Source organism: Odocoileus virginianus, chromosome 23 (genome assembly GCF_023699985.2).
Source record: "Odocoileus virginianus isolate 20LAN1187 ecotype Illinois chromosome 23, Ovbor_1.2, whole genome shotgun sequence".
Lineage (NCBI taxonomy): Eukaryota > Metazoa > Chordata > Mammalia > Artiodactyla > Cervidae > Odocoileus > Odocoileus virginianus.
This window is the reverse complement of record NC_069696.1, coordinates 24096546-24235806: the sequence shown is the minus strand read 5'-3', so window position 1 is coordinate 24235806 and position 139261 is coordinate 24096546. Positions and strand designations below refer to the sequence as shown.

Sequence of the window (139261 nt, the reverse complement as noted above, 5' to 3'; positions counted from 1 at the left end):
CTGTGGCTTACTTTATTTACTACTAAATCGACTTTTTTTCAAATTCTTTTTTTTAGGGTTGGAAAAACCTTACTTAGAGAAAATGAAAGAGAGAGAAGAAAAGAGACAACAAAATACCATTATCAGTTTTCTGGAATTGATAAATCAACTGAATCCTTTGTATTGATGACTTTTCTATGTTCATCTGTAAACCACTAAATATACTGTTGTCTTCCAAAGTCACATTGGTCTACGAACAGTAATATGTTCAATAACCTACACTTTAGTATGTTGCCAGAGGCTCTTATCTCACTGCCCTGTGTAATAGGAGTTGAAGTGAAACCTTAATATTACATCAGTTCACCAAAGGAAAAGTAAAGTGTGTACCATTGCTGCCTGCTCGGTCCAAACACTGTCAAGATCTGCTCCATGTGTAATAGGACTTGTGAAAGGCTGTTCATTCAATTTATAAAATGTCTCTAAAATCCGTTTCCTCTTCCTGCATCTGTTCACACTTCTACTATCACTACAGTGATTTGAACCCGTTGTCATCCCTCGTACGAGTTATTTTTAACAGTCTCATGGTTTTTCTGCCTCTTATATCTCCTTTCTCGACTCTTTCCTCCTGGCCTGCAACCAGAATTAGCTGTCTGAAATGTAAATATGGTCATTTAACTTTCCTAATTAAAGATCTTTTATGACTTTCATTTGCTTATATGAGCAATTTTATAACCTAAAAATAACAGCAGGGTTCTTCTTCCAAATTAGAAATAGAAAAGAGATATATTAAAAAGATATCAAATGGGGTGGGGTAGAGTGGAGGGGGTCAGAGCTTTGACCTATTGTGCTCCCATTAGGGGACCTCTTTGGGACCCGTGGGCTCATTGGATGACCTGGTTGACCTCATCAAGCCCAGTCTCTTCAGAAAAGCATTCATGAGTCTTTACAACCTGAACACACTTTACCCTCTACATAGCCTTGCTAGTCCACCCACATACCTTCTAACCCCTGAACTTGTCACTGTTTCCAACACTTTCATTTTTGCCTTGGCATCTTCTATTAGTGCTGATTAGAGACGCTGCTGGTGAAATTTAGGACCCAGCTTGAGTCTCATCACTTCTGAAAGGCTTTTCAGATGCTTACAATCAGAGCTAGGCTCTTTCCACCCCCAACACTGGTTCTGCACTCAACCCCATCACAATACTTAGCACATTATATGATTTGTTTCCTTATTTGACATTAGAAAATATTTTGTTCATCTTGGTGAAACTAGCGCTTTCCTAACACTGATAGTTAGGTGTTTGCTGAATGTGAGATGGTTCTACTTCCCTCTGGAAGTAAAATTCCTGGGGTGGGGGGTAAACTCAACATAACTTTTTCATCATCATCACTTTCCTCCCTGCCACAATACACACTGCTGTGGACTGAATGTTACCCTCTGCCCCCAACCCACCAATTTATATCTTGGAGTCCTAACTCCCAATGCGATGATATTTGAAGAGGTAATTAGGTCATGAGTGTTGAGCCCCAAAGTTGGGGTTAGTGCCCTTATAAGAAGAGACATGAGAAAGATACTCCCTCTCTGCCATGTGAGGATAAAGTGAGAAGGTGGCTGTCTATACACCAAAAGCAGGCTCTTGTGGATTGAAAGTGAAAGCTTAGTTGTATCCTACTCTGCGACCCCATGGACTGTAGCCCGCCAGTCTCCTCTGTCCATGGGATCTCCCAGGCAAGAATATTGAAGTGGGTTGTCATTTTCCTCCTCCAGGGGATCTTCCTGATCCAGGAATTGAACCATGTGTATCTTTTGAGTCTCCCACATTGGCAGGTAGATTCTTTATCACTAGTAAAGAAGCCTAAGTGGGCTCTTGCCAGACACCAAGGTGACTGCTGACACCTTGATCTTGGACTTCCCAGGCTTCAGAACCATAAAAAATAAATGTCTGCTATTCAGACTGTCCAATCTATGTTGTTATAGAAGTGCGAGTTGGCTAAGACACATACCTACACACGGAGAAGGCAATGGCACCCCACTCCAGTACTCTTGCCTGGAAAATCCCATGGACGGAGGAGCCTGGTGGGCTGCAGTCCATGGGGTCGCTAAGAGTTGGACACGACTGAGTGACTTCACTTTCACTTTTTTACTTTCATGCATTGGAGAAGTAAATGGCAACCCACTCCAGTATTCTTGCCTGGAGAATCCCAGCGACTTTAGGACCCTGGTGGGCTATCATCCATAGGGTTGCACAGAGTCAGACATGACTGCAGCGACTTAGCAGCAGCAGCATACCTACATGTTTAAGAGGCTGACTTTCTCTTCTGCCTGATTTGAATAGACATTTCAACAAGACATGGCTATCCCTTTCTTGGGCTTTGAACCAGACTTTGGATTACAAAGAAGAGTCCAAGAGGGTCATGGGATCCCTCCTGAAGAGCTACTAGAGGAGAAAATGCAAGAGAGGTGCCAAGCCTTAAAATACAAGATCTTGGAGAGAAAAACTGAGAGCGCCCAGAATTGTTTTTCCTTGTGTCTCATATAGTGAGTATGAATTTCTCAAAATCCAAAATTCAGATGGGCAAGAAAAGAACATTTTTAGATTTTTTTTTCTTAATTTCAATGCAATATCTTTTGAAAGACTCTATTCTTCCTGATGGCAGTTATCATAATTTTAGTCATTTCCTGGCAAATTCAGTCACTTCAAGTTTTAATGCAGGCAATTCCCTGACTGCGTTTGAGTAGCCTTTTGGCTCCAGGGAAGGAGGAAACATCCGGGCCTTGGTAAGTAGTTGTCCTTGCTGTCATTCGCTGAGGTCATTGTGTATGATTTCCAGATGTAGTAGTCATTAATTTATAGTAGCTTCTATTGAGATATTCATGTTCCTTGTAAATTCTGGTGCTATCACACAAGCTTCCAAAGAAAGCTGCAGTGTTTTTTTCTCATGACTACAAATTTCATTCAGGGCTCTTCGCTGTCTGTCAACTAACTCTGTAAACCTAAACCAGTTTGGTCATAACAACTTTAGGTTATTTTAGTAAATAATAGTAACCACCATAAAGTTGACTTACTCTCCATAAATTATGCCACAAATACAGACTTTATTAAAAATAAAACCACTCACTGGCAAGCAGACTCAAAAACATTTATGCAAACTGTTTTGTAAGATCGATGAAGTCCAAGTTCTCTACTCTTTTGAAGCGCTCCAACTATCTCTTTACAGGAAATGTTTACCTGAAGCAGATGCAAAAATATCCAGAGGCAGAATCCTGTGCTGTTGGAGTCACATGAGGCTACAGGAAGTCCTCTGACTCAACAATTGGACACAGGTTCACTTGTGGGTCAAGCCTTTGGCATTATCCTTTAGGGTACAGGCTACAGTCAATCCTTGGTGAGCCTGGTAGTTCAGACAGTAAAGTATCCACCTGCAATGCAGGAAACCCAGGTTTGATGTTTGGGTTGGGAAGATCCCCTGGAGAAGGTAATGGCAACCCACTCTAGTATTCTTGCCTGGAGAATTCATGGACAGAGGAGCCTGGAGGGCTAAAATCCATGGGGTCACAAAGAGTCAGACATGACTGAGTGGTTTATACTTACTACACTCAAACCTAAAGGAAATCAACCCTGAATATTCATTGGAAGGACTGATGGTGAAGCTGAAGCTTTAATACTTTGGCCACCTGATGTGAAGAGCTAACTTATTGGAAAAGACCTCGATGCTGAGAAAGATTAAAGGCAAAAGGGGAAGAGGGTGGCAGAGGGTGAGATGGTTAGATAGCATCACTGGTTCAGTGGATATTAATCTGAGTAAACTCCAGGAGAGAGCAAAGGACAGGGAAGTCTGGCATACTGCAGATTATGGGATCACAAAGAGTCAGACACAACTTAGTGACTGAATAACAACAGGCTACAGGCCTTGGTGGACTTTCTTGTTCTGTTCATTGAACAACATATCTCAAATTCCACTCATTTCCACTATGAGACCTTGTTTCTAACATTCATGATGCTAATTACAAAAGCTAGTATTGATGGATATGTGGATAACAGAAGGCATATATTCCTATCAGCTGTCTCTGGAGTGTGGGTTCCTGATTTGCATGCCAGTTGGGCCCTCCTGGGAACGTAGTTCCTGATTTGGATAATAATTCAGCCTGCTGTCACAAAAATACCACAGGTTGGGTGACTGAAACAATGAATATTAATTTCTCTCAGTTTTAGAGGCTGGGAAGCCCAATATCAAGGCATAAGCAGATCCAGTTTGGTGAGAACTCTCTTCCTGGCTTGTAGATAGACATCTTATTTCCTCCAGTGATGGAGAACAGAGAAAAAGGGAAGCTCTTTCTCTTTTGATAAGGACATTAATTCCATCATGGAGGCACCAAGGTCATGATCTAATTATCCCCCAGATGCCCCACCTTCAAATGCCATCAATTAGGTCTTCAACATATGAATTTTTTCTTGTTGTTTAGTTGCTAAATTATGCCTGAATCTTTTGCAACCCTGTGGACTGTAGCCTGCCAGTCTCCTCTGTCCATGGGAATTTCCCAGGCAAGAATACTGGAGTGGGTAGCCAGGGGATCTTTCCAACCCAGGAATTGAACTCTCACATCCTTTGAGTCTCCTACATTGGTAGGTGGATTATTTACCACTAAAGCCATCAGGGAAGGCCAACATGAAATTTGGAGGGACACAAACATTGAGTCAGTAACTGGAAACTAAACCTTGAAAATGAGGAGCCAGTGATTAGCCATTGGAAGTTGACAACAACCAACTGAGAGCATTATTGAAGCTGATCCTCTTACAACTACACAAGAAGTTGCCCAAGAACTCAGCATCAACCATTCTATGGTCATTTGGCATTTGAAGCAAATTGGAAAAGCGAAAAAACTCTGCGAAGTGGGTGTCTCGTGAGCTGACTACAAATCAAAAAATCATTGTTTTGATGTGTCATCTTCTCATACTGTACGCCACAACAATGAACCGTTTCTCAATTGGATTGTGATGTGTGATGAAAAGTGGATCTTATATGACAACTGATGATGACCAGCTCAGTAGCTGTTTAGTCACTCAGTCATGTCTGATTTTTTGTGACCCAATCGGCTGTAACCTACCAGGCTCCTCTGTCCACGGTATTCTCCAGGCAAGGATATGGAGTAGGTTGCCATTTCCTTCTCCAACCAGCATAGTGGTTGGACAAAAAGAAGCTCCAAAGCCCTTCCCAAAGAAAAACTTGCCCCCAAAAAAGGTCATGGTCACTGTTCGGTGATCTGCTGTTGGTCTGATCCACTACAGCTTTCTGAATCTCGGCAAAACTATTACATCTGAGAAATACGCTTAGAAAATTGATGAGATGCACTGAAAATTGCAATGCCTGCAGCCAGCATTGGTCAGGAGAAAGGGCCTAGTTCTTCCGCATGACAACGTCTGACCACATGTCACTTCAAAAGTAGAACAAATTGGGCTACGAAGTTTTGTCTATTCTGCCACATTCACCTGACCTCTCGCCAATCGACTAATACTTCTTCAAGCATCTTGACAACTTTTTTGCAGGGAAAATGCTTCCACAATCTGCAGGAGGCAGAAGATGCTTTCCAAGAGATCAGTGAACACCGAAGCATGGATTTTTATGCTACAGGAATAAACAAAGTCATTTCTCATTGGCAAAAATGTGTTGATTGCAATGGTTTCTATTTTGATTAATAAAGATGCGTTTGAGCCTAGTTTTAATAATTTAAAATTCATGGTCTGAAACCACAATCACTTTTGTACCAACCTAATATTACTCTGGTTATGCTGACGGATTTTTAATTTGTCTTCTTTGTACTCTGGTTCTGCCATTATAACTATCCTTTTGGACAACTATCCTTATGTTAAATTGCCTGAACTTGAGGTGGGAGTGAAGTGGGATGAAGTCAGGATACATGGATCAGTACTTCAAAAATCCTATCCTACTCTGTAAATGTACTTTTCTTTTTTGAGAGGAAATGCAGAAGTCATTTGCCCATAAACCATCAGCAGGAAATGGATAACCCTTTTAGATAAATGTTAACATTTTTATTTTTTTGTGACAACAGAGCCCACTGACATGTTGGGTAAGAGAAAATTTAAACTGACCTGATCTAAATTTAGAAAGTGAATCTTGGAGCTTTTCTTTTCTTAAGGCAATCCAGTTTATCTTTATTTTAGTTAATCATTACATCACAGTAGGTTGCCTTTTGTAATCAACACACAGAAAGGCAGGGATTATACAAAACCTTGAAACATCTTAAATCTTTAAGTATGAAAACCATGCATAGAGGAAAAATAATTTTAAGAAACTTAATAGCAAGAATCTGTCACACAGTAAGGCCTCATTAAGCACTTGTTTTTGAATGAATGAATGAACGCATGATATCAAATAGTTCATGGGGATGTTATTAAAACATAAGCATTGGCATGGCAACCTTATGCATGGTAGAAACTTCTAGATGATTGAGAGTTTGTTTCTGCAGACATGATCATAGGAAAAAAACAATGCTGTCAAATTCTTGTGGGACAATTAGGGTGAGGAATCCCCACTGACTCTCACCTCTGTGCCTTTGAACTTGAAGCTCAGAATCTCAGAGTCTGAGGTTTTCTGATGGGAACAGGGAAGGATTATGGGAACAAGGAGGCTGCCTCAAGAAGGCTGTTGCTCCTCTTTGAGAGTCAGAACACAGAGCAGGGCAGAAATTACCTGTCAGAAGTTTAGAAACAGTCATTAAACTTTGTAGGAAATTTATTTTCTTAACTTGAGTTTATTTTTAATCAAATTATGCAGGAGTGATGTAAAAGGTTAAATAGTTGTATAAGGTGGAGAAGGAAATGGCAACCCACTTCAGTGTTCTTGCCTGGAGAATCCCAGGGATGGGGGAGCCTGGTGGGCTGCCGTCTATGGGGTTGCACAGAGTCAGACACGACTAAAGCGACTTAGCAGCAGCAGTTGTATAAGGTTTATAACAAAACAAGAAGTCATCTTTCTTTTTTTATTTCTACATCCCACTACTTAAAAAAAAAATGTTTTTTGCCCTTGCTGAGCATCATGCGGCATCTTGGTTCCTTGCACCTTCGACCTCTGCATTGGAAGCAAGGAGTTTTAATCACTGAACCACCAGGGAAGTCCTCCAAAGTCTCCTCTCCTTCCTCTTTTTACTCTTGATCCTTCTGCTAAAGTGGCAACAAATGTTAACTCTTTTAGTTATTATCATGTTTATACTTTTATCTTCTTTTTTTTTTCAGTTTTAGACATTAACTATTCACTTCCTAATATGGAGGATGAGAATTTAGCTTGTGTATCCCCTCCACGCCCTTCCCATTTTATCTTGGCTGAGACATCTGTAATAAGAGACCGATTGACAAGAGAAAAGCAAACAGCAGTTTATTAAGGTGTATACTTCATGTGTTCTTGAGAGAGACCTAGGGAAAAACAGGTAACTCCCACAGGTGGCATAGAATTCACACTTAAATTGCCTTCCTAATAGGGAAAAGGGGAAGGAGGACATACACCTCCTTAGGTAAATGATTTTGAGGAGTGACAAATGGGCCCTTAGAAGAATAGGTGGGAGGGACGATAGTTTGTGGCAAAGTTTGTCTGGGTAAGGTGTCCATTTCTAGTCTCCTCTTCTGTAATAAGAATCAATCTTCCCTGCTTATGAAACTCCTGGGAAGGAGTTTATGAGCACTGAGTTCCTTATGGGGCACTGAATCTGTCTTTAGACAGAAAACAGGAGCTCAGAGAAGGCCTCTTAATATACCCAAACTGCAGATTTTGGGGTGGCAGGTCCTGAATTTCTGTAGTCATATTTTGGGCGTGGCATAATCTGCTACTGGCTGTTTTGTTACTTATACTCCTAATATAATGAAACATAATTTTTGTTAAATCATCATTCAGTGTTTATTCTCACAGGACCACACGAACATCCATCACGTAGCATGATTACATTTTCTTTCTGGTTCAATCCTTTTTTTCCCTGGAATATTTGTCTCAATGTTGCTTGTTAGGTTTTCTCTCTATCTATTTATCTTCGAAGTCTTCCACAGAGGTGTAAGTGTCTCAGTATATTTAAAAACAGTAGGCATTTCCTTGGTTTTTATGACATGTGCAATCTATGTTATAATTAAGAGTATTTGAAAGTGAACAGTGTTCATTGCTCAGTTGCGTCCAACTCTCTGAGACCCCATGGACTGTAACCCACAGGCTCCTCTGTCCATGGGATTCTCCAGGCAACAATACTGGAGTGGGATGTCATTCTCTTCTCCAGGGGGTCCAGGGGTTGAACCTAGGTCTCCCACATTGCGGGCAGATTGCTTACCATCTGAGCCGCCAGGGAAGCCCAAGAATACTGAAGTGAGTAGCCTATCCCTTCTCCAGGGGATCTTCCTGACCCAGGAATTGAACTGGGGTCTCCTACACTGCAGGTAGATTCTTCACCATCTGAACCACTGGGTCCTGGATTTAGACTTCTCGGGATGAGCTTCTCTGCTGGTTCATATGTAAAGAATCTGCCTGCATTGTAGGCAGACCGGGGTTCGATCCCTGGGTTGGGAAGATCCCCTGGAGAAGGGAATGGGTACCCACTCCAATGTTCTCATCTGGAAAACTCCATGGACAGAGGAGTCTGGTGGGCTACAGACCATGGGGTCGCAAAGAGTCAGACATGACTGAGCTACTAACACTTTCACACTTTTCATAAGGTTTAAGAGGATGTTGGGATGGTTTGAACATAAGAAATGGTTAACTTTTAGAACAATAACATGTGTTGTAAATGTTAATTTGTAATAGCCCTCCTGTAGCCTCTGTTCTTCTGCTCTGGAGTATTTGTGCTGTGTGTCTTGGGGCTTATGTTTTCTCTTCCTTATTTTGGAAGGAGTATAACCACTGGTAAAATGCTCCTCAGGCTTTGACTTGTGATCAAAGTTTGATAGGATGCAGGTTGTAACCTTTCCTCCCCTCCCTTTTTTCCTACCCCTCCACTCCTGGGCCAACCCCTGAGTTTCTTCTTCAGTAGAGTTGGGGTGAAGTCTCAGAACTTGTATTTCTAAACAAATCTCTGAAAGATGCTGATGTTGCTTTGGCAATCATAGCTTTGGAAGCTCCCTGAGAAAGAAATTTTAAGAATGAAAACTTCTGAGACCTTGCTTTATTCTGTAATCATGCATGGTTGATAATTCGAATGGGTGAGAACTCTAAGGTGCAAATCATTTTCCTCTATAATTTTGACTGTTTTGTCACTTCCAGGAATTCTTGAACAGCCAGTACAATTTTCATTCCCTTTAACTTTGTATGTGATCTGATTTTCTCTCTGAAAGTGTTAGTCACTTAGTCATGTTGGACTCTTTGCGATCCTATGGACTGTAGCCTGCCAGGCTCCTCTGTCCATAAGATTCTCCAGGCAGGAATGCTGAATAGGTTGCCATTCCCTTCTCCAACAGAAGTGTTTAGGGCTTTCTTATTTCTAATATCTTGAAGATTTTCTATAATATTCTTGGTGTATATATGTATGTTTCAATTGGGCCAGTGCTCAGTGGGGCCCTAGGCTCCTTCCACCTTAAAATTCACCTCCATAAATTCTGGGACCTTTTCTTGGTGTTTTCTTCTCTTTTTAACAATTTTTTTTTATTGAAGGATAATTGCTTTACAGGATTTTGTTGTTTTCTGTCAAACCTCAACATAAATCAGGCTTGGTGTTTTCTTTTTGACAATTTCTGCTTATCCTTGCTCTATTCTTTCATTCTGGAGCTTCTGCCACCTGAATGTTCAATTTTCTTGCCTGTTTTCTTTTTCTCAACTTATATATATATATATATATATATATATATATATATATATACTTACAGATGGTTTTATTTCCTTTCGGACAGCTTCAACTTTATTTTCCAACACTTTTATTGACATGTTTATTTCTGCTATTTTTTAATTCTAACAGTGCTTGTTCTCTAAGGATTATTTGTTTTAAAAAAAGAGTCCTGTTTTTATTTAGTGGATGTAATAGTTTCTTTTCTCTACCTGGGAACACTGGGGTTTGGTTTAAGACATTTTCTCTTGCTTCTTGTACTGTAGGTCATCTCTTTTCCTTTTACCTATTTTGCCTTCTACTTTCATATTAAAAGCCTTCTTCATGCTTAGTGATCCTTGGCAGTGCTTTTAGGTTTAACTATAAGGCAGTTAAAAGCTGATTGAAATTTCTGTGTGCACCTGAGAGGCATGTCAAATGTTGGCTTCACTGCTGGATAATTAGCATGGAACCTGTGTTTTTCAGTGGGGAATCTCCAGCTATCTGCTCCTGTGGGTCTTCTCCTGGGTTGATCAGAGTTTATCTATTGCTTGAGGCTTATTGTTGAAGCTGCTGCATCCTGGGAACAAATGGAGAAAAGGCATTGGAGACTTTATTATTCAGACTGCAGATTTTTCACTTAATCCTGGTTTTCATGATTACCCACATCTTTTGCCCCCAGCTCTGTCTACTGTCCTCAAGTCCATATTCCTTTATTTAAAAAAAATATTTATTTTTAATTGATTGATGATTGCTTTACAATATTGGCTTGATTTCTGTCATACATCAACACGAATTAACTATAGGTGTACATATATCCCCTCCCTCTTGAATCTCGCTCCCACCGCCTGCTCATTCCCACCCCTTTAGGTTATTATAGAGCCCCAGTTTGAGTTCCCTGCATCATAAAGCAAACTCCCATTGGTTATCTATTTCCATATGCTAGTGTATATGATTCCATGATACTCTCTCCATTCATCTCACCCTCTCCCTCTTTTCCCCAACCCTTGTCCATAAGTCTGTTCTCTACATCTGTGTCTCCATTGCTGCTCTGCAGGTTGGTCAGTACTATCTTTCTAGATTCCATATATATGTGTTAATATACAATATTAACTTACTTTATTCTATATAATAGGCTCTAGGTTCATGCACCTCATTAGAACTGACTCAAATGCATTTCTTTGTATGGCTGATTAGTATTCCATTGTATATATGTACCACAGCTTCTTCATCCAATCTGTCAATAAGTCCATATTCCTTTTACTTCATTTTCTCCAAAGAGAAAACCTCTGGTCTTCTGCTGGAGTTGGTGACAGATAGATACCTAGTTGCAGGGAGCTGGGGAGTTGATTTAGGTATTTAATTGATTTTCACTTTAGATTTTCTGCTCCCCTTGAACACCTCCCATCTCTTTTCAGAAGCATCTTATTTCACCAGTTGCTGGGTTCTTCTGGGATTTTGTGGGGGGCACTTAATTTCTTGATTTTCTGCTTACCTGTGATTGGTCACTCAGCTACTTAATTTTGGTTTTTAAAATTTTGTCACTATTTCTCTTAGTTGTAGTTTCTTTTTTTTTTTTTAATGGAATACAGTGTATTTATTTTTATCTTTTATTAAAAAAATTTTTTTTTGGCTGCAATGCGTGGCATGTGGGATCATAGTTCCCTAACCAGGGATCAACCTTGTGTCCCTACAGTAGAAGCTCAGAAGCTTAAGCACTAGATTGCCAGGGAAGTCTTTGTTATGGTTTCTCATGTATTCTTGTTCTTATGTGTTTATACATTTTATTTGGGAAAGTTAGGGGCAAAAAAGTGTATTCAAATTGCCAGATTTCACCAGAAGTTAAGTAAATGCATTTTTCAAAGTATAGTGTGTATCCTCACACATGAAATTTGATTGATGAAATGTCTTTTATAACTGTAATGATTTTTAGAGTAACTGATGATGCAGTTTGTAATAAGAAAAAAATGCAAATTGTAAATACAGGCATCAGGAGGCAGAAGAAACTTGTATTTGCTATAGACAAAAAAAAGAAACTAAAATAAAAATGTATTCTTGGAGATTACTAGCCATCTAATTTGTTTTGTTTTTCTCTACATATTTGTTCAAACTAACAATCTTGATGTCATCCTTACAATGTGCTCTTTTACATCTTCACGTTCAATTTTCCCCTAAATTTTATTTTTCTCTGTCCCCATTACTCTGAGCTTAGTCCAGACAGTATACCATCTCTCATGTATGCTACATAGCTTCTGTGTACACGAATGGGCTTCCCATGTGGCATTAGTGGTAAAGAACACATCTGCCAATGCAGGAGTAATAGGAGACACAGGTTTGATCCCTGGTTGGGAAGAACCCCTGGAATAGAAAATGGCAACATACTTCAGAATTCTTGCCTGGAAAATTCCATAGACAGAAAAGACTGGTGATCTATAGTCCACGGGGCTGCAAAGAGTCAGACACAACTGAGTGACTAAATACACATACACAAATAGCCTCTGTGAGGGTTAATTTTATGTGTTAACTTGGTTAGGCCACAAGTACCCGAATATTTGGCCACACATTATTTTGAATGTTTCTGGGAGGGTGCTTTTTTTTTTTAAGGTTATTTTATTTATTTTAATTGGAGGATAACTACTTTACAGTATTTCGATGGTTTTTGCTATACATCGACATGAATCAGTGACAGGTATACATATGTCCTCCCAACTCTGAACTCCCCTCTCACCTCCCACCCCACCTAAAATAAACATTTAAATGAGCAGACTTTGAGTAAAGCAGGTTGCTCTTTATAATTTGGTGGGCCTTGTCCAATCAGTTGAAGGCCTGAAGAGAACAGAGAGACTCACTTCCGCTGAGCAAGACAGAATTCTCCGCACTCTGTCTTTGGACTTCCACTGCAGCACTGAAGGACTCTTCTGAGTGCTAGGGCACACAGTCTTCAGCTAGAACTGTGGCATCGGCTCTCGCAGGTCTCAGCCTACCAGCCTGGCAGGTTTTAGATTTGCCACCTTCTGTGAGCCAATTCCTTAAAAGAAACCTCTTTCTATATAAATACATATACACCTCCTTTTGGTTCTGTTTCTTTGAAGAACCCTAAAACAACTTCCTTACTTTTCACTCTTACCCTATTTTTTTGGCTGCACTTGTGGCATGTGGGATCTTAGTTCCCTGACCAGGGATTGTGACCAGGAATCAAACCTGCACCTCCTGCAGTGGTAGCACAGAATCTTTTTATTATTTTGTAATGAATTACTTTATTTTAATTGGAGGCTAATTACTTTATAATATTGTGGTGGTTTTTGCCATACATTGACATGAATCAGCCACAGGTATACATGTTTCCCCCCGTCCTGAACCCCTCTTCAACCTCCCTCCCCACCCCATCCCTCTGGGTTGTCCCAGAGCACCAGCTTTGAGTGCCCTGCTTCATGCATCAAGCACCAGTCATCTATTTTACATACAGTAATATACATGTTTCAATGCTATTCTCTCAAATCAGCCCACCCTCGCCTTCTCTCACAGAGTTCAAAAGGTCTGTTCTTTACTTCCGGGTAGCACAAAATCTTAACCACTAGACCGCCTGGGAAGTCCTTCAGTCTTACTCCTATCCACTCTCCAAATTGCAATATGAAATTGTCTTCTAAAACTGAAATAGGAAAGTTTCACTTACTTGTTGAAAAGCTTTTCAGCGTCTTCTGTATAGTTGTTTGAGATTCCAGGCTACCTTTCCACTTTATCCCCAGGCCCCCAATGGTGTAAACTTCCTGAACACACTGTGGTCTTTCCTCCTCTGTCCACTCCTTTGGGGACTGTCCTTCTCTCTCTTTTCCATTTGGAAAGCTGGTCTTCTTTTAAGTCTCTGCCAATATGTCACTCCTATGAAGTGTTAATAATGCTTTTCTTCTCTTTCCCAACCAAGTGAAAGCTTTCTTTTCCTAGCCTCCCAAAACCTTTCCCATAGTCATATTTGGAAAGAAACGCAACCCAAATTGATCATACTACATGGAGATTATTTGGTTTTGTTTCTACTTCTCATTAGACTTCAAGACTCTTTAAGGGGACTTAGTATGTAGGAGATATGTCATTAATATTTAATTACTGTTTCTGGGACTGTATTTAAAATTTCTTCATCATTTCTTATTGCAGCTGGAAAAGGACAGGAAAAAAATGAACCAAACTCACCATAATTGAACTTAAATTTTAGTTCTGTATGTCATAGCTGACACAGCAAAGATGACTATTTCTATATTTTCTGGTACAATTATCCCCCCTCCTTGTCTGTGAGATCCTGCTGTCTTGTTCTTTGCTGGTGTAATGTCCTAATTGTTTTCATGTCTTCATAGTTTCTATTGTACGCATGCTTCAACCTTTTCTGGAGATTGACAGTCTATAAATAATAAATAGTCTAAACCAGAATATTGCTTATTTTCCCAGGAGGCTTTCCTTGTAAATGCACAGTTGCCTTTTCTTTTGTGAAGCTTTATAGATTGTTAAATAAAGGATGAGAAAAATATCTAAAATGAAGGAGATGTAAATAAGTTACTACCTTCTTCTATTTTTCCTGAATCCTACCTCTCTCCGCGACAGAGACAGATTCTGAGGCAGATTCTAGAAGTGAGAAGCACTATCAGGCAAGCTCTTTCTTGACGTTATCCCTCACTTGACCCCAGCTTTTCATAGTGAGAACCAAACTGATATCCAGCTTCTGAACTCTGAATAAGCCGATGCCTTTTCCGCTCCACCATCTTGGGCAATGGGTTTCTCCCTGCTGTTGTGATCACCTGATGAGTGGCAGTGTGGGGTTAGGAACTTCTAGAACACATCCTCTGGGCCTCTATCAGACTCGGGTTTCCAGTTTCCTTTGAGCTCCCAGGAAATTTACACTTTAGAAAATTCTTCTTACTGACCTCATGAAGTTCTTGTCTCCCTTGACTTGCCTGCTGTTTGTGCTTCTGTTCTGTCAGTTGATTTTTTTTTTTTTCTTTCAAATTCAAGTTAAAGTTTCAGCCTTTTGTTCAGTTCTTTGGGCAACAGCTGTGCAAACGAGCCCTCTTCTTTGTTGCTAGTGGCTGAGCCTGGAAGAGAGGGAGAGAAACTGTCAACTACTTTATTAAGGCAGATCCCTGTTTGTTTATTTTAGAAACCACTCTGTCTCTCTTAATGCTTGATTTTTTTCTTTCTTTTAAAGTTCTTCTTGGGTTATTGGATTCAGTGAGCTTTCAAATTCTTCTTTAATCCCACCATCCTTTTTTCTAATCTCTTCGAAAAGTTTGTTATAAGTGATAGGTCACCTGAGAAGCCAGGAATGAATTTAAACCTACAGCTTGCACCTCTACAGAATAATTCTTTTGTATAAGGATTCTAAGACCCTTTTCTTTGCTAATAGGCATGCAGGATAAAGCTCTTCTCTTAAGAACTGGACTGAAGGGAAGCAATACAAAGCATCTAGCACAGCAAAACTGCAGCAACAAAAGAGATTTCTTTTTATAGTTTCCAGAAAAAAATGAAGTAGAAACTTCCAGAAGAATATCGGAGCGTGTTATTTTACATATGTTGTGGTTAGAGTTGTGGTTAGTTTCTCTCCCTAAAATGGGTTGCTGTTGTTTGTTGTTGTTTAGTTGTTATGCCAGGCTCCTCTGTCCATGGGATTTCCCGGGAAGAATACTGGAGTGGGTTGCCATTTCCCTCTCCAAGAGATTTTCTTGACCCAGAGATCAAGTCCGCTTCTCCTGCACTGGCAGGTAGATTCTTTATCCCTGAGCCACCAGGGAAGCCCAGGATGGACTGTACAATATCTCTATTCAGGATCACCCTAAGAAGCAATGAAAAGTGGTCTTGTGACCAGGGAGAATAATAATCCAAGCAAACTTGATATTTACTTTGTTTTTTGATTAATTATTACTCTAAAATGAAATGTGCAGTGACGGTTTCCATCTAAGTTTTGTTTTCCTCACCGCCCTGCCTTGAACATTTCCCTGTCCAGTGCTGCTGGTAGCATTCCATGGGCGGCTTCTCTCAGTATCAGTTTTTCCTGTGAGCTGAAATCTAAGTCTTTATTTACAGAGAAGAAAGCAATCAACTTAATGCAACACCCTGTAAATGGAAATTTTAATGGATGTAAGAGAAGTTGGTAAATAGTTTCATGACCCTTTTATTGTTACATACTTAAAAAAATGTTTTGGTTCAGACTCTGGAAATCTTTTCTTTCTTCTACTCAAAGGGAGACTCAATAGGTGGAGAAACAAAAGCCTTGCAGGTGGCTCCACGCAGAGCCAAGCCAAATGGAGATCAGCAGGCAGAAATCAGACAAAAGCAGTGGAGGTGGCAGTGATCTGAGAGCAAGGGGGTACCCTGGAAGGTCAGGTGAAAGGAGGCAGCTGTTTTCTAGTCAGGTATTTGGTTCCCTTCTATCTTATTCTTCTTAAAAAAAAAAAGAGGAGTGAGACTGCAACATGTATATGTAAGATAAAAAGTTCATGCATATTACAAAAATTTGTTATTTTCCCTCAAAATCAGAACAGTGTCACCAGGTAGAATAAACTTTTCCTTTCACTCTTGTAAAATAAAATAATTATTACCATCAAATGGGTATGTACTGCATGCCTGGTGCAATGCTGGGCATAGTGTGTCCATCATTAATATTAGTCTGATTTTCTTTTTATTTTTTCCAATGTAGTACTTTGATTTTTGTGTACTTTGATATTTGTCCATGCTATGTCCCATGGACAGAGAAGTCTGACAGGCTACAGGTCATGGGGTCACAAAAGAGTTGGACAGGACTTAGCAACTCAACAACAACAACATCAGTGTTATATATAATCCAGAGTCCTGAGAAAATCATTTTCACCAGGTAAAGGAGAAAAAGCGACACTGCACTTATTTGAAGATGACCATATTCTTCATAGCAGAGGATTTCATACCCTGTGTGTACATTGAAAATGGAGTAGACACGTTGTGCGCTGTCTGGACATTGCTTAAACTGCTGGACGTTATTGATCTGATGCATAGGGTACCAAAGCAACAGTCCCAGCAACATACCAACCTTTTTGGCAGCAGGGACGGATCTCCTGGAAGACAACTTTTTCAGGGACCTGGGGTGAAGGAAATGGTTTACGAGATGATTCAAGTGCATTTCATTTATTGTGCATTTTACTTTATTTCTAGTATAATGCTGCCCCTGATCTGGTAGAAGGTACTGAGATGCAGCCCTGAGGGTGGGGATCCCTGTAGTAGAGAATTCCTAGCATACATTTTACATCCTAGATTTAACTCGAGTGATCATGGATCTTGGCCTTCTGACCATCACCGCATGTTTTAGTGGCATTAAGACCTGTGGCCTGACTTTGATTCAGCAGCAGCGTTCCTTGACAATTGTGTAATAGTCATCCAGTTGATAAACCACAGGGTTTCATGATCAGGTCTCCGAATGTTAAAGCTTTCAAGAGGTTCATAGAATGCATCAAGTGAGCTGGCCACTTCAAATTGTTGACTCTAATCATAAGCGTTGCAGGCTAAACTAGAGAAATTTTCAAAACTGAGCGTTTGGTCAGGGCTCTTCACCCCAAGACTTTCCAACTCACTTACGCCAGGAGCCTCGCCTTAGCGCTATCAATTCCACCAGGCAAGCTCCAACCCCACCTTCCCTGCTGGCTCTAGTTTTAAAGAATCCGCGGACGCTAAAGACGCCGGTTCTCTCCCTGGGTCAGGAAGATCCCCTGGAGGAGGCGATGGCAAACCACTCTAGTATTCTTACCTGGAGAATCCCATGGATAGAGGAGACTGACAGGCTACAGTCCCCAGATCACAAAGAGACTGCAGGCCAGAGCACGCACACACACACAAGCTCCGCCCCGGCCAGCCCACCTCTGCCGGCCCACTTCTGCCAGCCCCGCCCCCTGCAGGCCACGCCCCCAAGCGGCTGTGCCGGGAGACGCCCCGACCGGAAATTATCGCGAGGGCTGGCTGCGGCCCTGCTGAGCATCCAGGAAGACAGTGAACTCTGAGGTAAGAGAACTTGTCCAGTGGTTGCAGCTAATTAGAAGTGTTCAGATCCCATTGAAGTCTTTTGTGGGTAGAAACACTCCTTTGTAGGAAGTCAGTAATTTAAAAGTCAATTTTGTTTCCACTTTTTTTGAGAATCAGTTGTTTAAAAGAGCAGGTATTTTAAACCAAGGAATATATGCAAGCTTATATATATATATATCCTTTCAATTCAGTAATTGTTCGTTGAGTATCTACTGTGTCATGCTCTGTTAAACAAGTGCTGGAGAGAATGCTGTTAACAATAGCCGAACAACTGTACAGTTTTGTCACGTAGACCTACAAAATTATTATTTTCTGAACAACACAGACAGAGGAACTTCCAACTGTCCGGACTCAATTGCGTTTCTTATTACATACTGAATCCACAGTATTTAAGACAGGACCTGGAGCATCTGAGAAAAACGTTGGAATATGTCTAACTCAGGTTATGTCCTCATTTTCACAAGATTTCTTCTTGTGGGCTTTAGCATTAGCCCCTCAAAGAAAGAACATGGGAAATCGATTTGTTTTAAAAAGTAAAAACATGTATCAGTATAATAATTACCTTGTAGGAACTGCTTTTGTTAATCTTCTTTGTAAAGGATTTTAAAAAGTGGAAGAGTACTTATTTATCAGCAAATTTAGTCTAATGACAGATACATTTCTGTTTTGCCTTGTGATGATAGGTAAGGTTTTAAGCTTAAATGAAAAAGAAAAAAGTTGCAGTGAATTCTTTAGGGCGTAGTGCTCTTCTCCTTTGTTGGTACCACTATACAAAAAAGATGACCTTTTCCCTTTTCTTGCAATAGCGAGAAACACCAAGGCTTCTGGAAGTGAGATTGTTTTTAATATGTAAAAGATTGTTGAATTACTTCAAAGTTAAAGGCCTGGAGCAGAGAGAAGTTCTTAATTGATAATGTCCCCAGTGGGGAGCTTATGCATTTAAGTAGAACTTTTCAGAAGCCACTAGGGGAAGAGGTGATTTGGGAGAGGAAAGAATGCTTTTGAAACTCTGAGTACTTAGGTGAAAAATGATGACATAAATTTGGCTGTTTGTCTCATGTCTCTTCTTGGACATTTTTAAAAAGGGAAGAATGGACAGTAAAGATTTGGAATAATTTCACAACGTATTAAGGTTGCACATAAAATACAGAGGAGATGCAGGGAATTAAAACCATAAAGGCTCATTTTTCGCTGGGATAGGTAACTTCTCCAAAATGTATTTGAAAATCATTAAGAACTCAACTGAGACAGTGAATTCAATGATCCAGTGAATCAAAGAGCCTGCAATGATTACTCTTAACTTAACCAATTCTTTATTTAGATTAAGTTGAACAAACAGCCTTGTTTGTTAGGCAAGTTTTGATATTGGACTGTTTTTTAACTAGAGGAACCTAGACTAATCAATAACTCTTATTTATGTTATTAGGCCTGTTTGAGAAATTTAAATAAGAAAGGAAAGACCTTTGGAATTTGAGGAGCTGTTCCATTAACAGCAGGCATACATGTAATTGTTCGGTTAGCAAAGCATATCACATGTCTGCTCCCTTTGGAAACAACCTTTAACAGGTACCTTACTATGTCTGACATAGAGTAGTACGTGGTTGATTGTGATTAGTATGTTCTTTTAAACACTCTTGGTCAAACTTCCGTATCTTAGCATGTCCACATTTCCAATAAAGGAGTGTATTATTGACTTAAAGGCTGTTTGAATCAAATGGTAGAACATTATGTCATTTTAAGCTGCTTTCAAAAAGCCCCAGCAATACCACAAAACCTCATATATTGACATATATTATTTAGTCCAAAATAAGTGTGTCTTTTGTAATGTTCCATTGCTAGGTGACTGGAAAGTTTTTTGTTCATTTCAGGAACTGAAACAGAATTCTTTTCCTGTATGACATAGAAAAAGAAGAGTAAAATTGAGCATTTGATGCTTTCGGTGTTCATAGATTAATGAGAATATGAATACTGGCAAGGGAGCTCTGTGTTTAATATTAACTCTCATATTTGAAGATGATGCTTACAGGGTGACTGTGATATCAAAACCACAAACATTTCTTGTTTTCAGGAGGTAGTTTTTATTCATGAGAGCACTGGTGTAGTGGCTCTAAGTAGGAGACTTGAAAATAAAACATGGCAAACTAGAAGGAAGCTTATTTCTCTCTTTCCTAATAGTCTAAAAGTAGGTGAGCCGACCAGGGCAAGTTGACAGCTTTGTTCCACAAAACACGCAGGCACCCAGGTTCCTCCCATCTCAGGTTATACCCTGAGGGTGACTCACGACCACCACATCGAGGCTCCAACCCTTAACGGGCCAAAGAGGAAGTACAGATTCCTCTTAAGATGGTGACCATGCCAAACTTTACCAGAGCCCTGGGACTCTGGAAACCAGTGATGGTTAAAGAAATCCCTGCTTCTCTTTCTGTTCTGAGAAACTTCTGTTCTGTTCTTACTGCAAAGAACCCCCCTCACCCATGGTTTAGGTAAGAACTCAAGGAGGCCCCTCTTGTTTGTGTATTACAAGACCAGACACTGACTCTCCACATTCCCATTCTTTGCTTCCTAACTGATTAACTGAACTGTTTTGTCTCCACTGGAGATCACTGGGAACAAAATATTTATTAACCAACCTTTGGTTAAGATTTTCTCCTTCCCTTGTGCCCTTTGAAATTTGATCTGCCTTCCCCCTGAACTCGGGCACAATCCCTCCTTAAATGTCTCCCCAAAAACAGATTGGACTCAGAGTGAAACATTCTTTGATCTACTGTCTGACTTTGCCACCCTTTCGTCCACTGTCCTATGCCTGCTTCTTTTTAGCCTGGATTTCCTCCTCTTGGTGGAAGAAACCTGTTTTGCCTACCATGTGCAGTTCATGCAGTCAGAATGCTCTCCCTGTTGTAGTAGTTCTCTTTCCTCCCATTGCGGTCATCCCTCCACAGCACTTTCGCAGTAATCCTTTTGACTAAAATGCCGATTTGTTTTTAATTCAACAGATGTCAACTGAAAATTCAGCTGAAAATCCCACTGTTCGAAAGCTAGCTGTCACGGAGGCTGGGAAAGTATCTAGCCGATCAGCCAAACCTAGCTAAAACTAGGGGGAGTTTGGGTTTGAGTGTCAGTCATGGCTGACTGTGACCCCATGGACTGTAACCCACCAGGCTTCTCTGTCCATGGGATTGTACAGACATGAATACTGGAGTGTGTAGGCATTCCATTCTCCAGGGGATCTGCCCAACCCAGGTTTTGAACCTGGGTCTCCTGTATTGCATTCTTTACTGTCTGGGTCAACAAGGAAACCCCTAAAACTATGGGGTTCTGTCCCTAAAAGAAAGAAGTGGGTGATGGATATTAAGAGGACCATTGACAGCATCTGACACACTCTTCATAAAGCCAGCCGCCACGTGTAGTTCTGCAGCCTCTTCTCTTCTCTCTGTCTGGTCTTTTTGCTCAGAATAGATCACCCAAGGCTTCCCTCGTGGCTCAGCGGTGAAGAATCTCTTTGACAGTGCAGGAGATACGGGTTCAGTCCCTGATCCAGGAAGATCCCACATGCAGCAAAGCAACTAAACCCTTGCGCCTGAGCCATAACTATTGAGCCTGTCCTCTATAGCCCCGGAACCACAACTGCCGAGCCCATGTGCCACAACTATTGAAGCCTGTGTTTTCTCGAGCCCGTGCTCCACAACAAGAGAAGCTGCAGCAGGGAGAAACCCATGCACTGCAACTACGTAGTAGCCCCCCATTCACCGCAGAGAAAAGTCTGAACAGCAATGAAGACCCAGCACAGCCACAATAAATAAGTAAATAAAAAATTTAAAAAGATATCACCCAGAATCTAGAATATATATATTTAAATCTATATTTTAAAATATTTTTAAAAATAAATATATTTAAATATTTTTGAAATTCCAGGGAGTCACCTTGGTCTCTCTGTCAAGGTTTCCCTGAACTACTCTGCCGTATTTCTGAAAATGTGTCAGTATGGTTTTCCTTCCATGAAAACACTTGCTTCTTCTCAAATTCACCTTAGGACTTCAGCTTTGAGCTTAGGGCTCAGTGTTTAAAACTTAATCAAAGTCTTCCCTGGTGGCTCAGTGATAAAGAGTCCACCTGCCGGTGTAGGAGACACAGGTTCGATCCCTGATCCAGGAAGATCCCATATGCCATGGAGCAACTGAGCGTGTGCTCTAGAGCCAGGGAACTGTGCTGAAGGTGGTGTGCCCTACAGCGTGTGTTCCACCGCAAGCGAAGCCACCACAGGCAGCCTGAGCACTGCAGTGGAGAGTAGCCCCAGTCACCGTAGTAGATGAAAGCCTTCACAGCACCGAAGACCCAGCACAGCCAAAAATAAATAAATAAACTTATTAAGAAAAACTTAAACTTTTTGCGGAAAGAGTTGGGCTTTAACCGGGCCATTGTATTTAGCTGCGTAGGTTGAACAACCCTATCAGGCAGCGAGAGGGATAGATGTAATATCAAATCCTGGCACGGCAGGATTGTTAAGTAAAGTGAAAGTGTTAGTTCCTTAGTTAAGTTAGTCCCTTAACTCTCTGGGATTTAAAAAATATTTAAATATATTAAATGAAAAATTCTCCAGGCAAGAATACTGGAGTGGGTAGCCATTCCCTTCTCCGGGGGATCTTTCCAACCCAGGGATTCTTTACTGTTTGAGGCACCAGGGAAACCCTTATAGGAATGTTAAGCCTGATATATAACCTTCTGAAGATTTGATTCCTTATCAAGAAATGGGAGACCTGCTTTGTAGCATCACTGCAAGACTTAGAGATAAGATTCATGAAGTGTCTTGTTCAGTGCCTGGCCCTTGGCATGTGCTAGATGACTGGTGGATGCCATTTTAATTATTAGATAAAACTTTTCTTTGGAATTCTGGAATTCTCCCATTCTGTCTTCTTTTCAAATGCTTCATCATTCTGTGTTGCTTCCCTTAGTCTGGTTCCATACCCACATCTCATCTTTCCAGACAACACGCTGTGCTTTCTTCAGTGTTTTTATTTTCTCTGCTATCAAAATTGCCTAATCTGGGTTGAATTACTTTAAGACTCAGTTTTCTGATTTTAGATATAAAATTTTTTTTTAAAAAGATAATTCTGGGACTGTAACAGATAGGATGAATTATCTCTTTGGTTGTTCCAAACTGCAACCTGCTGAGCTATGGGACAGTGAAATGATCTTGTGATATTTTCTCAAGTATCCTCCTATTAAGGGCTTCCCAGATGCTGCCAATAGTAAAGAATCCACCTGCCAATGCAGGAGATGCAAGAGATGAGGGTTTGAACCCTGGGTTAGAAAGATCCCCAGAGAAGGAAATGGCAACCCACTCTAGTATTCTTGCCTGGAAAATTCCAAGGACAGAGGAGCCTGGTGGGCTCCATTGTGCAGCAAAAAGTTGGATGTGACTGAGCACACACAGAGCACATCCTTCTGTTCACTGTTTTCTGGACATAGGAGGAGTAGAATTGCCTTGCTCCCACTTGTTGAGAAAAATCTCATTCAGTTCAGTTCAGTTCAGTCACTCAGTCATGTCCGACTCTTCATGACCCCATGGACTGCAGCACACCAGGTCTTCCTGTCCATTGCCAACTCCCGGAGTTTACTCAAACTCATGTCCATTGAGTCGGTGATACCATCCAACCATCTTGTCCTCTGTCATCCCCTTCTCCTCCTGTCTTCAATCTTTCCCAGCATCAGGGTCTTTTCAGATGAGTCAGTTCTTTGCATCAGGTGGCTAAAGTATTGGAGTTTCAGCTTTAGCATCAGTCCTTCCAATGAATATTCAGGACTGATTTCCTTTAGGATGGACTGGGTGGATCTCCTTGCAGTCCAAGGGACTCAAGAGTCTTCTCCAACACCACAGTTCAAAAGCATCACCACAGTTAAAAATCCCATTAGATTATTTAAATAGCCAGAACATGTTACATAACTTGTCGGCCTGCATTTTGATGGAATATACATCAAATGGTGATTGAGATTAGTTTCAGAATCGAATCCCTGACAGGCAGAAAGATGAAGTCACTCCCCTCTTTTATGGTGTTGAGATAGTGTTTGTGGGTGAAAGTACATGGGTTCTTATTTCAGGTGTATATGGTTTTAAACTCAGATCTGCAAATCACTTGGGGTGCTTCCTTAGGTGTTCTTTTGATATAAATCATTAAATGCTTTATAGTCCTGGCAGTGGATTGCTTGTTTTGCTAAGAATAACTTTAATCTTTGAGTTCTCACCAAATTCAGGCTTAATTATTCTGCAACCAAATATTCCATACCATCTGTTGGTGTTGTTTACAAGGGAATAAAAGTAGGCATGTATAAATCTGAAGCAAATTAAATCATGTAGAGAATCCTTAAGGCTTCCAGGTAAAGCAAAAAACAAATTTCATATAGGGGAGGCTCAGTAATTTTTCTTGCATTAGATGATATGAAAACAAGGCTTCACAGATTACCAGCATCTGAGCTTGGTGCTGTAAAGTTTTCCTGATGATGAAGCATTTTTACTCTTCCCTCAGTCTTACTGCAGGATTTGGGGAGTACTGATATAAATGGGGAAATGTGTTGAGTAGTCTTTTGACAAGATTGCTAGAGAATAACCGAATAATTACAAGAAAATACATAATGTGAACATCTAAAATTATTATTCTGCAGCCCCTTCTTTTGGGAGCCTAAAGGCTGGCTGGTGATAGTTATAGGACTAAAACAAACAAGAAGAAATTAAAGTCAACCATAACACTTCCCTCCTCCACTCAATATCATGGTGAGATTTGATTTTACTGGCACCTTGGCACCTTAGGCACCTAAGCCTAAATCACCATCATCTCCTTCCTGGACTATTCCAGCAGCTTCCTAACTTGTCCCTATCCACTTCTTTTGCATTTTCCCAAATGTTCACATGATAACCAGAGTAATTTCCTAAAAACAGAAATCAGATCATGCCACTCTCCTCCTTAAAACTTGTCAGTGAAAAAAAAACAAAACAAAAAAACTTGTCAGTGGTTGTTCAGTTGCCAAGTCGTGTCCAACTCTTTGCAACCCTATGAACTGTAGCCCGCCAGGCTTCTCTCTCTCCTGGATTTCCCAGGCAAGAATACTGGAGTGGGTTGCCAGAGATTGAACCTGTGTCTCCTGCATTGGCAGGCGGATTTCTTACAGCTTAGCCATGCAGAAAACCCTGTGGTTAAAAATCTGTCTTGCAATGCAGGGGACGCAGTTTCGATCCCTGGTCAGGGAACTAAGATCCCACGTGCCACAGAGCAACTAAGCCTGCTCGCCACAACTACCGAGCCCATGGGCAGCAGCTAGAGAGTCCGTGTGCTGCAACAAACTATCCTGAGTGACCCAATGAAGATTTCACGTGCTACAACTAAGATCCAGTGCAGCCACATAAATAATAAAAATAAAATTAAACTTTCTGTATTAAGTTAAAAAAACCCAACCCTTCTCAATGTTTCCCATTGAACTTAGAGTAAAAGCCAAGTTTCTTCTCATGTCCTACAGGATTCTTCATTTTCTGGCTTCTGAAAATCTTTCAGTCTGATCAGCACTTCTTAATAAACATGCTTGAGACCCACAGTCTACTTAATAGTGCTTTCCCACTCAGCCTCTATCTTCTGCCTTCTCCTACTCTTCACTGGGTGTTTTCCTCATCTTGCATGTCACAGTTTAACGATAACGTTACCCAGGACGCCCTTCCTGATTACCGCCTCTCTCTTTCTCTGGTGTCCTCTGTTACAGCACCTGTTTTCCTCTCAGGCCTTTGTTGTTTGTATTGAATAAGTAGATACTGATTTGTTTATTGTGCGTCTCTCCAGTGAAGGTGTAAGCTGCATAGGGTACAAAGACCATGTCTCTTTTATTCACCACTCATTATTCAACCTTTGGAGGGTGCCAGGAACATAGTAAGTTCTCAGAAAATAGTTGATGAATGAATGAAATGAACAGTGATTACAAAAACAAACATCTCTTAGACTCTTCTTTTGTGTTAGATAGCTGTCCTGCCATGATCCTACAAGAAACATTTTAAGATAGGTACTAACGTCTCTGGTTTATGGATGAAGAACCCAAGGTTTAGAGAGTCTACATAGCTTGTCCAGAGTTTGACAGCTAATAGATCATGAAGCTAGGACTCTGGCTTAATTCAAACTTAAAGATCATGCTGTGAACCACTGTGCTATATTGATGTCTATCCATTTATCCTGCAAATGTTCAGTAAGGATATAAAGTGAACAGAACTATTAGGAAACAGGGAACAATAGTAGTAGTGGTGCTTTGTTTTGAATTTATAAACGACTGGCATTTGAAGCGTATTTATGGATGAAATTACCAGATGATATTTGTAAGGAAGACTGGAATCCAGCACAATATTGAAGTTTCCTGTCCAGAGGGATTACAGGGCAGAGATAATTGAGAGTGAGCAGTGACTGATGGGAGTTGGCTCTGCCGTGAGGAACGTGATGGGCGAGACTGGAGTAAGCCTCTGATTGAGCTTGTTCTGCTACTAGAGAGGAGACCATGGAGATCGTAACAAATGACAAGGCTGTGTCTAGGGTGATAGGAGCAGAGCCGAAATCAAGTTTTCAGTCTACTTTTGAGGAAACAAATGGTAATGTTTACTTTATAAATGTTTGTTGCCTCCATGGAGAAAATGCCCCTGCAAGCTATTTGAGAATGTTCCATAGTTTTGTGTTGTTATGGCAATGCGATAGAGCCGCTGTAGAATGAGATTTGTAAAGGAAAAAAAGAATGTTAAGCCTCAGTGCTTAGCCTGTCTTATCAGTCGACTTTATTTCTCTTTGAAAACATGGAGGGGTTCTTGGGGAGTTAGTGTGCAGTCATCGAGAGATTGTTCTAGCTTTTGGATATCTAGCAGGTTGAATATTCTAATACACAATTACATTAAAGCATGAAGGTCCCTTCTAGGTTTATTGATATTAAAGTAGCAACTTTAGAGGTTGTCTTTAAAAAGGAATCATGAACTAATTAAACAGGAGGAAGTTTTACTTGAGCAAAAGGTCAAGATGCTTAAAATTATACTTTCTCATATATCTTGAAAAATCCCAGAAAAAAATCATTATTGTTTTGTCAGTCATTTGGTTATTTGCTTTTAAATTCCAGTTATTACACTTAGGCTGAGAAGTTCTTTGTACAAAAGTGCATTTCAATTAAATATTTTAATACCTCCAGTTAGGTGTTTATTTGTAGACAGGAATACGACATTTCAGACACTGATTGGACTGATTAATGGTGCTCATCAGGAAGAACCAAGGGATCATAATTAAACACCAAACCTACATGGTCTGTTGGTTTTATGTTATATAAATTATGTATGAGTTTGGCATTTATATTTCATGGAAAAATTACAGTGCTGTTTCCTCAATGCATTTTCTACATAAAGAATATTATATGTGTGTGAATGTGAATATGAATTTTCAGAACCTGATGTATTACCTTTTTTTTTAATAAGCAAAAATTTCAAATAAAGATTCATGAGTTTCTGCTTGAGGATGCAGGAGGCTCTACTTCTGGTTGTTCTATACTATTGCCTCTTACAAAATAGTCAATTGTTTAAGGTAGAAAGCAATCTAGATACTATTACCTTTTGAGTCAGTTGTTCCTACACTTGTATATTTCACAGAACACAAGAAGATACCCCAAAGTCAGATGAAGGTAGTTTTGGGGGTGCAATAGAGTTGCTCCCTTTTGATTTTTCTAGGTAAAGACATTGATAATAAAACTGACTATCATTACTATTATTTCACAAAAAACTAATAAGGACACAATTATAAAATTCAAAATTGAATGAATTTATTAACAGTTCTCTACATTGTCCTGTTTTTCTTGCTTTTGCATCTCCAGGTACTAAAATTTATTATTCACGGCATGGCACGAACCTGTAGACCACATTTTGGAAATTATTTGCTTCATAGGTCATTAATTTCTATTTCCTAGGTAGTATTTGCACATTGTTGGCAATTGGTAACACCATGGCCATAGTAACGTATGTACGCCTAGCCTCTCAGGATAGGCGTTCTATGCTAGCTATTATGAAAAAGGCATATATCTTAGTCTCTTATGATATGCCCCACCTGCTTGCTGATTAGACCACAGCAGCCTTCTTTCAGCTCTAAGAATGTACACGTCTTCTCCTCCTTCAGTCTCTTACTGCTTTTCCTCTATCCATAACAATCTGTTGCGCATTCTTCACCTGCCTAATACCCCCTTATTATCTTTTTTGGACTCACTTTAAATGTTTATCAGAGAAACTCTCCCAGACCATGCATTTCAATAAGGTTTCCATGATAGACCTGCATATTAAACTTGTGGGCTTTACTTGTGGCTCAGATGGTAAAGAATCTGCCTGCAATTCGGGAGACCCAGGTTCTCTCTCTGGGTGGAGAAGATCCCCTGGAGAAGGGAATGGCAACCCACTCCAGTATTCTTGCCTGGAGAATCCCATGGACAGAGGAGCCTGGCGGGCTACAGTCCATGGGATTGCAAAGAGTCAAACATGACTGAGCAACTAACACTTTTACTTTCGCCAAACCTGTAGCTTTCCTCTGATGAACTTAATGCAGTTACTAGACTATAAGATCTCAGAAAGCACAGAGTACGGATATGCTTATTTTTATATCCTTGCCATCCATCATATGCTTGTCACATAGCTGATGCTCCAAAAACAGTTGAATGATTACTAATTACACAAAATGATAGCAACAGTATTACCATTTGTTGAGTGCAGACTTTGTTTCCAGGTACTTTATGTGTAATAGTTGTCTCTAGTCTTCACAATAAACTTGGGAGGTAGTTCTTTCAATGCTTGCTGTGTGAAAGAAGAAACTTAAGTTCACAGATTGGTTTTTTGGTCTGTGATCAGCTATCTAGTAAATGTTAGAGTCAGAGTTTTAACACAAATGTGGCCTGTTTCAGAGCTTATGATCTTGGCTCTGTAATGCTAAAGTTTTTTTTTTTTTTTTTTTTTTTACTAAAGAACATGGAAATTACTAATACACAAAATAATTTCTTACTTTTAATTTTTCAATTACCTCCCATTCAAAAGCATTTATTGTTTCAACTATCACCCCAAACCCTTAGTGTCTTAAAAAATAAGAGTCATTTTGTTTACTTATAACTCTGAAATTTGAATAGGACCTGATGGGACAGTTCCTTTCTGCTTCACATGACATCAGTTCTGGCAACTTCATTATGGCTGAAAGATCCAATTCCAAGAATTCTCATCTGTATGCTGGCAAATTGATACTTGCTAGGAACTCACTTGGAGCTATCAGCCAAGGTCTTGATGGCCCTCCATATGGTCTCTCCACAAGGCTAGGTTGGGCTTCTCACCACATGGTCACTGGTTTATGAGAGAGAGTCTCCTGAGGGCAGGCACTCCAAGTGGACAGACTCCATGTGCAAACATCTGTTTTCATCATGCCCATTAGTGTGCGTGTGTGCTCAGTCATATCCAACTCTTTGCGACCCCGTGGACTGTAGCCTGCAGGCGCCTCTGTCCATGGGATTTCCCAGGCAAGAATACTGGGAGTGGGTTGCCATTTTCTACTCCAGGGATCTTCCCAACCCAGTGATTAAACCCACGCTCTTGTGTCTTCTGCATTGGCAGGTGGATTTTTTAACATTAAGCCACCTGGAAGCCGCCTGTTAGTGTACTGTTGGCCAAAGCCAGTCAAATAGTGAATCCCAAAGTCAGGGTTGAAGCGGTCTATGCCGGGTCTACCCAAGGAGGCATGGTTCACTGGAGGCCACCAAAGAAATCATCTGCTCACTTTCTGTTCAATGCAGAGTCGTAGGAGTAAGATTCTTGGTCTCATTTGCTTTTAGCCTTTTTTTCTTAAAACTGTGAAGTGATGGCTGACTCATAGGTACTTATTTTTCTGATCACTACTCTTCTGAGAAAAAGTACAGTCATCTCTGTGTTGGTCAGGATAATCTGGGTTTCTAGCAGGAATAACAGACAAGCCCCACATTTAATGAACTCAGTGCAACAAAGCTTCCTTTTTTTTTTTTTGCCTTTTAAAAAATTTATTTTTAATTGGAGGATAATTGCTTTACCATGTTGTTTACAACAAAGTGAATCAGCCATAAATATACATATGTTGCCTTGCTCTTGAACCTCCCTCTCACCCCGCCCCTCTAGGTTGTAAAGAGCTTTCTCCCAAGGACAAAAGCTTATTTCTTGTTCTTGCTGCATTCCCAATGCCAGTCAGAAGGGAGGCTCTGCTTGTCACAGTTCTTCAGTGACACTGACTGATGGGGGATTGGTCTTGACATGTACCTAGACATGACCTGAGCAGAGGGGAGAGAATGCCCTGAATCCCACACTGGCCTTTAAAACTTCATCTGGAAATGGTACACATCACTTTCATTCACATTTTATTGGCCAAAGCACAGCATATGGCCACATAACTTCAAAGAGGCTGAAGAAATACAATTCTACATGAGCTCAGAAGGGAGATGGCTGGAAGTATTTGGTGACCGGCACTGTTATGAGTTGAATTATGTGGCACGCCCAGATTCACGTGTCAAGTCTTAGCCCCTAGTATCTCAGAAAATGACCTTATTTGGAAGCAGGGTCATTACCAAGATAATTAGTTTGGATGAGGTCAAAGGGTGAACCCCTACTCTCACTTGACTGGTTTTCTTATGAAAATGGGGAATGTGGACATAGGGCCTGCACAGAGGGAGAACACTGTATGAAGATAAAGGCAGAGAGTGGCATGATGCAGCAGGAGCCAAAAGGGACACTGAAGTTTGCTGGTAAACCATAGAAGCTGAGACAGAGGCATGGAACAGATGGTCGCTTACAGCCTGCACGGAACCAACCCTGTGGACACTTTGAATTCAAACTGGTAGCCTTCATATCCGTGAGACGAAGCTTCTGTGTTGTCCTAAGCCCCCCATTTTCTGATACTTATGGCAGCTTTAGCAAACTAATTCAAGCACTAGGGACCATCACCATCTCTAACCCTCTCCTATTTTCCCTTTAAAATACTAACTTTCTCTTCTTAGTTTTCCTTTCTGTTCTCCTTCTTCACATATTGTGCACTTGGGTGTTAGTAGTAAAGAATAACCCGTTTTTCCAATTTAAGACTTTGAAGTTATGTGCAACTCTTTTTTGTGTTTTTTTGCATCTAATTGGAGTCAGTTTCTGATCCACAATACTTCTTGCATGTTCTTATCTTTCTTTTAGCCTAAACCTTGTTGCCTCTTGCATGTCAAGGTGATAGGTTTCTACCTCACTTGTTTATCTCAAGTCATGCGCTACTTCTATCCACTTCATGTATAGTTTTCAGAATTGCCTACTTGCAACACTAAATCTCTGTATTATTTCTCTAGTTGGTCTAATGTGTCCTGTTATTTCCTAGTCTAGTTTTTACATCTCTTTTCTGGACTTATTACGTCTCACTCTCTCTTCCTCCATAGCTTCTTTCTCAATTTTCATTATGAATAGGTATCACCTGTCTAACCCAGCATACTATACCTGATGGTTGCCCATTACTATATTCATCTTGGTAATTTTACCTCAGTGCTTTTGTTTGACATTTTTCCGTATGGAATGTTCTCCCCAATAACTCATGTCTTTCTTTAATGGTTTTCTCAGAAATCACCTCCCCAGGGAAACTTAATGGATAATACCATCGATACTACTCTTAACCTTCTCAGCAGTTATTTAGGGTACATTATTATTATTACTTTGATCTGGGCATTGTGCTAAATGGTCTGTATGAATTATTTAATATAATTTTCTTGCCAGTACAGTAGATAGTATCATTCATATCTTCTAGACAAAGTTTCAGTGAGGTTGAAACCCACTGAATCTTTTATAATAGTGAAAGTGGTCATGATTAAAAAAATCACTTCAGGTCTAATTTATATAAAATAAAGTGCACAGATTTTTAACAGTACAATTTGATGAGCTTCAACATGTGTATGCATATATTCTCTATAATCATCACTCCAGAGAAGATATAAAATATTTTCATAATCCAGATACTTTTTTCATGCTGCTTAGCAGCCAGTTCTCCATCTCCAGTCTCAGGTCTGATTTCTATCACTGTTGGTTAGTTTTGCTTTTTCTAGAACAGCATGTAAATGGAAGCATACTGTATATTCACTTTGGTTTTTGGCTTTTTTTGCTCAGCATAATGATTTTAAGATTCATTCATGTTGTATGTGCATTAGTTCTTTTCTTTTAATGCTGAGTAACATTCCATTATGGGCTTCACTGGTGGCTCAGTGGTAAAGAATCCACCTGCCATCGCAGGAGGCATGGGTTTGATCCTTGGGTCGGGAAGATACCCTGGAGAAAGAAATGGTAACTCACTCCAGTATTCTTATCTGGGAAATCCCATGGACAGAGGAGCCTGGTGGGCTATAGTCCATGGACTCACTATGACTAAACAACAACATTCCATTATACCACATGCCACAGTTTCTTTGCCCATTCATCAGTTGATAGGCTTTGGTTTCCATTTTTGACTATTTTGAACATGGTTGCTATGAAAATTTTTGTTGAAGTTTTTGTGTTCACATATATCTTTCTTTTGGGGAAATAAAATCTTTGAGTAGAAATGCTGGGTCATATGATCAATATACATTTAACTTGAGAAACTACCAAACTCCTTTCAAAGTGGTTACAGCATTTCACATTCCCACCAACAATATATCAGAGTTGTAGTTGTTTTACATCCTTGTCAACACTTGGTATTGCCAGTCTTTTAAATGTTCACCATCATGTAGTGAGTATGTGTGATATCTCTTTATAGTTTTGCTTCTCATTTCCCTGCTGTCTAATGATGTAGGGAATATCTTTATGTGCTTCTTGACCATTTATCTTGTTTTGAGAAATTCCTGTTTAAATATTTGGCCTGTTAAAAACTAAGTTATTTGACTTCAAATAGTTGGAAGAGTTCTTTATATATTGTGGGTACAAGTGGTTTGTAAGACATATCAATTATGAATATTTTCTCCCAGCCTGTGACTTACCTTTTCATTTTCTCAATATTTTTGAAAGAGCAAAAGCTTTAGATTTGTTCCAGTCTTATTTAATTATTGTCCTCTTATAGGTGGTATTGTCAGTGTCCTGCCTAATAAAAATTTGCCTTCCCCAGTGTCATGAAGAGGTCTGCTAAGTTGTGTCTTTCAAGAAATTTGTTGATTTCATCTAAGTTTATTGGCATAAGTTTGCTGAAAATACATCCTTAATATTTTTCAGAACGGTGAAAAGCTAAGATTTTACTCTATTTGTAAGTTATTGAGTTGCCAGCTACAGTTTCATGGATGCTGGTAGAAGACACAAGAGTCTTGGGTCAGAGGTGAAGGATAGTTTATTACTCATAGCAATAACAGTAATTAGAGTGTTACTGTTTCTTTATCTGTTCCCCAAATCTAGTTCCCATAGGGTGGCTTGAAGAAGGCCAGATGACACTTGCACATGCAGTGGGTTGTATTATAGGAATTGGACACCGAGTTTAATCCAAAAACTTTTTCTTGAGTAGTGAATCATACCTGCCCTTTGTTATAGAGGGAATCACTCTGTGTTCCAAGGCTGTAAGCAAGTCCTAACCCTTATGCTAACCCTTCATTAGAAAGTTCATTAATTAACCTAAAGATACCAATTTAATATATTTAACAAGTATTCATTTGGCTCTTATTATTTGACAGTCATTGATCATAGCACTTTGGAAACATCAACTCATTTAATTCTCTTAATGACCCTACAAGGTAGGCATAATTAGCACTCCTATTTTATAGACAAAGGATAAGAGGTACAGAAAACTTAAATAACTAGCTCGAGGTTATGTGGCTAGTAAGTGGCAGAGCCAGATTTGAAACCAGGCAATCTGCCTCAAGACCCTGCATCCTCTAAGATTATACTGTGCTGCTTGTTGGAAATAATTTTTTCCTGGTGAAATAAGTGGTATTTTAAGATATCATTTGTTGACCAGAAGTAATATTCAGATACCTCTGTAAATGTTGCATAATGATATTATATCATAATATTATGCATTAACAAGAATTAGGGAGCCCATCAGCCTTAAACTCTTTGAAAAACAGTACATTTAGTTCAGCACTCCACCACTTAATGGAAAATTCTGTTGTCTGCTCTAAGTAGAGGATTCGTTGATTCTGTTGCTAAAATATTTTTCATCTGCCATGCTTGTGAGATACATGTTTGAGTGTCTAAAGGACTTCCCCCAGGCTCTGAGATTGTGACATTTTTAGTGCCTGCCTGCTAATACATATTGTACGTGTCACAGCATTTGGCCTAGGGTTTGCTTTCGTAGTGGCTCAGACGGTTATGTATCTGCCTGCAGTGCAGGAGACCTGGGTGTGATCCCTGGATCAGGAAGATCCCCTGGAGAAGGAAATGGAAACATGCTCCAGTATTCTTGCCTGGACAATCCCATGGACAGAGGAGCCTGATGGGCTACAGTCCATGGGTTCACAAAGAGTCAGACACGACTGAGAGACTAACACTTGCTTTCATTATAATATCCTACTTGTTCATAAGACTGTAGGTGGAGTTCTCTGTTGGAAAAAGACCTTGACACTGGGAAAGATTGAGGGCAGGAGAAGGGGGTGACAGAGGATGAGATGGTTGGATGGCATCACTGATTCAATGGACATGAGCTTGAGCAAACTCCAGGAGATAGTGAAGGACAGGGAAGCCTGGCGTGAAGTAGTCCATGGGGACCGTGAAGAGTTGGACGTGGCTTAGTGACTGAACAACAGGAACAGAATTCTCAACTGCTATTAATTTCTAGAGATTGCAGACATCTACCAAGAAGAACCAGATAATTTGGAAAGTCTTTTTAGCTTAGATCTGTTAGCAGTGCCAGGTTTGTCTGAGTTCAAAATGCTTTTGTACAGATTATAGCTAGCTTATAGCCCTTCATTCTATATTTCCTTTAGAAAAGGACAACTCATTTATTTTGTTTTTGAAAGCGTAACACAAACACATGGCAAAAAATGTCAAAGTGTATAAATAACTGAGAGTGAAGTGAAGCTGTCCCTACCATGGCTATCTTTCACTCCTCTTCTGTAGAGGAAACCACTGTGTTTGTGTATTGTCCAGAAGTATTCTATGTGCACGTTAGAAGATATTCTTGATTGCTTCTTAATTGTTCTTTGTGTCATTTCATATATCTTTCGTGTTCATTAATGGAAGACTATTTGTTAAAAAAATTTTTTCCACACTACTCAATGTAGTTTCTTAAAAGAAAAAAAAAAACTCTCAATAAATACTTATTTTTGTTTTCTATTTGGGTAAATTGAATAATCAAGAGAAAGGAGAGTTGGATTAAGTTAAGGGGTATATTCTGGTGTCCAAATAGCTTGAAAACTTCAGACTCATAAATGAAATAATACACACATACACATGTGCCTAGTAGAATGGTTAACTTTTTTTTTGGCCTATCAGTTAAGGTAAAGAAAATCCTCTTTCTCTCTTACATTCCTCATACCACAGAGGGTCCATGGATACTGAGGGATACTGCTTTCTTTCATTCTATAAACACAGAATGGTTAACCTTGAATAAGAAGAATATCAATTTACACATTATGACTGTAGACCTCATATCCCCAAACTTCAGTGGTTTTGGTTCCGAATGAGGCCGTGTTTGCTTGTGTATTTATTTTGCTAGCCAGTTGACTCCCACCTGCACAGCCTCTGAGACTCCCCAGTCGTCCTCAGATTCCCATGTGCGCCTAGCATCCCTCTGGTGCTCTTCTATCTAACTCTTCCTGTTGAGAGCTGCTGGCTGCAGGCTACTTTCCAGCAGTCACTGGGAAGGCTGCTTCTCTACCCCACCATACTTTCTCACAGAGCTCCCAAAGCTGCAGCCTCTCTAAACTGCCAAATGCGACTGAATTCCTCTCCAATTTCAGGGCCACATCAGAGCCGTGCTGTGTTATTTACAGGAATGATAAAATGTCCTTTCCTCAGCTCTTCCTGGGATGTTGTTAACCTGGCACCAAGCTCATGACATGCCTTCTGCAAACAGCCACTTCAGCATTTCTCTTCAGCCCTGTTCTCTAGGATAGTTCAGACTGAGTCTTGGGGGGCAGGCTGTCAAAAGGACTAGATGTTATCCCTTGTCTTTGTTCCTCTCTGGAACCAGGAATCCACATATAAAACCATTCTTCTCTATCCCCATATTCCATCTGGCTCCCACAAATGGATGCTGAAGCTGGGAGGCGTAGGGATGGGCGTTGCCAACCAGACACATCCGATCTCAGCTATATTAACATTTATTCTAGTTATTCAGTGGAAATATGGAACATGGTTTACCAAAATGTCTGTTGGCTTCACATCCTATTTAATGACATTTAGAACTCTCTATTTTGGGGTATCTCTCTAACATCAGTGTTTTTCATATTTTTTCAAGTGAAGGATCTTTGCACACTGGATTGTAAATAATGTGTTTGTGTAGTTCACATTTTAACTGTTGTGCTGAAATCAGTGGAGACATACTCTGAATACTGATTTGATAGAAATGCTTCACTGATTTTACTAGCACTGGGCCAAATTCATTAACAGCCTGGATTCATTAGGAAGGCACCATTAATTCAAGGAAAAAAAAAAGATTACATTCTTTTATTATATTTTATAAACTTATTACACATTAATCAGAATTTAGTATGTTTGGTTTTAAGACTACTTCCATTTTATCTATGAATGTTTACAGAGAACACATTTATTAGTTTGTTTACCAAATATTTATTTGTGCTGGTCTCTATGTTGAGATTTGTTGAGCTATGTGAATTGCAGGATGGGGTTTTAAAATCCTCACCCTTTCATAGGTTAAGTTCTTAACAGTCTGCTCCTAGGGGTTCTGGCTTATGCTAAATTAGAATAATATGACTTGGTAAAAATGGGAAAAAAGACAGAAATTCTTTAGAATCAGAGCTATGCAGTGAGATGAAGATGCTTCCTCTCGTTCTTAGAGAGAGGTGGTTCCCCTTTGTTCCCTCCCTCTGCACATAAGACCAGGCTCAGGGGATGGAGTGAAATTAGAGAGGAGGTGGGTAAGTAATCATGGAAGGAAGAAAGGAGGGGAGGAGGCACATAAGAGAGACTCCTGACATTCTTCTGAGCTGGACTCAGTAGGGACTGGCTCTGACTCCAGGGAAATGTAGAAGTCTCATTTCTCCATCTCTAGAAGTTGGGTTTATTCCTCCTCTTTCCTTAGTACAGGGCTTCCCTTGTGGCTCAGCTGGTAAAGAATCTGCCTGCAGTGTGGGAGAAGCTGGGTTTGATCCCTGAGTTGGGAAGATCCCCTGGAGAAGGGAAAGGCTACCCACTCCAGTATTCTGGCCTGGAGAATTCCATGGACTGTATAGTCCATGGGGTCACAAAGAGTCGGAAACGACTGAGCAACTTGCACCACACTGCGCTGTACTTCCTTAGTACAGTTTATTTTGGGGCAATGTGCTTATCAGCTGATGCAGTGCTAAGGGGATTCTAGGGGTCTTTAGAGCCATCAACATCTCCATCAGAATCCCAAAGCCACCTAAGCAGCCTCGGTGAAAACAGTTTGCTAACTAAGCAAATGCCTCTTCCAGCCAAGTCTCCCATGATCTTCCCTGCCTCCACAGCCAGATTTCTAAACCCCTTCTTGATAGGAATTCTGGAGCCTACTGATTCTTGTCCTTCCAGCATTTAATGGCATAGCTAAAGGATTCTTCTGTGTGAATAAAACACAGCCCCTTCCTTTCCGGAACAAATAATTTAGATGAAAGTAATGACGTTATACCAACAGCTGAAGTAAAATCAGAGAATAACCCGTGTTAACTTCCGTTATGTCCTTCCCAGGTGGCACGGTGGTAAAGAGTCTGCCTGCCAATGCACGAGACACAAGAGACACGGGTTTGACCCCTGGGTCAGGAAGATCCCTTGGAGAAGGAAATGGCATCCCACTCCAGTATTCTTACCTGGAAAATTCCGTGGACAGAGGAGCCTGGCAGGCAACAATCCATGGGGTTGCAAAGAGTTGGACATGACTAAGCAAAGTGCATGTGCCTAACTTTTGTTACATGCTAGGAAGGGTGTTGAAAAAAAAGGTAGAGATTTGAAAGATTTGAGCATGACTGATTTGAAGTATGGATCAAGGGGAAGCAAGGATGAAAGCAACTTTAAAGTTTTGTGTCAGGTTGATCTGAATGTTAGTGATGTTGTTAACAGTGAGTTGTCTCAGGGGAGGATAAGAGGATCTCCAGTAGAGAATACTGAGTTGAAGGAATGAAGGGATAGATTGGAGGAGATACAGGAGGGCATCTGATGTTTGATTCTGGAGATCCAAAGAGTGTTCTGAACTAGAGGCATGGATTTGGTGTCACTGAATATGGTGAAACCTGAACTCTGATTAGGATAAAGTGGATGCTGTTCCTACAGAGAAGGGGCTGACCATTAAAACGCATGTTTAGTAGCAGTTAGAGGAGGAAGAAAAGACAGAAATGAAACACAAAAGAACAAGTAACATTTTCACAAATGCAAATGAGGAAAGAGAAAGCAGAGGGGGAAGAATCCATTGTGTGAACAGCTGAGAAGTTAAAAGGGATGAGGGTGGAGGAAACTCCGCCAGACTTGAAGACAGAGAGGTTATTGGTTTGGAAGAGTGGGTGGGAAAATGGAACCAGACTGGGTTGGAATAAGGAATGATGAGTAGAGAGGAAGTAGGAGTGAGTGCGTATTTCACCACCACCACCACCACTGATGAGTACATGCAGAACATTTAAAAAAAATGAGGCAATGGTGTCTTGATTCTGTATGTGCCTTATCTGAATTGCTCTGAGATCTCAAATGTATGTATTATATCTTTAGGGGAAAGTAATCTTATATTATAACAGGAATAAAAAGGTAGTTTTGATTTCCAGTTTCTTAATCCCAAACCAGCCAACTAAATTATTCATTTTCCAGTATCATATTATAGAGAGTTGGTTTCCAAGGTCTTAACACTTATTAAGAAATAGATTTTGGTATAAATGAGATTTTTTTTCCAGCTACCTTAGATTTCTAGAAATGATTAGAAGACTAATGTAAAAAAAAAAAAAAAAACTTAATTAGGAAAAAAGTCCTAAATGTTTAGCTGCTCTTCTGGGTCTTCCAGTTGAATTGCAAATATAACTTGATGAGAAGAATCTAATTTTTCACAATTAGTTATAAGACACTTAACATAGCTTTAGGAAAAATATAAACTAATTTAAAACGTAGGAACACCTATCATCCTCATGTATAGGGAATCTTGATTTTAGTGAACTAGTTTTGGTGTCTTTAAAATCCTCCTTGTGAGTTCCAATACTTCAGTTAGGAACATGTCAAGAGTTGCAGGGGCAGGACTCTCTTTTTGAGAGTGAGAACCTAGGTGGAAACAGTCTGAGAATTCTTTAAGAACAATTTTAAAGCAAAAATAGTATCACCCTTGAACTTTGTTTAGCATGAAAGAAAGCTATAGTACTCATTTAATCTTTTCTTATCTCTAGGGAGTAATTCAGAGCACTGAATAGATATGAAAAGTGTCATTCTCCATGAATTTAAAGTCTAAAATCTACAGGATTTTTGAGTATACTGAATTCAGAAACATTTGCATTGCTCTGTCACACACAGATGACAGATGCCTTAAAATATCAATCAGTCACTTACTTTTACAGGGAGGCGAGGATTGGGTTTCTCCTCCAGTACACTACACGGGGGCAGGAAATTGTCAGTGAGGTCACCAGGTGCCCTCTTTACTACTGTGTGACCTGGCAAGATTCTTTCTCGACCATGAGTTTCTACCTGTAAAAATAATGAGAAAGTATGCATCTCACAGGATTGTTGTGAAGAGTAAATGAGACAACAGATGTGTGAGTCGTTACTTAAATTTTGGTGCCTTTCCATTCATTTATTTCCTTTTAAAGTGCATAACTGAAAACAGAAATGCTATATATAACTTCACTTAGAAGAAGCTTTAATTAAACAGTCTACTTGTTTGTGGATTTCCGTTCCCCATGTGCCCCATTGCTACAGAGTCTGAACTTTCTTTTTCACATTAAAAAAAAGAGACCTCCCAGCTATTAGGTTGAACAATATAAAATTGCTAATATCGAATCCTTTGACCTATAAAAACCTGACAGCTTCATGTGATTCAATCTAATAATTTTACTCCAACTATAAAGTCCAGCTCAGATCTCAGCATCCAGTTTGAGACTGGAGATGGAAATCCTGTGAAACATAGCATCTTTTCCTGCCGCATTTCCTGTACCATTTATTTGGACACTTCTTGTGTACTCTTTTGTATTGTTGGCAATGCTTTCATATGAATGAGTCTTGCTTTCACAGCTGTTTTGTATATTCCTTGAAGGTGTTCACTGTCTCTTCTCTATTATGAGAAAAAAATTTTATGATATTAATAATAATATTTCATAACTATTGACCTGACTGCTCTGAGGATAAAAAATTTATCCTACACTTTCTCCCAACATTTAACCTTTTTCTCCATGTGTCTCACATCCAAGAAGGAAAATTCTTTGGTTTGGAAGTGTCTTCTGGTGATAATATAGGTAATATAATGATAATGCTGTCCCTGATACACAAAGATAACTGCTGCTGATCAGTTCAGCACGAGTCTTAGACTGTCTTCCCACTAAAGGTCTTGGAGTCCTGTTAATCATTATGGTTCCTTGTAGGTTCCACTTGGTTGGAGAACTTGGAGAAGTAAGATGTTAGCTAAGGTGATGAGAAGCCAAGTTAAATTAACTGGTTGCCCACATGGGGATTGATCCCTTGTTCTTGGTATGAGTTATGTTGTACTTTAATCAACAACCCACTCCAATATTCTTGCCTGGAGAATTCCATGAATAGAGGAGCTTGGGGGGCTGCAGTCCATTGGGGTCACAAAGAGTCAAACACAACTGAAGCAACTTTAATCAATAAAGGTGAGCACCAAATAAAGCTTATTTTAGAAGCAAAAATGATGTATTTTTAGGGGGGGATTCTAATCTCGTATTTCCAGCAAGAAATAGGGAGGGAGAATTACGGTCGTTGTATGTCCCATAGGACAGGAGCTGGTAGAAAGATTCTCTCTTATGTAGAGTTGGGTTTGATAAAAGTGAGGAAGAAGGCTCAAAGCAAGAGCTGAGCTTCTGAGTTAAAGAAAAAGGTCTAAGTGAGTCACCAACATGAGGAGAAGGGCTTAAGCCAGGGCATTGTTGAAGTTTGAGGGGATCAGTGAATCACACACCTTTCTACTCTGGGTTCAGTTTTACTAGGAAATATGAACTTGAACGGCACCTGTGCTCAAGGTCTAAGTAGCTTCCTGCTCTTTCTTCCTGTGAATCAGACTGGTTTGGCTTAGGGTGGACGGAGCAGCTGGGCACCAACCTGCCGGGCAACCCCTGCACTTCATGCCACCTGGGAACAGGCGGATTTATGTGAGAGAACGAGAAGCACTGAGGAGGATAGGCCGCCTGCCTTCCTAGAACACTTCCTCTTGCAATCTGGCCACTAGTTATGTTGCTTTTCTTCCTATGTGGAGAAGCTAGTGAGAGCTAGAGAGAAGGAAGAAGTTTCTTCTTAAAATTCAGGCAATGTAACAGCTCCCAGTTTCAAGGCTGGCAAACGTTTTCAACTAGGGGGAGAAACTGCCTTCCCCTCCTCCTAACCCAGTAAGAATGAACTTGAAGGATTGAGGAGAGAGGTTAAATGTCAAACTGGCAGGCAGTCTGGACAAACGCCAGAGTGAGGGGCTCAGCTGAAGCCAGCACTTATGGGCCTCCTGAGGAATGAATATGGATAGCTGGCCTCATCATAACGGTCTGAGACAAAGCAGATGTCAGAAGTGGATTGAATTTTCACTTTGTTATTTCAGTATCCTCTTATGGTTAATGTCTTTAGTTTTCTGCTTCTGGCTGTGATGAAGTTATTGGTACAAGGAAAGCCTCATGCCACACACTGTCATGAAACTGGACAAGATGTATGTGGCAGTGCTTTTTAGGCTTTGGACAACAGGTTAGTGCAAGACTGTAATCCCTGAAAGAGGGGACACTCACAAGATGAGTCCCATGCTTGACCTGAATGTCAACCTAGGAAACATTTTCCAGTCACAGGAGAAGATGCTAAAGAGATAAATATTAGAATTCAAGATAGCATAGCAGGTAGAATATTTGGGTATTGGAGAGGAAAATGTGAGCCTCAGAAATTTATATGGAAGTTCCCCATACCTACCTTGGCTGAGGATTGGGCTTCATATGTCCCAGGTGAGACTACTCAAGCTTACTAGAGGGCTCAGACTTGTACCTGTGGGAGATAAGAGTGGAACAGAGATGCTGGAGGTTGAAAAGTTCTGGGGACAGTGGTGTTCTAGCTCAGTTATAGGGAGAAGTCTATTAATAGTTAACATCTCACAAATATTTATTATAATAAAATCCAGTTAAGACATCAAAAAGACCACTAAGAGCCACATCCTATGGTAAAACCTGGGGGAGAAAAAGTTTCGAAGGTGAATTCTGCCAACTTAGAGGAGCTGGGAAAACGCCTTGTGCTTTCTACCAGTCCTTCCTAATGAAGCGTAAACCCAGGCACACCAGGTTTTCATATAAGGTTCAAGATAATCATTAAGTAATCGAGCTGCCTAAGAAAACAAGTCAACTCTTCAAGGGAAAGATAATAGAATGCAGAGTCTTCATAGTGATTTTTCCACAATGTTGAGTGCAAAAAACCCTCCATTATTATAAATTTGAAAAAACACCCAAGAAAATATGGCCCATAACCAGGAAAAAAGTTTAATGAAAGCCAACTCCAAGATAACTCATGTATTGAATTTAATAGACAAAGACTTTGAATTGACTATTATGAATATATTCAAAGAAAGAAGGGGAAATATTACCTTATTAAGGGCAGAGGGAAAATCTTAGGAGAGAATTTTAGAGTTTAAAGAAGAACCAAATGGAAATTCTTGAACTGAAAATGAAATGTTCAGTGGAAAATTCACTGGGTGATTTTAACAGCAGATTGGAGATGGAAGGAAAAAGTTTATAGTCTTCAGAATGAAAATTCACTCAAACCAGCCTTGGTCTAAATTTCCTCAGTGATCTCTGCTGAAAGATTTGGAATCATTTTGGAAGTAATTTACTCATTTTTATTTGTTGTACTCAGCCAATCTCTAGGGCCTGTTGATCTTGTCTTTAAAATACTTTTCATATAGGAGATTTTTATTTCTATTTCTACTTCCCCAGTTCCAAGATGTCATTCTCTTGTGCCTGTTGCTGCTGCTGCTGCTATAGCCAACATTCTGGTCTCTAATCCTTTTAGTATAATTTTCAGTCCATCTAGTCTTACTGCTTTAATTATTTATTCATTGAACAGATATTTATAAATCACCTAATCTGTTTCTGATATGCATCTCTATTCTGTTTTGAAATCTTTAGTAGTTCTGATTTTCCTTCAGTAGGAAGTCTAAATTTCAAGTCTTCTATACTCACTTCTTCATCCTCCATTAATTATTCCAGTCATATTTCTGCTTGTCATAAACACTGTAGTAGACTTATGGCCAGCCACTAATGGAATGCCAACCACTGATGGAACCACTTAACTATGGGAATCCCTGCCTTATGAAGCAGAACTACACCCCTGTTGTAGAAACTGAAGATACCAGATAGTCACCTTTCCTGCCTCCCTTGCAGTGTCATCATCTCTCATAGCATGTAATCTAGGTTCTCTCTTTTGGACATACTTCTCCTAGACTCTGAATCATAAGATAGAGATACTGAGTGATATGGCCCTCACAGAATGCACTGTAACATGTGGTGGCAGTGGCAACACCCATCCAGTTTCCAGAGGCATCAGTGATGGTATCTGGACGCAACAGTGCGTCCTAAGGTGTTTGTGTCCATCAATGGGTACATTAGAATCTCCTAGGACAGGTCTTGCATTACATTTTTGGTCATTGACTCTGGCTGCTTAACCTCTAAACCTAGTTCTAGTGAGTTTTGTGATCTCTCTGAATCCTTAAATTAGCCAGAGTTGTTTTCTCATTGGATGTGGCTTAGAATTTTGACTGAACACATGCACACACATCCTACCCTAGACAGGTTACTCTTCTCATCCCAAGAGCATGCAGAACTCATCCTGGTCTGCGTGCTTGGCTGAGGTCATTGTAAACAGTAGGAATTCCTCCATTTTCTGTGTCTCTGTTTAAATCCTGCACACTTCCAAGCTCCAGTGCTTCAAAGAGATCTTTTTCCCTAGGCTTGAATAATCACTGTCTTCTCTGTCATTCACATCTTAACCCTAGGTTACATACAATTTTTTGTTCTTCATGAACTTTAAATATGTAATAACTTTCATTGTTTATAAAAGAGACTACAGCACATACCCTAGATGCTCATATCCCTCATCTTGCTTAGCACTGTGTTCAGAACATTATAGTTATTCACTGTGCCTTAAAAGGAGGATGAATTTTATGAAGGATTTTGCTTTTAGTAGTGTTTTGTAAGTACCAGTAATATCCAGGATAATGTTAAAACATGACAGCCTTTGTGTAGGAAGATGGCATGTTGACTGGTTGAAACCATCTGACATGAGTGCATTCAGTTTCTTACATTCCCATCACAATATTTCCCAAGGGCCCTAGTGTTTTTTCTTGTTCTTCTTGCCTCAGAGGAAGAAGTATGACTCTTTATACCTTGACCCTCTTCCAACTCTTTTGAAATCTTATTCTGTTAATCTTTTCCCCATCCATATTCTCTTTTCCTTGGGACTGCTTCTCTGTACTAAAACAACAACAAAAGTTCTCATAATCTAGTTCTCTTTTCTATTACCTTTCAAGTTGCTGAATCCTTTCCATCTTTTCATGTCCAGATTTACTGACACAATGATCTTGCTGAATATGTCACTTATCCCCATCCTGTCACTTCTTGGCACCTCACAAGACTTTTTTTCCTCCCCACTTTGTGAAGCTGCTTTCATGAGGGCTCCCCCAAACCTTGCTCTGTCAGTTACTTAAAACCACAAAGATTAGCCTCTCAGTATGTGTTACACAGACAACTGCTGCAATGTTGGGAGTGGCCTGGGGATGCGCCCCATGACAGCATCACTCTTAGATCCAGGCTGATAAAGTAGCCCATATCTGGAACGTTGCAGGTTGCTTTGGCAAAGGAAAAGAGAATTCCACAGGGTTTCGTACTCGCAAATTACATTTTTCTCACCTGGAAATGAGACATGTCACTTTTGCTGAAACTCATTGGCCAGAACTAGTCACATGGCCCAATCTAATTAAAGGGGTCCGTTGAGGAAGTACAAGCTCTCTGTGCTCAGAAGGAAGAAAAATGGAACTATTCAGGGAACTACCAGGTCTCCTTATTATCAAATAGATTTTTCTCTCTTCATTCTTCTTTATCTTCTGCAGCTTTTGATATTATTGACTTACTTACCCCTTCTTACGACTACAGATCTTCCTCAACCTATGACCAGATTACCTCCTGATAAGTTCCTTGTAAATTGAAATTATCTTATGTTGAAGATGCTTTTTAATACTCTTAGTCTACCGGGCATTATAACATAGCCAGCCTACCTTAAATGTGCTCAGCACTTACATTAGCCTACAGTTGGGCAGAATCATCTAACACAAAGCCCATTTGATAATAAAGTGTTGGATATTTCGTGTAATTTATTGAATACTGTACTAGAAGTGAAAAGCAGATGGAGTGGGTACAGAAAGGTTATAAGTGTATTGAGTGTTTACCCTCATAGTCACGTGACTAACTGGGAGCTGTGGATTGCCGCCACTGCCCAACAACAGGAGGGGTATCACACTGGCTGTCACTAGCCTGGGTAAAGATCAATACTGAAAATTTGAAGTACTGTCTTTACTGATGCAAACTGCTTCTGCACCATCATAAAGTAGAAAAAAAAATCGTAAGTTGGGGGCATCTTTAAAGCCTGTTTATGAATCTGGTTTAGTATTTAGCCAGAACTTCAAACTCACTATATATAAACACAAATTCATCATCATCATTTACCTTTCTGACTCCTCCTGGCTCATTGCATCCCTTTTATTTCTAGTCTTTATTTCTGCTTATGATACTGCCATTACCCCTATCCCTGGATTTTGAATCCTCATATATTTTTAATTTCCCTTCCTTCAGTAATTTCTTCCATCTGATCCACTGCCAAATCCTGGCAGTTTCCATTTTCCTGGTATTTTCTGAATCTGTTTCTGTTCGCACTGAGATCTTGGATATAGCTCTTGGGAGAGCCTCATTTTCTTTGCTCTTGTCCCACGCCCCTCTCCATGGTTTGCCACGCCACAATCAGTGTAGTCACTGAACTCTATTCAGGTTATTGCTGTTTTAAAAATTTCCACTAGTTCTCTGTTTCCTTTTTTTTTTTTTAAGGATTTTTTTTTTTTTGATGTGGATCATTTTAAAAATCTTTTTTGTATTTGTTACGTTATTGCTTCTGTTTTATGTTTCGGTATTTTGGCCGTAAGGCATGTGGGATCTTAGCTCTCTGACTAGGAATCGAAGCTGCACCTCCTGCATTTTGGAAGGTGACGTTTTAACTCTGGGAGCCACGGAAGTTCTTACTAATTCTCTGTTTCTTAAAAGATAAAGTTTATTTATGTAGTATTCAAGGCCTTCTACTATTTAGTTTTTACTTATTTTCTAGACTTTTCTCTCAATTTTTCCTATAAGCCCCAGACCAGAATTCCTTTTTTCCATTAAGTCATTTTTGATCACACTAGGTGAATATGAACTCTCTGTCCTTTGTAAGACTGTGGAGCTTTTAAAATTTCATGGTTTATCATAAACCCTATTTTAGGGCTTCCCTGGTGGTTCAGATGGTAAAGAATCTACCTGCAATGCAAGAGACTTGGTTTGATTCCTGGGTTGGGAAGATTCCCTGGAGAAGTGAATGGCTCCCCACTCTTCTTACATTCTTCTTGCCTGGAGAATTCCATAGACAGAGGAGCCTGGTGGGCTGCAGTCCATGGGATTGAAGAGAGTCAGACACGACTGAGAAACTGAACTTTCACTTTTGCTTTTCATTATGCCTATTAATTACTTCTTGCTTGTATTGTAGTTTCTTTTTTATATGTCTCAGCCTTAATGTTTGACTTTAGTTCTTTGTTGGACAAGACTGCTCCTGAAGTCGAATGGCAGATTAAAACTGCTCTGCTCACCTTAGTTTTCTTCTTATCTACCACTGACCTGACATATTACATTGCACAGAGCAGATGTGGGGTATTAATTGCTGAGTGAATGACCCACTAATTTCCCAATAATCTCTAAACAATGATGGTGACCTTCCTTGAGCTACCCACACTCTTTCTCTAAATATTCTCTTGAGCTCACTGGCATGTTTTTTTTACATGGCTGGCTGGGTTTAGGAGTTTCATCTGCATCTGTGGAATGGTGGTTTTTGTGTAAGTGAAGTTAATTGGCTCATGTGGAGATTGAATCCACAGCCTTGGCCTCATTAGCACTTTGTTCTAATCAGTTGAGCTTTCTGGCCCAGTGCTATAAAATATCCACAAAAGACATAAATATAGGTACGTTTTAACCGGGCTCATGCTTTTCCCTGTGTACTGTGGCAGGGGTGAAAATTAGTTGCCTATGAAGCTTAGACAATTGGTTTAAATTGAATCGTGGAATTCAATTTTGAATGAATGAATGAATGAATTTAATTGAGTCAGAATAGGCTAATTAAAAGCGATGGAGCAGATTGAGCCTTTGAAATACATAAGAAAGACACTTTTGTGTGATGTTTTGCACTTTGCGCACTTCAAAAATGCTAGACAACTACTCAGTGGGACTTGAAAATTTTTGAAGAAACTGCCTAAATGCCCCAAAGTGGTCCGGCACCACAAGAAATTTCTCTAAAGCCCAAACTTGCAAGCTTTTTTTGGAGCAAAACTTGAAAGCAGCTGCAGGTTGGTCATGTTGACTTGGGCGGGGTGGGGGGTGGGGGCACAGTCTTGAGCCACAGCTGTGAAGAGCGGCTTTGATGAGGGACTTTGGAACAGTGTTAACATGGCAGCGCTTTAAAGTTAGCAGGCTCATGCTGTGGGCTAGGAAGGTACCTGATGGGGAGGGACAGGCATGGCTGACTTGTCTATAATCTATTGCTTTGTCTAGTCATGGCAGACAGTCTAGGGCAGTCAAAGGGCCAGATCATAACTTACCTCCAAAAATCAGAGGGTAGAAACCGACATGAGGGACCCGGCACCTGGTCTGAGTTAAATGGATTTTAAAAAAGCCCACTGTTATTTATTTGCCTGCTGTGTGTATTTCAAACTATGTTTATTTCATTGTCCTGAAAGAGCTCATTAACTTATATCCTAAGTTGAAATTTTAAATATTTATCATGGATATATTAGTTGGTTTGTTTATATGCCACCTTGTTACTGATTTAGTATGGAGCTGGAAATACATGTCTAAATTTGACATAGTTGTAATTTTGCTCCAGGATAATAATTGCCAATTTTTTCCCCCTCACATACTTGAAATATTGAGAATTGATGTATTTGAAGTAATTGTGTTCTGAATGTGGTGCTCCGAGGGCATCATCACTGTCTCTGAAAGGTGAACTTGTGTATTTGAGGGCCCTCTGAACAGGTCTGAGAAGTTTGTGATATGAAAATGTGCATTAAGCTCAGGCCTTGGGGGAAAGGTCAGTCTAGGCTTTTGAGAGAAAACATTTGAAAGGGTTGGGGGTTGGGTAATCTCCATGAAAGAAAATAATTGGCAGAAAGTATTCTTGAAAAGAAGTTTTGGTGGAAATTTTAAGATACAGCAAGGAAGATGAAGGTCTGTCTTTGTTTCCTGTAAGGAAGAGTTTAACTGAGAAGAGTTTGATAACCACACTGCCGCAAATATAATTTCTTTGTTATTAGTTTATTTTTCCTGGTTATAAAAGTAATCAATGGTCATTGTAGAAAAATGAGAAGTTGCTAACCTAATTTCAAACAAAAGGCTGAAATAAGCTTAAGAGGAAAATGAAATTAGACAAAACATAATAGCTTTTAATACAGTATCCTTTATACTAAGTGCATCAAAAGAGTATTAGGAAGAAAGCTTATGTTGATCAAAATTTGACCACAACAGACCTTCTTTCCTGAAATCTCTACTGGCTGGTGTTGATTCTGTTTCTGAATTGTGGGTGACAGCCACAGGTGGGTGGGCTTGGGAGCTGATTTGTGGACAACAGCTCTCTGTCTGCATGTGATTCTGACAGGAACCTCCTCTTCTGCCTTTCAGTGTCACTGGACTTTTCCTTCTAGGCAGAAACCAGCAGAACTCTTCACAGCAGAGCTCCCTGTTAAGAGACTGCAGAGTCATCCATTCTGTGGGCACTTCAGTGTTCTCTCTCAAAAGGACATTTACATTTACATTTACATTTACAGCCAGGCCTGTCGCTCTATGAGCACAAAACAGGGTGCTTTTCTTCTGAGCTGTGCTGTTTGAGTCACCAATTTTATTTTAAAATCTGCCCAGTGGACTAGATGCTACAAAGAAGATGCAAAGTGTTTTCTATCCAATAAACATATATAAGTACATAGCAACAGATGAACAAAATTTACTTCCCTTGAACTATGTATTTTTATATATACACACACATACACACACATATATATGTATATATAGCAGTAAGTCTTGTAAAGGACTAGGACTAGGTGGAGGGTTTTATTTTTATTTGATTTATTTTTTTATTGGAGTATAATTGCTTTTCAGTGTTGTATTAGTTTCCACTGTACAATAAAGTGAATCAGCTCTATGTATACATATATTCCCTCCATTTTGGATCTCCCTCCCACCTCCCCCCCATCTCACCTGTCTAGGTCATCACAGAGTACTGAGCTGAGCACCCTGTGATACCCAGCAGCTTTTCCCTAGCCATCTGATTTACACACGGTAGTATATGTGTTAGCACTACTCTTCCAATTCATCCCACCCTCCCATTAACCCCTCTACGTCCCATGTCCATTCTCTATATCCGTGTCTCTATTCCTACCCTGCAAATAGGTTCATCAGTACCATTTTTCTAGATGGTGGAGGGTTTTTAAATGCTGTGTATTTAGGACTGGTAGATATTTTATTGAAGTCTTTCTCTCTGACACTTAATCTAATTATGAGTTAATTGAAACAAACGATTTTCTGTCTAAAAGAGCTTGGAATAAAAGGCTCTGACCAAACAGTAGTTTTCACTGAAAATAGTGAGGTCTTTGTCTTTCCTTTCCTTAGAACTCATTTCTCAATTGCAGTGAAACACTGCTAATATACCTGTATTTGCAGTGAGATGTTATAGCTCAGTGTCAGAAGAGTAAGATGAAAAAAGAGAATAGTTCTTTGGGTAACAAGTGCAAATGAATGAGTTTATTACCTAATGAATGTTTTTTAAAGAGAATGTCAGAAGTGGATTGTTGCTGTGACTAATGGTAATTCATCTTTGAGGTGCTTTCAAGTAGTGAAACTATGACTTCTTTGTTTTGTGATCAAAATAAAACCAAAATTTGCAGGTGCAATAGGGTATGTCATTAGACTTTGCTTCTGAGTATTTTCTCCTTAAGGTAGCTTTTATATTGAAAGTTTAGAATAAAACAGTCTTGTGATGAAGGAGGAGCGATTAATACAAGGAAAATGTTGGTTCCGGAGTTGTTCTATTAGCAAAACTTTCACATAGTGAGAAACTCTTAAACTGGAGCCTGGGTCCTGCTGTGGTTTTAATGTGATTAAAACTATCCCAGGATACACCTCAAGAGGCTGGGTCAGTTGTGGTTGATGTTTTACCTTCTTTTAAATAAATGTTGAGCAAATATCATTTGACCTGAAAACCAAGACTGGTTAGATTCCCAGCATATAGCCAGATTGTAATCAATTTCCAGCTCTTGTGTTAAGGAAGAAGCTTTGATATTTTTGTTTACCTAACTAGCTGCTTCCTGTTTATAGAAGTCCATTTTTTTTTTTAAAAGCCATAAATTGTATCTGGCTAAAATCTATTTGGGTGAAAAACAGCGTGTGTACATAATGAGTTATTTGTATGGCACAAACAAGATAATTGGTGTCAGATGATTAACCCCCAAATCGATTTTTATAAATGCAGTAACAGAGAGTAACTTTGGACTGCTGAGCATAAACAGGCACACAAAACAACAAAGATAAAAACAATTAAGAGCCTATAAAACAGAGAGCAAGCAGGTCCCGAGTATAATAAGCTGCAGAGCAATGGCTTACAGCATAATTATCTGATGGTCATATTTGTCAAGTTTCTAGTGAGAAGTATCTCACTAGAGTATCTCACAAGTATCTCACTCTAAAATAGCTTATAGAGTTTGACTGAAATGTATAGGAATTTGAGAAAAGGTTCATTTCAGTTCAGTTCAGTTGCTCAGTCATGTCTGATTCTTTGTGACCCGGTGGACTGCAGCATGCCAGGCTTCCCTGTCCATCACCAACTCCCAGAACTTACTCAAACTCATGTTCATCATGTCGGTGATGCCATCCAACCATCTCATCCTCTGTTGTCCCCTTCTCCTCTTGCCTTCAACTTTTCCCAGCATCAGGGACTTTTCCAATGAGTCAGTTCTTCACATCAGGTGGCCAAAGTATTGGAGCTTCAGCTTCAGTATCAGTCCTTCCAATGAATATTCAGGACTGATTTCCTTTAGGATGCACTGGTTGGATCTCCTTGCAGCCCAAGGGACTCTCAAGAGTCTTCTCCAACACCACAGTTAGAAAGCATCAATTCTTCAGCGTTCAGCTTTCTTTGTAGTCCAATTCTCACACCCATACATGACTACTGGAAAAATCATAGCTTTGACTAGACAGACCTTTCTTGGCAAAGTAATGTCTCTGCTTTATAATATGTTGTCTAGGTTGGTCATAGCTTTTCTTCCAAGGAGAAAGCATCTTTTAATTTCATGGCTGCAGTCACTATCTGATTTTTGGAACCCTCCAAAATAAAGTCTCTCATTGTTTCCATTGTTTGCTCATCTATTTGCTATGAAGTGATGGGACTGGATGCCATGATCTTAGTTTTCTGAATGTTGAGTTTTAAGCCAACTTTTTCACTGTCCTCTTTCACTTTCATCAAGAGGCTCTTTAGTTCTTCTTCACTTTTTGCCTTGAGGGTGGTGTCATCTGCATATCTGAGGTTATTGACATTTCTCCCGGCAATCTTGACTCCAGCTTGTGCTTCATCCAGCCCAGCGTTTCTCATGATGTACTCTGCGTATAAATTAAATAAGCAGGGTGACAGTATAAAGCCTTGACATATTCCTTTTCCTATTTGGAACCAGTCTGTTGTTCCATGTCCAGTTCTAACTGTTGCTTCTTGACCTGTGTATAGATTTCTCAGAAGGCAGGTATAAGGTGGTCTGGTATTCCCATCTCCTTAAGAATTTTCCACAGTTTGTTTGATCCACATAGTCGAAGGCTCCGGCGTAGTCAATAAAGAAGAAAAGGTGATACTATGCAATTAGCTCATTGTTTGCCCTGGTGATAAACTCTTCAGAATGGTCCCACGAGCTCTCCTCTGCTAGGATGAGATTTTAAACTATTCTGCACAACCAAAAAGGCTGTGCTGACTTGGCTTCTGCCTTTTGATTCTGGCTTCGTTTTTCCAAGGGGCTTCCCCTAAGCTTGTTTCTTGGTCTAGGTAAGTCCTACATTTTGCTTAAGAATCATTTCAGGAACGTCCTTCATTGGAAAACTTCTTTTGTCTTTTTTTGCCAACATGGCACCATTCAGCCATAATGGTTATTACTGAAATTTCCATATAGTAGGTACATTACGTTGGGGTCATAAACTGCTTATTTATTCCTTCCAGAGTGTGCATGTCAGTTAGAGAGTTAAGGTTACGACTCTATACTCATAGTTTTCTGGTATTTTATTCTCGGAAGAAAGCTATTCAAGAGAGGGTAAGTGGAAGCAACATCTCAGAAGCAGTCTTGCTGGCTGTGTAGCCCAAAGAAGGAGATTTTAGGGGAAGAATAAAGACAAACTAACCTTCATTTTAGAGTTTCTTTTAGAGTGGTATTTTAAACACTTTGTTGATCCAGCTTTTCCCCTTAGTAATATCAACAGCATTTAATTAAAATTTGACTAGGTGGTGAAAAACTGCTAGATTATGGTGTTTTCCCCCTAGGTATGAGCATTTAACTTTGTGATCTCATTTTTTCTTTTAATTTCTTTGGAGAATTCATAGATTTCTGTAGATCTTCAAATGTTAAGTCATTTTTTCTAATACTGTAGAATTCTTCTTAAACCCTCCTGAGTACAGTTGCTTGCACTGTACCTGTTTGACCATTACAAACTCATGTAGGAAAAGGCCTCTGGATTACTGCTTGAATATGCATTCAGTTCGTTCATAAGATAATATATGTCCATATCTTTCTCATCTGCATTTAGCTATTTAGCTGTAGCCTTGGCAGCATCAAAAAATGAAACACTGATTTCCCCCTCCCCCATATTTTGGAAGGAGTTGGAGGTTGAAGAAGGGAGGAAGCAAGTGGAATTTTGGCGCAGGTTCAATCAGTGAAGTCTTTCAGGGAGCATTTCCTATATACTTGTAAGGCTTCTTGTATAATGTCCTAACTCCCTCTGAGAGGGGAGGAGATGATTTGAAATTCTGTTAAATTCTGCATGGAAGCTAGTGGTTGGGGCCAAAAAGAAAAAATGCAGACTTCTTTTCTTTATGGTCTTTAACACTATAAAAAAAATGACAACCATATCATGTACTGTGTTTACAGGGCTGGTTTTTTATAAAGCTCTTTGTCTCACCTTATCTCATCTGACAGGGAAGAGACATCAGGTCTAAAAGTAAATCCCTCAGAATGTTTATTTGTTTTTCATAAGGGTTTGAAAACTATTATATAGTTTGCTTCTCTGATGGCTCTGCAGATAAAGAATCTGTTTGCCAAGGTGGGAGATTCAGGAGATGCTGGTTCCTGGGTTAGGAAGATCCCTTGCAGGAGGAAATGGCAACCCATTCCAGTATTCTTTCCCGGGAAATCCCATGGACAGAGGAGCCTGGTGGGCTACAGTCCAAAGGGTCACGAAGAATCAGGCATGACTGAGCAACTGAACATATAGTTTGCAGTTATGAGAAAACATAGGTCACTTGTCCCAAAGTGTGCATTCACTGGAAATAAGAAATATCCCCCTGACAGTTTTTTTCTTTTTTTTTCTGTCATCAAAGAACTTAAAATTCTAACAAATAATAACTTAGAGTCAACGACTATTTTAGAAAGAAACTGAAGCAGTTGCTTTGTAGGGAAATTTGTAGGAAAGATCAGCCATATAGGGTTGGATCCCTAGGTCGGAGGATCCCTAGGAGGAGGGCATAGCAACTCACTACAGTATTCTTGCCTGGAGAATCCTGTGAAGAGAGGAACCTGGTAGGCTGTTTAGTCTATAGGGTCACAAGAGTTGGACATGACTGAAATGACTTAGCACACACACACACGCACATAGTGGGAACTAGATAGCTTCAGTTCAGTCGCTCAGTAGTGTCCGACTTTTTGTGACCCCATGAATCGCAGCACGCCAGGCCTCCCTGTCCATCACCAACTCCCGGAGATTACTCAAACTCATGTCCATCGAGTTGGTGAAGCCATCCAGCCATCTTATCCTCTGTTGTCCCCTTCTCCTCCTGCCTCCAATCCCTCCCAGCATCAGGGTCTTTTCCAATGAGTCAACTCTTTGCATCAGGTGGACAAAGTATTGGAGTTTCAGCTTCAGCAACAGTCCTTCCAATGAACACCCAGGACTGATCTCCTTTAGGATGCACTGGTTGGATCTCCTTGCAGTCCAAGGGACTCTCAAGAGTCTTCTCCAACACCACAGTTCAAAAGCATCAATTCTTCGGCTCTCAGCCTTCTTCACAGTCCAACTCTCACATCCATTCATGACCACTGGAAAAACCATAGCCTTGACTAGACGGACCTTTGTTGGCAAAGTAATGTCTCTGCTTTTTAATATGCTATCTAGGTTGGTCATAACTTTCCTTCCAAGGAGTAAGCGTCTTTTAATTTCATGACTGCAGTCACCATCTGCAGTGATTTTGGAGCCCAAAAAAACAAAGTCAGCCACTGTTTCCACTGTTACCCCATCTATTTGCCATGAAATGAGACATCTTACTTTACTTCATTTATTCATTAGCTACATGTGAAGGAACTAGTGCTTACTAAGCACTGTGTCACTAAGGCTTGAGACCTAGTTTTTGCCATTAGGGATCTTAGAGGCTAACATGGAGAAACCAACAGACATCTGTGATGATGTTATTTGAAATGTTTCATTACTTCTTTGTTGTGCATTATAAGGAGAAATTGTGAAAAACCTTTAAATGGGCAAATATTGTGTGTCTGCTTGCTACAAAGTGTGCTGTTATCTTCACATGGTCAATTTGTTTAGAATTTGACAGTTTGCTCTTTAGAACTTCAGAATTTTCCATCCATCCATCCATCCATCCATTTAATTAGCAAATATTTATTCAGTACCTTCCATGTACTAAATAATGTTCCGGGCCCTGGTGATCAAGTGGTGAATAAAATAGAAAAAACCCAGCTGCAGTGGTACTCACATTTTGGTGACTAAGTCCTTAAAAAAAATGTGCATATGTAGAATATATAAGATATTAGATATAGAATATATCTTATAATATATAAGATATATTATAATATCTTATATAAGATTATAAGATGAGATATTATCTGGAATATATTATATATGTATATAATATATATATTATATAATATAAGATATTATCTAGAATATATTATATATATAGAATATATAAGATTAAATATAGATATATCTTATAATATATAAGATATTATAAGATATAAGATATTATCTAGAATATATTAGATAATATATAAGATATAAGATAGTGATGTATATAAGGAGAAAAAACTTGCACGGAATGAGGTTAGGAAGTGTGTGTGTGTGTGTGTGTGTGTGTGTGTAGATGGAGAGTGGTGGTCGAGATGTTTTGATAATGTGACTCGAAAAAGCATCACCTAGAAGGTGATCTTGAATTACCTTTAGGTTTTAGATTCCTTCTGGTCTTCCCTCCTCTATTTGTCACTTCTGCACATGACACATATTCCTTTGGAGATAGTTCTTCTGTGGGTACCCATTTCATCAAATAGGGGCTCAGCTCAGAGTTCTGCAGGAAATGACTTTCACATCTTTTAGAAAGATTTTGCTGTTTGACAATTCTTGTTGCATGTTGAAATGTTGTTTTGACACCTTGGAAAGGGTACTAGTCATCTCTTAATAAAACCGGATCACTGTAGTGGACCTCAACCTCAACTTTTTTTTTTTTTTTTCTTGAGCTAAAAAAACCCTGCCCAACTCAAAGGCTCAGAGCTTTCTAGGGGCAATTTGAATTCAGCTTTGAGGGTAAACTGCTCTTTTGTTTTAAGAAAATGTCTTGACTAAGGCTTTTAGATATGCAAATGAAAGGCTTTTTTCAAGAACCTTTCTTTTTCTTCCCTGCTAAGAGTTGGGGAAGGCCTGAAGGTGGTGCAGTAACTGGAAGCAGATGTTTCAGAGGGAGATGCTGAGAGTTCTGTGTGGTCATAAAAGTCAAGAGTATCCTTTATGTTTTCTTTGGAGAATTTTCCCCCCCCCTCACACACATATAGACCCTCTAGTCTCTGAAAGTTATTGTTTTTTCTTGTGGGGACTGAGTATATATTATTACTCATAGCTGTGTCTAAGCACTTGCTAAAGATTGTGTGCTAAGTTGCTTCACTTGTGTCTGACTCTCTGTGACCCTATGAACTGTAGCCCTCCAAGGCCCCTCTGTCCATGGGATTCTCCAGGTAAGAATACTGGAGTGCGTTGTACCCTCCTCGAGGGGATCTTCCCGAGATTGAACCCGTGTATCTTGCATGTCTAGCATTGGCAGGCAGGTTCTTTTACCACTAGTGCCACCTGCCAAAGATTAGGGAAAAGATATTATTACAGGAAAAAGGATGCAAATAGACACCACAAACTTGGGGGAGGGGTACCTTAAAAATGAATTGACTGAAGTTGTTGAAGCTTACTATCCTGGATTGTTCCATTGAAGCCCCACAAAAGGATGTTATCAAAAAATTGAACAGCTTTAGGGCTTCCCTGGTGACTCAATGGTAAAGAATCCACCTGTCAATTTAGGAGACACAGGTTCCATCCCTGATCCAGGAAGATCCTACCCACATGTCTCTGAGCAACTAAGCCCATGCACCACACTATTGAGCCTGTGCTCTGTAGCCCGGGAACCGCAACTGCTGAAGCAGGAGCAGCCTAGAGCCTGTGTTCTGAAACAAGAGAAACCACCACAATGAAAAGCCTGCACACCATGGCTAGAGTAGCCCCTCACCCCCTCGCCGAAGTTAGAGAAAAGCCGGTACGGCAACAAGGGCCCAGCACAGCCAAAACTTCATAACGTAAATTTAAAAATACATATTGAATAGCTTTAGACTTTAGAAAATATGCAATTATTGAGTTGTCGTGGATTGTTGTGTTACAACTCTCGGGGCAAGAATAACCCCCAGTGGGCTGAAATGGTGTGTGTGTGTGTGTGTGTGTGTGTGTATGTGTGCTTGGTTATATCTGACTCTTTGTGGTCCCATGGGCTGTATCCCACCAGGCTTCTCTGCCCATGGAATTTTCCAGGCAAGAATACTGGAGTGGGGTGCCGTTCCCTTCTCCAGGGGATCTTCTTGACCCAGGGATCGAACCTGCGTCTCTTAATGTCTACCTGCTTTAGACGTAAGTAGGTAGGTTGATTCTTTACAACTAGCACCACCTGGGAAGCCTTGGAGATGGTATATCCCTTATAATTTACTGTGGGAAGAGGCCAATTCTAGGGTAGAGAAATAAAAATTCTTGGAGGTAAATTTTAGATTCCTCTTCTCTCTGAGTCAGGTAACAGTTTTGCCTGGACTGTGGGTTATCAGCAGAGTTCTTAAACCTTCCCCATGGTGGAAGGGGTGAACTGACATCAGTTACCTGGAGAAATCGTGGAGGCTAGGCAAGAGGTTCTGAATCTGAGTTTGTATTTTTAGTTTCAGAAGAAGAGTGGTTACTTTGGGTAGCAGTTAAACCACTCTTTGTTGTCTTAGTCTCTTAATTATTCTTTGTCTCCTTTAAATATGTGGGGCTGGTTCTGAGTTGTGGAGAACTGGGGACTGGATGGGCTCTCCTGTGCTTAAGGAGCAGGGACAGCAGTGTCATGGTGGTCACAGTGGGGTCAGGTATGCCCAGCAGAGCAGCCTTGTCATGAAGGAATTCATGACAGTTCAACCTACAGTTGCACCAGATGTGGTGAGGATTTAATTTCTGAAACTGAAACTGGTGGGAGCATGAGCTCTTATTAGTTGACACTGAAAAACATGACCTGCTTTTGGTGTTCTGTGTCTCTCAGGCCTGTGACATATTTACTTATTCAACAAACATTTATTGAACTCCTGATCTGTGCCAGGTGCTGTTTATGTGCTTGAGAGATACCCATGAGCAAAGCAGGCACAGTGACTGAGCTCATGGAGGCAGACAGTAAATAAGCAAATTATGTAGTAGAGTTGGAAGGTAATGAATGCTGCAAGAAAAAGGTAGAGTAGGTGAGGTAACGTGGAAGTAAAGGGAGTCAGGAATGCGGCGGTGAGGAGTTGTTGATTGTTTTATTTTTATTTTATTTATCTTATTTTATTTTTTGGCCGTGCCATACAGCTTGTGGGATCTTAGTTCCTTGACAAGCGATCGAACCCAGGCCCTGGAAGTGAAAGTGTCAGTTTCTAACCAATGATGCATGCATGATTAAGTTGCTTTAGTCATTTCTGAGTCTAGGAACCCTGTGGACCATACCCCTCTGTCCATGGGATTCTGTAGGCAAGAATACTGGAGTGGGTTTCCATTTCCTTCTTCAGGGGATCTTCCTGACCCAGGGATTGAACCCATGTCTCTTAGTCTCCTGCATTGGCAGATAATGGGGATCAGCTGAGTAATTATCTAGAAGAGTGTTCCATGCAGGGACAGTAGCCAGAGCAAAAGCCCTGAGGTCAGTATGGTAGGCTGAATTATGTAACCTCCCCCACCCCCCAAAATATGTTCGTGTCATAATGCCCAGAATCTGTGAATCTTATCTTATATGGCAAAAGGGACTTTGCAGATGTGATTAAATTAAGGATCATAAAATGGGGAACTTATCCAGATTATTAAAATGGACCCAGTGTAATCACAACCTCTCTTATAAGAAGCACAGTGAGAGGTCTGAGTCAGAGATGACATGATGATGGGAATAGGGGTTGGAATGATGCATCGTAAAGTTGGAGGAAGGGGCCACAAGCCAAGAAGCTCAAGTGGCCACTTAGAAACTGAAAAAGGCAAGACAATGGGCTTTTCCCTGAAAGCCTCTGGAGGGAACCAGGACTGCTGACCACTTGGCTTTAGCCCAGTGAAGCTGATTTCGAACTTTTGACCTCTAGACTGTCAGAGAATGAATTTGTGTTGTTTTAAGCCACTGTGTTTGTGGTAATTTGTTGTAGTGGCAAGAGGAGATTAATATCAGCTGAGTATGTCAAAGATTGTTCAAGCAACAGATAGGCCAGTGTGGAGGGAAAGAGGAAGGGCAAGAGAGATAGCAGTGGTGGGGCTGCTCTCATGAGTTTCATTGAGGTTTTGTGCAGAGGAGTGAAGTGAGATGAGTTTTATAATAGATTCTGTGTGTCTGTGTGTTTTGGAAGAAGGTTGGGGAGCCTAAGGTGGTAGAAGCTTTCCTGGTGGCGCAGTGGTAAAGAATTCACCTGCCAATGCAGGAGATGCCAGAGACGTGGGTTTGATTCCTGGGTCAGAAAGATCCCCTGGAGAAGAAAATGGCAACCCACTCCAGTATTGTTGCCTGAAGATTCCCATGATTAGAGGAGCTTGGCAGGCTACAGACCATGGGGTCTCAGAGTCGGACACGACTCAGTGACTGATATGCAAGGTGGTAGTTCAGTAATCAGAGAGATGATGCTGGATCAGATCAGGGAGGTAGCAGTGGAAGTGCTGAGATTTGCTTTAAAAATAAATCTGACAATATGTCCTGACAGATTGGATGTGGGATATGAGTGAGAGGGTGGTGGGGCAGGTCAGTGATGGCTCCAAGAGATCTGGCCTGAGAAACTGGAATAGAATTACCAGTCAGCTATGCAGAGGAAGCCACAGGTAGAATATGGATCTAAAGTTTGAAAGTTTGAGTTTGGATTAGACATCCAAGTGGAAATACTGAGTGGGCACTCAGTTGTACAAGTTTGGAGTTCAGAGGATGATTTGGGATGGAGTTACAAATTTGGGAGTTGTTGGCAATATAAATACTACTTAAGTGATGGGATTAGATGAGATCACTGATGGGGTCATGGCAGACAAGGAAGAGAAGTGTTAAGGCCTGAAGCATGCCAGTGTTCAAAGAAGAGGAGGGACAGGGAAGAAAAAGAAGAGCAGTGGGTGAGATAGGAGGAAAAGAAACCATTTTCTTATCCAAAAGACAGTAAACTCAAATTTATTAAAATTTTTTTTTATGGCTGTGCTGGGTCTTCATTGCTGTCCACTTTCTCTAGTTGTGGCGAGTGGGGGCTACTCTCTAGTTGTGGGGTGTGGACTTCTCATTGTGGTGGCTTCTCTTCTTGTGGTTTGTGGGCTCTAGAGCATGCAGGCTCAGTAGTTGTGGTGCACGGGCTTATTTGCCCCATGGTTGTGGAGTCTTCCTGGACCAGGGATTGAACCTATGTCCCCTGCATTGGCAGGAAGATTCTTAATCACTGGGCCACCAGGGAAGTCCACCATAAACTTTTGCACTTAAAACACACATCACTCCAGAACCCAAGAAGAGAGGCTACTGTTGGGTATGTTTCTCCATAAGACTTTTGTTTCTGCACAGTTTGTCTTTAGTCCAGGCTGTCTTTAAAAGATATTTGTAGAGTGAACAGCTTTGGAAGATAGGAACAGTATCTCCCTCTAGAGCAGAGAACAGTTACGTTTACTGTCCAGTGTAACGAGAACGGGGCTGTGTTCCTTCCCTGTTGTTTGACCTGAGGCTAAACTATGGTGGGGGTAATGAAGATAATGGGTTTCCTTGGGTTTCCTTGGTGGTACAGAAGGTAAAGCATCTACCTGCAATGCAGGAGACCTGGGTTTGATCCCCCAGGTCGGGAAGATTCCCTGGAGAAGGAAATGGCAACCCACTCCAGTCCTCTTGCCTGGAAAATTCCATGGACAGAGGAGCCTGGTAGGTTATACAGTCGATGGGATAGCAAAGAGTTGCACGTGACTGAGCAACTTCACTTCCTTCAAAAGGTCCCATGCATGCACTGCCGCACTCAGTGCCCCCGACCCTGCACCAGGCCACTGCCAACCCACGCCTCCACTGGAGACTCCTGAACACTCATGGCAAGTCTGGGCCACTCTCCTGTGGGATCACTGCTCCTTTCTCCTGGGTCCTGGTGTGCACAAGGTTTTGTTTGTGCCCTCCAAGAGTCTGTTTCCTCAGTCCTGTGTAAGTTCTGGCGGCTCTATGGTGGGGTTAATGGCGACCTCCTCCTAGAGAGATTATCCCATACCCAGGTCTGCTGCACCCAGAGCCCCTGCGGCAGGCCACTGCCGACCCGTACCTCCACAGGAGACACTCAAACACAGTTCTGACTCAGTTTCCTTGGGGTCTCTGGGTCCTGTTGTGCACAAGGTTTTGTTTGTGCCCTCCAAGAGTCTGTTTCCCCACACTCATGGCCATGGTGGAGACTTCTGACAAAACATGGACCACTGGAGAAGGGAATGGCAAACCACTTCAGTATTCTTGCCTTGAGAACCGCATGAACAGTATGAAAAGGCAAAAAGATAGGACACTGAAAGATGAACTCCCCAGGTCAGTAGGTACCTGATACACTGCTGGAGAACAGTAGAGAAATAACTCCAGAAAGAACGAAGAGATGGAGCCAAAGAAAAAACAACACCCAGTTATGAATGTGACTGGTGATGGAAGTAAAGTCTGATGCTGTAAAGAGCAATATTGCATAGGAACCTGGAATGTTAGGTCTGTGAATCAAGGTAAATTGGAAGTGGTCAAACAAGAGATGGCAAGAGTGAATATCAACATTTTAGGAATCAGCAAACTGGAATGGGTGAATTTAACTCAGATGACTGTTATATCTAGTACTGTGGGGAAGAATCCCTTAGAAGAAATGGAGTAGCCCTCATAGTCAACAAAAAGTTCAAAATGCAGTTCTTGGGTGCAATCTCAAAAACAACAGAATGATCTCTGTTCATTTCCAAGGCAAACCATTCAATATCACAGTAATCCAAGTTTATGCCCCAACCAGTAATGCTGAAGAAGCTGAAGTTGAGTGGTTCTATGAAGAACTACAAGACCTTCTAGAATTAACACCCCTAAAAGATGTCCTTTTCATTATAGGGGACTGGAATGCAAAAGTAGGAAGTCAGGAGATATCTGGAGTAACAGGCAAATTTGGCCTTGGAATACAGAGTGAAGTAGGGCAAAAGCTAACAGAGTTTTGGCAAGAGAACACACTGGTCATAGCAAACACCCTTTTCCAACAACACAAGAGAAGACTCTACACATGGACATCACCAGATGGCCAACACTGAAATCAGATTGATTATATTCTTTGCAGCCAAAGATGGGGAAGCTCTGTACAGTCAGCAAAAACAAGACCAGGAGCTGACTGTGGCTCAAATCATGAACTCCTTATTGCCAAATTCAGACTGAAATTGAAGGAAGTAGGGAAAACCACTAGACCATTCAGGTATGACTTAAATCCCTTACGATTATACAGTGGTAGTGACAAATAGATTCAAGGGATTAGATTTGATAGACAGAGGGCCTGAAGAACTGTGGACAGAGGTTCGTGATATTGTACAGGAAGCAGTGATCAAGACCATCCCCAAGAAAAAGAAATTGAAAAAGGCAAAATGGTTGTCTGAGGAGGCCTTACAAATAGATGAGAAAATAGAGAAGCTAAAGGCAAAGGAGAAAAGGAAAGATATACCCATTTGAATGCAGAGTTCCAAAGAATAGCAAGGAGAGATAAGAAAGCCTTCCTCAGCGTTCAGTGCAAAGGAACAGAGGAAAGACTAGAGATCTCTTCAAGAAAATTAAACATACCAAGGGAACATTTCATGCAAAGATGGGCACATTAAAGGACAGAAATGGTATGGACTTAACAGAAGCAGAAGATACTAAGAAGAGGTGGCAAGAATACACAGAAGAACTATACAAAAAAGATCTTCATGATCCAGATAATCATGATGGTGTGATCACTCACCTAGAGCCAGACATCCTGGCACACAAAATCAAGTGGGCCTTAGGAAGCATCACTATGAACAAAGAAAGTAGAGGTGATGGAATTCCAGTTGAGCTATTTCAAATCTGAAAAGATGATGCTGTGAAAATACTACACTCAATATACCAACAAATTTGGAAAACTCAGCGGTGGCCACGAACTGGAAAAGATCAGTTTTTATTCCAATCCCAAAGAAAGGCAATGCCAAAGAATGCTCAAACTACGTACAATTGCACTCATCTCACATGCTGGAAAAGTAATGCTCAAAATTCTCCAAGCTAGGCTTCAACAGTGCATGAACTGTGAACTTTCAGATGTTCAAGCTGGTTTAGGAAAGGCAGAGGAACCAGAAATCAAATTGCCAACATCTGTTGGATCATGGAAAAAGCAAGAGAGTTCCAGAAGAACATCTACTTCTGCTTTATTGGCTATGTGGATCACAACAAACTGTGGAAAATTCTTTAAGAGATGGGAATACCAGACCACCTGATCTGCCTCCTGAGAAACCTGTATGCAAGTCAGGAAGCAACAGTTAGAACTGGACATGGAACAACAGACTGGTCCTAAATCAGGAAAGGAGTACGTCAGGCTGTATATTGTCACCCTGCTTATTTAACTTATGTGCAGAGTACATCGTGTGAAATGCTGGCTGGGTGAAGCACAAGCTGGAATCAAGATTGCCGGGAGCAATATCAATAACCTCAGATATGCAGTTAGCACCACACTACGGCAGAAAGTGAGGAAGAACTTAAGAGCCTCTTGATGAAAGTGAAAGAGGAGAGTGAAAAAGTTGGCTTAAAACTCAACATTCAGAAAATTAAGATCATGACATCCAGTTCCATCACTTCATAGCAGATAGATGGGCAAACAATGGAAACAGTGAGAGACTTGATTTTTTTTTGGCTCCAAAATCACTGCAGATAGTGACTGCAGCCATGAAATTAAAAGAAGAAAAGTTATGACAAAGCTAGACAGCATATGAAAAAGCAGAGGCTTTACTTTACCAACAAAGGTCCGTCAAGTCAAGTTTTTCCAGTGGTCATGTATGGATGTGAGGGTTGGACTATAAAGAAAGCTAAGCACCAAAGAATTGATGCTTTTGAACTGTTGTGTTGGATTAGACTCTTGAGAGTCCCTTGGACTGCAAGGAGATCCAACCAGTGCATCCTAAAGGAAATCAGTCCTGAATATTCATTGGAAGGACTGATGCTGAAGTTGAAGCTGCAATATTTTGGCCACCTGATGTGAAGAACTGACTCATTTGAAAAGGCCCTGATGCTGGGAAAGATTGAAGGCAGGAGGAGAAGGGGACAACAGAGGATGAGATGGTTGGATGGCATCACCGACTTGATGGACATGAGTTTGAGTAAGCTCAGGGAGTTGGTGAAGGACAGAGAAGCCTGGCGTTCTGCAGTCCATTGAGTCAAAGAGTCAGACATGACTGAGTGAACTGAACTGAACTGAACTGTAACATGGACAGTGTCTCCTCCTTCCAGAGCTAAATTCAGTTCAGTTTGATAACTCTCCTTATAAAAGATTGGGGGTTCCTAGACTTAACAATGGCACAGATTCATCTTGGCTGCTATGCCCAGCCCTTGAGGAACTTGGGATGGAAGGAACTTGTACAGATAAAGAAGCTCATGCTTCCTGCTGTACTGTGACTAACAGGTTTTTTGTCCCTGGCCCAGAAATCTCCGGTCTTCTGCCAACATGAACCTGTAGCAGTTGCAACTAGGCTGAAACCTCAGGCCCTCCACAGTTTGTGACAGTCACAGTTCTTCCATTATCTGGATGTCCTGATAGTTATCCTGTTGCACATGAAGATAACAAAAAATAAAAAATATTTGTATATTAACAGTTTCCAAGGATAACCATTCTCAAATTGTTCACATTCTTTCCCACTTTCTAAAAGAAGGAGGTTCTGAAATCATCTTTGCCTTTTGGGGGCTTGGTGCATGGTTCGACCGTGAAGACCTATTGAGTTATGTAGGGCTGTCTGCGTCTACACCTGTGATTCTCAAACTGCCCTTTAGGAAAGAATCACCCTGTATGCTTGTGAACATTGGACTTTCCCACACCCCCAAGGAAGTATTAACACGGCTCAGTACCTTACGAGTTTAACAAATCCCCAGGTGATTCTGATGTGCATGGTTCACACTTTTAAGAAACTTCTGAAATGACTCTGGATTAGCCAGGGTTTGATCTCTTAGGACAGCATTTTATAGTTGTGTATCTTTTCCCCTTACTGTCATTGTAAATTATTGTTGTTAACATTGTGACTGCTTCTAGCAGCTTTTCACTTCATATCTTCTGTGCCCCAAGGAACGTGATAACCAAATTTGTTAGCATTGTGTCTAAATGAATTAAAGCAAGCTTTAAGTGAAGGACAGAGTCATTCTTCTGGTGCAACTTGTGTGGTCTTTGCTGCAGAGCTTTTGTAATGTTTAGAGGTGTTTGTTTTTTTTTTTTTTTAATTTTATCTTTTTGATGATCAGAACTGTGTTTTACAGCACCATTCTCAGATCTTTTTGGCACCAGAAACTGGTTTCATGGAAAGCAGTTTTTCCGTGGACCTGGAGAGGGGATGGTTTTGGGATGATTCAAGTGCATTGCATTTATTGTGCTCTTTATAATCTAATGCAGCTACTGATCTAACAGGAGGTATGCATCCCTGGCCTGGAGATTGGGAACCTCTGTTTGAGAGAGTCAGTGTTGCCATGTTTGTACTCTCTGGATAATTTAATTTACTGATTCCAGTCTTTCCCCGCAACTAATTTGAAGTGGCTTTTGCAATGTTAATAAAAAGATAATTAAATAGAAATTCAGAACTATGGAAAAATGGAGAATTCAAAATGATGCCCTATGGGAGTCTTGGATAGAGCACAGTGCTCTATCTTAAATGGACAACCAGCAAGGACCTACTGTATAACAGAGGGAACTTTGCTCAATGTTATGTGGCAGCCTGGATGAGAGGAGAATTTGGGGAGAATGGACACATGTATATGTATGGCTGTGTTCCTTCTCTGTTCACCTAGATTATCACAGCATTGTTAATCGACTGGACCCCAATACAAAATAAAAAGCTTAAGAAAACCCCAAACAACAGAAAAATCAAAGTGATGCCCTATGGATTAATTTATTGCCATATTGAACTTCACACTTGTGGGATTCCTGGCAGTCAGTGCAAAGGGAGAAATAAAAGAAACTACCTGTTTCTTCTTATTTAAAAGGAAGAAGCCCAGGTCTGAGAAACGATTAAGTTTTTCTGGCAGCATTTTCTGGAATAAATTTTGTCCAGGGGCTTTTCTTTATAGAAGACATTGTGATAGGTTCGATAACCTACCCAATTATTATTTTTTTTTAAACAGCAGATGCAAAGACAGATTTCTTTTGAATGTTTCTTATAACAACATTTCATAGATGCTTAAGGCAGCATTAAATGGTATCTCAGTCAAAGCAGTGCTGGGATGTGCTGAATTGCTGTGGTCCAAATATATATCTTTTTTGTAACATAATAAAGTAAGGTATAACTAAGTTTAATTTTTCAGGAAAAAATGCTTGCCGAGAAAATGTGCACATTCATCTTCTGGAATGAATGGCTGATGTGATATCTCTCAGTGAGATCAGGGCTAAATTATTCTTGCTCTATAACTGCCCTGACCCACCCATTCAGTTTGTATATCCCATATTTTGTTGCCTTTCTTACCTAAAGCTCTGTAAAGACTGTGTATGGATCCTGGCTGGTTGTGGCTTTTGATTTCTAGATTATTGTTCTGCTCACCACATGGATTAAACAGCTACCTACTTTTATCTCAAACCTTTAAAACTTTTGGGTACTCTTGCTCTGTGATCATTTGTGCTTGTGCTGTATGCTTTGAACACGTCATTCATCACAGAGTTCTCTGGGGCACTGTATAAAAATTACCACTTGACTCTAAGACATTATGTTACCCAACTGTGACTAAAAAAGATATTTAGGTACTAGCTGTCAGCATGGTTGGAAACTCCCACCTAAAGATGGAAACTGTAGCCACAGGAGAAGATTCAACACGCCTCTAAACAGTGGCTGTCCATATTAGTCTGAACGATTTGTGAAGGGGAAGGACCAGTGAACCGAAATTTGCAGTAAGTGAGACAAAAAGGTAGGCATTTGTCTTTGTAAGTATCCTGTTTATAAAAGTTGGAAATAGACAACTGGTTGCATGGAATTTTATGACGTGTCCCAGCAAGATCAGATATCTCCTATGGGTAGGCTTAGTGCTTCTGTACATAGGAAACACTTTTGCCTTTGTGGTTCAGTGCAGAATTCTTTGTATTTTCCTATGTTTCTCTCAATTTGCACCAATCAACATCCTTCTTAGGATGTGGTGGTGGTGGTTTATTCGCTAAGTTGTGTCTGACTCTTGTGACCCCACGAACTATAGCTCGCCAGGCTCCTCTGTCCATAGGATTTTCCAGGCAAGGATACTGGAGTGGGTAACCATTTCCTTTTCCAGGGGATCTTCACCACCTAGGGATTGAACTCGGGGCTCCTGCACTTCAGGCAGATTCTTGACTGAGCTACCAGAGAAGGCTTCTTAGGGCATGGGGGATTTTTTTTCCCAGCTCAAATAATATTTGTGTCTTTAATTGGAGGACTGGCATAAAATATCTAGCATTTCTACTCGAGCAAGGTTTTGATGTCATCTTGAGATGCTCTGTGCCATTCTCCAGCAAGAAACATAGCAACCAAGATAATTATATAAACATTCCATGTAAAAATATTCTATCTAAATCCGTATAATTATATAATGACATAATATAGTAAGCTGTATATTTGGACCACCTTGCAGGGAGAATTGCAAAGCTCTCATACAGACATGCTCTGGGATGTATAGGAGTCTGCAGGCAAGGAGGGATTTTAAAATGGGAAGCAAACTGGAAAACAGTTTATGTCTCCGGGTTTCACAGTTGGTGCCTTGAATCTTAAAATGTTATAGCAATAAAAAAAATTATTTTCTACATCTCAAGAAAATTTTGTCTACTCTCCTCTAATGATAATGTGAATCAAATGGTTCAACATTCCAATCGTAAATTCTTACCTTCTGAGTGAGCAGGTTAGATATTTTTCAGAATGCTTGATGTGGCATTGAAGAACCTTTTGGAACTCTCATGGTGGGCAAATGGGGAGTCTACAGTGGTGGTGAGCTTGGATTCCAGTAGTTTAATGCATCTACTCCCCCTCCCCCCAGAGGAGTCCCTGCTACTTCTTGCAAGCCAGGGCATTTGGGAAAGAGTCCAAGCAGGCCAGATAAAACAGAAGGATGTGTGTGTTAGTTGCTCAGTTGTGTCTGACTCTTTGCCACTCCAAGGGCTGTAGCCCGCCATGCTCCTCTGTCCATGGAATTCTCTAGGCAAGAATACTGGAGTGAGTTACTATTCCCTTCTCCAGGGGATCTTCCTGACCCAGGGATCGAACCTGAGTCTCCCTTATTGCAGGCAGATTCTTTACCATCTGAGCTACCAGGGAAGCCCACAGAAGGCAGTGCACATGTGCCGGCTAAGTCGCTCAGTCCTGTCTGACTCTTTGCAACCCCATGGACTGTAGCCCACCAGGCTCCTCTGTCCATTGGATTCTCCAGGCAAGAATACTGGAGTGGGTTGCCACGGCCTCCTCCAGGGAATCTTCCTGACCCAGGGATCAAACCCCGAGTCTCTTATGTCTCCTGCATTGACAGGTGAGTTCTTTACCACTGGTGCTACCTGGGAAGCCCCGGAGAAGGCAAGAGAATCAAAGTAATTAGTAAGATAAGCAAAATGGCTTTTAGGTGACTATGACTGAGTGATAAAAAGCAATACGTAAAAAGCCATCTGTTTTTCTCTCTTTAGTTTTGGGAATTTATTCATCCTGTTATTAGTTTGTGATTTACGGACTAAGAAAAGAAGGAAATTGGGGCGGGGGGAAAGAAAAAAAGCCCTTACTGTTTAAACAGGAGGTTAAATTAAGAAGAGTAATGGCTCAGTTTGATTTTCCTTCCTTTGACAGCTTGGTGTTAACTTTCTTTTTATCTGTTGGTTTTGTATGAAAGTAAATAGGGTTCTTTAAGGCCAAATTGTACTTTAAAATTACTGTATCTTTTTTTTTTTTAAGATTAAGACCTCTTTTTTGTTTTATTTAAGTCTTTATTGAATTTGTTACAATATTGCTTGTGTTTTACTTTTTGGCTTTGGTCGCAGGCATGTGGGATCTTAGCTCCCAGACCAGGTGTCAAACCTGCAACCCATGCATTGGAAGGCGAAGTCCCAACCACTGAACCACCAAGGAAGCCCCTACTCTATTTTTTCATGGGAGTAATGTCACAAATTGTCTTGAAATTCCACTTGAGCGATTTTTTTTTTTTTTTGGTGTAACCTAGATATGCTTTTCTTTTTTTTTTTTTTTAGATATGCTTTTCATCATTCATAAAAATAAAAATATTTTAAAAATATATGAAAGTAAAGTACTAAGCAAAAGCATTCATTTTGCTCTGTATTCCATTATCAATCATTGTAGGGTGGGCATTATACTCTATGTCTTGTTACAGCTTCATAGGTTGACAAAATTGAGGGTAAGTGGGTTTAAGGAATTCACTCAAGGTTATGTGGTTATTAAATGTATTGTGGGGATTATACCCATTTGTCTAAATGCGATTTAAACTCAGGTTTATGTAATTCCAAGGCTGGCATTCTTTCCATGAACTTCCTAAATAATGAGCTCATACAGCTTTACTTGATTGATTATATTGGTATCAGCTAAGCTGAATGACTTACTACAGAGCACTTATGAAAAGAAAAGTAATCCTAGAGAGTTGCTTCACCAGAGGTGTTCAGAAGAAAGCAGGTTTACTCCAGGGAAAAGTTCAAAGGGTTCAAAAGTTCAAAGACCCATAGCTCGGAGGCTATCCTTCAAAAGGAAGGATTTACTTCGAGGACAAATGTTGCTGTAGGGCAATGTGGTCTAAACTTCCCTTATTAGAAGGCTCACTTGTGATGCTTGTTAAAAAGTATAGGCTGTTAGCCCTCCCCTTTAGAGATTCTGATTCAGGAGGGTTTATGTGCTGGGACCCAGCAATCTATACTTTAACAAGGACCCCTCCTCCCAAGAGTTTATGATCAGGGAAGTTTAGAAAACATTGGTTAAAAAGGATGGGTCAGTATTCTGAACTCCCAGAATCTAACAGAGACATGTATTTTTAAACAGATGTTAGAAAAAGAGTATCACAAAGCAATCGTCAAGGAGATTTTGTCTAAAGATAGATGTAAGTAGACTGTGTGAAAAGAATAAATTGGAGTAAATGAAGTTCAAATAAAATACAGTAAGGTCCCCCACATACCAGCCCTCAAGTTTTGAACTTTCAAAGATGCACAGTGTGTTCACATGTCCAGTCCTGTAAGTTAGTTCCGGAGTCTGGTGTATGCTATCACGTGCATGCATCCTCTGGAAGTGGTTGTGCAGCTTGCCCTCCGTCTCCGGCTGCTCACGACCCTTTAGCTCTACCGTCTCCACCTCCTCTCCCTCCTCCAGTCAGTAATTCTTGCCTGTTTACTCGGTGGCAGCCCCTGTATGCTGGCTGTTTTACTGTATTACTGTACTGTACTCTAAGATTTTGGTGCTGGAGAAGACTCTTGAGAATCCCTCGGACTGCAAGAAGATCAAACCAGTCAATCTTAAAGGAAATCAACTCTGCATACTCATTGGAAGCTGATGCTGAAGATGAAGCTCTAATACTTTGGGCACCTGATGCAATCAGCCAACTCATTGGAAAAGATCCTGCTACTGGGAAAGATTGAAGGCAGAAGGAGAAGGGTGACAGAGGACGAGATAGTTGGATGGCATCGCTGATTCAGTGGATGTGAACTTGGGCAAACTCCGGGAGATGGTGAAGGACAGGGAAGCCTGGCGTGCTGCAGTCTGTGGGGTTGCAGAGTCAGACATGATTTGGCAATTGAACAACAACAACTGTAAGATTTAAAATGTTTTCTGTATTTTTTAAGATGTATTATTTGTGTGGAAAGTATTATAAGCCTACTGCAGTATAGTACTACATAGCCAATTGTGTTAGGTGGGTAGGTGGGTACCTAGGCTAACTTTGTTGGACTTATGAACAAATTGGACTTTTGAATGTGCTCTTAGAACAGAACTTGTTCGTAAGTAGGGGACTTACTGTAAAGGATAGTACACATACTATTTAGAACTTGTTCAGGCACATGTGACCAGCTCACACTAGTTAAAGCAAATAGTTTGGGGACTGGGATCTACTGGTTTACAAAATAGTGGAAAGATCCAAGGGTTTAAATACTGTGTGGGTTCTGCTTCCCTGATGCTGCTTCATTCTCAGGGAAGGCTGTGATTGGCCATGGGAGTCACGTGCCTGCCCCTTTGGTGATGGTTTATGGTCAGTGATTGACAGTCACGTGTACCTCCTGAAGAGGAGAGGCAGGGTTCTTTAAAGAAAAGCATGGTGGTACAAGAGAAGGGCATGGGGAGAGAGATCTAGGCTTGGGGAGAAAGTGATTGAGGTCAGTCACTATTGTCCCGTCACACACTGTCATTTTTATTTTCCCATTATTTTGTGCCATATGTAAGAGTTTCCTTAAATCATATAAGCTGCTTAAAGTATTACAAATAAAACTGAGTATTGTAATTAAAAATGTATACACAATCCTGGGGGTGAAGGTGGCATTTTCCTGGAAATTTCCTACCAGCACCTTAAAATCAAGCTCTAATCCATCATGCTGCTTATTTTTCACTGCAGTTGAACAGAAAAAGGACATGGCTTTCAACGCAACTAAGAAACCTCTTTTTTTTTTAATGTGAAGTATAGTTGATTAATAATATATTAGTTTCAGGTGTAGAGTATAGTGATGCAATATTTTATAATTATGCACCATACAAAGTAATTATAATATTATTGACTATATTCCCTGTTGTGTAGTACATCCCTGTAAATTCTTTATATCTGGTAGTCTAATGTGCCTTTTTAGGGCTTGCTCCACTCCCAAATAATGAGTACATCATTGTTTCATTTACTTTTATATCTAGTACTTCTTTGAAGTACCTATTTGAACTCATAAATTCAATTGGAAATTGATTTTTTTCCAAAATTAAAAGCATCAATTTTGCTAGAGGTTTCCAGAAATATTTCCAGTAAAAATTCTGAGACTTTCCTTTGTTGACCATGCGTTAGCCTTATGAGAAAAAGGCTTTGTTCTCAGTAGTTGCAAAGATAGAGCGATAAGATAATATTTGAGTACCTTTTACTGAAAAGTTGTGAAGCTTTTAAAATATTTTTAGCAGACTAAAAATATTGGTTATATTAGCAGCTTTCTAAAACAGGTTGTCCTTTGAGACCAAAAACAAAGTGGCAATGAAAGAGAAGCTCTTTGTTCGTTGAACAAATCTTAAATACAAAAGCTTACCATGTGTCACGTCACAGTAAATAGTTTGGGAGTTTGGTGTGTGTTATTTGTTATCTGGATAAGTGTTTCTAGAATATTAGTTCCCTAAGTGTCTCAGAAATTTGCTGCATAACAGCATTTGCTCAATAAAATTTGGAGATATGGGGCTTCCCTGGTAGCCAGTGGTAAAGAATTCACCTGCCAATCAATATGGGAGACGTGAATTTGATCCTTGGTCCAGGAGGATCTCATCTGCCTTGGGGCAGCTAAGCCTGTGTGCCACAACTGTTGAGCCTGTGCTCTGGAGCCCACATGTCCTAGAGAGAAGCCACCGCAGTGAGAAACCCATGTATCACAAGTAGAGAGTGGCCCCCACTCACTCCAGCTAGAGAAAAGCCGGCACAGCAGTGAAGGCTTAGTACAGCCCCCCCCCCCCCCCAAAATGGAGATTCATGGTTGTCACCATCAGCGGAAACACAGGGTTGTCGCCACCACTGGAAACACACCCTGTCCTCACTACCTGGTGGGTTCCCTTTCGGGACTCCTTGTCTCCCTCTGTCATGTTTCTGCACAGCCCCTTCCTGAGTGCTGACTCTCTGAGGCTCCAAAGGGTCTCATTCCTGGCTCCCTGCCTCGCTTTCCTCTCTTGCAGAGTGCCGTCTTCCAGAATTACCTCCTGTACCACTTATGATAAGTATTAGTTGGTGTTAAGATGATACTATGTTTGTTGGTGGTTAGTCATGTCTGAGTCTTTTATGACCCGATGGACTGTAGTCCACCAGACTCTTCTGCCCATGCTATTTCCCAGGCAAGACTATAGGAGTGGGTTGCCATTTCCTTCTCCAGGGGATCTTCCTGACCCAGGGATTGAGCCTGTGTCTCTTGAATTGTCAGGCAGATTCTTTACTGCTAAGCCACGAGGGAAGCCCAGTTCTCAGGATCACAGTAATACTTGAATCCTGCCAGTCTTTCAGGTACCCTCTTTCTCCAAGTTCCCGAGGGGGATGCAAGCATCTCAGAGTGAGTGAAGAAAATGCTTTTCTCCCTGTATTGTGAGAGAAAACCTTGAATCTTCCTGCTATATACTCAAAGGCCCATCTAACATACTCACCAGCTCTGAGAGGATTAGCCAGAGAGACAGAGAGCCTCCTAGGAGGCTCTGGCCCTGCTGCCTTGTGGGACAGCAAATCCTTCAATATGTCTTAAGATCTGTCTTCCTTCCAAGAGCACTTGTTTTAGAGTTGGTTTTGAACAGTGAGCTTTTCCTAATGTTGAGTTGGTTTATTTTTCTCCCTTGGTTCTTGTCTCATCGTAACAAAAGATTTGGAATAATAGCCTAATTACAACTCAAGCAGGTAGGATTTCTCAGCTTCTGCCTTGTCATAGCAAGGATTCAAAACTGGTTATGGCTCAGTTACAGCTCAAGAAGACAGATCTTTTATTAAACAGACAGGGGACAGTACACTCCTGACAGAACAGAGTGAGCCGACCCTGAAGGAGTGGCTTCCCTTTTTATATTCCCTGTCTCCCGCTCTTGCTTCTGCCCTATGCAAAATAAGGCTTGTACCCACCACCAATCAGGAAAGGGAATGCAAATAGGCATATGCTCAAGTCTGATTGACAGTTGCAAGTTATATAATAACAGGCTCTATTGTGCACATCTTTCCCATAATTCAGTCTGTTATAATCAGATGTCGGTATGGATAGAAAATTTATGAACCCTTAATGAGCTCCTGATATGCAGATGACACCACCCTTATGGCAGAAAGTGAACAACTCAAGAGCCTCTTGATGAAAGTGAAAGAGGAGAGTGAAAAAGTTGGCTTAAAACTCAACATTCAGGAAACTAAGATCATGGCATCCAGTCCCATCATTTCATGGCAAATAGATGGGGAAACAGTGGCAAGGGTGGCAGACTTTTTTTTTTTGGGCTCCAAAATCACTTTAGATGGTGACTGCAGCCATGAAATTAAAAGACGTTTACTCCCTGGAAGGAAAGTTATGACCAACCTAGACAGCATATTAAAAAGCAGAGACATTACTTTGCCAACAAAAGTCTGTCTAGTCAAGGCTATGGTTTTTCCAGTAGTCATGTATGGATGTGAGAGTTGGACTATAAAGAGCGCTGAATGCTGAAGAATTCATGCTTTGGAACTGTGGTGTTGGAGAAGCCTCTTGAGGGTCCCTTGGACTTCAAGGAGATCCAACTAGTCTATCCTAAAGGAAATCAGTCCTGAATATTTATTGGAAGGACTGATGTTGAAGCTGAAACTCCAATGCTTTCCACCTGATGCAAAGAGCTGACTCATTTGAAAAGATGCTGATGCTGGGGAAGATTGAAGGCAGGAGAAGGGAACGACAGAGGATGAGATGGTTGGATGGCATCACTGACTCAATGGACATGAGTTTGAGTAAACTACTGGAGTTGGTGATGGACAGGGAGGCCTGGAGTGCTGTAGTCCATGGGATCACAAAGAGTCGGATACAACTGAGCAACCGAACTGAACTGAATGAGCTCCTGAGAGTCCCTTGGATAGGAAGGAGATCAAAGTAGTCAAACCTAAAGGAAAGCAACCCAGAATATTCATTGGAAGGACTGATGCTGAAGATCCAATACTTTGGCCACCTGATGTGAACAGCCAACTCATTGGAAAAAGACCCTGATGCTTGGAAAGATTGAAGGCAGAAGGAGAAGAGGGAGACAGAGGATGAGATGGTTGGAGGGCATCACTGAGTCAATGGACATGATGAACTTGGCGTAAACTCCCGGAGATGGTGAGGGACACGGAGACCTGGCATGCTACAGCCCTTAGGGTGGCAAAGAGTCGGACACTATATGGCAACTGAACAACAACAACAACAACAGTGGGCTCCTGGCTGCCTAAGTTTGCTTGAGGACACAGATGAACATCAAGGGAACATGTGCTGCAGTTGGAGAAGCTCCTGTGGTTAGTTTGTATTCGCTGTGTACCTAGGGCACATGTGGAAGAGTTGAAAAAGTTTCTGGTTATTTTTGTAGCATTTCTGTGAGCTCTCTTGGGTGTGTTTGGGAAGGGGTTTAGAGATCAGCTTGCATCCTTTTCGGCTAGGCCAACCCTCCTTGCTCATGCCTAACTTCCAGCTTAACACCGTGAATTGTTGTATACCAGCTTTCCCCTTGCACTCTGCACAAAGTGGTATTAGTGGATTAGACCTTACTTCTGAGATGCTGGCTGTCGGTATTTATGTGACCTTCTTATCTAAGGCCCTAGGGTGACTGCAGAGAGGATGAAGCTGAAAGGCAGGCAACTCGTTCCCCTTCTGCTCCTTGCTGCCCCTGGACTTCAGGCAATTCACTCGACTTCTCTGAACCTCAGTTGCCTGATCCATAATCTCAGATAATGACTGCCTTTGATATTTTCCTGAAGGGCAAGATAAGCTCTTGACATATCTGCCAGCTCCCAATTCCTAAACCTCTTTCTTTAGGCTTTGGAGGGGCCCCAAAGTGTGAGGATTTTCTTTTTTTTTCATATTTATTTATTTACTTAAAAGGGAATGAAAATGAAGGTGGAAGCCTCAACTGCTTTTCTATGATGTCAGAATAGGTCATCCAAATGGCTTGCTTGCATCCAAGTCTCCAGGCCTCCTCAGAGAACAGATCCAGAGAGCTGGGAGGCCTGATGGCCTGGTCTTGGGAATCACAGGATGGAGATGTTCTAGGGGAAGGGACTCCCCGTAGCCCCAGCATCTGGCAGTGCCTCCAGCGGCGGGGCGCTGCTAGAAGGAGCCAGGTGCTCAGTGGTAGAGCCTCCAGCTTGTGACTGGCAAGAGTAAAGTTTCTGAGAACCATGAAGTGTTTCTCAGGAGATGAAAGGCAAACACAGAAACGACAGTAGAATCAATTCCCGACTGAAAAGTCCACCTGACATAAAATTCTAGAATATGTAAACCCATTTCTGAATACCTTTCTGATAACCTTGGGGACTTGTTGGGAGCATGGAGAGTTGAAAACCCTAGCTCATAATAATCATCTAATATTTGGAGAAAAGGAGTTTGCAGAAGAAAAAGTATGATCTAAAAATGAACTCTTGGTTGTTTTTTTTTTTTTTGGCTGTGCCAGTTGGCATGGGGGATTTTAGTTTCTTGACCAGGAATTGAACCCACACCCCATGTGGTGGAAGCACAGAGTTTTAACCACTGGACCACCAGGGAAGCCCTGAGAATGAATTCTTACTTAGAGAGAGTCTCATTAGTTTCTTGGTTTTCTTTTTATATCTCTTTTTATGATGATAATTTAGATCCTTGCCCTCTTAAGCCTCCCTCCCCACTCCCATCCCATCATCTGTCAAAGAGTGCCAGGCTGGGCTCCGTGTGTTATACAGCAGGCTTCTACTAATTATCTATTTCATACATGATAGTGTGTATTTGTCCTACCCTCTCCTTTTCCTGCTGTGTTCACAAGAGCAGAGGGCAGCCCTGTCTTTACAGATGGACTGGACCTGCGTTGCCTGGGTCTCTCCATCTGTGCACACGCATGGGCTCAGGCTGGTGGTCATGTCTGTGGTTCTCTGACTCTTCCCTTCACCTGGCCACAGCCCGTTCTCTGATACTCCTCCACTTTTTGTCCACTTATTTCTAGCCATATCTGGTGTGTATCTCTTGTGCTTAGGAGCAGTTCTGTTGGCTAAAGATGCTGCTAAGTCTGCCATGTTCTTCTTTCTTCCTTTGGTCCTTTCGCTCTTTGTGACCACTCTGGGGGGTGGTGACTGCTGCCTGCTGCTGTGGCTAGGATCAGCAGGGGTGCTCCAGGCATGGTCAGTGAGGGGCATTAGGACCACCTCTGAAGTCTGCAAGCAGCAAGGTGAGAAGCAAGGGGGAGGCTTCTTTCCCCTCCTCTCAGTCACATTGTTAGGCAGTGTTGCCTGTTACTTGGATACAAATGTAGCATCACCTCTAGTGGGTGATTTGTAGAATCTCTCATTCAGCCTGAGGCCTGTTGTCAGTCTCTATCAAATGGCTCAGCATGTGACTCTCAGCCCAGGCCTGGGAATCCCACAGGTGACAGATGCTGTGTGTGTCTTCTTTCTCCCTCCCTCCTTCTTTCCCCATCTTCTTCTCCCTCTCAGCGTGTCATGTAAATCAATTCTTACAAATAGATGCTTGCTGACAACCTGCCTTTTGTTCCATGTATATGTCTTGACCAGTGAAATTTTAGCATTTGGGATCCTTACTACACTAACAATGTGTGTTATTGGTATATTCGTTCAAGTATGCTGTCTATATATAGAGTTCCAGATAAAATACAGGATGCTCAGTTAAATTAAAATGAATACTGAATAAAATTTAAAGTGCAGGAGCTTCCCTGGTGGTCCAGTGGTTAAGACTTTGCCTTTTCCAATGCAGGGTGGTGGTGGGGGGGTAGGTTTGATCCCTGGTAAAGGAGGTAAGATCCCACATGTGTTGCTGCCAAAAAAACCCAAAACATAACAGAAGCAGTGTTGTAATAAATTCAATGAAGACTTTTAAAATAGCCTACATTAAAAAAAAAAAAAACTTAAAAAAATTTAAACTATATGTTTCAGATGTTGCATGGTACATTCTTATAACTTATACTAAAAAAAGTATTTGTTGTTCATTTGAAATTCAGACTGAACTAGGTGTTCTGTATTTTTATTTGTTAGATCTTGCAACTCTAGTCTGTTACTTTATTTTTGTGATTATAAAATATTTAAAAAGCTTTTTATGATCATTCTGGATGTTAGTCCAGTTTTTTTCTTTTTAAGGTTTCCTTCAGCCAAAATCTCTCTACAGAAGTCTTTTAGAAACCCAAGCTCAAAAGTTGGAAGGTTGGCTCTCATAATCAATGTCTTCCCCAAAGCTGAGAACCCAGTATTGGAAAGCAGAAATGAAGGAGACAGGAGGCTAGGGCTGGAGACCTGACTTCAGCAGAAGGAGGGTGGTCTGGGGAGTTTGGAGATCTTGAACATTTTTCAGTAGAGCTTTGGGAACAGAGATCCCTGGGATATTGCTCATGACCTTGGTTGTTGCTCAGAACACGTGTGACTTGTTTAAGGAAGATTTACCCAAAGTTAGCACTAACAGAACAGGAAATGTATGAGAGGAGCATCCAAGCATTCTGATGTTAACAGTTATGCCTCCTGAGTTCTCATATTCCGTGTTGAAAAATTCCAAGCTAAGACTCTGTGGATTTATATAAAATGACAGAAAATACTTTTCCTTTAGAGAGAGATGAAAATAGAAATAGTGCCTTGAAAACTTTAGCCTTAGAAATATAATCTCTATCGATCTGAATTGCTGATGCAAAAATATTGTGTTTTTATTTTTAAATCTATATGCCTCTGTCTTAAATTTTTCATAAATATTGTAGCAGAATATTAGCTTTCATTATTTATGAATCTGTTGAACTTTGCAAGGATTTGCTGACAGTTAAAAGATTACGGTTTTAAGGATAGTTCGTTTTACATCATAAATAACCTAAAAGGTCATTCAGTATTTTACAGTAACATCCAAAGAGCAGATATTGAGAGTGTTAGAAGTATTGACGGTTATTTTTACAAAGATCCATTGATTAAAAGAATTTGGAAATAAAAAAATAGAAGTTCAATGAGGGTTAATTTATGTATTTGCAAAGTGATTGTTTTTGTTCATGTCTTTTCTGAAAGTCCTGTTATTTTGTTAGTATTTTCCTATATTTGAGCTTGTTGTTTTCTGGTTTGTGGGCATTAATTAAGGTATAGGCTAGGCTGCTCTAACCAATGGACACAAAATGAATGTGGCTTAAGCAAAATAAAAGTTTCTCTCTTTTTCTCACACAGACATAGACACTGCAGACACACACAGACAGTCGTGCATACTGACACACGTTTTGCTTGCCGTGCGTGCTCAGTCGCTTCAGTTGTGTCCGACTCTGTGCGACACTATGGACTGTAGCCCACTGGGCTCCTCTGTCCATGGGATTCTCCAGGCAAGAATACTGAAGTGGGCTGCCAGGCCCTCCTCCAGGGGATCTTCCCAACCCAGGGATCGAACCCATGGCTTCTCCTGTGTCTTCTGCATCACAGGCAATTCTTCACTGCAGAGCCACCCAGGAACACAGGCCTGAATGCTCTGGGACTAGCAAGCACTCTTCCTTTTCTCAACCCACGGCCTCCGTGTTTGGGTCCAAGCTGGCTGTCTCTCTCAGTAATGGAAGGGTGCAAAGGAACCAGCGGATTTATGTTCAGATGTGTTGAGACCAAGACCCAGAAGCGACACAAATTATTTTTGCTGGCATTCCACTGAACAAAACAAGTAGCCACATGAAACAGTGGGAAGTATCTGGGGCCCTCTCATAGTGCTATTTTCTGATTTATTTCGCTAACAGCTGTTGACAAAATAAGGAGTGAAATTTTTGTTAAGCAGAAACTCTTTTTTAAATATGTCTTTTAGTTTCTAATAAAGTAATCTTAGTTAACTTCCATCTAAGGTAATAATAAGTTAATTCTTATTATATAACTTTATAATAGTATCTGTTCATCATGATATTTTGTAATAACTATTAGCTCCATGTGGGATGTGATTTTGTGTGTGTGTTAGTTGCTCAGTGGTGTCCGACTCTGTTTTGTTCTATTTTCTTTCTCATGTTTATGTATGTTTTTTAAAAACTAATAATCCTTTTAAAATATACTACTGTGTGGGTAGTGAGATATAGTACATTCAAAATGTAATTATATTTCCAAACTTGAAATGGAGTCAAACCTTGTTAATAAATTTGTTGCTTATACTTCTATTTTTAATCCTCTAAGACTACTGTTGTTGTCAGTCACTCAGTTGTCTTGACTCTTTGCGAACCCATGGACTGTAGCCTTCCAGGTGCCTCTGTCCTTGGAACTCTCCAGGCAAGAATACTGGACTGGGTTGCCATGCCCTCCTTCAGGGGGTTTTCCTGACCCAGGGATCAAACCCACATCTCCTGCATAGCAGGCAGATTCTTTACTTTCTGAGCCATGAGGGACGCCTAGGATGTGATTAATAAAGTATAATTGTTACCGTAAATGAAAATAAGCTAATATCTAGATTTAATCCTAAATGGGGGTTTACATGCTTATGTTTCTGTTGAATTTACAATTCAGTGTGGGATTTTCTGTTTTCAGAAGTCTGGTATACTGAAAGTGGTTTTCAAATATTATGCCAACTAAAGCATTTGTTTTGACTTTCTACTCCAAAAACACTTTTGGAGACTTAATGGAAACAACTTCCCTAATGGAACACTGTTTCCTTCTATGCTGCTTAATTGTATAATTTAGTTTAAATTGTAGATGTTCTGTTACTTGGTGACATGTAAACTTTGCTGCTGAGAGTAGTGATGATATGAAGGGCTCTCAATGCTTTTGTAAGCTTGGCAACAAGGTACCACTCAGGTCAGTGCATAGGACATGTCACCCCATTGGTTAGAGCCTAAGAGGTTTGGAGAATTATGAAAAAGGACCTAAACTGCACTTTCCCCCTAGCCTCTTGGAAAATAAAACGCTCCTGGGGGCACTTACTCAATATTTAACTTTCCAGGCCCCTCACCTGGAGATTCTGATTCAGTGGTTCAAAGTGGGGCTTGGGTGTTTGTGTGTCTGTCAACTGCTTCCAGTAGTTTTTATCATCTACTGTGCTGAAGGGCAAGGCAGCATCTTCCTTCAGGGGGCCCTGTGCTCCAAGTGCTAGATGGGGGGCTGCCAGTCACCACCCCGTAGCTTCTTAGGCTCTTCTCTGCCATGGAGAAACCGAGATGACCGTGGCCACTGTCCACTGCCGGCACCTTGCGGTGCACACCTTTGTTATTTGACAGGGAGTTGAAAGATAGCCTAAAATGTTCTCTCTCTGGTCCCAGACTCACTACCTGATGGCAACTACATTTTGTTACCGACCAGGGTTCTTGGACTTCCCATATCAATAGAAATTGACTTGAGACCAGACAAGAAATGCAGGCAAAGGCTTTATTAGGGCCCCTGCTGCAGTGTGGGGGAGTGAGACCAAACAACAGGTTCCCTTCCTCACTTGCTTCCCGAGGTGGGGCAAGCTTGTTCCTTATGTGGGGTGAGGGTCGGGCGAGGGTTGGGCTGGAGGGGTGGCTTAGATGTTTTGCTCCTCCTTTAGGTGGTGGTGTGTACAAGGGGGCATGCACAGTACCCAGCTTTGTTCTAGGCTCTTCAGATGTGGCAGTTGGGTTTTTTGGTCTCTTTGTATCTTTTATCCAGAATTTGCCCCTAGTGCAAATGCATGTGGTTATTTTTAGTCCCAAATAGTTTCTTTGTATTTTGTTGCTTAAGGAGAGGTGTGTCCAGGTGCAGGCGTTGTAGCATTTCTGCAAGGGGTCCGGGGTCCCAGACTGTCTCACTTTCTACAGAGAGGAAACCCTTTTATGACTATGGACGCTTCCCTAGGTGTCCATCCTCATGCCCCAATTCCGAAGCAGAGTTGACAGTGTATGTGCTTAGTCACTCAGTCGTGTCCAACTCTGCAATCCCATGGGGTATAACCCATAGACTCCTTTGTCCATGGAGACTCTCCAGGCAAGAATACTGGAGTGGGCTGTCATGCCCTCTTCCAGGGGATCTTCCTGACTCAGGGATCGAACCGTGTCTCCTGTGTCTCTTGCAGTTTGGGCAGATTCTTTACCCAATGAGTCATTGGGGAATCTCACACTATCTCAGAATTGTGGATTCCTCATACTAACAATAGCTGTTTTATTTTTTACAATCCTTTCATCTCTAGATTCTTGGTGCCAGAACATTTTCCTCTTCTTTCTTTTTCACTTGCGGGAGCAGGGAAAGTAATGCTTTGTGTACTGAAGCTCTCTAACCTTTCTCTGGCTTCAACTAGTTCAGGTTATGGCCAGAGTCCACAATAGGGTAAAAATAGCCAGGGCCTATGCTTAGCAGACATGTGGAGACTTTCTTTATCAAACATCTGAACTGAAAACCTCTTCTTCTTCTAAGATTCTGTATCCTTGGTCCTCCAAATGGGGCACTATTTAGAATCTGATTCTAGCAGGGGTTTTTACACAAGTGTTTCCATCTTTGCTCTCCAAGATCCAGTGCACCTGTGCTCCACAGAGTGGGGTGACCGTCCACTTCGAGTTAATTCTAAGTGGAATTGTGCTGCTGTGCCATGAATAAAGAGCCTTGAGTCAATGGCAAGATTTTTTTTTTTTTTTTTTAAAGCAGCATCCTTTAGTGTGGTATGCAGTTGCTTTGAACAGTTAGTAGGCAAGAACTTTCTTTTCTGATGCGGGATGACAAGTGGCTCTAAAAACACACCTCTTATTTCTTAGAGTGTCTCCTTGAGGGAAGCCAAATGGGTCAGTTTCCGTTCTGTGTGGGATAAGTACCATTTTGATGAGCTGGCTCGCTAAATTTTAGAAGGCACAGAAAGAATCATTTTGAAACCCTCTTACAGTCCTAAGCAGGCACTCATATACAGTAAAATAGGGATGCAGAAAGAATGTTTTTACAAACAGCATAATGAACAATCGTAAGACCCACCTTCTGGAGCACTGAAAACTATCATCATTTGTGGTAATGCAGATGATATATTTCTTTCTGGAGAAATAGTGGCCATTCAGTAAGCATGGAGCAGCAGTTTTTCTTCTTTTGTTTTTCTTCTTCTCTCTGCCATTCCTCAAATGTGAATGTCTTCTCATTTTTATTGTAAACAAAGGGAAAGTGTTAGCAGAGAAGAGTCTGGAGGCCCCCTCCTCCTGTGGGCCTTGGTTCTTTGTAAGGACACCAAGAAGAATCTAAGGTCTTACCCACTGTGAGAAAGTTTATTGACAATAAGAAAAGAAAGAATATAGAGAACACTTCAAAAGAGAGGTGGGTCACACAAAGGGAGGCAATGGCCCGGGAGGGCTGGGGTAGAGAATTTTTAAGGCAAGGTCATAAGCTCGGAGGTCATTGATTGATAGTCTGGATTGACAGCTGCAGGTTATATAACAAGATGCTCTGCTGTGGATGTCCTTCTCATAATTCAGTCTGTTATAATCAGATGTATGTATGGTCTTCCCAGGCTTCCCTGGCGCCTCAGATGATAAAGAGTCCTCCTGCAGTGCGGGAGACCTGGGTTTGATCCCTGGTAACCCAGGGGCTCAAAGAATCTTCTAATTGTGATGCTGATGAAGACTCCTGAAAGTCCCTTGGACAGCAAGGAGATCAAACCAGTCAATCTTAAGGGAAATCAACCCTGAATACGCATTGGAAGGATGAATGCTAAAGCTGAAGCTCCAGTATTTTTGGTCATCTAATGTGAACAACCGACTCATTGAAAAAGTCTCTGATGCTGGGGAAGACTGAAGACAGAAGGAGGAGAGGGCATCTCAGGATGAGATGGCTGGATGGCATCACCGATGCAATGGACATGAACTGGGGCAAACTTTGGGAGATAGTGAAGGACAGGGAGGCCTGGCATGCTGCACCCCATGGGATCGCAGTCGGACAAGACTGGGCGACTGAACAACAGGTGATGCTAGTGATAAAGAATGGCCTGCCAATGCCATTCAGAGGGTCAATGCAGGAGGTGCCAAAGACGCAGGTTTGATCCCTGGGTGAGGAAGAGACCCTGGAGGAGGGCATGGCAACCCACTTGAGTATTCTTGCCTGGAGAGTCCCATGGACAGAGGAGCCTGGTGGGGTATTGTCCATAGGGTTGCAAAGAGTCAGACATGACTGAGTGACTAAGTACACGCAATGAGTCTGATGACCACCAAAGGTTACTTTCGTACATGTAGTGTGAGACCTGTGCATGTGCCAGAGTAGGGAAATTCCCACCAGTCAGCCGGTGGGGGACTTTTCTGACCGCCTGACTATTTTGGAGTACTGATGGGGGCATATTTGGGGCAGGGCTGGTAAATTGCTTGGTGGGATTAGGTGGTCTTTGGATGGTTAGCTCTAAAGAAGGGACCACCTCTTTAAAGTTAGCCACCTCTCAGCTAACTTCCTGCCTAACAAAAGAAATAATAGAATCTAGGCTCTCATTGGCTTCAAAGAATATTAATGGTTGTTTAGTTGTCTGATCATCTCTTTAATGCTGGGTAAACTCTTGCCTCTCACCAAACTGCCCTGCTCATATTTATCTTGCTGCAGGGAACTAGAAGCAGCTTCCCATTCTTGAGACAAATTATTCTTCTTGTGAATGACTCAGACTGTTGATAGCTTTTCTCTCAAATGAGCTGAAAACTGTTTCTAAGTTCTACCTGTTCTTTCTCTTTCCTGCATGGCCACGCTTCGTGTGTTTGCTGCCACAATTGATAACTTCACATGAGTCTTTCAGTAATAACAACGGCCAGTTAGGGGCTTCCCTGAAGGCTCAGTGGTAAAGAATCTGCCTGCCAATGCAGGGGACATGGGTTCGATCCCTGGGTCAGGAAGATCCCCCAGGAAATGGCAATCCACTCAAATATTTATCTCTGGGAAATCCCATGGACAGAGGAGCCTGGTGGGCTACAGTCCATGGCATCGCAAAAGTGTCAGACATGACTTAGTAACTAAACAACAACAAGAAGGCTTTGTGGTTAGCAGTTTATAGGCATCATCTTGCTTAACTGTCACAAATAACCTGTTTGTCAGGTGCTGCTGTGATCTTCATGTCACAGATAAAACACTGAGGATTACAGTGTTTAAGTGATTAGTCTAAAGTCACAGAGTTAAGAAGCCACAGAAGTGAGACTTGAACATGGCTATATCGGGGTTTGAATTTGGGTCAGCTTTACAGTGAATTTCCCATTATTTGTTTAAGAAGCTCAGGTTGCTCTCTGCTGCTGGTGGCTACAACTGACCTAACAAATGTACTTGCTAGTACATTTGCAGTATCCAGCTTAGATTTAGAAAAAATGTCAGTTTTTTATTTTCTGTCTCCAGTCTCACAGCCTTTCCTCCTCCTTCCTGGATTCTTCAGGATCACTGGATGTGCTTTGAACTGCTTCTAATAGGAATGAACCATGTCTATGGAAGCCTACCTGCCTGTTAAGTTGCTTCAGTCGTGTCCGACTCTGTGCGACCCTATGGACTATAGCCCGCCAGGTTCCTCTGCCCATGGGATTCTCCAGGCAGGAATACTGGGGTGGTTTGCTGTGCCCTTCTCCAGGGGATCTTTCCAACGGAGAGATCGAACCTGCATCTCCTTACATTGGCAGGCAGGTTCTTTCCCACGAGTGCCACCTGGTAAGCCCTGTCTTCAGAGCAGGACAAGTCGGGCCCACTCCGCCAGGCTGCTGGGCAGTGTCCGTGGTGGCCCACGCCTGCTGCTCTACCCGCTTCTCCTTTCACTATGTGCAAAACCGGTATGTCACCCAGCAGGGGAAGGGAGAGGGGCTGGAAAGTTGAGAAAAGGAATACATTTCTGTCTTGTCCTCTCATTGGAATACATTCCGTGTGGTTTATAAACAGAATAACACTTATGAGGTACTCAGTTTTCTGAGCAATTTTTGATATTTATAAAGCCATTGTTTGAGTATTTTACATCTTTGGGTTGACTTAATCTAGACAGATCACCCCAGTCTTTTATCAGAGAGAGCATGGTACCCTACCTGACTACTGATACATGAAGAGATTTCCCAAAAATATGGGAAGCATAAGTGACCCGAGAGGTAGGAAAGGGGCTTCCCTGTGGCTCAGTTGTAAAGAACCCGCCTGCCAATGCAGGAGACGAGGGTTCAGTCCCTGGGTCGGGAAGTTCTCCTGAAGGAGGGAATGGCAACCCACATTCAGTATTCTTGCCTGGAGAGTCCCATGGTCTGAGGAGTCTGGTGGGCTATGGTCCATAGAGTCTCAAAGAGTCAGACATGACTGTGCACTCAAGGAGGGAAAAGAGGAAATACATTTAGCCATGAAAGTAAAAACGTCAAACACATAGGTACATGATATCCGTAATTCCTCTTTCATACAATATCTTGGGAGTAATATCTTTGTTTTTTTTTTTTCCATTTATTTTTATTAGTTGGAGGCTAATTACTTTACATCATTACAGTGGTTTTTGTCATACATTGAAATGAATTAGCCATGGAGTTACATGTATTCCCCATCCCGGTCCCCCCTCCCACCTCCCTCTCCACCCGATCCCTCTGGGTCTTCCCAGTGCACCAGGCCCGAGCACTTGTCTCATGCACCCAACCTGGGTTGGTGATCTGTTTCACCCTAGGAGTAATATCTTTGAGTGATCTTCAGAGTAATTAATATTTATGTGCTTCTTTTCCACTCAGATCCACTCCTGGTGTGGCTCATGCATACTCTGGTTCAAGTCCTCTGTGCTTTCATGTACTGTGTAATCTGTTTCCTTATTTTCTGCATTGGCTGCTCTCAGTAATGTCGGATGCAGAAGTCCTGGCTGCCCGCCACGCTGGACGAGGTGCACTGGCCATCACTACTAGTGCCTGACATCCAGAGAACTAATACTGCTCCGGGCTCCCAAGGTGGCTCTGCCACCCCCAGGAAGGCCAAATGTTTTAATCCTATCATAAAACACAGCAGGGACTAAAGTTTGGAAAACGCCCTTCCCCACTGCAGAGCATTATTTATTTATTTATTTATAAGTGCCAGTGAGATTTAGCCAGCTCTTGTTACAGCTGTGGAGAACAGTCTCACTTGTAACATGTTGATTTTGATCCTCTCCTTACTGCCATTTTATCATTTATCTAGTTACTGTTTTATCATGTTCACCAAGGAATTAGCATGGTCAGGAGGGGAAATCAGAAATCCAGTTAATTTGATTAGCAAGTTTTGTGGAATGTTTGGTGAAGTTCTGAAAAGGTAGTGCTAGCTACAAAGAGATTTTAGGATTATTCATGGGCTTTGCTTATCTATGCCCTTCCAGTCATGCACCACTGCAGATAATTGGAAAAATGCCTTGTATGCATTACCATGTCAGGACACTGCACGATGACACAGTGTGAAACAGCAGATTTGGGTGATGACAGTAGCTTGGTCTAAAGCAGCATGATAAAAATCAGTGAAAAACACATTTAGAAACAAAAAGACAAAGTTACTGAACAAAACAGAATGCAAAATTAGTTTGAAACAGTAACAGAAGAAAATCCATGTGTTTAATATTCAGTGTATGGACCCATAAAAAGTCAATTAAAGGTTTAAAATTTCAGTGCCGATCCATATGTCACCACATGTTTCCTTAAGCCCTGGTGCAGAAATGAATATTTCCAAGAATAATCCTTTCCTCACGAGGTCCCTTAGGCCTGCCCTGCTCACGAGTTGGAGTCTGTTGGTCTAGTGAGAAGAACTGTTTGAAAAATTATAATAGTCCTTCAGAGCTGAGAAATGCAACAGGAAAATGTATTGTAACCAGCACAGTTGATATCATTTTCAGCTTTAAACTATTATGGATTTTCTTTTTTACCATCATTTGTTTGTAGCCTCCTGAGATAGTAACCTGTAGTTTTATTCATTAGTTTTTTTACCCCTCCCAAAGTGGGGAAAAAAGAAGTTAACTGCCAGGGAGCTGATATGATAAATATGGCAGGGAGGTAAGAGAGTTCTGAATTCAGAAAGTCTCTCGTAAGCAGTGCTTCATTAAGAAGGTGCACACAAAATTATTTCAACTCTAATTTCAGATTCTGTCTAAAAAATGATAAAGGAATTTGATTTTATTATCACTTCCCTTCCCTTAGGGCTAGAGGTCTAATGACTTTAACACAGTGAAATCCACTCGATGAAAGTAGAGCTCAAAGGCTCTATACCCTCCCCGCACCCACCCCTGCCACCGGGATGTGCCCAGGTAGGCAGGAACTGTCCTAAGAGCTGACACCCTTGAAAACTTGCTTCTGTTGTCCCATTCTGTGGCTGTCCTGGCTCTGTGCCAGGACAGAAGCGCGAGCAGGAGTGACTATGCTATTACTTGATTCCTCAAAAATTCAAATGTCATTTCCAAGACACACAGGCCCCTGTCTTAACCCTGGTCCTTTGCCTTCTCAGCATGATAGAGGAGAAAGAGGAGAGGCAGCAATGCCATTTGAAGTCATCCCATGATCCTGGAATGTGGACAGGATGGAGAGAGGCTTCCGAGCATCAGTGATGGCGTCATCTCTTAGGAGATCTGTAGTCATTATTTTAAAGAGGAGAGAAGGGTGGTAGGACATAAAGGGAGACCTGCGTGGGATGCTGAGGGATGGAGGAAGCCAGGTGAGGTCAGCTCAAAGGATTATAGAATGATAGATTTGGAAAGACAGGGGGGAAACATCTTTATGATCTGTTTTTGGCAGATGAAAGAACTGGGATGCACAGAGGCTGTGACTTTTCCAAGGTTTCAGAAAAGTAAGATTGATTTTTTTATGGGTAGGTTTTGATGTTATGATAACAGATTCCAGCACTTCTGTCTGTAGTCTGTGCTGCAGACAGGTGTGAGTGCTGATAGGTGAGGAGGGGAGTGGGTGTGTTGAGGGTCTTCATAAGAGGCTCCATTCTTTTATTGTGTCTCCAGTCGGGGCACTGTTCTGAGGCTAGATCTTATCCAGACAATAAACTCTCTACTCTTTTGAGCTTTAATTTCAGAACAGAGTAACAGAAAGCTATCTGAGCTTCAGTTTCAGTTTGCATTAGTGCTACTGTAGATGCAAGTGATGCGCATACCATAGAGAGCAGAGACCGCCACCTCCCATATAGTAAGAAAACCCTCCTTCCCCAGGCAGGACTGAGAGTGGGGTGGTACGAAAGGTATTAAGCATCCATCTTTTCAAAATGCCAGTTTTCTCTTGGTCCCATGATTCTTCGTATAATTGGAAGAGTTCCTGGAGCAAACCAAAGCCGTGGTGGTAACTCAGTCATCCCTGAATTGGATTAGTCAGACCATTACCGATGTCTGTCGTGCTGAGATTACAAACCTCCAGGGCATGGGGTAGGTCTTCTCTTCTGTTTTATATTATTTCAAACTCAATATTGGCTCTTGAGAAACACTGATTGGTGATTTAGTATACGATTTAATATACAGTATGATTTAATCTAGTAAATGATTTAGTGTTTCACCTCAACCACTGTATATAAAATATGAAAAATTTAAGAAGAGTTCTAGTTAACTCTGTAAGTGAATGTCAAATTGAAACAGAAAACTAAAACCTTCTGTGAACCTCCCGTTTTAAATTAGTGTGACATTCCAGTAGACTACTGCTTAGCTCAGTATAAAATGTGACAGTAGCTTCTAGAATTGGACCAACACCTATCATTTGACACCTGTGTCCAATTAGTTTTCAACACCTGTAGCTTCCTACATAGTATTGCTGGTATCTACTTCTTATCTATATGGGGTGATAAATGTTCACTAAACTTCTTGTGGTTATCATTTCATGATATGTGGAAGTTAAGCCATTATGCTGTTCACCTGAAACCTATACAGTGCTGTATGTCAATTATATTTCAATAAAACTGCAAGGAAAAAAAATAACCAGTCATAATTACCTAGTTCTAGATTCTAGTATCTGGCAGTTGCAGACTTTCATAACATCATTTAAAATTATACAATAATTTAAAAGTTTTAATATTATATTGATTATGCTTAATAGAACTGACAACTGTCTTTATCATTCATCCACTTATTCTTTTTTATATGAAACTTGTTTTTTCCTCTACATCACATTGTAATATAAAGTCTTTCCAGGAACACAGTACTTTTTTTTTTTTTTTAAGTTGCTGCATGCAAACTCTTGGTTGTGGCATGTGGGATCTAGTTCCCTGACCAGGGATGAAACCTGGCCTTCTTCTGCATTGGGAGTGTAGACTGTTAGCCATGGGACCATCAGGGAAGTTCTGAACGTAACACTTTTAATTATAGCTAGAGGCAGTCTTATCCTTCATACTTGCTTTTCAGGTTGTGTTGGAAGCTCTGAAGTTTCTTGCGACTTTAGGGAGATCCACTGGGCTCCAAAGCTACCACAGAGGAATGCTTGTCCATCACCATCCTTTGATCCTCACATTTCATTGTCTCCTTGTTCTTAGTCCGCCATAAAGACAATTAACTGCCCCTTCCCTACGCTCCTTAGTTACTTCCTCTTTCTTTTGCTTGACCCCTTTTCTTTCTGTGTCCAACTGGAGCTGTTCATTAACTCTTTTGTAAATGCTTCATTAACGACCATGCTTAATCACAGCAATTTCCCTCCATGATGCTAAACTTCCTCTGTCCTTGGGCAGTGTGTGTGTCTTGACCCAATTCTTGATGAGCTTGGGATGCTATTCATCTCTGAAGGTCTTGAGTAGTTAATTCCAGCCTCTGGTTTGGGCAAAGTCACAGCTGTCACAGTGTATATTTGTACAGGGCTGGGACCAGCACCTGGTGGGTAGTAAATGCCATGTAGTTCCTAAATGCATAAATAAATAAATCGTGCCCTCCATGGACTTGGTTTCCCAGCCCAGACGTTGTTGGCTTCCATTCCTTTTTGTCCTCATTAAGTCCCTGTTGGGAGCGGTAGTCAGTGGTGTGCTGCAGCAGGCTTGCACTGGGTTGCCAGTAAGTTGTTAAATTTTCAGTTTTGTGAACTGGTGGTTAAACAAGGCCATAATTAAAAATTAACTTAAAATTAAATAATTTATTTTTAAAACAGAGGTTAATATTGAAGACCCATCACTTCCTAGTGATATTTCTGCAATTTAATATCATCTGTATGTTGAGATTGGATTTTCCTGGTGACTCAGTCAGTAAAGAATCCACCTGCCAATGCAGGAGACCTGGGTTTGATCCCTGGATCAGGAAGATCCCCTGGAGGAGTGCACAGCAACCCACTCCAGTATTCTTGCCTGGAAAATCCCATGGACAGAGGAGCCTGGCAGGCTACAGTCCATGGGGTCGCAAAAGTGGAGCATGACTTAGTGACTAAACCACCACCACTGTTGCCATGTGTTGAGGTTATTTATGTCTGTTGTGTCTACCGTAGGTAGCTTCCAGCCACTCGCCAGCACATGGCCACGGTTGCTTTCTTCAGTGGCTGTTCTTCATCAGTGGATAGAAGGACACCTCTTATACTCTTTCATATATCACTCTATACCAGCAATTGGCTTCAAGCCAATTCCAGTGAAATCTTTTTTTTCCAAAGAAAATATTTAATGTGATATATATTCAAGCAAGTATGTAAACATAAATGTGTCATTTGGTGTCAAATAAATGTGTCAAATGTGTCATAAATGTGTCAAATACCCAGGTCAAGAAATGGGGCACTATTACCACCTTAGAAACCCCTAGATACCTCTCCACAGATCAAGGAACCTCTCGCCTGACTTGATAATTGTTTACCCACCTTTCTATAGAGTTTCACCATTTAATTCTGCATCACTGTTTGTATCTGACTTAGAATTTTATATCACCGAAATCATGCAGGATGTATCAGTTTAGTTCAGTCACTCAGTCGTGTCCGACTCTTTGCAACCCCGTGAACTGCAGCATAACAGGCCTCCCTGTCCATCACCAACTCCTGGAGTCCACCCAAACCGATGTCTATTGAGTCGGTGATGCCATCCAACCATCTCATCCCCTGTCGTCTACTTCTCCACCTGCCCTCAATCTTTCCAAGCATCAGGGTGTTTTCAAATGAGTCAGCTCTTCTCATCAGATGGCCAGAGTATTAGAGTTTCAGCTTCAACATCAGTCCTTCCAATGAACACCCAGGAGTGATCTCCTTTAAGATGGACTGGTTGGATGTCCTCGCAGTCCAAGGGACTCTCAAGAGGCTTCTCCAACACCACAGTTTAAAAGCACCAATTCTTCTGCATTCAGCTTTCTTTATAGTCCAACTCCCACATCCATACATGACTACTGGAAAAACCATAGCCTTGACTAGACCGACCTTGTTGATAAAGTAATAGCTCTGCTTTTTCTGTCTAGGTTGGTAATAACTTTCTTTCCAAGGAGTAAGTGTCTTTTAATTTCATGGCTGCAATCACCATCTGCAGTGATTTTGGAGCACCCCAAAATAAAGTCAGCCACTGTTTCCACTGTTTCCCCATCTATTTGCCATGAGGTGATGGGACCGGATGGCATGATCTTAGTTTTCTGAATGTTGAGCTTTAAGCCAACTTTTTCACTCTCCTCTTTCACTTTCATCAAGAGGCTCTTTAGTTCTTCACATTCTGCCGTAAGGGTGGTGTCATCTGCATATCTGAGTTTGTTGCTATTTCTCCCAGCAATCTTGATTCCAGCCTGTGCTTCCTCCAGCCCAGCATTTCTCATGATGTACTCTGCATATAAGTTAAATAAGCAGGGTGACAATATACAGCCTTGACATACTCCTTTTCCTATTTGGAGCCAGTCTGTTGTTCCATGTCCAGTTCTAACTGTTGCTTCCTGACCTGCATACAGGTTTCTCAAGAGGTAGGTCAGGTGGTCTGGTATTCCCATCTCTTTCAGAATTTTCCACAGTTTATTATGAGCCACACAGTCAAAGGTAAAATGTATATGTTTGGCTTTTTCTTTTAAATATTATTGTTATGTGCTTCAGACATGCTATCATTTTTGTTCAAAAAATTTTAATGCTTGTAACTCTTATGAAAAGTGGGCATTTGGTCCATTTTAATGGACTTACCCCACTAAATAAATAGATTGGGAAACAGTGGAAACAGTGACAGACTATTCTTTTGGGTTCCAAAATCACTGCAGATGGTGACTGCAGCCATGAAATTAAAAGACGCTTGCTCCTTGGAAGAAAAGTTATGACCAACCTTGATAGCATATTAAAAAATGGAGACATTACTTTGCCAACAAAGGTCCATCTAGTCAAAGCTGTTCTAGTAGTCATGTATAGATGTGAGAGTTGGACTATAAAGAAAGCTGAGCGCCAAAAAATTGATGCTTTAAACTGTGGTATTGGAGAAGACTCTTGAGAGTCCCTTGGACTGCATGGAGATCCAAATAGTCCATCCTAAAGGAAAATAGTCCTGAATATTCATTGAAAGGACTGATGCTGAAGCTGAAACTCAAATACTTTGGCCACCTGAAGCAAAGAACTGACTCATTGGAAAAGACCCTGATGCTGAGAAAGATAGAAGGTGGGAGAATGGGGATGACAGAGGATGAGATGGTTGGATGGCATCACTGACTCAATGGATATAAGTTTGAGTAAACTCCAGGAGTTGGTGATGGACAGGGAGGCCTGATGTGCTGCAGTACATGGGGTCACAAAGAGTCGGACACAATTGAGCAACTCAACTGAACTGATCCCAGTAAATGAAGGTGAAATTTAACTGAGGTGCTGAAAAGGGGAACCTTCATGCATTCCTAGTGTTTCCAAACTGCTCTTGGGCTCCTTCCATTTAGGCCAGGCCATCAGAACCAAAGCACCTGGCCATTTTGTGCATAATGGCCTCATTACCTACATTTTTCTCTCTCCTCCTCTCCCCCATGCTCTCAGAACCAAAGTCCTGTAGATGTGTAGATCCCATGGCAATCATCTGAGGGCAACACCTGGCCAGTGGCAGTTGGTCATAACCTTGGGGGCCCAGGTGGGCACTTGTCATTTAACTAAGGGATGCCAGTGTTGCTACCAAGGAAGCCTCCTTCCCACCCTGTTTTAGGGGGGTTGGGTCAGGCCTGCTCTGGTTGGAGCAAGTCAGAACTATAGTGAGTGGTGGCAGGTCAGCATGGTGGTCACTGCCAAAGTGCCTTCCTTGTGGTACAAAACTTGAACTCCTTGGGGCTGGGGAGAGGGCATGGTACAGCAAAAGTCAGGCTTCTGCAGTCCTTGGAAACAATCTGTGTGCAGAAAGTGGAAATGTGGGGTGCCGATGTGCACAGACACTCAGTAATCAAAAAGAAATTCTCTCGTAGCACTAGAATAGAGTTCTGGAGTCCCTCTGGAGTTCCAGAAATAACTCTTTTGGTTCTGAATTGAGAGAAGTTATGATATTCCTGGGGCAGCCTCAGAAATGCTAACATAGTACATAACCTGCACAGGAGTTGTGCTAGTGGTCCTTACCAGTGATTAAGGAGATAACTCGGTCTTCTAATCGCTACAACCTCGTTGGAGTGCAGTGACCATACTAGCCCTGGGTATGTGTATGGTAGGGAAAAGAGCCTGTTCTCCAAGGACCCTTAATTCTTCCTGCTGGCTTAAAAAAAATACATCTCTCAAGTTATGAAGCCAAAAATTCAAAACAAAACAAATTCACTTGACTCTGTAAGTCTCTAGCTACCATTTTTTTTCCAGCCAAGATTCACAGCAAAAGTCTCCAGTGAAGGATCTGTACAATAGTCTTAGCTTTCTTACCAATCTTTTTAGTCCCTTTTAATCTTATTACTTTCCCAGAGGCAAGACTCTGAAACTAAGAATAGGCTACCTTAGGAAAGGAACTGTTAAAGAAGGGAGTCTTTGGTAATTAAAAATATGGTTTTTGATTAGCAACAGTTTAAGACAAATGAAGAATCTACCCATGAGCTCCAACAAACATCTAATGAAGGTTCTAAAAATAGAAAACTGAGGGAAAAAAGAAAGAAATACAAAATAAGTATTTCTCAGGAGAGATGAAATATATGAGTGATCAAATTGAAAGGCCTATGAACTGCCATACTGAATAATATTTCTTAACATCTTATGTGAAGTATATTCCTGATAAATTTCAGAAGACTAAATTTATTCAGATGAATAAAATGAAGATTGAAAATTGTCCAGAAGAAAAGCTACTTACCTACAAAGGAAAGGGAATTACACTGGCCTCAGACTTTTTATCAATAGCACTAGATGCAGGAAGATAATGGTTCAATAACTTTAAGTCTAAAAGGAGAGATTTTTATTCTAGAATTCTCATTTCAGTTCAGTTCAGTTGCTTAGTTGTGTCCAACTCTTTGTGACCCCATGAACTGCAGCACGCCAGGTCTCCCTGTCCATCACCAACTCCTGGAGTTTACTCAAACTTATGTCCATTGAGTCGTTGATGCCATCCAACCAATCTCATCCTCTGTCGTCCCCTTCTTCTCCTGCCCTCAATCTTTCCCAGCATCAGGGTCTTTTCCAATGAGTCAGCTCTTCACATCAGGTGGCCAAAGTATTGCAGTTTCAGCTTCAACATCAGTCCTTCCAATGAACACTCAGGACTGATCTCCTTTAGGATGGACTGGTTGGATCTCCTTGCAGTCAAAGGGATTCTCAAGAGTCTTCTCCAACACCACAGTTTAAAAGCATCAATTCTTCTGCACTCAGCTTTCTTTATAGTCCAACTTTCACATCCATACATGACTACTGGAAAAACCATAGCCTTGACTAGACGGACCTTTGTTGACAAAGTAATGTCTCTGCTTTTTAATATGCTGTCTAGGTTGGTCATAACTTTCTTTCCAAGGAGTAAGCATCTTTTAATTTGATGGCTGCAATCACCATCTGCAGTGATTTTGGAGCCCCCCAAAATAAAGCCAGCCACTGTTTCCACTGTTTCCCCATCTATTTGCCATGAAGTGATGGGACTGGATGCCATGATCTTAGTTTTCTGAATGTTGACCTGGCCAAAAAGACACTTCCAGAAATTCTAGCAAGAAGTCCAGAAATTTTGTCTCTCATTCATTTTTTTCTGAAGAGTGTATTTGAAAATATGTGAAGAGAAATGAATCCAAGAGAAAAGAGGATACAGAACCCAAGAAACATGAAAACTAACCAAGTAGTATGAGAAAATCCTTGGGTGACCCAAATTGTAAGATGAAGCCCAAGGTATGCAGAAAGAATGTCTTCAAGAAGAAAGCAAATTTTATCACACAATTTTTTATCAAGAAATTATATCATTTTGTTGATAAGATACTGATTTGTTTTACCAATCACGAGAAAGAAAGGACAATTAGGAACTCTGGGCAAAGGAAGTTTTTTTTTTTTTTAAATCATAGTCTAAATGTTGAGCAAACTAAAATGTCAGGCTTTGAGTAATTGATGAATTGTAAAAAAAATTGTTACTTTATTTGACCCTAATATTTGGGATATTTTCCTTCCACACAGGCTTAGCTGAGATTTTGGGTTTGTTGAGAAATTTAAATGTGATAACATTGGAGTGTAACCATCATACAGTAATATACCCACTATGCAACATCTATTGTATAGTAATTTCTCAAATATCACTTCCTTCATTATCTCTACCGCAACTCCTAGTACTTCTAACTGTGTGCGCTCAGTTTCTCATTGTGTCTGACTCTTTGTGGCCCCCATGGATTGTAGCCCACCAGGCTCCTCTGCCCATGGAATTTTCCAGGCAAGGATACTGGAGTAGGATACATTTCCTACTCCAGGGGATCTTCCTGACCCAGGGATCGAACTCTTGTCTCTCACGTCTCTCGCATTGGCAGGTGGATTCTATATTACTAGCATATAACACTTCCCAGTTGTATAGATGAAATTTCAATCATTCAAAAAAATTGTTAAATTTCCCTTTGGGAAGAAATGAGAGCAGCTTGACCAAATATGTAATCAAATGATTGCCTTTGGTTGACTAGAAGGTTCTAAAGCAGAAATAATATTTAGAGAAGAAGATTATTGTTATTATTTTTGATGTGGATTGTTAATGCTCTGACTACCTTAAAGGAATAAGGTAGTAACTGAGAAGACAATATTAGATCACAAGTACCTGTTCTCTCTAAAGGAAAAGCAGTATATCATGACAGACCAAAGTGATACATTTCTGATTGCTTTACTCTTTTTCTTTCTTTATAGCAAAGCATTTCTTCTCACTACTTTACTGCTGTAGACCTTTCAAGGAGATTGGTGTTTCAATAGGTTTCCTGTCCTTCCTTCAAAGGAAACAGAGTGTATGAAAAATCCTAGGCAGATCATTAAAATTGTAATAATACCCCAGTGTGGAAGATGAAAGGGAAGAACTCTCCCTTATGCTGGATTTATTTTTAGCACTCAGTGGTGTGTTTTTTTTGTATGGTCCTTGGATCTGTTCACCCAGAAGGAAAGGATCATATTAACATTGGTGTTTGCAGGGAGATGGAATATTATTTAGTAAGACTGTAGCCTGTGAAACCCAGATGAAAATGGAGATGGTGCTGTATCCAGTCCCATTTATTGAAACCAGCTCTTCTGGCCAGTGACATGCCTGACAATTCAGTGTAAACTCGTCTCTCTCTCTCTGTCTCTCTTTTTTTGACAATTTATTACTCAATTTCAGATAGCAATCTATTGCCTGATACATGCCAGACCACATTCAAAGTATCAGTTATGTTCGCCAGAGAGTCTTACAGTCATAATTTATTTGCTTCCACATCGATACAACCCTAATCACTCCTCAGAATTTTCTAAAAATGCATAGTCAATAGGGTTGGATGTCCTATCTGCTGAGAAGAGGTGGCTCGGTTATTGATGGCTGTTTGAGTTCAAGTGAATCCTGTAGCCACTGCCTTTCCTCTTTGTTTCTGCCTGACTTTTCTAGCTCTGCCCTTGCAGGAGGGCCTCAATAGAGTGAGATCTGAGGAATATGAATCTGCCTGTAATGCAGAAGACCCAGGTTCAATCTCTGGGTTGGCAAGATTCCCCTGGAGGAGGAAATGGCTACCCACTCCAGTATTTTTTCCCTGAGAATCTCATGGACAAAGGAGCCTGGTGGGCTACAGTCCGTGGGGTCGCAAAGAGTTGGAGAAGACTGAGTGACTAACACTTTCACTTTCATAGGTGGCCAAAGGAAGGCAGGCTAATTTTATTATATGGGGAGTTTTGGAAAAGGTTGATGAAGAGGAGGTTTTAGAAATGATCCGGAAACTAGAAATTTACTTTTGATTTGTCTACCATTATCATTGCACTTAAGAAAAGTGTTTTTCACTTAAGAAATTTCACTTAAGAAAAGTATTTTTCACAATGACACATTTTAAAAAATCACATTACTCAAAAATGTTAATAGACAATGTTCTTTTTGCTAACTTTCTGGCAAGATACTTAACTCACTCAGCTTTGCTGTTTAGTTGCTAAGTTGTGTCTGACTCTTTTGCAACCCCCATGGATTGTAGCCTGCCAGGGTCTTCTGTCCATAGGATTTCCCAGGCAAGAATACTGGAGTGAGTTGCCATTTCCTACTCCAGGGGATCTTCCCAACACAGGGATCGAGCCCGCTTCTCCTGTACTGGCAGATGAATTCTTTACCACTCCTCACTTCTAAACATAGCAAAAATAGCACATACTTCATAGGATGGTGGGGAAGATGAACTGGGTTATAAAACATGCTTCTGGTGGTACTTGTGTGTATTAAATATAAATATAATTACATGATTTAAATATTTACAGAATTAGAATATTACAAATATTACAGAATTACATATTACAAAATATGACCTTTAAAATAAACAAACACGTGCTGATTTTTTCTGCTGTTAGATTTTAATTTATAGATTTGTTAAATGCTCCCAACTTTCAGGTCTATGTAATTTAAAATTTTAGTAGCAGACAGAGTTTCACCAGATTTCTTTCTAGGCGTAAAAAAGTGCTAATTATGCTTCAATTTCATTTACTTTCCTTTCTCTTTCATATTACTGCAATAACCAATCTGCTCTCCTCTTCCTGTATTGATGGGGATTGCCTGTAGATTTTGACTGAGAACTTGAAATCAGTCATAAATTTATACAACTAAGTTCTGCCCTCAGGAATGCCAATTTTATTTAATCTAAAAATACTAGAATTCTATTAGAACAGCAGAAACTAAACATTATAAAGTAACTATACTCCAGTTAAAAAATAGAATTCTATTAGATAATTTTTATATTCAACCTTGTGAATCATAGAAAATGATATCTGAAAAAATATAAAATGTTTCTCAGCTGAAGTATTGCATGTTTGAAGCTTTAAAGTATGTGGCTGTATATCAGTATTAACACATTTTTTTCAAAGACTTTTATTTTTAGAGCCCATTTCACTAGATTGTTTTCTACATCAGTCATGTTTTTTTTAAAAATTTTAATTTCCTAGTCTCTTCTGTAATTTTAATTAGAATTATGTTACTCCTTATTATTTGGTTTTCCATATGTCTAATATCTGCATGTTTTGCATCCCTCTCTCTTCTCTGCTTCATTCTGGGTAATTTCTTTGTGTGTGTGCGTGCATGTGTCTGTGTATGTATTAGTCATTAATTCTCTCTTCAGCTGTGTTTTATTTTCAGTTTAGCCCATTGATTGAGATTTTTTATTTCAACAGTGTATGTTTCTGTACATTTTAATGCAAATATATCTGGTCAGGGAACTAGATCCTTGTTGTTCTAGATCTAGAACAACTAGATCCTTGTTCTAGATCCAAGGTTGCTCTTAATAATCTCATTTCCATAGTCAATCTCTGATTTTATCCTCTATTTCATTAATCATTTTGTATGTCATTCTTCTATATTCTGTAGCAACAGCGCCTGGATCTGTTGTTTACCCTTTCTCTGAATGGTGGCTTTCTTTCAAGTATGTTTCACATCAAATATTGTGAGTTTGTTGCTTAATCCTTTATGCCTTAATTGAAAATTTGAGAAATTGCTTTGTAGTGAATTTTTTTTTCCTGCTGACTATTTTTGTCCAGTTGCTCAGTCATGTCTAACTCTTTGAGACCCCAAGGACTGCAGCATGCCAGGCTGCCCTGTCCTTCACCACCTCCCGGAGTTTGCTCAAATTCACATCCATTGAGTCGGTGGTGCCATTCAACAATCTCATCCTCTGCCGCCCCCTTCTTCTCCTGCCTTCAGTCTTTCCCAGCATCAGGATCTTTTCCAATGAGTTGGCTCTTCGCATCAGGTTGACAAAGTATTAGGGCTTCAGCTGCAGCATCAGTCCTTCCAATGAATATTCAGGGTTGATTTCCTTTAGGATGGACTGGTTTGATCATACTGTCCAAAGGACTCTCAAGAGTCTTCTCCAGCACCACAGATAGGAAGCATCAGTTCTGACACTACCTAAGCTCTGCATGTGAGATCCAAGTCCTTGTTCTGAGATTCATCCTAGCCCAAGGCTGGCTTGAGGCTGAGCTTCCTGACAGTAGCTACTACAGTAGCTGCTTTCTGGGAACTCTGCTCCTCCTGGATGTCTACTACCAGTCTAGTCCCAGCGATGTCTTAAGAAAAAGACTATGTCCTTAGGAAGGACTTTCCTGGTGGCTCAGTGGTAAAAAACCTGCCTGCCAATGGAGGAGACGCAGGTTTGATCCCTGGATCTGGAAGATCCCTTGGAGAAGGAAATGGTAACCCACTTCACTATTCTTGCTTGGGAAGTCCCATGGATAGAGAAGCCTGGCAGGTTCCAGTCCATGGGGTTGAAAAGAGTTGGACACAACTTAGCAACTAAACCACCATCACCATGTCTTTGAAAAGTGTTCCTGTTCTTTGAGGTCAGCAATAATTTTCATATATTTACATTGTTTACAAACTTCAGTTGTTCAGTAGAGGGATATTTCCTTGAATATTCTACTCAGGCATATTGTTGGAAGTAGAAATCTATTATATGTCATATATACATACACCTCACAATCAACCTAAGCATGTTTTGCCTTATCATTCACATTTATAGGTGTTTGAATGAGTATATGTGTGCTTGCTTTGGCAGCACGTATACTAAAATTGAATGATTATATGTTAAATAGATGACATCTCTATCATCTCTATCACTATTTTATTAAGCTTTTAATAATCTTTTATTTGAATTTATTTATATATTTGACTGCATGTGGTCTTAGTTGCAGCATGTGGCATCTTTTCTTTTTAGTTGCTTATGGCATGAGGGATCTAGTTCCCTGACCAGTGATCCAACCTGAGCCCCCTGCATTGGGAGCAGAGTCTTAGCCACCGAACCACCAGGGAGGTCCCTAACCTTTTCAGTAACAATATCTGTTAAATTTGAAATAGTCAGGTTTTAAAAGTAAATATTCAATATTTGCTTTTATTACTTTATTTTATAACTTATGTATATTCTTTGGTATATAACAGATATTTCATTTATCTAAAAAAAATTGGGTGTATAGGGTTGAAAGTAGATGTAGAATGAATTATCAGTCACCTCACAGAAAATTTTGACATGCTCAGCCTGATTGTTTACAACTATTTTGTGGTGGTTTAGGTGAACACATAAAATGACAGCAAGGGGAAAGAGAACATTTGGAAATAGGATGATAAGATTATTTGATAAACCTGAGAATTACACAAAGGCTTGGGTTACATCTATAAAAAGAAGCAAATAAAAGAAAGAAGACCAGGTATGTTTCCAAGGTATTGAGTCACCCAACAAGTTCAAGAATATAGATTAGCTCTGAGGCCAACTTGAGTGAATGGGCAGTGTCTTCAGAGATGGTCCAGGGCTCAGTCGACTAAATAAATATACAATAGACTTCTTTCCGGAAATCAAGCCAGCTCACTTCAAATGGCAGACTGCAAACTTCAGTAAAACTACTAAAGTATTTTATATTTGAATATTTACAGTTTCATTGGTTCTTGTAAAAGAATCATCTCCATAAGGCTTGAAAATAAAATTTTTCTTTCTACTGAAATTGACTTTCCTATTTTACTCCACAATTACTGTGCTTTGCTTCAGGGTGGCATAAGCTCATACATGAGAAACCTGACTTTTATTTTTCATTATGTAAAAATCCCAATGAAATAATGCATTTGTGTGAAAAGAGAAGGCTCATGATCTAGGAGTCTGTCTTTCACCAAAAATGAATTCTCAAACTATATTGAGGCCTTAGTTCATGGGAAGGATTATGGCACAGTTTGCCAAAAGCAACCTTTCCAAAGTGCTGATCATCATTCTGCAATTGGTTTTTAAATTTTAATGGACCTGATTTTTATTTGACAATAACAGTTGTATAACAACACTGTTATAAGGTCCTAAGGAATCCCAAGGCAAATAAGACTCAGGTTGTCTACGTTTTGTTTGCTTATAATTTGGCAAATTGCAAAGAAACATGTAAGCTGAAAATTTTATGACACATTAGGGGCAAAGAAGGTGATTTGTGATTTGCATTTGTGAATTTGAGATGGTAAGACCCAGTTAATAAACATGTGTGTAGCATTATAAAGCCTACATTTTAATAAAGTTTGAAAGAATATAAAAAAATGTGAACTGAGTGATTATTTTTGGGTGGTGGAATTATCATGCATGAATTTTACTTTTTCATCTCTTTAAAACAGATTTTCTGTAATGAACATAAATTACCTGTTAATAATCATTGAAATGGATTATTATTATTAGCCGACTCATTGGAAAAGACTCTGATGCTGGGAAAGATTGAGGAAAAGAGGAGAAGGGGGTGAGAGAGATGATTGAATGGCATCACCGCCTCAATGGCCAAGAGTTTGAGCAAACTCTGGTAGATAGTGAAGGACAGGGAAGCCTGATGTGCTTCAGGTCATGGGGTCACAAAGAGTCAGACAGGACTTAGTGAGTGAACAACAACAACAACAGCAATACCAACAAAGTATTCCACAAGCAGTGACAATGGCTTTTTTAGGTAGGGTTACCTTTAATCTTTAAATTGTGGCCCTAAAACAGACCACATGCTGCTTGCTGTGGATACAAAGCTAGGTTCTACCTTCATGGGGGTCTAAGAGTCCAGTGAACAAGGCAGTTAAATGGACAGTTCCAAATGTGGGGAGTACTGAACTGTAATAGGAAAGGTTTTATGGAGTTGATGACAATCATAACAGCTATAGGCCAAGTATTTAAAGATGTAACCTGTTAAGTAACTGTATTAAGAGTGTCTAATTATCACTCCTTTCCCAGTTTTCACTTATGGAGGAGCCAAAGCTTATGGAGGTTGAAGTAAGTTGCTCAAGATCACATAGTTTATGTGCCAAAGTGTCGTGAGTTCTGCAGCCTCTTTTCAGATGGTTTGGCCACAGGGCATTGTGTGTCTGTTTGTGTGCGTGTATCTATATCCCTCTTTCTATATAGTAATAATATGGCAGGCTATTAACTGTGCTGCTCATTGTACTTTTCTTTCAAATTTACTATGGAAATAAAAAATTTCAAAATTAAAAGGAAGGTCACACAACTGAAAAGAGTTAGGAATCAAATACAATCCAAACTCATATACTTAAGCACTCAGTTACCGCCATCTTGTTGTATGTAATCTCTCCATTCTCGGGCTTTTGTATTATTTTGTGTGAGGAATCAGGAGTGATATGTGATAATATATAAACTAACTGAAAAGTCTTGATTCTCTTAGAGTCTCAATTGAGTATTTTTTAAAGATCATATTCAATTAGGACGTTGGAAAAACTGATTTGCAAACCTGTTTTGTAGATGCTTTCCAATATGTGCTCAGTTCGACTGATTTGTTATTCAGTGAGTATTTGTTGATCATCTAGTATATACTCAGCCCTGTAGGAGAGGTAGCTACTATGGAAAAGTTCAAGAGTTCAAATTATCTATTTTTTAAAGCGTTTAGAGTCTGTTTAGGTCTTCCCAGGTGGCGGTAGTGGTAAAGAACCCACCCACCAGTGCAGGAGATGCAAGAGACATGGGTTCAATCCCTGGGTTGGGAACATCTCCTGAAGGAGGGTGTGGCAGTCCAGTCCAGTATTCTTGCCTGGAGAATCCCATGGGCAGAGGAGCCTGGTGGGCTATGGTTCATAGAGTCACACAGAATTGGAAACGACTGAAGTGGCTTTGCATGAACACATGCAGAGTCTGGTTAAGTAGACATGATAATACATGCCAAATAATAGTGACCGACAGCAACACAAATATATGAGCAAGATTTTGATGCAGACCCTAAGTGCTCTGAAAAGTAAGAAGACAAAAATCAGTGTGATCTGGGATTATTTGGGAATGCTTAATGAAGAAGGCAATCTCACAATCTCTTTGAAAGATGTCTAAGATTAGAAGGTTTAGAAAAGAACATTCCAGATGGAAACAATACAAGCATTATACACAGGTATTTTGTGTTGATGGAGCAGTGATGCAGCATGATAGAAATGATTAATTAGTACAGAGAGGATATATAATGGTGAGAAAGTTGGATTGGAAGATATGCTTTCTAAGGTGAGTAGTTTATTCTTGTTATCACCAGAAAAAATAAACTGTTGAATAAGGTTGTATTTATCAGAGGTGCTCCTGATGAAGCTTCCTTTTTGAAAATCTTTATGCTCTGCTTCTTTTGTTGTTGAGGCCTCTGTCAGAATGGCTTTCAGTGAACTGGGTGTTCTGTGTCACCATCAGAGGCTCCAGTAAGACATACTGTATACAAATCAGTCTTAGAAAATGCTATATATACTTTTTTTTTTTTACTTTTTGTGGTACTGAATTCACTGCAGCAAAGTTGTCAAATGTCTTGTCTGCCACATCCCTCAGGGACCCTGATTTTGGGGAACAAGGAACTTTTCTCCAATGTTCTTGATTCCAAGTGGAGGAAGCTGCAAACTGTGTATGTCTTTGCCTCTCATTTGCTCCTCTTTTGGGGAGGTATGAACTAATGGGTGATTTTGGAAGAACTGGGTAAGGGTAGCTCATGCCTTCTCTCTGTTCTTCTTTTTTGGGAGTGAGTCTGTACACAGAGTGTGCTCTCGACTGCCCGCTGCTCTTCTGAAAGCTGCGTGATAAGGGGGGGGGGGGGGAGCCCTGCTTTCATGGGGCCATGGGCAGGGACTGGCAGAGGGAGTTGACCTAATCCTGGGTTCAGTGTGTGTAAGTGTGTAAGCCCATTCGCCTGCAGATGTAAGTTGTATTCTCAAATTGCAGCTTTATCAGTGGTAATCTTGTTATTTCACTAGTGTAGTCCCTTCTTCTATTTTCTCAGTTAATAGAAAACCTGGGTAAGAGACAGGGTTGCTATTTGTCAAGCTTTTTCCACACCCCAATATCTTATGAATCGAGAAAGATGAATGGATAATATTTCTTCATCAAATTGCTGAAAACTAGCTTTTTAGTAAATTAGAACACTTGTAAATGCCTTTATAATCTACATATCTATGCTTCATTGCTCTCTGATATTGTATTTGTATTCTAATTTATACTTTCTATAGTTCTGATTTTTTAAATTTATGATGAACTATTTTATGTGCTTTCTATATGCCACTTCAAATATTTTTGTGGAATTAGGCCAAGTTGAAATCATATAATACTTCCATGATATATTGACAGATCTGAAAGATGGCTGGCTGTAGAAAATAAAGGAGAGAAATTAATTAGAAGTGTGTCAAAGTCTCATCTAAATGACTCGAAGAAGGTGGCATCACTGTGAGACGTCAGTGTTTCACAGATCGAAGGTGTTGGTTTTCAAGTGAACAAGGGACATCTGAGTGAAATAACCAGAAGATGGGGCATTTGAGAGGAGCTCAGGTAAATGAAAGAATGAGAAAAAATTGATAAAAGAGCGAATAGGGAGTGGGAGAGGGGGAGAAAGAAAATAACCATATGCTTTGGAGGAATGTCCATAGTTGATGTAAATAAAGAGGAATCATAACTAGAGAATCAAGTGAACAGAAATCAGAGAAAGTTACGTTTCTGAAAGCTTGGGAATGATCAGGTAATGTCAACTGTAAAGGGAAGTTTTAGGAGAATGATGCTTGTAAGCCCATTTCTAGGCAACAATCTCTTTGAGGGATTTAGTTTATCTTTCCTTCATTTGTTTACCCCATTCCAGCAATGTTTATGCAGTGCCCAGCATAATGCTGTATCATTTGTGCTTGGACTAGGTGAGAACTGACCCCAGGATTCAATGAATGAATCTAGCTAGCTGGTGTGGTCTGTAGGGTGGTTCTTCCTACATGACACTTCTCTTACACTGGATGGATGGCTGTGTGTGAATATAGTATGTGGGTACCTACAACTAGAGTGTTTGTATATAGCCAAGGAAGGAAGTAGATAGCCAAGCTAGCCCCTCTCCTGGACGATTAAATAAGAAGCACCTCATTCTGTGGTGTCTCATCCACGCTAGGAACCTTGACCTTTCCAGGCATATTGTGCAATTTGTTTAGAGAGTGTTTCTTTGATCTTAGTCTATGGCAAAATATTGCTGCCACCAGTCACTTTGCACATGTGGAAGTGGCGGTGGGTGGTGGAGGATGGGCTGCTGGTATAGCTGTTCTAGATACTATACTTTGATCACCTGACTTCTGCCCCCTTCCCACTCTAATTCAAGCTTTGGGGCTTCTCTAGAGCTGACCTGGAAAGAATATCTTCTCCATTTTTTTTTTTAAAATTTTGTTAAGTATAATTGCTTTACAGTGTTGTTGGATTCTGCTGTACAACAAAGTGAATCAGTCATATGTATACATAGTCTGTGTTCTTTTCATTTTATTTTGTTTTCCTCTGTATATTCTGGACTGCAGTCTGTCCCCCCCAGCTCCTTCTTTTCCATCTACATAATTCCACTTGCTTTCTGTTTTTCAGAAATCATTCAAATCCATTAATGTCCCTCTCCCTCCTCGAGCTGCTATGAATTTGTTCTCTTTTTGGCATAAATTGTCATTTCAATTAGATCTTTGCAGGAAGGGATGGTAAATATATGATGTGTTCACTCTGCCATCTTGAACTGGCAGTCAGTTCTCAATTTAAAAATAAATTGCCAAGACTCTCACTTTTTAAAATTTATTTCCCTTATGGACATTTGAAAGATATTTATTTCTCAAATTGTGTTTATGATAATGAATTAATTGTGATGATAAAAGCATATTTTTTCCCTTAAAAATCATTATTTCTAAGGTCTAAACAGACCTTACAATCAGGAAATATAAGCTGTGACATCAGGCTGAATTGATGCAATTTCAGGCAAGAACAAGAAATTTGATATTTCTGTTTTCTAACCTAGCTATTGTGATGGAAAATAAATTATTAATATCAAGAGCTGATTCAGATGTTCCAAACATTTATCAAAAAACAGACCCTGGGTGTACTGGTGAATAAAATAGACGTCTGCCCCAAGGCATTTGTGGACTAGTGATAGAGGAAGACGTTAAATACACACAAGTAGAAATAAAATTGTGGAAAGTCTTTTAAAGGATTAAATGTAGGTTACTATGAGGAAGCATGTTAGGAGGAACCTAACTTAGTTTGGAGGCTCAGGAAAAATCCTCTTTGGAAAGTGACATTTAAGAAGAAGCCTAAGACAAGCATTTAAGCAGAATAGCATGCGAAATACTGAAGGTGATGGGACAACAGATCAGATCCCCAGTGGTCTGGGAATGGGCCAGATGGGGAAGAGAGGCCCAAGATAAGGCTGGAGACAGGGGAGAGACACAATCAAAATCCTGCAGAGTCTTGGGTTATTTTCTAAAATATGTTGAAAGATTCTACCCTTGGCATTGGCTTGATCTGGTCTGTACTTTTAAAGGTTTGCTCTCTTTTAGCTTTGTGAAGAGCAGTTTGGTAAGATGGTACTGCCGTTATAGTACAGTTGAGAGATGATGGTGGCATGGCTAAAAAATGCCCAGGGATATTGAAAGAGATAGCTAAAATTGGAGACACACACACATACACAAATACACACGTGTTGAATTGATAGAATGTAGTGATGATTGTAGTAATTTTAGGAATGAAAGTTGAATGACTTCTAGGTTTCTGATTTCAGCAACTGGTGAGGTTGAAGTTTACTGCAATGATGGATATAAAATAAAGATGAATTCGGGGGACAAAAATGAAGAATTTAGTTTTTGATTTTTCCTTGGAAGGGAGACAGATCTAAGTAGAAATGCTAAGAAGGCAGTTGAATATGTGAATCTGATCTCAGAAAAGAGATCTTGGCTAGAGATAGAAATTTGGGAATTATCATCATATCTATAATTATTTAATGCTGCAGGAGTGGAAGATATCAGGGAGAAAATGAAAATGAGAAACCAAATCCCCAAGGAGCCTCAACATTCAGAGGTTGGATAGAGAGGAGAAGCTGCTTTGAGAATTTGAAAAGAGCCAGAGAGATAGAAGAAAAACTAAATGAGTTGATGTCAAAGATATCATGTCAAAGAAATATATGATAAACCCTTTAAACTATTGCTAACAGACCTTCTGTTTTCGAGGATCCATATTGTCTTTCTCCTATAAAAATTTCAGTCCGAGATGAAACCACATTCTTTTTCGTTTTAAATTTAAATTTGTTTACTTATTTAACTGGAGGATAATAACTTTACAATATTGTGTTGGTTTCTGCTATATAGCAACATGAATCCATGTTCTAAAGTTAGGGAGAGATTCTGGGAGTGGAGCTGGGCAGGTGGTCTTGGTGGTGTGTGTCAGTGGTTAATGGGAGACAAAGCAAAGAGATGTATGTCAGGGATCTGGCTTATCTCGTGTCTCCCCTTCCTCCACCTGGCTTCCCACCTCAAACATCTTTGCATCGCAATCTCAACAACTAGTATGCTAACAGAAAAATTGTTGTGAAGACAATACTATTGGAGAATTTCTCAAAGAGAGAAATTTCTGCTCTTATTACTGTCTAATATGGTGCTCTGCACCAAGTTGAGAACAACTGGAGTAGTTAATACAGGTGGTTTGGGGGAAAAGAAAGCTCATTTTTAACTCGAGTTTTCTGAAAGATTGCACTATGTCAATCAGGTAAGTCTTTGCCTGTGTTCATCTGAAAACTGGCCTCCCTTGGTGGTTCATACAGTAAAGGATCCACCTGCAATGAAAGAGACCCAGGTTCGATCACTGAGTCGGGAAGATCCCCTGGAGAAGGAATTGGCTACCCACTCCAGTTTTTTTGCCTGGAGAATACCATGGACAGAGAAGTCTGGTGGGCTGTAGTCCATGGAATCGCAAAGTGTCAGACATGACTGAGCTACTAACACTTTCACTTTCTTTTCACTTTCATCTGAAAATTAGTTGAAAGTTGAATTTCAACGTCTGTTGAGTCCTTCTTCCCCTGGCTAGCTTACCATACTTTATGTAGATAAGATTATAAAATATTGTCATGGTTTTTTGCGTGTAGTTTTCCAAATCAGAATAATGGACCAAATATTACCTTTCTGAGTGTTTTGTAGTTATGCAAATATAAGAGAAAATACTAGGTGAAATTTTATGAAATTGTCATTTGATGAAAAAATGGCCAAATATGGCCATTTTCTTGTAGTTCAACCTAATACTTGACATGTGTCTAGCAGTTTATTCCAGAAATGACTCTTGGTTTTTGTTGTTCAAATAGTTTCTCTTAGTTATGGTGAGCTATGGTAAATTAACTGGTGCTAAACTTAATTCTGTTTTGTAGTACTGGACATAATATTTTGAATTTTTATCTCCTTACATACTTTCTTTGTTAAGTGGTTTCAGGCAGCACTAAGGAAGGAACTTCATCCAGACTATAGTGAAAAGTTTTCAGGTTTACTCATTCTTTCCTAGTCCTTTCCTTATGTCTATGATGTAAATGGATGAGATTTCACAGAAGCTCATCCTGTGCCTCAGAGCTGTATTCTAGAATGTTCTTGAGGAGTAAAGGCAACAGCTCAGAAAGATTCCTTTGCCTGTGTTGAAGGATAATAGCTATTTTATTGTTCTTCTCCAACAAGATGATCTTTAGCTATTTTATGAGAAATTTCATAAGAGAGCAAGTTTCCAGTGCATAATACAATAGGTGTTTCATTCTTGGCCAGAATCAGCTCTCATACAATTGAATTTATCTTTAAATTTTTTAATTTTTCAGGTTTTAAATCTTTTATTGAAGTATAGTTGATTTACAATATTGTGTTAATTTCTGTTGCACAGCAGACTGAGTCCTTTATGCATATATGTGCTAAGTCACTTCAGTCATGTCCAACTCTTTGCGATGCTATGGACTGTAGAATGCCAGACTCTTCTGTCCTTGGGATTTCCCAGGCAAGAATACTGGGGTGGGTTACCATGCCCTCCTCCAAGGGATTTTCCCAATCCAGGGATTGAACCTGTGTCTCTTAGGTCTCCTGCATTGGCAGGCAGGTTCTTTACGGCTGGAGCCACCTGGGAAGCCCTATACATGCACATATAAACATATATATTCTTTTTCTTATTGTTTCCATTATGGTTTATTACAAGGTATTGAATGTGGTTCCCTGTGCTGTTTGGAAGGACCTTGTTGTCTCTCCATTCTATGTGTAATAGTTTGCATCTGCTGACCCCAGATTCCCGATCTGTCTCTCCCTACTCCCCCAGCAGCCACAGGTCTGTGTTCTGTGAGTCTGTTTTTGTTTTTTATGCTTTGTAGATGGGTTTATTTTTGTCATGTGTTACAGTCCACATATAAATTTAACTGAAGCTGGAATTGTTTTTTGGCTGCCAGATTAGTAATTTAAAAAATTGTGAATAGATTCAGTACTTGGTAAGATTATATACTGATTTTATATATGCATGTATACATATAAAAAAGGAATGTCAAGTTTTGTTATAGTTGTAATAGGTAAGTAGTGTTCTAATTCACAGAGTTTGAGTTATGTTTACTTGTGTGAACATATTTTAAATTTGAATAACTGTCATTGGGAAATACATAGAAATTAAAGTTAGCAAGGACCTGTTAGTTCCTTGCTTCTAATATAGACAAATCATTTGAAAAAACATACAATCCACAACCTGTGGATTCTAAAATGATACACACAGTTCCATTTTCTTATGATTTGTACATGTAGTATCTTTCAGAAGATTAGGAAAACAGAGAGATTTACTACTAAGAAATAAAACCTATTAATGTTGTGGTGTGTTTTGTTAAACACATGTAGCAGAATGTGACCACTTAGAATCTCTTGATGTATTTTTCTATACTGCAAATGAAAGATAGCATACAAATACTTCTTCTTATCTTTTGGAAGGAGTTAAAGATAAAACTTTCTCTACACTCAAGATAAGGAAAGCTACTATTAAATATTGTTAAATAACTTTTCAGTGTCCTATCTTTTTGCCTTTTCATACTGTTCATGGGGTTCTCAAGGCAAGAATACTGAAATGGTTTGCCATTCCCTTCTCCAGTGGACCACATTTTGTCATTCTCCACTTCTGTATTCTTGCTTTGAGAACCCCATGAACAGTATGAAAAGGCAAAAAGATAGGACACTGAAAGATGAACTGTCTAGGTGCCCAATATGCTACTGGAGATCAGTGTAAAAATAACTCCAGAAAGAATGAAAAGACGGAGCCAAAGCAAAAACAAGACCCAGTTGTGGATGTGACTGGTGATAGTAGCAAGGTCCAATGCTGTAAAGATCAGTATTGCATAGGAACCTGGAATGTTAGGTCCGTGAATCAAGGAAATTGGAAGTGGTCAAACAGGAGATGGCAAGAGTGAACATCGATGTTTTAGGAATCAATGAACTAAAATGGACTGGAATGGGTGAATTTAACTCAGAGGATCATTATATCTAGTACTGTGGGCAATTCCTTAGAAGAAATGGAGTAGCCGTCATAGTCAACAAGAGTCTGAAATGCAGCATGTGGATGCAATCTCAAAAACAACAGAATGATCTCTGTTCATTTCCAAGGCAAACCATTCAATATCACGGTAATCCAGGTCTATGCCCTGACCAATAATCCTGAAGAAGCTGAAGTTGAATGGTTCTATGAAGACCTACAAAACCTTCTGGAACTAACACCCCAAAAAAGATGTCCTTTTCATTTTAGGGGACTGGAATGCAAAAGTAGGAAGTCAAGAAACACCTGGAGTGACAGGCAAATTTGGCCGTGGAGTACAGAATGAAGCAGGGCAAAGGCTAATAGTGTTTTGGCAAGAGAACACACTGGTCATAGCAAACATCCTCTTCCAACAACACAAGAGAAGACTCTACACATGGACATCACCAGATGGTCAACACAGAAATCAGATTGATTATATTCTTTGCAGCCAAAGATGGAGAAACTCTGTATAGTCGGCAAAAACAAGACCGGGAGCTGACTGTGGCTCAGATCATGAACTCCTTATTGCCAAATTCAGACTGAAATTGAAGAAAGTAGAGAAAACCACTAGACCATTCAGTTATGACCTAAATCAAATCCCTTATGATTATACAGTGGAAGTAAGAAATATATTCAAGGGATTAGATCTGATAGAGTGCCTGAAGAGCTATGGACAGAGGTTTGTGACATTGTACAGGAGACAGGGATCAAGACCATCCCCAAGAAAAAGAAATGCAAAAAAGCAAAATGGCTGTATGAGGAGGCCTTACAAATAGCTGTGAAGAGAAGCCAAAAGCAAAGGAGAAAAGGAAAGATAGATCCATTTGAATGCAGAGTTCCAAAGAATAGCAAGGAGAGATAAGAAAGCCTTCCTCAGTGATCAATGCAAAGAAATAGAGGAAAACAATAGAATGGGAAAGACTAGAGATCTCTTCAAGAAAATGAGACATACCAAGGAAATATTTCATGCAAAGATGGGCTCAATAAAGGACAGAAATGGTATGGACCTAACAGAAGCAGAATATATTAAGAAGACATGGCAAGAATACACAAAACAACTATACAAAAAAGATCTTCATGATCCAGATAATCATGATGGTATGATCACTCACCTAGAACCAGACATCCTGGAATGTGAAGTCAAGTAGGCCTTAGGAAACATCACTACGAACAAAGCTAGTAGAGGTGATGGAATTCCAGTTGAGCTATTTTCAAATCCTAAGAGATGATGCTGTGAAAGTGCTGCACTCAATATGCCAGCAAATTTGGAAAACTCAGCAGTGGCCACAGGACTGGAAAAAGGTCAGTTTTCATTTCAATATCAAAGAAAGGCAGTGCCAAAGAATGCTCAAACTACCGCACAATTGCACTCATCTCACACGCTAGTCAAGTAATGCTCAAAATTTTTTCAAGCCAGGCTTCAGCAATACATGAACCATGAACTTCCAGATGTTCAAGCTGGATTTAGAAAAGGCAGAGGAACCAGAGATCAAATTGCCAACATCCGCTGGATCATGAAAAAGCAAGAGAGTTCCAGAAAAACATCTATTTCTTCTTTATTGGCTTTACCAAAGCCTTTGACTGTGTGGATCACAATAAACTGTGGAAAATTCTGAAAGAGATGGGAATACCAGACCACCTGACCTGCCTCTTGAGAAACCTGTTTGCAGGTCAGGAAGCAACAGTTAGAACTGGACATGGAACAACAGACTGGTTCCAAATAGGAAAAGGAGTATGTCAAGGCTGTATATTGTCACCCTGCTTATTTAACTTATATGCAGAGTACATCATGAGAAATGCTGAGCTAGAAGAAGCACAAGCTGGAATCAAGATTGCTGGGAGAAATATCAATAACCTCAGATATGCAGATGATACCACCATTATGGCAAAAAGTGAAGAGGAAGTAAAAGGCCTCTTGATGAAAGTGAAAGAGGAGAATGAAAAAGTTAGCTTAAAGCTCAACATTCAGAAAACTAAGATCTTGGCATCTGGTCCCATCATTTCATGGGAAATAGATGGGGAAACAGTGAAAACGGTGACTGACTTTATTTTTTTTGGGCTCCCAAATCACTGCATATGGTGATTGCAGCCATGAAATTAAAAGATGCTTACTCCCTGGAAGGAAAGTTATGACCAACCTACACAGCATATTAAAAAGCAGAGACATTACTTTGCCAACAAAGGTCTGTCTAGTCAAGGCTATGGTTTTTCCTGTAGTCATGTATAGATATGAGAGTTGGACTATAATGAAAGCTGAGTGCTGAAGAATTGACGCTTTTGACCTGCGGTGTTGGGGAAGACTCTTGAGAGTCCCTTGGACTGCAAGGAGATCCAACCAGTCCATCCTAAAGGAGATCAGTCCTGAGTGTTCATTGGAAGGACTGATGTTGAAGCTGAAACTCCAATACTCTGGGTACCTCATGGGAAGAGCTGACTCATTTGAAAAGATGCTGATGCTGCGAAAGATTGAAGGCAGGAGGAGAAGGGGATGACAGAGGATGAGATGGTTGAATGGCATCACCGGCTCAGTGGACATGAGTTTGAGTAAACTCCAGGAGTTGGTGATGGACAGGGAGGCCTGGCGTGCTGCAGTCCTTGGGATCGCAACGAGTTGGACATGACTGAGCGACTGAATTGAACTGAACTGAAATTATTTTTATTTTTAAGTTTGTTTAATTTCTTTATAGTTAAAGGTATGGATTGAAGGTTTCATGGGGCTTCTGGGTCTGTTATAAAAGAGAAGAGGAGTGTCAGTTTTGAGGATGAATTAAGTGTTGCTCAGGGAAGCCTGAAGAAAGAGATGGGCTATAGGAACATATGGTATGGATTGATAGTGGAGACACGAAGAATAATAGAGCGGTGCCTGTTAAGGTGGGAAATTTTGTCCCAGGATTGAGAGGGCCTGATTTCTGGAAGTCTCAGATGAGTGAACCTGGCAAAAGAGGTGCTGTAAGTTATTGAACCTTCCAGGACGTGCATTGGCCCTCAGTCCCTGCCCACTAATAACTTAGCCTCCAGTGACATCTTGTAGTGTCCCACTGCCCATGGCAGGGACTATTACCCTTTTACTCTTTCCAGCAGGACCAGAGGAGCATTTGTATTATGTTGGTAGCTAGTATTATCACTCACTGACTGCCCAGCAGACGTCATCCAGTTCATGGTGGACGACTTTTCTTTGAGTACCCCATGTGGACACCCCTCCAACATAGACTGGGGAGTCTTTCTTAGTTTGGCTTCTTCTAGAAGTAAATCCTGAGATGAAGACTGGACTGCAAGTAATTTATATGAGGGAGATTCCAGGAAACCCTGGTAACAGGGTGGGAAGGTAAAGGGCTTCCCTGATAGCTCAGCGGTACAGAATCTGCCTACCGATGCAGGAAACATGGGTTCAATTCCTGGGCCGGGAAGATCCCCTGGAGAAGGAAATGGAAACCCACTCCAATATTCTTGCCTGGGAAATCCTGGCAGGGTACAGTCCATGGAATCACAAAGTGGCAAACACAGTTGAGCAATTGAGCACACACGCAGACAGCCAATAAGGAGACTGTAGTCAAGCAAGTTACCTGTAGGTAAGTGGAACTCGCTGAGGAACTCTGGGAAACAGCAGGATGTGTGCTTGAATTACCCTCCCTTCACATGGAAGGAACCGTGGCATTTATACCCCAGTTCCCCCCAGTCACTGGTTGAATGCTGCTCCTGGTGTGTGTTAACTCTCTGACACTTCAGCCTGCCCTGTGTGTGGACAGCAAGGCTTTGACCCCCAGACAGAGTCATTGCACAGTTGGAAGTCAGCTTTATGCCCTACAGTGGTGCAGTTTGAGGGTGAATGATGGTACACAGATAATCTCTGCTAGTGTCTGCCCCTTGCACTGCTCACATACACTCCTGCTCCATGATGAATTCATTTCTTCTGTCATTCATTCTTCAAGATGGCGGCTCGTTACAAATTCTTAAGAGTTTTCTCTTTTAACAGGTGCCCTCTCAATCCCTTGAGTACCAAACATACTTAACCCCTTTGTCCATTTTGCAGAAGAAGTTCTAGTTCCTCATGAGAGTTGTTCACTCTTGCTCACTTTGTCTGCTGATCTGTCGTTGTTCAGTCACTTAGTTGTGCCTTACTCTTTGCGACCCGATAGACTGTAGCATGCCAGACTTCCCTGTCCTTCATTATCTCCCGGAGTTTCCTCTAACCCATGTCCATTGAGTCGATGATGCCATCCAACCATCTCATCCTCTGTTGTCCCCTTCTCCTCCTGCCCTCAATCTTTCCCAGCATCAGGGTCTTTTCTAATGAGTCAGGCTCTTCACATCAGATGGCTAGGATGGTTAGGATAGTTAAGATGAACGATGAAAATGACTGTAAGGCAGTCATAGCTTTAGGCTTAATGAACCCTTGTCCTTTATTATATTTCTACTCACCCAGAAACCAGGATCTTCAGTCCAGGTGACCTTAAAGTTGGAGGAAGGGTAGGCACAAACTCCTTGAATAATATACTGGGACTGATGGTGAGAAGGGCCACCCTTACTTTCATTCCTTGGTACCCATTTCAATTCTAGTTGTTGACACAGAGCAGCAGATGATGGCCATTTGTTCAAAATATGTACTGTATCCTAACCTCATGGGGTATCATCCCATAGCTGGCACTTCAGCTGTGCCTTTAAGATGCTGTTCAAATACCCTAAAAGGCCAATGGCTTTTGGCATGAAAGTGTATGGTGGGAACGAATGTAAACTGCTGTCTAATCCAAGCAAATGCAAACTATTTAAGATCCTCTTCCCCGGAGGTAATTGATGAGAACTCCTTCAAACCTGTAGCTTCATTCCAATCTGTGCTAATTTCTTCCAGTAAAGATACTACTTCTGGCACTGCTCTAGTGACTAAAGTTGCCATTTAATTCAGTTTGTATATATGCTCAGTTGTGCCCAACTCTGCAACCCCATGAACTGTAGTTCACCAAGCTCCTCTGTCCATGGGATTCTTCAGACAAGAATACTGGAGTGGGTAACCATTCCCTTCTTCAGGAGTTCTTCCCAACCCAGTGATCGAACCTGGGTCCCTTGCATTGCAGTCATATTCTTTACCATCTTAGCTACCAAGGAAGGCCAGAAGATGTTCACTATTGGTCATTTCCAGCCTGTCCCAGGTGCAGGCAAAGCAGATTCTGAATGCCAGAGAAAACCCTAAGGCAGTTGGAAGCCAAGCAGGTCTTACTCTGCCTTTGAAGACCTGAGAAAAAGTGCTGGGGTGCTGACAGTGTCTACTCTGGGACCTGGAGACTCAGCACAGAACCCTGGACACTTTGTGGGCTTGTGGGTCACATATGTATTTTGAGGTGTCTGAACTCAACAGGCTTGAGATCTGCAAGTTGGGGCATGGCTAGATGCTGTCATATACATATAGATACTACATGTCCAATTTTATACCTTTTTATTACTTAACCTTGTATGGTGAGTATGGTTGGGCTTCCCAGTTGGCATGAGTTTTAAAGAACCCACCTGCCAATGCAGGAGACAGAAGAGATGCCAGTTCGATCCCTGGGTCCTCCCTTAGAGGAGGGCATGGCAACCCACTCCAGTATTCTTGCCTGGAGAATCCATTGGCTGCGGAGCCTGGTGGGCTACAGTCCACGGGGTCACAAAGAGTCAGACACAACTGAAGTGACTTAGTGCACATGTGCGGACACACAGACACACACACGCGCGCGCGCACACACACACACACACACACACAATGAATATGCTCATGTTACCTGAAACAATGTTAAAAAACCATTTTTAGGTGCCATCAGGAGGAGTTTCATCTTCAAATGAGAAGGCACGTTACATTCGTTTACTGACAATTCTTGGAATTTAAAAAGCATGACAGAATGTCGACAGACATATACTTATGGCTATAGACAGGTAGAGTTTTGAATCTGTGAGCCTAGAGTATGTCCCATATTTAAAAAACGCAGCATGCACACTGAAGTCCAGATGTAGTTTGAATTGTACTTCATCATGGGGAGGGTTCTGTTCCCTCTCTGCCCGGGTTTCCCTGCCTGCTCTCTCCTGGCTGCAGAAGCGCCATCTGTGTGAGAGCTCCTGAGAGACAAATTGCTTCCTATCCTGGGCCTCCATTGCTTGCCTGGAGTAGTGCTTAAGAGATAATTGCTTCAGGGATCTCAGAGTACTCGCACCTGATGAGTTCTTCTGGCAGCTTCTCGAGGAGTCACAGGACTTGTGACTGAGGCCCCCAAAGATTGATTTGAAACATAGGAAGCAAAGATGAGATATCTAGGGTAGAAGGCATTTTGTGATGCCCTTTCCAAAGTACCAAGTTATATATGAATATTCCTCAGGTGTTGGAAGAGGAAATGGCAACCCACTCCACTTTTCTTACCTGGAGAATCCTGTGGACAGAGGAGCCTGGCAGGCTATAATCCAAAGGGTTGCAAAGAGTCAGACGTGACTGAGCAACTAACACCCACGCACACACACTCCTCAGATGTAGGAGGCTAGGAGGTGCTAGTTTACCATAAGTGGAGCTGAGATGGGGTAGGGTGGCCAGGTAGATATGAGCAAGGGGAGGGAGGGTTGTAGGGAAAACAGTGCAAACCAGGTGTGACAGGGAAGACCTTTAGAAACTCTTTAATTCACCTAAAGAGTAGGCCAAGGAAGAGGGCATTCCATAATGCCCTCTTGAGGCAACATTGAGTTTATATAAGTTACCTGAGGGGATTAGCTGGATTCAGAGGAGCTGAAAAGTATAAGAGAATTTTGACTGGTTTCAGAAATGCCTCTTACATAGGCTTGCTGACTCTTCCCTCTCCCTAGTTCTCATATGACATTTCAAGCAGGTTTCATAGTTTTAAAACTACTTTGAGATGAATCAGTGATCCCCTTGTTTTAGTGTTAAAAGCCCAGATCGGTCTAATAATCAGATAATTCCTGTCTAGTCCACCGTTGTATAAAAAGAAAAAATAAGTCCAGTATAGTTCAAATTCACTTACTCAGCTCCAGCCTGCTTCAGGCTTGGCTTGTCAGCCCACCATGGGAGAGTGGCTGTAATCATCTTCAGGCTCTTGATGTATTTTTTTCTCCCTGGAAAGTAACTGCTCGACCCCTTCCAGAGCTGGCCCAGCCAGAGAGTAGATAGGGAGCAAAGGGGGCATTTTATGCGGAAACACAAACAGCTCTTCTTCAGAAAAACCTACCCCTTTGCTACATCAGCAGCAGAACAGTTCACTCCTGATACACCCCCCTTTCTTCAAGCCACCATCTTTAGTTTTGCCCAGTTGAATGAGTGTTTATTTTTCAAAGTTGAAGGGACATGTGTCAAGCTTTTCCCAGTGTCCTGTGATGTTCCCCTCTTTGGCTTGAGGCAGTGGGGACTTGGGCTTCCCTGGTGGTTCAGTGGTAAAAAAAAATCCGCCTGTAGTGCATGAGACATGAGTTCGATTCCTAGGTCGGAAAGATTCCCTGGAGAAGGGAATCTACAGTATTCTTTCCTGGGAAATCCTATGGACAGAGGAGCTTGGCAGGCTCCTGTCCATGGGATCACAAAGAGTCAGATACAACTTAACAACTGGAAAACAACAACAAAATAGGGACTCATCCTCCTCCTCATTCCCAGGGTACAGAGAGGAGAGGGGCCATGGTGACCCTACAAGTCTCTCTAAAAGAAGCATTTTCTTTAGTGTCCTAACTCTTTAAACCCTTGAGGTATGAGGTAGGCTAAGGTTGACAGACTAGTTTTCTACTTTCCCAGCATGCCCCACACTTATTGGTGCTTTGGAATCTCACTTAAGGGTTGGGCAGTGCTTGCCACTTTTATTATCCCTTGGAAACTCCACTGAAACTATTGTTGTTTAGTTACTCAGTTGTGTCCAATTGTTGTGACCCCATGGACAGTAGCCTAGAGTCTCATCTGTCTATGGGGTTTCCCAGGCAAGAATACTGGAGTGGGTAGCCATTTCCTTCTCCAGGGGATCTTCCTGACCCAGGGATGGAACCCGAGTCTCTTGCATTGGCAGGCAGATTCTTTGCCACTGAGCCACCAGGGAAGCCAGCTGAAATTGAGATATGTGTAATTTTACCACCTGTCTCCTGTGCTTTGGTGTCAGATGGGAGTAGGTTAAATGGAGGCTCTCCTGCTTGTAACTGACCACCTTGGGCAAGTCACTTAATTTCTTTCAGCTTCAGTTCTTTCTGCTGTAAAAAGGGGAAGATAATATTTCTCAGTGATAGGTTTGTGATGAGTAATGTAAATTTATGAAGTGAGGATGTGGGGCTCCTCGGATGATGAGCGTAATGATGACACCTGCTGGGTTTCCTTAGGTTCCTGACTGTCTTCCCACCACCATCTACTAAAGAGAAAGCTGCAGCCAACGATGAGATGTCCTGCCCATGAGAATTCCCCCAGCCCTCTATTCGAGTGGTGGAAATGCCTGGGCAGTGGCAGGCACTCCAGTAGAGTCTTGGAAAGAGATGAAAAGAAGTAAGAGATGGTCACAGTCCATTATTCTTTGCTCTCGTTATTCCTATCATGTACCCATGGGCTGTGTTGGAGGAGTCGCCTCCCTGGACGACTCACCAGCCTCCCTTACCAATCAGGAAGAGGATTCATGGAAAGCCTGGCTGGTGGCGGGATGCCAGGCAGTTTCTGCTTGCTGGAAAATTTGATGTGGCAGCTGTAGCTTATTGTCCTTGCAGCTACCCTGCAAATGCCAGAGAAAAGAGGGTTGTAAATAAGTGTGAGGAGCTGATAGCAAAAATTTGAGCCTGCACTGCAGTGCTTCGAACACCATTACAGGGCACTGATTTAGTGCCGGCTCACAGAAGGGCAGGCTACCTTGAGTACTGAATTAGCATGTCCCCAGGGTGTTCTTTGGCATTCTACCCAGGCCGCTAACCAAGTCCTCCACGCTTCATTTATGGAATCTGACACTATCACAGACTCCAGCAGTATAGCTGCAGGCTCTAGTAAACTCCTAAATTAAAAGTCAGCCTAGTCAAGGATATTTTGATGTCCAGGACTTTGTGTACAGCTCCTTTGAGGATTAGTGCCCAAGTAACTTCTGACTTATTGAAATAAATGCAGACCCTCCTATTCCAGCCTTATGTTCTTGCACAGGAGTTTTTTAGGGCTGGGATGAGATTTTTCATGTAGGTCAATCACTTTAAGAATGCTTCATTTGGGGACAGGAGGCATATTACATATGTAAGGCACTATTCTGCAGAAAGGATAAAAATACTATTCCTGAAAATAAACTCTTTCTTTAGTGTTTGGGTTTTATAGTCCACATTCTAATGAATTCCACCTAACGTAGAGCCATTGAGGAAAAGGGAGAGGGAAAAGTCTGTTAATGAAACAGTCTTGAAAAGCATGGAGGTTGCTAGAGAGAAGCTCTCTCAGCTTCTTAATTCATGGATCTTCTTAATTCATTAAATGGTTTATGGGCTTCTCAGGTGGCACTAGTGGTAAAGAACCCGCCTGCCAGTGCAGGAGACACAAGAGATGCTAGTTTGATCCCTGGGTCTGGAAGATCCCCTGAAGTGGGGCATGGCAACCCACTTCAGTATTCTTGCCTGGAGAATCCCATGGACAGAGGAGTCTGGCGGGCTACAGTCCATAGGATTGCAAAGATTCAAACATGACTGAAGTGACTTAGCATGCACAGGGGGTTCATAGATCAGGTGGTTCATCAGAAGCCACCAAACACTTAACTGCAGTACAGTGTAAGTGTCACAGACTGATCCTGTGCCAGCTTGTTGGCAAGATAGAAAAAAAATAATGTACCTTTCAGAGCAATGCAGCCAACTAAGTTTTTATTGCTTCCTTTCTCCACCCTCTTCCACGACACACTATTTAGAGTATTGTCCCAGTTACTCAGTGGTGATGTGTAATCAATGCACTCAATGGCCACGCAGGCATGTGTGAGAGAACTGCACTTAGAGGCTTTGATCTTGCACAGTCTGGTCAGCTAGCAATTTACAGATATGGTAAAAAGAAAAAGAGAAGCAAAAACAAAAATAGAGGCAGACCTTCTGAAGCTTTTATTGTTTGTTGATACCTTTTGGGTGTCAGAACTTTCACTTATACTGTGTTGGAAGCAGGAGATTTGGGTTCTATCCCTGGGTCAGGAAGATCCCCTGGAGGAGGAAGTGGCAACCCACTCCAGTATTCTTGCCTGGAAAATTCCGTGGACAGAGGAACCTGGTGGGCTACAGTCCATGGGGTCGCAGAGAGTCGGACACGACTGAGTCACTGAACACTCTGAGCTTGTTTCTGTCTCAGGTCTTCTACATGTTGCATTTAGAAAAGTTAAGTGGCTTAGAAAATAGGACTCCATGGAAATTCTGTTATATAAATTTTGATCTGTAGGGGCAATAAGTGATTTCTTTTTGATCTCCCCTACTGCACATTATGACAAATGATTCCAGAAATTTTATTGACCAAAGAGTTCGTTTGATTTTTTGTAAGATGGCACTAATAGCATCTAGTTTTCTTTTAACTTCATTTGAAACAATTTTGTTAGATTGTATTTTGACAGCTGTGCTATCAGCTTGCATTAAAATAAAAAACCTTACCAAAATTGGTGAATTTTTGTGTAGGTATTGAAGGTGAAGAAAAAGCAGCACTTCTGGCATATTATGCTTTATTATTACAAGAAAAGTTAAATTGCAACTAAAATGCAAATAAAGATTTGTGCAGTGTACAGAGATGGTGCTTTGACTGATCAAATGCATCAAAAGTGGCTTGCGAAGTTTCTAGCTAGAGATTTCTCACTGGATGATGCTCCATGATTGATAGACCAGTTGAAGTTGATCGTACTCAAATTGAGACATTAATTGAGAACCATCAGTGTTTACAGCACATGAGAGATAGCTGACCTACTCAAAAATCCAAATCAAGTGTTGAAAATCATTTGCACCACCGCAGTTATGTTCATTGCTTTGACTTTTGGGTTCCACATAAATTAAACCAAAAAAATCTTCCTGACCATATATGTATATATTTTTTATTAGTTGGAGGCTAATTACTTCACAACATTGCAGTGGGTTTTGTCATACATTGGCATGCATGAATCAGCCATGGAGTTACATGTATTCCCCATCCCGATCCCCCCTCCCACCTCCCTCTCCACCCGATTCCTCTGGGTCTTCCCAGTGCACCAGGCCTGAGCACTTGTCTCATGCATCCCACCTGGGCTGGTGATCTGTTTCACTATAGATAATATACATGCTGTTCTCTTGAAACATCCCACCCTCGCCTTCTCCCACAGAGTCCAAAAGTCTGTTCTGTACATCTGTGTCTCTTTTTCTCTTTTGCATATAGGGTTATCATTACCATCTTTCTAAATTCCATATATATGTGTTAGTATGCTGTAATGTTCTTTATCTTTCTGGCTTACTTGACTCTGTATAATGAGCTCCAGTTTCATCCATCTCATTAGAACTGATTCAAATGAATTCTTTTTAACAGCTGAGTAATATTCCATGGTGTATATGTACCACAGCTTCCTCATCCATTCATCTGCTGATGGGCATCTAGGTTGCTTCCATGTCCTAGCTATTATAAACAGTGCTGCGATGAACACTGGGGTGCACGTGTCTCTTTCAGATCTGGTTTCCTCAGTGTGTATGCCCAGAAGTGGAATTGCTGGGTCATAAGGCAGTTCTAATTTCAGTTTTTTAAGAAATCTCCACACTGTTCTCCATAGTGGCTGTACTAGTTTGCATTCCCACCAACAGTGTAAGAGGGTTCCCTTTTCTCCACACCCTCTCCAGCATTTATTGCTTGTAGACTTTTGGATAGCAGCCATCCTGACTGGCATGTAATGGTACCTCATTGTGGTTTTGATTCGCATTTCTCTGATAATGAGTGATGTTGAGCATCTTTTCATGTGTTTTTTAGCCATCTGTATGTCTTCTTTGGAGAAATGTCTGTTTAGTTCTTTGGCCCATTTTTTGATTGGGTCATTTATTTTTCTGGAATTGAGCTGCAGGAGTTGCTTGTATATTTTTGAGATTAATCCTTTGTCTGTTGCTTCATTTGCTATTATTTTCTCCCAATCTGAGGGCTATCTTTTCACCTTACTTCTAGTTTCCTTTGTTGTGCAAAAGCTTTTAAGTTTCATTAGGTCCCATTCGTTTATTTTTGCTTTTATTTCCAGTATTCTGGGATGTGGGTCATAGAGGATCCTGCTGTGATTCATGTCGGAGAGTGTTTTGCCTATGTTCTCCTCTAGGAGTTTTATAGTTTGTGTTCTTACATTTAGATCTTTAATCCATTTTGAGTTTATTTTTGTGTATGGTGTTAGAAAATGTTCTAGTTTCATTCTTTTACAAGTGGTTGACCAGTTTTCCCAGCACCACTTGTTAAAGAGGTTGTCTTTTTTCCATTGTATATCCTTGCCTCCTTTGTCGAAGATAAGGTGTCCATAGGTTCATGGATTTATCTCTGGGTTTTCTATGCTGTTCCATTGATCTATATTTCTGTCTTTGTGCCAGTACCATACTGTCTTGATGACTGTGGCTTTGTAGTTGAGTCTGAAGTCAGGCAGGTTGATTCCTCCAGTTCCATTCTTCTTTCTCAAGATTACTTTGGCTATTCGAGGTTTTTTGTATTTCCATACAAATTGTGAAATTATTTGTTCTAGTTCTGTGAAAAATACCATTGGTAGCTTAATAGGGATTGCATTGAATCTATAGATTGCTTTGGGTAGAATAGCCATTTTGACAATATTGATTCTTCCAATCCATGAACACGGTATATTTCTCCATCTGTTTGTGTCCTCTTGGATTTCTTTCATCAGTGTTTTATAGTTTTCTATGTATAGCTGACCATATATCTGCCTGCGATTCTTTACTTAAATATAACAAAATGTCCTCTTTTTAAACATTGTGACAGGCTATGAAAAGTGGGTACTATACAACCAAGTGGGGCTATAAAAAGTGGATACTGTACAATCATGTGGAACAGAAGAGATCATGGGGCAGGTGAAATGAACCATTACCAATCACACCAAAGATCAGTCTTCATCCAAAGAAGGTGATGATGTGTATATGGTGGGATTGGGAGTCCTCTATTATGAGCTCCTTCCAGAAAACTGAATAGTTAATTCCAACAAGTACTGCCCCCAGTTTGACCAACTGAAAGCAGCACTTGATGAGAAACATCCAGAATTAGTCAATAGAAAATGCATAATTTTCCATCAGGATAACACAAGACTGCCTGTTTCTTTGATGACCAGGCAAAAACTGTTACTGCTTTGTTGGGAAGTTCTGATTCATCTGCTGTATTCACCAGACATTGCAACTTTAGATTTCCATTTACAAAATTCTCTCAATGGAAAAAAAAAAATTTCAATTCCCTGGAAGACTGTAAAAGACACCTGGAACAGTTCTTTGCACAAAATGATAAGTTTTGGGATAGTGGAATTATGAAGTTGCCTGAAAAATGGCAAAAGGTAGTGGAACAAAGGGGTGAATATGTTACTTAATAAAATTCTTAGTGAAAATGAAAAATGTGTCTTTTATATTTATCTAAAAGCTGAAGGAACAAAGCAAGCATTTTTATGAAAAAGGAGCATACTGCTAATTAAAACACTCAAAAAGAGGTTTGATATTGAACTGAAAATTTTAGAACTGGAAGGTATCTTAGAGAACATCTATGTAAAACTTTTTCTCCTTATCTTTGTCCCCATTATGTCAGGAAGAAAACTAAAACCCTAAGAGATGTGGTTGCTGTCCCAATTCATAGCTCAAGGTAAGAGACCATTGTCTGAGGCTTATGGCTTTCTGATTCATTATACCTAATGGGAGAATTTTAGGATTGTTATTAGACAAACCAGTATGGAAATATTTGAGAGGGAGGCAAGGTGGACAGACTATTTCTAAAGTTCTTATGCAGCACCAAATAGAATTGTCAAGAAAATGCTCTGAAAGAAGAGCAGTGATGGGGGTGGAGAAAGACAGGGAAGAATTAACCCTGCCAAGATGTTAAAATATGTTGTAAAGCTTTATTAATTAAAATATTAATTGCTCATTTGTGGCCGACTCTTTGCAACCCTTTGGACTGTAGCCTGCCAGGCTCCTCTGTTCCTGGAATTCTCCAGGCAAGAATACTGGAGTGGATTGCCATGCCTTCCTCCAGAGGATCTTCCCAATGCAGGGATCAAACCCAGGTCTTCCACATTGCAGTCGGATTCTTTGCCATCTGAGCCGCCAGGGAAGCCCAATTAAAAGATGTGGTACTGGTTCATAGATATATAAACCAATGGAACACACTTAAATCCAAATATATAGAAATTCAGTATATGACAAAGGCATGTCTGGTAAGTAGGGAAAAAGTAGCCTAATTTAATATATGATCTTGTGACAGCTTGTCAGTTATCTGAAAAATAATAGTTAAATGCAAAAAAAGAAACCTTAAACATTCTATAGAAGAAAAAATAGTGAATGCCTTTAGAACCTTGGTGTGGAGAAGGCCTTTTTGAGTATAACACAAAATATGGAGGCTATGAAAAGCAAAGACTGGTAAATAAAAATACATAAAAATAAATTCTTTATGATGAGACCATCAAGAAGGCCAAAAGACAAAAAAAAAAAAAAGTGAAAATATTAGCATTCCTATATTATGCATAGAGTAACCTCCTTAATATCTAAGAACTCTTTGATGATACAAAAAGACCAACTAGATCAAAAACTAGTCCAAAGATTTACCCAGAGCTTATACAGCAAAGGAAATAAAAATAACTCAAACATATAACTCTTGTCTTTGCTACCCTTTGTTATACATTCTCTCTGTTGACTATTAAATTAATACTAAAAAGATATTCTGTGTCACTCTGATTAAGAAATACAAATATATATCCAGTGAAACATACTTTTGTAATTTATTGAATTGGCACAAATGCCAAAGATCAATGACACACTTGTATAGCTGAGGCTATGGAAAAACAATTTCCTAAAGAAATACTTTCTCCACCTATAGTGGGACATTTAGGAAAGTTTCTCAAAATTGAAAATGCATGTACTCTCTGACATTTTAAGTGATTCCCCTTGTATGTTGCTCTACTCTTGCTCAAAGTATGCAATGATTATACAGACATAAGTCATTATATACAGTTCTTTCTGTCCATCTATTTATATTTTTAAATGTTTTAAAAGATATTCCCTTGTGAATAATAGCAAACATGTTGAAATAAGCTGAACGTTCACCAGTAGGTGACTGGTTAAAGAAATCATGGTATGGACATGCAATAGAATATAATACAGCTGTGAAAAAAGTATAAGATGTTCTCTGCATACTGAAATGGAAAAAAACTTTCCAAAATATTAAGAAAAAGAGACAGAGTACAGGACATTGTAAAGAGTAGGCTACCTTTTTTGCTTCTTTTTTTTTTTGGCAAATTGGTGGGGATTGGAGGAGATGTATATCTGTATTTATTTGCTTATATATAAAAATATAGGATTATTCACAAAGAAAAATCATAGTGGTTACATGTGACAGATGGTAGGTTCAGAACTTGGAAGATGGGAAAGGGAGTTGGAATAAATCTTATCACTGTGTACTTTTATGTAAACAAAAGGAATAGGGGAATGTATTACCTTCTCAGTTAAGTAAATGTCGAAAAGAGAGAAAATATTAGAAGACAAAAATACTGCTGACCCTCTGTAGCAGTCAGAGTTCCAACAGAGAAATAGAACTATAGAATATTTATAAAAGATTTTATTGTAAGAAATTGGCTTATGTGACTGAGAGCTGGTTAGACAACTATATCAGACTGTCAGGAAGGACCAGCTGGAAACTCTCTGGTAGGATCTGATGCTGGGGAAGTTCTGCTTTCTCAGGGAAACTGTAGTTCTCCTCTCAAAACCTTTCAACTGATTGGATCAGGTCAACTCAGATTATGGAGGATAATCTCCTTAAAATCTATTGATGGAGGATGTTAACCTCATATCTATAGAACACTTTTACAGCAATATCTGGATTAGTGTTTGAATAACTGGAGACTAGATTCCAGGCAAGCTGATTCAATAAAACTGACTGTTACACTTTCCCTCTTAAATCCAGTTTGGGTTTAGAGAATTACAAGGTTTGAACTTGTGTTTTGAACATGACAGAAATCAGATTGCTTTTCCTGAATTTTCTGGAATAATCCTGGGGTCAGATTGATCAAATCTAAGATGCTATTGATTGTAAGGCACACCGTTACTTTTTGTACCACAAATCAAGAAAAAAAGTGCTATCAGTTAAACCCACATGTAACTGATTATAAAACACATTCTTATCCTTATTTCAGTGATGTTAGAATAATAAAACTACGTGTCTATTAGCATTGATAAAAATATTCTGTGTTCTTTTTTTTCCAAATCTGTATTTTATTTTTTTTAACTTTAAGCTTTTTATTTTGTATTGGGGTATTTCTGCTTTATTGACTATGACAAAGCCTTTGATTGTGTGGATCACAATAAACTGGAAAATTCTGAAAGAGATGGGAATACCAGACCACCTGACCTGCCTCTTGAGAAACCTATATGCAGGTCAGGGAACTGGACATGGAACAACAGACTGGCTCCAAATAGGAAAAGCAGTATGTCAAGGCTGTATATTGTCACCCTGCTTATTTAACTTATATGCAGAGTACATCATGAGAAACGCTGGGCTGGAAGAAGCACAAGCTGGAATCGAGATTGCTGGGAGAAATATCAATAACCTCAGATATGCAGATGACACTGCCCCTATGGCAGAAAGTGAAGAAGAACTCAAGAGCCCCTTGATGAAAGTGAAAGAGGAGAGTGAAAAAGTTGGCTTAAACTTCAACATTCAGAAAACTAAGATCTTGGCATCTGGTCCCATCACTCCATGGGAAATAGATGGAGAAACTGGAAACAGTGTCAGACTTTATTTTTGGGGGCTCCAAAATTACTGCAGATGGTGATTGCAGCCATGAAATTAAAAGATGCTTACTCCTTGGAAGGAAAGTTATGACCAACCTGCTGCTGCAGCTGCTGCTAAGTCACCTCAGTCGTGTCCGACTCTATGCGACCCCATAGATAGCAGCCCGCCAGGCTCCTCCGTCCCTGGGATTCTCCAGGCAAGAACACTGGAGTGGGTTGCCATTTCCTTCTCCATATGACCAACCTAGACAGCATTTTAAAAAGCAGAGACATTACTTTGCCAACAAAGGTCCGTCTAGTCAAGGCTATGGTTTTTCCAGTGGTCCTGTATGGATGTGAGAGTTGGACTGTGAAGAAAGGTGAGTGCCCATGAATTGATGCTTTTGAACTGTGGTGCTGGAGAAGACTCTTGAGAGTCCCTTGGACTGCAAGGAGATCCAACCAGTCCATCCTAAAGGAGATCAGTCCTGGGTGTTCACTGGAAGGACTGATGCTGAAGCTGAAATTCCAATACTTTGGCCACTTTATGCAAAGAGTTGACTCATTGGAAAAGACCCTGATGCTGGGAGGGATTGAGGGCAGGAAGAGAAGGGGACGACAGAGGATGAGATGGCTGGATGGCATCACTGACTCAATGGACATGAGTTTGAGTAATCTCCGGGAGTTGGTGATGGACAGGGAGGCCTGGCGTGCTGTGATTCATGGGGTCGCAAAGAGTCGGACATGACTAAGCGACTGAACTGAACTGAATAGGTGACTAACCATGTTGTGGTAGTTTATTCTGTACTCTTGTTTGACTGTGGACTGCTTGACCAGTGTCTGACCAGTATGTTTCCATTTTGATTCAGAAAATATATTATCCATAACTCATGTTTTTGAATTGTCTGCCCTACTTTCTGGCTCAAGAATGGAAAATGAGCTCTGTCTAGAGTCTATAGATGTGTCTCCAAAGGTGGAGTGGTGTTGGTAGCATTTTGAGATGAAGTATGGAGGATGGGAGAGAGTCCTTTGCAGATTCTTTCCTGCCCTCCTTTCTCCACCCCCATCCTAAGCTGGGAGGAGGACCACAGCAGTTTGGGGCACTGTTCGCTTGCATGCTGAGACTAGTTGTAGCTAATCACTGGTGTTTGGCTTGTCCCACTTTCTTTTCTTCCTCTCTCATAGCCAGAGAGTGCAGGGAGGGGACAACCTGCAGTGTCTCACATTTGTTGTTAAGTCATGTCCAACTCTTTGCAGCCTCGTGGATTGTAGCCTGCCAGTGAACTGTCCGTGGGATTTCCCAGTCAAGAATACTGGAGTGGGTTGCCATTTCTTCCTTCAGGGAATCTTCCCGACCCAGGGATCAAACTCACATCTCCTGCATGGCAGGCAGATTCTTTACCACTGAGCCACCAGGAAAGCCCAATTATTAAACCATTGCTCTATATCATCATATAGATATTTGTTGTTATTCAGTTGCTCAGTCATGTCCAATTCTTTGCGATCCCATGAACTGTAGCATGCCAGGCTTCCCTGTTCTTCACTACTTCCCAGAGTTTGCTCAGAATCATGTCCATTGAGTCAGAGGTGTCATCCAACCATCTCATCCTCTGTCGCCCCTTTTCCTCTTGCCTTCAGTCTTTCCCACCATCAGGGTCTTTTCCAGTGAGTTGGCTCTTGCATCAGGTGGCCCAAATATTGGAGCTTCAGCTTCAGCATAAGTCCTTCCAATGAATATTCAGGATTGATTTCCTTTAGGATTGACTGGTTTGATCTTCCTGATGTCCACGGGACTGTCAAGAGTCTTTTCCAGCACCACAGTTCAAAGGCATCGATTTTTTGGCGCTCAGCCTTCTTTATGATCCAGCTCTCACACATTGGTACATGATTACTGGAAAAACCTTAGCTTTGATTAGATGGACCTTTGCTGGCAAAGTGATGTCTCTGCTTTTTAATCATAGCTTTTTCTCCAAGGAGCAAGTGTCTTTTAATTTCGTGGCTGCAGTCACCATCTGCAGTGATTTTGGAGCCCAAGAAAATAAAATCTGTCACTCTTTCTACTTTTTCCTCATCTGTTTGCCATGAAGTGATAGGACTGGATGCCATGATCTTAGTTTTATGGATGCTGAGTTTTAAGCTAGCTTTTTCACTCTCCTCTTTTATCCTCATCAAGAGGTTCTTTAGTTCTTCTTCGCTTTCTGCCATTAGAGTGGTATCATCTAATTGCTGTTTCTCCTGGCAATCTAGATTTCAGCTTGTGAGTCTTCCAGCCCAGCACTTTGCATGATGTACTCTGCATGTAAGTTAAATAAGCAGGGCGACAATATACAGTTTTGACGTACTCCTTTCCCAATTGGCAACCAGTCTGTTGTTCCATGTCCAGTTCTAACTCTTGCTTCTTGGCCTGCATTCAGGTTTCTGAGGAGAAAGGTAAGCTGGTCTGGTATTCCCATCTCTTGAAGAATTTCCCACAGTTTGTTGTGATCCACACAAAGACTTTAGCATAGTCAGTGAAGCAGAGTAGATTTTTTCTTTTTAATTCCCTTGCTTTTTCTATGGATCCAGTGAATGTTGGCGATTTGATCTCTGGTTTCTCTGCCTTTTCTAAATCCAGGTTGTACATCTGGAAGCTCTCATTTCATGTACAGTTGAAGCTAGGTTGAAGGATTTTGAGTATTACCTTGCTTGCTTGTGAAATGAGTGCAATTATATGGTAGTTTGAACATTCTTTGGCATTGCCTTTCTTTAGGATTGGAATGAAAACTGATCTTTTCCAGTCCTGTGGCCACAACTGTGTTTTCCAGACTTGTTGCATATTGAGTGCAGCAGTTTCACAGCATCATCTTTTAGGATTTGAAATAGCTCAGTTGAAATCCCATTATCCCCACTTGCTTTGTTTGTAGTAAAACTTCCTAAGGCTCACTTGACTTCACACTCCAGGCAGTCTGCTCTAGGTGAGTGATCACTCCTTTGTGGTTATCCAGGTCATTAAGACCTTTTAAATAGAATTCTTCTGTGTATTCTTGCCACTTCTTAATCTCTTCTGCTTCTGTTAGGTCTTTGGCTTCTCTGTTCTTTATTGTGCCCATATTTGCATGAATGCTCCTCTGTTATTGCCAATTTTCTTGAAGAGATCTCTAGTCTTTCCCATTCTATTGTTTTCCTCAATTTCTTTGCATTGTTCACTTAAGAAGGCTTCTTATCTCTCCTTGATATTCTCTGGAACTCTGCATTCAGTTGGGTATATCCTTCCCTTCTACTTTACCTTTTGCTTCTCTTTTTTCTTAGCTATTTGTAAAGCCTGCTCAGACAACCACTTTGCCTTCTTGCATTTGTTTTTCTTGGGAATGGTTCTGTTCACTGCCTCCAGTACAGTGTTATGAACCTCTGTCCATAGTTCTTCAAGCACTCTGTCTACCAGACCTAGTCCCTTGAATTGATTTGTCACCTGTACTATATAATCATAAGGGATATGATTTAGGTCATACTTGAATGGCCTAGTGGTTTTCCCTGCTTTCTTCAATTTAAGCCTGAATTTTGCAGCAAAGAGTTCATGATCTGAGCCATAGTCAACTCCAGGCCTTGTTTTTGCTGACTGTATAGAGCTTCTCCATCTTGGGCTGCAAAGAATATATCAATCTGATTTTGGTATTGAATATCTGGTAATGTCTATGTATTATATAAATATATTTATTTATATCTCTTGTATGATATAAATATAAGAATGTGCAAATTTCACTTAATGGTTATGAAGTACACTAGCTCCTACTTGGGGCTGGGCAGAGGAGCCTGGAGGACTATAGTCTATGGGGTTGAAAAAGTGTCAGACACAACTTAGCGACCAAACAGCAACAACAGCAACAACAATAGCAAGCTCCTAATTAGTTTAACTTTAGAACAGAAGGGTGGCAAAGCCACCATGCCATTCAGTTTAGAGTTATAGAAAAAAAAAAGTTGGGTGCCATGTTTCTATCCAGAGGGGAGAAAAGACATTGGAAAGCCAGTTCAGTTACGGTGACCTACAAGCCCAAAGGAGTGGGTGGCTGGTCCATCTGTTTGTCAGGGCCAAATTTATCACCACTGTTATGAATTGGAGCTCTTACATGTTGCAGATGTTTGAATATTATCTCATTGAGGATAGCCTACTGTTTGTAGAAAACTGGTTCTGATTGCTAACTTCAAAAGGGCCAAAAAGATTGCTAACTTTAAAAGGCGTATCAGAATCATGCCTAGTTCAGCTTTACTCACCAACCTGCCTGTACCCCATTTTACTCAGTTTTATGGAGTCTACATAAAACTTGGAAGGAAATTTATGACCAACCTAGATAGCATTTTAAAAAGCAGAGACATTACTTTGCCAACAAAGGTCCATCTGGTCAAGGCTATGGTTTTTCCAGTGGTAATGTATGGATGTGAGAGTTGGACTGTGAAGAAAGCTGAGCACTGAAAAATTGATGCTTTTGAACTGTGGTGCTGGAGAAGACTCTTGAGAGTCCCTTGGACTGCAAGGAGATCCAACCAGTCCATCCTAAAGGAGATCAGTCCTGGGGACTGATGCTGAAGCTGAAACTCCAATACTTTGGCCACCTTATGCAAAGAGTTGACTCATTGGAAAAGACCCTGATGCTGGGAGGGATTGAGGGCAGGAGAAGGGGATGACAGTGGATGAAATGGCTGGATGGCATCACCGGCTCGATGGGCATGAGTTTGAGTAAACTCTGGGAGTTTGTGATGGACAGGGAGGCCTGGTGTGCTGTGATTCATGGGGTCGCAAAGAGTCGGACATGACTGTGACTGAACTGAACTGATGGAGTCTACAAAGGCATCTTGTTTTTAACACCATGGGTTCAACAAAGTAAGCCATGATACTGACTACTTTTAATGCTCAATTAGTAGGAATATAGAGCTCAAAAAAGATCAACTTACTTTTATTCAAACTCATAGTAAAAATATAATGAGAAGATTAAAACACAAAAACAGCTGAGTCCCTTCTAGACCCTTATTTCTGAAGAGCTTGGTAACAATTTAGGATGAACTTATGCTGTTTAAAAAGGTGGCATCATAAGCTCTCTGTGTTTTGAAATTTGCTTCTTTTCTCTATTGGTTTTCTTTTCCTGAGAAACAAACTGACAATGATTTGAATGGTGAATTTCTTCCCTAAATAACAACCACTGGAGATATTATTGTAGATATAGCATCAAAAGAAGAAAACAAAATCCTGTTAAGAAGCGGGAATAAGTACCCCTCAAACAATGAATGCTACTAAGAACCACTGTTAATATCTATTGTTGATATTAGATCTATTTCTACAGTATGTATTGTTGATATTTTAAGTGCTGAAAATCTACTTAAAATGTACAGGTGTGTATAATAGCATCATGGGAGCCTGGGGAGCTCTTTTGTGTTTAGCATATAAGTCTTCTGAATGCATCAGGAACATTGTGCCTCAGAAGTATATTTTATATTAAAGGTATTTGGAGACAAAAAAGAAAAAAAAATAGCAGCAAAGGGCCAAGTCTCTCCCATGCAAAAGAGGAAAAAATCATAAGAGGAGAAAACTGACGACCTTTGGCACTTATTTTCATTATTTTTGACAATAGCCTTCCATTATACCTCTGATTCTACTGTGAAATCTAATTTTTACCCATACCTTTGAAAATGTGGTTCTGAAATGTGTTCAACATAAGAAATAAAATTTTGAGTAGGCTCGTTAAGTGAATCTGTTACCTGAAAAGGCAGAGTGCATATTCAATGAAAACTCCTATTGAGCATCTTCTATGTATAAGACCCTGACTCTGGGATGTGGAAGATGCAAAGATGAATAAGACACAGTTGCTGCCTTTGTGAAGCTTGCAGAAGATGAAGGAGAGAAAACTAAAAATAATTACCTGTTGTGCTGAAAATAAGTTGTACAAATAAATGCAATGGGTATAGTACTTTCTTACAAAATTCAGCCTCTGTTTAGACTTGGAAGCTGGTTGCAAATGTTATCTCCTCACTTTCCCTTCTTATACTGTGAATGCAATGTTCTTCATTTTGTTGTTATTTAGTCGCTAGGTTGTGTCTGATTCTTTGCAGGCTCATGGACTGTAGCCCTGCCTGCTTTGTCCATGGGATTTTTCCAGGCAAGAATACCGGCGTGGTTAGCCATTTCCTCCTCAAGGGGATTTTCTGAACCCAGGGATTGAATCCATATCTCCTGCATCAGCAGGTGGATTCTTTATCACTGAGCCACCAGGGAAGTCCCGATCTTTGTTTTGGAGTCCTCCATTTGCAGAGTCTGAATTCTAAGTAATGCTTGTTTCCCCGTTTGCAGCAGTACTTTGAAAATGAATCCTTGAACTTCTAACTAAATGACTGTGTAAGAAAGGATCTTTTTCTTTTCTTTCCATTTAAGTATGCTTTTCAACAAAAGCTAGCAGTGCTATCTTCTCCTTTTCTATTAAGAATTGATGCCAATACATGGCATGAGTTGCAGTTTGACTATTTTCTGCACTTGTAGAGGCCACATTAGGTTTTGATTCTAGGCATCCTTTAAAAATGGCTTCCCAGGTGGCACTAGTGGTAAAAAAACTGCCTGCCAGTACAGGAGATGTAAGAGACGAGGGTTCAATCCCTGGGTCGAGAAGATCCCCTGAAGGAGGGCATGGCTACCCACTCAATTATTCTTGCCTGGACAATCCCATGGACAGAGGAGACTGGTGGGTTACAGACCATCGGATTACAAAGAGTCATACACGACTAAAGCGACGTATCACACACGCATCTTTTGAAAAAATAAAAATCCTGAAAAAAAGATGGGTAAATGATTTCTCAAAATTGCTAGTTTTCTTTTTTTGGTTGATGGAAGCAGACCTAAGATGGCTATGTTGATCTGAAAACCGGAGGAAGGCTGCTACACTGACAGGAGAGAGAGGAGTGCAAGATGGGGGAGCGGGGAGGGTAAGGATGAGGGATAGGAAGGAGGGCAGGATGGGGGAGGGAGGAGGGCCAGAAGGCATGGGGCAGCATGAGGGTTTACTTACCTGCAGGTTGCATCGTGGCATCGTGGGGAGAGAACAGATTCTGGAGTCAGCACACTGAACTTGAGGCTTGAGTGTTAGTTGTGCCTCCTTGAACACTTAGGCTCTTTAAGCCTCAGTTCCCTAATATGTAAAATTGATTTAATACTTCGTAGTGGTCTAGAGTGTTGAGACAGCAAGTGATTTAGCATGGGTTACTTGTTTATTTCATGGTGTCTAGTGCATAGTGAGTACTCAGTAAATGTTTGTTTTTCTCCCAGGGCAGAGGGAAGGTACTAGAAAGAAAAAGGATGAAGGAAATGCTAAGAGAAAAGGGAAGAAAGGATTGGAAGATGAAGTTCATAAAGTAACTGGAGGTGATATTAATTTTGAGTATCCAGTAACTGTAGAAACCTGGGACTGTCTAGGAAAATACTTATCCTTTTTTCAGGCTTACAGGTAGATGGATTGAAAGACCACTGGATTGGGGTTTAGGAGCCTTGGGTTTTATGATCGACTCCTTCACTAAGTAGCATGACCTTGGTCAAATCCCTGAACCCCACTGAGTCTCCCATCCACTGTTTATTAAGTGAAGAGTTCATTTAGGTGATCTCTTCTGGTCCTAAAATTCTTGATGAAATATTTAAGATGAAAATAACTGAGAATCTACCTATATACTTCATCTCAATCTAAGTACTGACCTTGTAAAAGTCAGGAATGAGTTTAAGTAGTTTTATTTATAAAGAAACTATTTGCAACAGTGTAGTGCTCATACTAGGACGTCCCTGCTGGCTCAAGGGTAAAGAATCCACCTGCTAATGCAAGAGACTCGGGTTCAGTCCCTGGTTTGGGAAGATCCCCTGGAGAAGGAAATGGCAATCCACTACCATATTCTTGCCTGGGAAATCCCATGGACAGAGGAGCCTGGCACAGGCTTCAGTCCAAAGGGTCAGATAGGACTGAGCACAAAAGCCCTGAAATGTTGGTAGTATTGAAGAGCTCTGAAACATATGATCATTAGTCTGATCCAAGAGCCAACGATACATATAATACATTTAGATGTTATATAAAGGATACAGATTCTACCTGTGTTGAAAGTTCCACTCAAATTGTCTTAAAGAGGGCAGATATTTTGCTTCTGTCAAAGCAAGTTTTATTTTGATGCTCTGTGTCTTCAGGGCATTTTTGGTTATTTTCAGAGAAAATAAATAATTGCCAGTAATTGAGGGCTGTCTATGCATCAGACATTGTAAGTATACCTCACACATGAAGTGAGATAAAAATTATGCCAGTTTCTTCTAGATTCTAAGAGGAGTCTGGAAAGACTCTTTGGGCAGATTCTTCTTACTAAGTGAAACATTGGAAATACAAGACCTGTTTGCTGTCTCTACCTATGGGAGGGAGGATAAAAGAAAAATTTACCTAGGGATCCCAGTGGACTTTCTTGGAAGAAGGGGTATGAGAACTCTTCTTTCAGAGATTTGAAATTTAGGAACTGGGTCTTCAAACTTTGCTATCAAGAAGAATCTATAGGGACTTCCCTGGTGGTACAGTGGGTGTGAGTCTACCTGCCAGTAAAGGAGAGACAGGTTCAATCCTTGGTCCAGGAAGATTCCACATGCTGTGGAAGCAGTGAGCCTGGGCACCACAACTACTGAAGCCTACGCTCTAGAGCCCACGCTCTATGACAAGAGAAGCCACTGCAATGAGAAGCCTGGGCACCTCAACGAAGAGTATCCCCCAATCACTGAAACTAGAGGAAGTCCGTGTGCAGCCACAAAGAGACAGTGCAACTAAAAATAAGTAATTACATAAATTATTTTTTAAAGAGAAGAACCTTGTAGTGGATTGAATAGTGTCCCCCCAAATTCATGTCCACTGGAACCCAGGAATGTGATCTTTGAAATAGAGTCTTTGCAGGTATCTGGATGCTTGAGTTATTAACTCTGAATGAAAAGAGACTTGGCTGTGTGTTTATCCTGAGTTGGTGAAGCTGACTATGCTGTTTGTACCTTTAGAACTTCCAGGGTAGGTGAGATATATTTATCATGTTTAGATTGTTTTGGTGACTTGGAGAGATAAGGTAACTGCTTTACTGTCACAGAGTCGTTGTGAATTCAGATCTTAATTCAGGGCTTGAGATTTTAGTTACTGTATGTTCCCTCCGCCAAATTCCACTGAGAAGCTACTGGTTCTCCGTTGTCTCATATAGAAATATATCGAGCCAACCAGTGTTGGAATTGGGTGGGAGGGAGTGGTCTACACCTTGAGCTTGAAGTAGGGTCCTGAATGTGGGCCTGAGTATGGTGGAAGCTAAGAGAGGTTAAAGGGAACTGGGAAGCAGACTTGGACTGGGCAGAATGGAATACTGCCTCAGAGATGGTGCCACCACGAGGTGGGGTTTCCTGGGTAGATCCAGATGTAGCAGCCAGCTAGCAAGCGTGGCTCCAACAGGACTGGGTTGTCATGGAAACAGAGAGAGATCCAAATGCCAGAGCCTGGAATCCAACCAGGTCAGAGTGAGATGATAACTGAAGCCACAGCTGGAGCACACGTAGGCTGGGGCCCACAGATGTCCTCCATGTACATGCCTGCTGCTCTGATGTGTCTGGTCCCTGCTTACTGTCCTGCAGAGTCCTCTGGCCCTGAGTTGCCTTAAAAGGCATGCTCATACTTCTGGTAGTGCAGTAAAGAATCTGCCTTCAACGCAGGAGACCCAGGTTCAATCCCTGTGTTGGGAAGATCCCCTGGAGAAGGCAGTGGCAACCCACTCCAGTACTGCCTGGAGAATTCTATGGACAGAGGAGCCTGATTGGCTACCGTCCATGGGGTCACAGAGAGTTATACATGACTGAGTGACTAACATACAATGTTTCTGACAAGCAAAAAACCCTCTATCACCTCTCTGTAACTGGTTTACTGGTTCTTGCTCAAAAATATTCAGCAACAAGCTTCTGAGTTAATGGTTCTGTCTTTAAACAGTTTGTGATACAGTTTTGTTATGTGGCACTGATATCTGCTCCTGAATCAACAGAGAGTATTTTCTTTTTCTCCTGGGGGCCAGCTCTTAAACTGTTAGTCACAGAGACTGGCTGGAGGAATCTTCAATTTCTCAGGGCTTAAGCAGCAGAAATTTGGATTCACTAAGTCAGAGGCAGGGCCAGAGAGAGCCTGTGTTTTTGAAAAACTCCCAAGCTGTCTGCCATGTGCAACTAGAGTTGGGAACCACTCATGTAGTTTCCCTCATTAAAATCCAACCAAGTAGTAAATATTATGAAAAGGAAGCAGTCTAACACTTGTAGAGAGCTAACCTGTTGGGCAGGGAGGGGCAATTTTGGAGTAGGGGATAGGAGGTACAAACAATTGGGTGTAGAATATAGGCTTAGGATGTATTGTGCAACACTGGTAATATAGCCAATATTTTGTAATAACTGTAAATGGGAAGTAACCTCTAAAAATTATATAAAAATAAAAAAATTCTTGTTAATTCTACCTGCCAAGTATTATCACAAACAGCTGGCAAGGCTTACCCTCCTTACCGCATGTGCCATCTTAGTGCCAGCTCTCATCACTGCCTACCTCTGTTACTACACAGACTTCTCACTGGTCTTCCCATCTCCAGCTTTTCATCCTAATTT

At 40.7% G+C, this 139261-nt stretch overlaps 2 long non-coding RNA genes across 2 annotated transcripts in view; both read left to right on the top strand.

The window, feature by feature from the left end:
• Positions 1-222, top strand: part of LOC139030681 (uncharacterized) — a 19909-nt gene extending 19687 nt beyond the window's left edge. The window contains exon 2 of the long non-coding RNA XR_011483090.1: positions 57-222. This is a non-coding gene — a long non-coding RNA (uncharacterized lncRNA). The remainder of the gene's footprint in view (positions 1-56) is intronic.
• Positions 223-17705: 17483 nt separating this feature from the next.
• LOC139030680 (uncharacterized) lies at positions 17706-125505 on the top strand. Its single transcript, XR_011483089.1, has 2 exons — positions 17706-17773; positions 125453-125505. It is a non-coding gene; the product is annotated as an uncharacterized lncRNA (long non-coding RNA).
• Positions 125506-139261: the final 13756 nt, after the last annotated feature.